This window comes from Trachemys scripta, chromosome 8, assembly GCF_013100865.1.
Source record: "Trachemys scripta elegans isolate TJP31775 chromosome 8, CAS_Tse_1.0, whole genome shotgun sequence".
Lineage (NCBI taxonomy): Eukaryota > Metazoa > Chordata > Testudines > Emydidae > Trachemys > Trachemys scripta.
Genome location: NC_048305.1, coordinates 76,416,519 through 76,560,697, shown reverse-complemented (window position 1 = coordinate 76,560,697; position 144,179 = coordinate 76,416,519). Strand labels below are relative to the sequence as shown.

The 144,179-nt window shown below is 43.4% G+C and overlaps 1 protein-coding gene across 1 annotated transcript; it reads right to left on the bottom strand.

Annotated features, from left to right (window-relative positions):
* Window positions 1–39,751: 39,751 nt before the first annotated feature.
* LOC117882070 (probable ATP-dependent DNA helicase HFM1) lies at window positions 39,752–118,267 on the bottom strand. The gene is made up of 32 exons (XM_034780040.1): window positions 118,145–118,267; window positions 115,433–115,584; window positions 113,783–113,860; window positions 113,471–113,632; window positions 112,642–112,842; window positions 112,464–112,552; window positions 102,338–102,381; window positions 101,647–101,748; window positions 99,474–99,619; window positions 90,603–90,697; window positions 88,191–88,324; window positions 83,520–83,567; window positions 80,649–80,729; window positions 80,047–80,138; window positions 79,571–79,677; window positions 79,432–79,479; window positions 79,120–79,217; window positions 78,909–79,040; window positions 70,133–70,218; window positions 65,453–65,536; window positions 61,764–61,921; window positions 60,772–60,875; window positions 59,716–59,868; window positions 59,020–59,115; window positions 58,471–58,589; window positions 57,522–57,607; window positions 57,261–57,370; window positions 55,695–55,937; window positions 42,462–42,552; window positions 42,041–42,152; window positions 41,320–41,477; window positions 39,752–41,053 (listed from the first exon to the last, which is right to left on the bottom strand). The coding sequence occupies exons 1-32, from the start codon at window positions 118,215–118,217 to the stop codon at window positions 40,987–40,989; spliced, it is 3,549 nt and encodes a 1,182-aa protein (XP_034635931.1). The 5' UTR covers window positions 118,218–118,267; the 3' UTR covers window positions 39,752–40,986.
* Between the last annotated feature and the right edge of the window lie 25,912 nt (window positions 118,268–144,179).

The window sequence follows — 144,179 nt, the reverse complement described above, 5'->3', positions numbered from 1 at the left end:
CAAGGAAATAAACCTCGGAGTATCACAAATACACACTCACCTCTGATTTCAAAGGGAGAGCTGACCTATTTTTTTCCTACAAGATCTTTTTGATAAAACGAGTGGAAGATGTCCTGTGTAAACAAAAAAATTCAAGGAAAACTCTGCCCATTTTGTTAAAAAATGAAAGGGTGTTTGGCCTAATATTTGTAACAGGTATTTATGCTATTATTACTGTCTAGTAGCACCTCATGCTAGGCACTGCTCAAGCAGAATAAAAGGACAGTCTCGGATTTAAAGTAGATTTATATTAGTGATTTTTTTAGGGATTGACTGTGTAATTCACACACAAACAGTAGGATATTACTAGATTCTTTTCTCCACTCATATTTCTGAAATAAGTATTCTATTTATACTTTAAATATCTGCAACTGACTTATGAGAGGGTGGGACAATAGTTTAATGGAGAAGATGACCCACTTACAGAAAAAATAATTAAATAATTTGTTCCCATTTATAAGCTAAGCTGAAGAAACATTCTCAGTGTGTATATCAGACTAAAAAAAATTGGAAATCTGTCTTGGCTATTGCATTTAGGGCATACTGTAGGGTTTGCAGTGGCATCAAAAAGGTAAGAGCTAAAATAATTTTTTAGTAGTGTAAACAGGACACACTTGGTAATTGTCACTGGACTGATCACTCACCTGCTTTTCTTACTTCTTTCTTTATTCTCCTTGTCTTTGATTTCTTGCTTTTGTCATTAGTCAGTTATGTGTAAGCATCTACTTAGCATATTCTATATGAAAATGTAAATGTTGATGAAAACAGTAAGACAACTGTATGCAGCTTCTTTATCTCATGTACATTTGACACTAACATGTCAAATACAAAAGCTTTCCATTGCATCTTCTCAAAAGCAATTGAGTCTGTTTTTTGTAACGTGCATTACATTTTTACCAGCAGGTGGCAGCTCACTGTTATTTTTAATGAGTTTCTTTGTGAATAAATGGCTTAAAGTTTTAAATGTTTTGTAAGAACCTCAAGCAGAGTTTCATTTGTTCCAGGGCTTGCCCAGACTGAGCCCGGGCACCTCTAGGCTTGGCAGTTCATAGCCCCGGCACCTCTGGGCTTGCAGGATCAGTTATGAATATGAAATAAATTGCTTGAGCCCGGGTACCTAAATGCTTGAGCCCCGGCAAGTCTTTCATTACCAATTAAGCACTGGCCTCAAGTTATCATTAATTTCAAAGTTAATTTTTTAACCATCCCCGCTTACAATTCAAGGCTATAACCATTCCTTTTAAAGACTGTTGTTAACCCAGCCCAAACATTAGTTGTGTTTGTCTGAGAATGTATTCATCCAGCATCTTTGGGCTTTATCTAGCCCCAAATAATCAGCCTTGCTGTTGGCCCTTAGAAGCATACTTGATGTGCTTCTAATGCGGTGCCTGCACTGGGGATTCTTGTACAATGTTGCTAACACCACTGTGGTACCACTGGTCGGAGGAATGTGGATAGTGTGAATGTATTTGAGAAGCCTGCTTCTGAGCAACGTTAAGTATCACTGTTAAAAATACTGGCAGACACCTGACCCAGATGCTGTACTTGTGCTTCCACCACTGCTGTCCATCACCCGGAGCTGATCCAGTCTTAGCCCTGGTCTACACTATGAGGTTAGGTCAAATTTAGCCGTATTAGGTTGATTTTATAAGCAATGCGTCTATACAACCAACCCCGTTCCGTCGACCTAAAGGGCTCTTAAAATCGACTGCTGTACTCCTCCCCGGCGAGGGGAATACCGCTAAAATTGACCTTGCTGATCGAATTTGGGGTAGTGCAGATGCAATTCGACGGTACTGGCCTCCGGGAGCTATCCCAAAGTGCTTCAATGTGCCAGCTCTGGACAGCACTTTCAACTCCGATGCTCTAGCCAGATACACAGGAAAAGCCCCGGGAAATTTTGAATTTCATTTCCTGTTTGGTCAGCATGGCGAGCTCAGCAGCACAGGTGATCACGCAATCCCCCCAGAATCGCAAACGAGCTCCAGCATGGACCAAACAGGAGACACTGGATCTGATTGCTGTATGGGGAGAAGAATCTGTGAAGGCCGAACTCCAATCAAAAAGAAGAAATGCTAATATAGGAGGGATAGCTCAGTGATTTGAGCATTGGCCTGCTAAACCCAGGATTATGAGTTCAATCCTTGAGGGGGGCACTTGGGGATCTGGGTACTTGGTCCTGCTGGTGAAGGCAGGGGGCTGGACTCGATGACCTTTCAAGGTCCCTTCCAGTTCTAGGAGATGGGATATCTCCATTATTAAAAAAATATGCCAAAATTGCACAGGGCATGGTGGAGAGAGGCTACAACAGTGCCACAAGAAAGTTAAGGAGATCAGGCAAGCCTACCAAAAGACAAAGGAGGCAAACGGTCGCTCCGGGTCAGAGCCCCATAACATGCCTTTTCTATGATCAGCTGCATGGCATTCTGGGCGGGGGGGGGGACCATACCACTACCCCACCACTGTCCGTAGACACCTGCAAGGGGGGAGTCTCACACAACAGGGAGAAGGATTTTGTGGATGAGGATGAGGATGAGAATGCGCAGCAGACAAGCGGAGAATCCATTCTCCCCGGCAGCCAGGGCCTTTTCATCACCCTGGAGCCAATACCCTCCCAAGGCGGGTTCCTGGACCCTGAAGCTGGAGAAGGCACCTCTTGTGAGTGCATATTTGTAACTACACTACAGGGTTTAAAAGCAATAGTGTTTAATGTTTGATTTGCCCTGAAGAATCGGGATGCATTCGCGGCCAGTAAGCTACTGGAAAAGTCTGTTAATGTGTCTGGGGATGGAGCGGGAATCCTCCAGGGACAGCTCCATGAAGCTCTCCTGGAGGTACTCTGAAAGCCTTTGCAGAAGGTTTCTGGGGAGGGCCGCCTTATTTCGTCCTCCACGGTAGGACGCTTTACCATGCCAAGCCAGTAGCAAGTAATCTGGAATCATTGCAGCACAAAGCCTGGCAGCGAATGGTCCTGGGTTTTGGTCGCATTCAAGCAACATTCGGTCTATATTTTTCTCTGTTAGCCTCAGGAGAGTTGTGATATTCATGGTCACCTGGTTGAAATAGGGGAATTTTTTAAGGGAACAGTAAAAGGACCCTGTTCATGCTGGGCTGTTTGTGCTTGGCTAAAAGGGATCATCCCTGAGAATAGTCACATGGTGGGGTGGGATGAGGGGTGTGCTGCACATCCACCCCAAAACCGCAGCCCCTCCTTTTAAATGGCAAACCCAACCGGCATTGTTTACTATGGGAAAGGAGGGCACTGCAGTTTGAACCATTCCCACATTATGAAGGTGGAAGAAGCCAACCCCGCATACTCTTTGGCTTACCATGGCTGCCTGGAAACCGAATTCTGTTGCCCAGTCATATGTGATGTGTCACCATACCGGCAGGCGCTCAATATAAAAGGCAAAATGCGACCTTGTACCTAAAGCACATGTGCTGTCTGCTGTGAATTGCTTGATTCACTGTGAAAGAGCCTCCCTTTTGTTCTCAGAAATATGTCTTCTTAAATTCTATTCTCCTCTTTTATCCCCTCACAGGTGCAAATGTTTCTATGCTCCCCCTATCATCTCTGTCCCAGAGGTTATCGCAGATTAAAAGGCGAAAAAAACGCACTCACGATGTCATGTTTTCCGAGCTCATGCAGTCCTCTCACACTGATAGGGTACAGCTGAATTCATGGAGGCATTCAGTGACAGAGGCCAGGAAAGCATTAAGTGAGTGCAACAAGAAAAGGCAGGAGGTGATGCTGAAACGTCTGGTGGAGCTGCAGGAAAGGCAACAAGAGCACAGACTGCCGCTGCATCCACTGTATAACCATCTGCCCTCCTCCCCAAGTTCCATTTCTTCCTCACCCAGATGCCCAAGAACATGGGGGCTCCAGGCACCCAGCCACTCCACTCCAGAGGATGGCCCAAGCAACAGAAAGCTGTCATTCAAACAGTTTTGATTTGTAGTGTGGCTACAATAAGCAATGTGGCCTTGTCCTTCCCTCCTCCCCACCCTACCCGGGCTACCTTGTCAATTATCTCATTTTTTTTTAATTAATAAAGAAAGAATGCATAGTTTCAAAACAATAGTGACTTTATTTCCTTTGCCAGCTGTGATCCAAGGGGATCAGGGGGTTGGCTTACAGGGAATTAAAATCAACAAAGGGGGTGGGTTTGCATCAAGGAGAAACACACACAACTGTCACACCATAGCCTGGCCAGTCATGAAACTGGTTTTCAAAGCCTCTCTGATGTCCAGCGCACCCTGCTGTGCTCTTCTAACCGCCCTAGTGTCTGGCTGCTCAAAATCGGCCACCAGGTGATTTGCCTCAACCTCCCACCCCGCCATAAACATCTCCCCCTTACTCTCACAGATATTATGGAGTACACAGCAAGCAGCAATAACAGTGGGAATATTGGTTGCACTGAGGTCTAACCTAGTCAGCAATCAGCGCCAGCGAGCTTTTAAACGACCAAAGCACATTCTACCACCATTCTGCACTTGCTCAGCCTATAGTTGAACTGCTCCTTACTACTGTCCAGGCTGCCGGTGAACGGCTTCATGAGCCATGGGAGCAAGGAGTAGGCTGGTTCCCCAAGGATAACTATTGGCATTTCAACATCCCCAATGGTAATTTTCTGGTCTGGGAAGTAAGTCCCTTCTTGCAGCTGCTCGAACAGCCCGGAGTTCCTAAAGATGCGAGCGTCATGCACCTTTCCTGGCCATCCCACCTTGATGTTGGTAAAACATCCCTTGTGATCCACCAGTGCTTGCAGCACCATTGAGAGGTACCCCTTGCAGTTTACGTACTGGTTGGCAAGGTGGTCCGGTGCCAAGATAGGGATATGCGTTCCGTCTATCGCCTCACCACAGTTAGGGAACCCCATAGCAGCAGAGCCATCCACTATGACCTGCACATTTCAGAGTCACTACCCTTGTTAGCAGAAGGTCAGTGATTGCATTGGCTACTCGGATCACCACTCGCTTCTCAACTGTCAGGGCAGCTCTCATCTTGGTATTCCTGTGCTTCAGGGTGGGGGAAAGCAACTCACAAAGTTCCAGGAAAGTGGCCTCACGCATGCAAAAGTTTCGCAGCCACTGGGAATCATCCCATACCTACAACACTATACGGTCCCACCAGTCTGTGCTTGTTTGCCGGGCCCAGAATCGGCATTCCACTGTATCAACCTGCCCCACTGCCGGCATGATATCCCAATTGCCACATACCATGCTTTCAGGAACGTCTGTGTCCATGTCCTCCTCACAATCGTTCTCGTGCTGGCGGCTCCTAGCCAGGTTCAGCACATACTGCAGGATAATGCGCGAGGTGTTTACAATGCTCACAACAGCAGCGGTGAGCTGAGTGGGCTCCATGCTTGCCATGCTATGGCGTCTGCACGGGTAACCCAGGAAAAAAGGTGTGAAACAATTGTCTGCTGTTGCTTTCATGGAGGGAGGGAAGGAAGGAGGAAAGGGAGACTGACAACATGTACCCCAAACCACCCGTGACTATGCTTTTGCCCCATCAGGCATTGGGAGCTTAACCCAGAATTCCAATGGGCAGCTGAGACTGCAGGGACTATGGGATAGCTACCCACAGTGCACCGCTCCGTGAGTCAATGCTAGCCACGGTATTGAGGATGCACTCTGCTGACTTAATGCGCTTAGTGGGGACATACACAATTGACTGTATAAAATCGCTTTCTAAAGATCGACTTCTATAAAATTGACCTAATTTCCTAGCGTAGACATACCCTTAGCAACACTGGGGAATTTTTGCCAAAAAAACCTAACGTGAATGCAGCCTAAGGGAGGGCTTTCAGGAATCCTGCAGCTGCCCAACATTGCCAAAAGAACTAATATGCATACTGTGGTGTACACCAAGGGCTGGAAAGCAGTGCATGCTGTTTCATTGATTTTTTTTAAAGCCCAGGAGTGACAATTAGGATAATCAAGTCTGCTCTGCTGCGTGACAGGCCACAGATTTTCATCCAGTTACCCCTGAATTGAGCCCAGTAACTAGTGGTTGACTAAGGCCTGGTCTATACTACCCGCCTGAATCGGCGGGTAGAAATCGATCCCCGAATCGGCGCTCTAACTCCACCAGCGGAGGTGGTAGTAAGCGCCGCCGACAAAAAGCGGCAGAAGTCGATTTTGCCGCCGTCCTCACAACGGGGTAAGTCGGCTGTAATACGTCGAATTCAGCTACGCTATTCACGTAGCTGAATTTGCGTATCTTAAATCGACTCCCCGCTGTAGTGTAGATGTACCCTCAAGCATATCTTCCAGAAAGGCATCCAGCCTTTAAAGATGTCAAGAAATGGCAAATCCACCACTTCCTTTACTCATTTGTTCTAATGGTTTGTCACCCTTATTGTTATTCTGCTTCTTATTCTTACACACACATTCATATTAAGGGTTGGATTGAGCTATGAGGCTCAGCCCATTAGTGCCCATGTGTATCTGTGCAGTGCCAGGAGGAGTCTAGAGATGGAATCGTTACTCAGAATCACAATTGCATCCCTGCTGCAGGTGTGAAGTAATTTACTACAGCCTGAAGAAAGTACAGCTTACTTCCCTCCCATAAACCAGCTCTGCCCCCTCCCTGTCTCCCTATTCTAGGAAGGAGTATTGGACATACAACTCCCTGCTCTTCACCACCATTGTCTGCACCTGAGCTGCAAGGCAAGGAGCCCCAACACATTACTCACGGAATGAGGGGGTCTAATTCTCCCTTACTCCTCTGCTCAGCTGCACTGGGGAGAGTCACAGTCTGGACCTAAAGACTTATTGTGTGCATCTTCCCAGGCATTTTCCCAAGAGCAGTGCCAATAGGAGCACACTGGAACTTGCATAGCCAGCACCATCTATTCCCCTTTGCATAGTTATAGCAATGTAGGGCAGGATGTAATCCATGGTGTTCAAAAGGTATTGGAAGTAACATTACGCCAATTTTCCCTGTCCCCACTAACTGACATTTCACAGGATGAGGACAAATTATTTGCTATTTGAATCATGTAATACATAGAGGGCAAGGCTGAGAAAGGTTGGTCTGAATCTGCAAATTAGTCCTGGAAACTCACATCCCTAATTAGAAATTAATGGTTATGGACCATATTCTTCCCCATCACAGGTGCTCTGGTCCCCATATGTTGGTCCAGTCACAATTCAAGGCCATAAAGGGGTCACAAGAGACCAGGGGAAAATTCCCCTGCTGCAGGGGCAATGTAGGCTTAACACCGCCAGCCATATATTGCTCCCTCACAGTGTAGGGGACATAGGCAGAAGGCAGTGTGCTCATAGTGTTCATCACTATGGGCATTCTGGATTGCAGGGCACAGACTACTCAGGAAAAATTGCCATAAGCTAGCAATATTAGGATCTATTGGAATTCCAGAGGCTGAAGGATCGTGCAGCTGGAGTGACCAAGATAGCTTCTTTTAATCTGCTTCTGGTCAGTACATTGTGATCCTTCCTATTGGATGTGGACTTTGGTACTGTTAGCCATGGCTTTGGCTCTTCAAGCCTGGATTACTACAATGCGGCCAGCAGGGGGTGACACCTTAAATCAGCTCAGAAACTGAACCTAGTGCAGGAGGCAGCAGCCTGTTTATTAAACAATGTTGCTCGCTGTGAGCTTTGCTCTGAATTTGCACTGGCTGCCTGTTGGTTTCTGGGTAGAGACTAAGGTGTTAGTTCTGACCTGAAAATTAGGCACTTCATATCACAACTTGGGCACCCAAAAATGGAGTCTCCCAAAAGAATTGGACACTTTTGAAAATGTAGGCCTTAGTGTCTATGCCAGAGCTGGCAATAAAATATATTGTAGGAGAACAGGATTGGGCCTTTTGTGTACAAGGGAGAAACCATTCAACCAAAACATCCCTCAGATAGTGAAGAACCAGCATTATAACAACTCACATGTTGTTGCTGGGTTTTTTTGGGGGTGGGGGGGAGAAGAAGGCATCATCCAACAGAAGTAGAGCAAAAGCCATCATGAACATAGGACACAGGATACAGTGCTGGAAGGGACCTCCTTGGTCATCAAGTTCCCTGCTATCAGAGGCAACCTCATCATGTAATCTTGTACATAAATTTATTAAACTCCATCTTAATAGTGGTTAGGTTGTTTGCTCCCACTACTCCTATGGGAAGGTTGTTCAAAGAACCTATAAAAACCCAATAGCCTATTAGCAGTCAGTGAAATACTGAAAAGTCCTTGTTTAACTTTTGCCCAATGAAGAGCTGAATAAGGACTTCAGAAGCTGGCCCAGTGTCAAAGAAGATTTTTGCACACATACCATACTGGTCTATACTAAGGGATGTCTTTAATCAACCATGAGAGTTGGCCAAATTCAGGAATAATTTCTTCACTAAGGATCGTCTATTATATACAATAAGATGGGCATGCAAATATACTTAACACGTAACCGTGGCCTATAGATTATAAGAGTTGCAAGGGTTACTAACAAAAGAGACAGAGATACATTTTTGGTTTCAATTCCTGCTAAGAAAGCTGTTTGTTGAGAACAAGGCTCACTACTGTGGAAGTGAATTTTGCTGAACTAAACCCTTAAAGTTTATAAGCAAACACAAACAAGTGAAATGAAAAATGTGAAAAATAAACAAAATATCATTTAATTTAATTTGAGCATCTAAGCAACGGATTCACAAGTCAGTTTAGTGTTTAAAAAAATCTTAGTGCAGTGTCTACAAATGGCTTTAGTTACTTCAGTGACTGTTATAGTCCCATGAGAATAATCTACTCCTAATAAGGACAATTGCTTAGATTTATTACCCCACTGAGGTCTTGTTAAAGATCTAACAAAAGTCCTATTTAAATGAAAAGGACAATAGAAGCATTTAAAGTCAGTACAGGGTTTAATTAATACCTGAGCATAGAATGTGTGTATAGATAGGAAAAACAAAACCAAATTCAAAAGTTGGTTTGCTGCAAATGATTAGCATAAACTATCCATTTGGCTAGAATAAAAAAAATAGGATATTGTAAGAATATTTGAATCTGTTAATAAATAATAGTATTGGTAAATTTACATTAAAAACACATCTTTGCATAAATTCTTAATTTCCCTAGTTTACGGAACATCTCTTAGAGGGAATGTGAGACACATTATCTGCTAGACTGAACAAATCCAAAGGGTACAAAAAGGACACTGATTTAAATCAATATATTAACATGCACCAGCATTTAAAAAACACTTTGTAACGTTCCCAAAGAGAACATGTACGCTGCAGCAGTGTCAGTGTAGTGCTGCTATAATTCATGCTTCAGTGTAGTCATTATTCACACATGGGAGTATACAATTCCTACAGTCATTTTTCATGCATGAGTAGTTTTAAACCCAAAAATCACTGGCATAAATACATAAGACACATGTTTTTTTTTTCTTTTTTCTTTTAAGTTAACATCTTATTAACCCTGAAAGGGAATTTCAAGATTATATTAATCAGTTTCGATTACAAACCTCTACTGCAGCAAACGTATAAATACTATTTTGTGATCATGTACCTCTACTGCAGGTTTGCACAAACGCATTCTCAACCCTGATGGTAGCATAGGGTCATTTGCTTCTTTCGGCTGAGCCTAGCCAGACAGAGAGATAATGGGAGGGCAGCACACAGAATAATGTCACAAATCTGCCCCTCCTCCTCCAAGACTGTAATGTGGGAGCTGTGTGCCATTGCCATGCAGCCTAAGCGGGAGAGGGTTTGGAGAGAGGTCAGGGGAACAGTTGCTCTGGGTGGCTTGTTCCCCTCGCAGGAGAGTGTAAATTATAATACAAAAAACCCTGTAACCTACTTCTGCCTTAAGGAGCAATAACTTTTCCTCTATCGCTTTTCCACACCACAGAGCGTGCATTGGTTGGTTGGGGGTGGGGAGACAGCCTAGATATAAGAGCCATGCTGCCACTGGCACAGGCAGTCTGGGAGAGGGAATGTGCACAAACTGGCATTCATGGGAGAGGGTTTTGTTATTCCTGTGGATCTCCAAGCTTTCTGCTACCACAGTGATAAGGGTAGTGTAAAGACTCCATAGGAAGGTGAGGAAATGGTGGCACTCCCCGCTTGCTGATCTGTTCTGCAGGGGATGATGGGGCAGAATGGCAGGTGCCAAGAAACACAGATTGGAAAAGTACTTACCAATAACTTCTATTCTGCTAGCAACATCTCCTGCAGTTCTGGACATCTAGAGGCTGCTCTTCTGTCTCTGCAGCTCATGAAGGCAGATCAGCATTTTGGCGCTAAAATCTGGCCATGCCCTTTCTCCTCCTGCTTGCTGCTAGATGAGTTATTCACAAGCTATAAAACTTGCATAACATCATTATTGACAAATATTTCCAGAAATCACAAAATAACTATGTACATTAGGCCAAGGAAGACGGTCATATGGTAATGATTCTACTTAATATCTGACCCTTGACTCATGAATCATCCAGGTGGATATAATTGTGGGAGATGCTGCTAGAAGAAAGGAAGTTATCAGTAAGAAATATTCTGTTCTGCAGCCCAGTGTCTCCCACAATTCTGCATGTCTGGGAAGTAGTGAGCAGTGAACAGATGTAGGGAGAGTTATGAAACAAAAGCTTGGCAGGAAAGCAGCACTCCCCATTTTGTGAGCTTGCTTAAAAACCTTTATTTCTTCTTGGCCACTGCCTGTAGCACCTTCCTGCCAAAGGAAGCCTCTGAAGAAGACAGAAGGTCCACCTTGTAGTGCTTAATGAAAATGTTAGCTTAGACCAAGGGGCCACTTTGTGAATTTCTGAAGTGGACGCACTTGCTTATTCCACCATGAATCCTGTGAAGATTTGTATTAGGCTTCCCCCATACATAGTCTAATCCACCTAATGATGGAGGATTTGGAAACTCTGAGTCCTGGCTTTTTGGGTGGAAGGACACAAATAGGGAGCCCGATCTTCTTGTGGATTCTGTACACTTGAGATAATTTTCAGTGCTCTTTGAACATCTAAGGTGTGCCATGTCTTTTCCATTTGAATGTTGTGGTTTTGGCCAGAACAAAGGACTCACAACCTCTTGGGAAGTGTGGAAAGAGGAATTTCCTTAGGAAGAAAGGATTCTGGTGATCTGAGCACCACCTTGTCCTCCTGGAACAGGCAGTAAAGCTCCTGTATAGATAAGATTGCCAGCTACGACGCTTACCTGATGGATGTGACAGCTCTAAGAAATAGCCTGGGGGAGCTTAGCTTGCAGGATGAGTGTGCCTGCTTGCAACCCCTCAGTATATACAGAGTTAGCCAGTTGCAGGGTAGGGGAAAGAGTCATAGCCATGCCTCTTGCTTCTTGCCTCTTCTTTTGAGGTAGCTCATAGCAAAGTGGGTGATAGTAGGGAGCTGGCTCTTGGGATACAATAGCGTAGCAATTGTAGCCAGTTATTCTAGGTCAGGTGGATAGGTGGAAAATCTTTGCCCTCTCACTCTCCTTTACACACTTTTGCAGGAGCCAGCCATAATCTCCCTTCTGCGATCCTGAATATGTAGACATTTTTTACCATCTAAAAGTCATATCCATTTGTGGAGAAGGTGGAAGTTTTTCTGGGAAATGGTGCTTAATCATTAATGTCTAGCTATCTCTGCCAACAGGGCAGCCACCAGTATAAATAATTTTTATTTAGACTTTAAATCAGTTGCCTTCATATATAATACAATATGTAGTAAGGAGGTTAACAAAATTCTGTCTCACCTGATCATAAAATACAGTAAATTTTAAAATCCATTTACATTATTTACCTACTCAACCTCTTGTAGCTATCACTAGTCTACTGTAAGTGCTGGGAATTCTTGCAGAAATCCTGCTTTTAGCAAAAAAGTCAGTTTCTGCTAAATTTTTATTTTAAATCTACTTCATCTACACAGGATTGGAATGTCAATATTTTTAAAGGATTAGATAACATTGTTATAAGAGTGATCTATAAAAGAAAGGTGTCTATTTATGTAAATTGTCAGTTAATAACTAAGGTGGTGGTAGATGGCTCTCAAGAATATGCACCATAATTCCTTGCTTTTGTAGTACCAATAAAGCTTTTGTTGTTGTGCACAGCAAATGGCTTCACGCATGCATCTCTTTACGTCAGACATAAAAGATATAGGAGCAGGAACTGTCCCCAAGGCAGACAATGGAAGAAGCAGCTGCTCCTTGGCTTGCCTCACTCCTGAGTAGCATATTGATTTTAATGTAGTGTCTCCAGAGATAAATATAGTCCACTATTCAGAGATCTTGATCTCTCCCTCCTGTGGTAAAACCCATAGAAGGGGGCTAAGTGGAACATCACAAGGATCCTCCACATTGTTCCTCAGGTGAAGTGAGGTTTTTTTCTCACCTCTATCTAGAAACAGCTCTGTGAATCAACCCCCACAAAAGTGAGGATGTCAGGGCACTCACACCTCCTTCTGCTCCCTGGCAGACCATGGCTCCAATGTAATTGTATTGCCAAGGTCCTCCAGCATGGAAGAACCAGGCAAGAAAGGCAACATACCCCCAAATTACCTTTATTACCATTCCTGTTGAACACAGCTTTGCTTGGGGAAGAGCGGTACTGTACATTTTCCTGCCACTGCCTCTGATCTGCTCCCTCCCAACACGTTGGTCCCACCCCTACAGAGACTGCTCAGCAAGGTCCTTGGAAGGTGAAAACAGTGCTACAGCAGTTACTGGCTCCTCCTGCTGGCCCTGAAGGGTGAAAGGTATGCTGCCCAGGAGTAACCTCTGCTCATAGCTAAAGGCATGATGTAGTCCTTGGTTTTCTGAAAAAAAAAAAAAAAAAGGTAGCTGGGGAAGGGAAGGAGAAGGGACATCATACAGATTGGTGTGAATAAAACTAAATAAATAGAAGTAACGCATATATATATTGTGACAGGGTCAGGCCAGATGGCTACAGGAGAGGGTTAGAAGGCAGATATATTAGTCCCAGATTAAGTAGATCCCTTTTCCCCGGGTAAAGTAATAGGGGTGGTTCCAGAACAAGCAGGAACTTGCTAGAACCAATTAAGGCAGGCAGGATAATTAGGACACCTGGAGCCAATTAAGAAGAAACTGCTAGAATCAATTAGGACAGGCTGGCTAATCAGGGCACCTGAGTTTAAAAAGGACCTCACTTCAGTTTGTAGTGTGCATCTGAGGAGCTGGGAGCAAGAGGCACTAGGAGCTGAGAGTGAGAAGGCATATTGCTGGAGGATTGAGGAGTACAAGCATTATCAAACACCTGGAGAAAGGTCCTGTGGTGAGGATAAAGAAGATGTTGGGAGGAGGCTATGGGGAAGTAGCTCAGGGAGTTGTAGCTGTTGTGCAGCTGTACCAGGAAGCACTCTAGACAGCTGCAGTCCACAGGGCCCTGGGCTTGAACCCAGAGTAGAGGGCGGGCCCGGGTTCCCCCCAAACCTCCCAACTCCTGATCAGACACAGGAGGAATTGACCTGGACTGTGGCTTCTACCAGAGAGGAAGGTCTCTGGGCTGTTTCTCAACCCACAAGATAAATCTCTGAGGTGAGCAAATCCGCCAATAAGCGCAGGACCCATCAAGCAAGAGGAGGAACTCTGTCTCTCTCTCTCTCTCTATATATATATATATATAGAGAGAGAGAGGGGCAGTTTTGCGTAACACTAGATTGTAATAACATGGACTGTTTTTACTCCCATTCACATTTCCGATAGGCAGCCCAGAGCATCTGCACTCATTATGTCCTGGTCTCATGTGGGACAGTGTGTGTGACTCTCAGAGCAGTGCATGAACATAGTGATGACATCCTCTTGATGCAGATACAGAGGGAGCACAAGGATGCATCACAAAAATTGCTTCTTCTTGCAGAATAATTATCACAGGAAACCAGCTACAAGTCTCTAACCAGACAAATTCAATTAAAAAATGAATTTCCCAGTGAAGCTTCTGAGGTTCTATTAAAAACAAAACTGAGAGGGGAACTGTTTTCCAATATGATTTTTAAGCGGACAGGGTGTTTAACTCTGTAGTTTGTATTCAAAAAGGGAATCGGGCACCATCACTTCTTTGTGTAAATTTTTTACCCACCATGGCAGATGGATGATTCTTCAGTGTGCCTCAGGCTGGAAACTGTTGGCATAATTAAGAAGGAGAAATGTCCAATATGAGACCTATATGAAAGACATATTAAAACACTTAGTGTGCAGTGCATCATGGGGGTTGTATTCCTCACTGACCTTTTAAAGAAATATGTTCTGAAATCTCTTGACAGAATCTGTGTGCAGGCACAGATGTTTACAGATGTTAGTCAGTACTTGAAACAATATTACCAATTCCACTCTGTGGCAAACAACTGATTTCCCATTCCAATTATATAGCAACTGGAAATGTAAATTTAATTATCTTTTTTCAGATCTTACACTTGAGGTACAAAGCTTCATGCTGTTAAAACAGGGGGATTGACTATAGCAAAAGTCAGTGCATCCAGAAATCCATTTAGATAGTGTCTGTTTAGATACAGCGTCTCCTTTTGAGTGTTCTGTGATGGAGAGGAATAATTTTGGTGACTTTTGAAAAGTCTTTGTTCTCTCAATATAAAAGGCTAGAACCATTTGGATGTCCAGGATGTAGAGTGCTGCTTCTCATTTATTCCCATGGGGTTTTGGGAAGAACGACAGGAGATGAATGGGCTGATTCAGATGGAGTGAGGAGGCAATCTTAAGTAAGAACTTGGGATGCGGTCTTAAGGTCACTTTATTTTTGAAGAATGTTGGGTATGGTGAGTGTGCCATGAGGGCCCTTAGCTCCCCCACCTATCTGGCAGACGTGATGGTGATGAGGAAGGCAATCTTCATTGAAAGGTGGAGTAGTGAACATGTCGTTAATGGTTCAAAAGGTGGTCTGATAATGCCCCATAACACTAGATTAAGTGTTGGAGTAGGAGTTCGTATTTTGGGGCAGATCTTATGAAGGCCCTTAGAAAAACATTTGGTGATTGGGTGGGCAAAGATCAATAACTCATCCACCTTACGGTGGAATGCTGTGATAGCTACAAGATGTACTCTGAGCTCAGGGAGAGACCAGATTTCTTAAATTCCAATATATAGTTCAGTATCAGAGGGAGAGGAGAGGAGACTACTGTGATTAGTTTATTTTGGTACCATATAGTGAATCACCTTCATTTGTGTAGGTATGTATGTCGGGTAGTTGGTATGCGACTATTTAACAGACTGTCTCTTACTTCCTCTGAACAGGTCATTTTGGCTTCTCGGAGCCATGGAGTAGCCATGCCTTGAGGCAGAGTCTTGTCAGGTTGGGGTGGTGAACCTGATCCGGGGATGAGGCAGAAGAGGAAGAACGTGTGATGAGCACGCAGCCATCTTTAGGAGGTAAGGAAACCACATTTGCCAGGGCCATGTGGGGGCTATCAAGATGACTTTGGAATTCTGATCTTGTGTATTACCCATTAAAGAAGGGGGGTTGGAGGTAAGATGTAAAGTAGGGGTGCATCCCATTTGAGAAAAGTGTCACCCAGGAATGGTGACCCTATCCTGCGCTGGAGCAGAACTGCAGACATTTGCATTTTGTCGTTGCGGAGAGGTCTATAGTTGAAAATGCCCACTCTCTGAATATATTCCATAGTAGCTGAGGGTCCATTTCCCCCTCGTAGTCCAGGGAGAATTTTCTGCTTAGCGCATCTGCAGTGGTGTTCCTACATTCTGGTAAGTAGGAGGCTGAGATGTCGATGTTGTGACTGATGCACCAGGTCCAAAGTAGCCTGGCTTCCATGCATAGGGCATGTGAACATGCCCCCCCTTGTTGATTTATATAGAATATGCAAGCAATGTTGTCTGTAAGGATCTTTATCGTTTTGATCTTGATCACAGATAGGAAATGACAGCATGCATTGCAAACCACCCATTGCTCCAGTAGGTGTATCTATAGGAGGGATTCTGATGGGGACCAACGGCCTTGGACAGCATGAGTGTGTAAGTGTGCCCCCCAACCTAGTAGGGATGCAAGGGCAGCATGTGACTCCCACATTTGGGGAGGCTGGGCATGAGTGCCAGAAGCTCCCTAGAAATGGGGGGGCCCACCAGCACCTGGACAATGGCCCTGCCCCCTGCTCCACTCCAAGGGCTGCCCCCACTTGGCCTCCTCCTCCAAAGCCCACCCACACTCCAAACCCTCACTCCGCTCCTGGCCCTACTTCTCCCTGCTCTCCCAGAGTCCCCCTGTCTGCCACTCACACCTCTTTGCTGTCCGTCTTTGTGGGTTGTGTGTTAGGTGCAGATTGAAATCTTTATGATGCATAGTATTTGCCCTGTTTTTTTCTTATTCATAGGCATGTAGATGCCCAGGAACTTCAGCATCACTCTGAAGAGACTCATCAATTTTGGCTGCAAGGGGTTGAGGGCCATCAAATGGAAGATTCTCAACTGTCTATTGTACTTCTCTAGGAAAATCAGAGAGGTGTAGCCAGGATGCAGGTCACATGACTACAGTTGTGGCTATAGACTTCACCAGTGTCTGCAGACCCAATGAAGCTTGCAATGCTGTTCTATCAGGAAGATGCTCCTTGGAGATGATGGCCCTAAATTGTCCTCTTTTCTTCCGACAGGAATTCAATAAATTCTGACAGATTTGAATAATTTGTGTTGTTGTACTTGGCCAGTAATGCCTTATAATTGGTGAGTTTGGTGCAGGGTGTGAAAAAGGGAATTCCATTCCCTTAGAGGGCACAATAATACTATTTATCCTTCCTTTTTCAGGTGGGGAGATTGTCGCTGGGGTCTGCCAGATGGTTTTTGCTTGTTCCATGAGTGAGTCAATAGTTGGTAAAGCAATTTTGAAGGAGGTTGATGTATGCAAAATATCTAGTAGCTTATGTTGGGATTCAGCCACTTCCTTTAGTGAAATGTCCAATGAGTCTGCCACTTTCTTAAAGAGCTCCTGAAATTGTTTAAAGTCATCCCTCATGGTGGGATGTGGGGGCATGATGTTTTCATCTGGGGAAGAGGATGAGAAATTGGCTGCTAGTGCATCTTCCTGGTCTGAAACCTCCTTCAACTCCTCGACCGCCTCTTCTGGGGGCTCAGAGTGTCCCCAGTACTGAAGATGAAGGCGAATGTTGTGTCCTCATCCTGGGTAGACTGGGAGGCTTGTGATGTTGTGGGGGGTATGCTTCTGGGGGGGGGGGTTCCAGTAAGGCCACCTTGGTGGGAAAGGCATCAATGGCATCTACGGGTGTCCATACCAACTCTGTATTTCAGGCCCCGTGTGATAGCCCCTTTGCTATGATGGACCTAGTCCAGTAGATGTGTAGAGCGGGGAAGAGTGGTGAGAGGAGTAGATTCCTCCATCATCCTCATCACTTGAGAAGGGAAGAGATCTGGGCAGTGTGGTGAGAGGGCTCGGTACTGGCCATGCTGGAGTGATGTCAGTACCGAGAAGAAGAGATTCTGGCATTGAGGAAACCAGCAAGTCCTTATGGTGCAGGAATTGCTGCAGCACCAGGAGCCTCAGTGCCACTGAAGGTGTTGCTAGTGGTACCCGACTGCTGCTGTGCAGTTGTCAGTGCTGAGGATTGTACCATGTGGGTTGTGCCGACAGAAGGTTGTGCCATGGTCTGTAGTGATGCCAAGCTACTCAGTGCCAAGTGTCTCATCGGCTCCAACGGTGCCAAGGTAGAGGGTTTCAATTTCCCTTTGCTGCCATTGTCTGAGCTAGCCCACTTAGGGTCTTTTGCTCTTATGGAACCCACAGTACCAGATGGTCCCGTTACCTGGGCGGTGGAAGGTCCTGGCGTGGTTAGTACCGATGGGGTATGCTGATCTGGGAAATGCCATTTCTTGGTGGATTCCCAAGAAGGAGAAGTCAGAGCCTGCTTTTTAGTCACTTTCTTGACGGGGTGCTCTTTTGCCTGAGCCAATAAAGGAAAGCATCTGTCAGAGGCTACGGTGGGAGACTGTTGTCCAGGAGAGGTCCATGATTCGGGCTTGGATACTGGGCATAGAGACTTTCCATCATGAGAAGTTTCAACTGCAAGTGTCTTGCCTTCCTTGTGTGGGCTTTCAGGTTATGGCAATATGAGCACTTCTGCAGGATGTGCATCTCACCGAGGCAGCAGACACACTCTGAATGCCCGTCTGAGACTGGGATAGAGAGTTTGCACATAAGGCAGCATTTAAAACCTGGGAAGCTGGGCATGCCCTTCAGAGAAGGGTTTTCTCCCGCAAGGGAGAACCATTACTGTACTCTACTCGAAAGGGTCACTAGAAACTGAAACTTAATTTTCTAATATGAGAGAAAAATGTGTTTTTATTTAAAAAAAAAAAGGAAGGAAAAAATGGAGAAGGAAAGGCAATTATAAGCTAATCAACAACGAACTCTTAGCATAGTTATTCAGTTATTTCGGTTAGGTATAGAGGCGCTGCTAAGTACTCCAACTCCATTCAAAGGGGGTAGAGAAGGAACTGAAGGGGGGTTGGTCGCACAGTGCTATGTAACTGCCTGAGGCGATGCGAGATGGGGATAGCACATGTGCAACCCAACCAGGCATTGCTACTCCAAATCTCCAATTACAAGCGCAGGGGCGCATGGACACGTAAAGTGGAGCTCATCAAAGAAGAATCTCCTTTGTAGTTCATATATTCACCATTACCTAATCATAAAAGCATTACCAACAAATCAATGCTCTGAGTAGTTTCACTATTTTAGGGGTTTAATCTCTATGTGGATGTGTGTAAGTCACATTAACTTCTACAACTATACAGAAAGAATAAACTGGTCAGAATGGTGTTGTCTAGCAAAATGGACACTTTCAAATGAATAGAAAGTACCTCAAAACCTTGGTTATTACATGTATCTCCATAATACCTACACTATAGTCCAATTGACATGCATGTTTCATTTTAACTGTGCATGTCAGAATGTCCTTATTCTTTAATCAATCCAAAGTGGAGAAAATCCCTGTGCTCCAAGAAATGTAGTAGCTCATTTCTAAAGTAGTAAATATGAGGCAGCAGTATTTTGCTTGATGCTAGCTTCTTCCTTCTGTTTTTTAGTTATAAATTGAATTAAAATTCTTGGGCCAGATACTCCTCTCACACACAAAAAGCAGTAGGAGGGGATTTTTTCCCCCCACACATCTAAATCAGACTTTCTGTGAGGATTCCTTTGCAAGCATTACCCCACCCTGCCCTGTCATAAGGGGCCGGGCTTCTGTCCCAAGGAAAAACTGCCCCCAAAACTGGTGGATCCCAGGGCATATGCAAGTGGCCCGGGCCATACACACAGTGACTCTGTCCCCTTGCTCTGGCCTTGACCCCAGTGGACCTCCCCCTGCTCCCTTGCAGTCTAGGTCTATTGCTGCACTGCCATGGCTTTTCCCTATGGCGGCAGTGGCAATTTTCCAGGTAGCTTTTGTGAAGCCAAAAGTCGGGGTTGGGGGTCATATACAATCCCAGCCCATCCAGCTTCTATCCCCTTCCCTAGCACTGACCCTGGATGGGTCTGGTACAGTACCCATGAAGATATCCATGCCCCACTTCTGTGTGGAGGAAGGGAAATCCACATGCAGAGGACACCTCCACTTACTAGTCTCTGAGGGACATGATTTGGCTCCTTATTTGCTAGGCGTTTCACAGTTCTTCATAAGTCTTTCCTTTTATGTCAGGCATTTATGTCATGTACACAACTATTTATTAAAACCCCATATATCTTGAATGCACACCATCACACCCCCAAAAGAGGAAATACTTGTCTTTATGAAGTGCATCAGGAAGACAAAGGGGGCCTAATTTTTAAACCTGGTCTACAATTTGGCAGGCACAAGTTTGGACTCTCAGTTAATGATGGGCACAAAAGCTAGCATTTTGGTGCCTAATTACTTCATTGGGTCCACATATCACGTAGTTTGATTTTTAACTGGTAACATTTGGACTATTAAAACTGGAGGTCAAACTTGAAAAGCAGGCCCAGAGTGAGTAACACAAAAACAGAGGGGAAGTAACAAAATTTCTAATATCAGATCAACCTCCCCAAAAGAAATGCACTTTAAGAAACTGGCAAATCCTTCTGAGTAAGTTCCAACATATTTTCCAGAATAGTTTTGCTGACAAGTAATATTATACAGATCTATTTTACACCTGGCACAATTTACCCTCTTATAAAAACACTACCAAGTTTATTCTGCCAAACAGTGCATGCAGTGTACTCAGTGAAGTATTACACAATTTCAATGCCAAAATGGAAAAAAAGTGAAACGGGCCAAAGAGGCTTACCAGGCTATTGCATGTATATCTATTACTTTGTGTCATTATCCTACCACTGTATAGCATGTAAGTGACCATAACAACTACACTGGTGGGCATTCTTGAGAACATACACGTAGGTTTAAATAAAATCCTAAGAATCAACCAAACTTCAGCCCATGCTATATAAATGTGCAGATCAGGATTTTCGGAGTATGAAATAACATCATGTTCCTTTTTTAGATAATTGTTTGCTATATTTAAACAGCAAAGAATCCTGCAGCATTTTACCATTTTTATATTATGAGCTTAAAAAAATTGTTATAATACTAGGAAGTGTTTTCCTTTTTCCAAGCATGAGAGAGAATTATTGTCTAATAAAACTTCCACTCGGGCAGGCACTGTTGATAGAACATACATTTTAAAATGTGATGGCCTTGAATTTGACAGATAGTGGCATAGTGAGTGACCCAGCTTTAAAAAGCTGTATGTGCATGTCAGAAATATTACAAGTTCCATATGCCTATTACAGTAGATGCAAGTAAGGCAAATACACTCCTACTCAGACAGAACAGCAACCTCCCAAAACTTATGTCAGTGACGTATTTACAACCGAATCCGATAGGTGTTTGTGGTTCTAACATTGCTCCCATTAATGAGAAAAATGTCAGTATACAAAAGCTATTTTTTCTTTTCCTTATCAAATCCTTCAAAAAGCTGATAACTAGCCTTTATAGATTGCGAGAGTCAGATATAACTCTGAATCTATTATTTTACTAGAACCCTGAGGGTCAATTTATCACCTGGAAACCATTTTACATGGACAATTTGACTTTCATGTGGAGCATCAGAACATACCCTAGGTGGAAATCTAAAATAAATTATATCAAGTGCAGTCTTCCTTGTGCGTGACTTTATGGTTCCCACACTGCAATAATTTTGAAAATTGTATCCCTTAAGCTACAAGACTGAGAGATTATTAGCTGTTTGAACTGAAAGAGCATTTCGGATTGGCTGATAGCAAGTCAAAGGGTGGGGATTAATTTCTGTGGAACCACAAGCTTATCTGAAATGTTTTTTCAACAATCTAAACAGCCAGTTTTATCTTCTTCTCGAATGCAATGTCCATTTTACCACCATCATCCCAAATATATGTTGTCATTTTAGTAAAGCTGTTCTAGGAAGTGAGAATGTGTCTAATCCTCTGCTGATACGGTTGTCTGAGACAATCATACCCCAGAGAAAAAGGGAGTAATTCACTTGGGCCTCTTATCTTCCTATTACAGGAAGTTTTCTCACTAAACAAGCCTTCCGAATCTGGAATGTATTCCTGCAGTATGTCACAAATTGAAGTGTGTCCGTTTCATTGGCTACAGTTTGCTAATAGTTTCTAATGGTATCTTTTAGAAGCAAAATAATTTTAACAACATGTGGTGGTGATTTACTAAGTGCTGCTTTTGGGTAAAAATTTTCAAATGTACCTAGACGACTTAAGAATCTAAGACTCACTGACATTCACTGGGACTTAGTAGCCTCAGTTCCACTGAAAGTCAGTAAGAATTAGGCTCTTAAATCATTTAGGCCCATCTGAAAATTTCACCCATGTCAATACTGAACCAACAACCTAGTCTGGGGCTGGATCAGCCACTGTGCTAATGCATATACAGGAATGTAGCTGATATAGGGTCAATGCCTGTAGACATACATTCAGCAAAAGTCCCAGGGTAGGCAGAAAAAACCCTTTCTGGATGTAATACACATATGACACAGGAATGCTGCTGTGAGACAAGAGAACTGTATATCCAGGTATAGTAACTTGACTACAAAAGTTAATCTCTCTGTCACGATTTCAAGTTTATTTATAAGGCAGTTTTTGTGCAATCAGAATAAGGCCTGCTACCAAACACTAACTGCATTCCTTCAAGTAAATCAACAGTCTTTAAACACCAAAACAAACAATATAAACGGGGCAGCTCTTGTGTCTTCAGACATCCCTGTACCAGCTTTCAGGCAGAAGCTTCTATCTGTCTATTTCATCCCTAAAAGGCACCCAGCCCCTTCCTAAGGCATTCAGACTAATTAGACTTAACTCCTCTATGGATTGGAGATCTATGGGTTCCTCCAGTGACACTCAGGCTTTGTCTACACTAGCACTTTTGTTGGCAAAACTTTTGTCGGTCAGCGGTGTGGAAAAAACACCCCCAACTGACATAAGTTTCACTGACAAAAGTGCCTGTGTAGACAGATGCTCTCCTGCCAACATAGCTACCGCTGTTCATTGGGAGTGGTTTAATTATGCCGTCGGGAGAGCTCTAAGTGGCTACACAGGAGACCTTACAGCGGTGCAGCTGGGCCACTGTAAGGTCCGTAGTGTAGACATAGCCTCAGCTCAAGAAGGTATTTGTAAGCAAGAGCAAAAAATTTGTCTGGAACGCCTGCTGGGACTTAATCTCCTCTGCCAAATCCCCACTCTCTGGCTCAGTAGGGTCTAACCGTAGGGGGCATAATTTAGGTAGGAATTGTCATGTCTGCAACGAGGGCCCCAGGAGCTCCTTTACAAGAGGTGTATACTCAGATGCAACTCTCTCTACTTGCATGAAAGTGGGGTGATGCTGACTGCATCATGTTCCCTCTTCCCCCCATCCCAGCAGGCTTCCCAAGGATGCTCTTCTGGAATTCTGTGGAGTTGGTGCTCTGCAGGGTTGTGTGGGCAGGGCTGTGTGGAGGTGGAGCAGTGGACCAGAAGTTCTCTGCAGAATCTTGCTTTGCTCAGTGCCTAAAACTCTGGGTGGGAGTTGATGTTGAAGCAACATTAGGTGCTGCAAACTCCCTCCTATGGCTGCTGTTGAGCAGCTAAATAGGGACTTACTCAATGGCGGCATGGATCCTGTACAGTTATTGAAACCTGTCAATGAAACAGCATGCAAAATATTCCACCTAGAATTATAGATATTATTCTGCAACTTGTTTTAATGTATTGGTGATGGGGTTGTGGAATAACTGGAATAAGATGGCTTGAATAGTCAAATATTTATAGCTTTAGTTTTGAAACTGGATTTTTGTTTAGGGATGACATCTCACCAGGTTAACTGTTGGCCCTGTGTGGAGGGAATTTTTAGAGAGAACAACCATATCCTAGATATAATTATGTGCTGAGGAAATTGTTTGGGGGATATTAAAATAAATATCACTCTGTCCATTAGTAATTTGGCCCGTGAAACGACTGAGGTAGTTGGTAGGACTTCTTTCATCTTATCTAAACAGTAGTATTTTCCCCAAAATCACAGGATTTTAGTACTGGAGATAAAGAAAGTGCATGGTTTGTGGTTGGGCACTTGGATTACTGAATATTCAGACCATTTATAAACGGTTTAGATTGCTGACCTACATTTTTTTAACCTATTTTAAAAAGTAATAGTTTAATAAGTTCACATTTAAAAATTCAACAATCTTATAGTGGGTAAAACTGATACAGCCTGAATCCTATTGGAAGTGTGATCAGACAGACATCAACATGTAGCAGTTTAAAAAAAATATTATACAATCTGACCTTAATGTGTGTGACTATCAGGTTTTCACTGTAGCAATGTGAATTTTTCAATATTCCTCTCTGAGCTGCAATCATGTCATTTATATGCAAATGAGACTATATTCTGCAGCTGTTTCTTCACTGAAGCCATGGGAATTATTTGCACTTAAAGCCTCATAAATAGGTTTTGCCTCTAAATAGGGTGGGGGAGAAGCAAATATATCATTCATTTGCAGTTACAAGCTTCTTTTTATTTTGAAATTTACATTAATACTTTCATAGGAAGTTTTACAGTTATAAAAGAAACTCTGTTTCATTTATCCAAATAAAGCATCCTTATTCTGTTGAACAGGATTTATTTTGCCTTCTTTCCTACCCTAAGGAATATTTTTTTAAATCCTTGAGTAAGAGCAGGAAGTGTCATTTAATGTTGACAAAAAGAATTGCACTGTACAAGTCATTACATGTCAGCCACATGTAGCATGTAGAAAACCACTGTGGACTGGATCCTGTTATCATGTCACCATATGTTTAAGCTAGGGTTACCATATTTCAACAATCAAAAAAGAGGACGGGGGGAGCCCCCCTCCACCCACTCCCTCCCACTTCCCGCCCCCGACTGCCCCCCTCAGAATTCCCAACCCCTCCCCGCTCCTTGTCCCCTGACTGCCCCCTCCTGGGACCCCACCCCCTACCTAAGCCTCCCTGCTCCTTGTCCCCTGACTGCCCCCTCCTGAGACCCCCCCCCCACCCTAACTGCCCCCCTAGGACCTTACCTCCTACCTGTCCCCTGACTGCCCCGACCCTTATCCACACCCCTGCCCCCAGACAGACCCCCGGGACTCCCACGCCCATCCAACCACTCCCTGTGCCCTGACTGCCCCCCCCCCACAGAACCCCCAACCCATCTACCCCCCTGCTCCCTGTCCCCTGACTGCTCCGACCACTCTCCACACCCCTGCCCCCTGACAGGCCCCCCCAGAACCTCCAACCCATCCAACCCCCCCTACTCCCTGTCCCTTGACTGCCCCCTCCAGAACCTCCCTGCCCCTTCTCCAACCCCCTGGTTCCCTTACCGTGCCGCTCCACAGCATACTCCAGGGGGCATCTGGACACAGCCACAACTGGCTCAGAGGGCCTGGGGATGGGGAGACTTCAGAAGACATTAATGGGGGGGACCCCCCAAGGCCTCTAACCATCATCTATCCCCCAAGGCCTCTAATCATCATCTGTCTGGGGCTTTGTATTTTTAAATCTTCCCCAAAATCTATCCCCCAGCGCCCAGCACCAGGCTGGGCACGGCTACTGCTGCCAGGTGTCCTTTCCATCGGTCAAGTGCCCCGCAGTCACCCTCCCTCTGCCCCCGCTCTGTTCCAGCAAGGGCACGATCAGCGCCCCGCGAGGAAACAGACACCTGGGCTCCAGACAGGAGCTAAACTCTGTTTTCCCTGCTGCGGGGCGGTTCTCTCCCCCCTGCAAAAGCAGGTTAGAACAGCCGTGCCCCGGCTCTCCCCAGGGAGCGGCATGCTGGGCAGCAGGGGAGGGGGAGGAGCTCTAGAGGTGCCGGAGGCCACCTGGCCAGTGATCTGAAGCTGCAGGGGAAAAGAGGGGGGAGGGGAGGAGAGGCTCTGGCTGCCAGAGCCCCAGGCTAGTGGCTCAATCCAGCCGGCCGCCCTATCACCCGCACCGTGCTCTGCAGAGGGGGGAGAATGCTGGACATTTTAAGATATTTACAAATTCCCCCCACGGATGCTATTTTTAACCTAAAAAGCCGGACATGTCCGGGAGAATCCAGACGAATGGTAATCCTATTTAAGCCCAGAAACTGATTTTACATGATGCATGGCAACCCTACCTACTATCAATACCCCTACTTACATTAACAACTGGTTTGCAACTTGTTACAGTTACAATAAAGTAAAAAAGTAATTTTAAGCCAATAAAATGTTTAAAACAGTATGAAAGCAAAATAATAATTAAAAACTAAATATGAGATGCAGGTATATGATCAAAATGGCACATCCCACTACATTCACAGATTATATTATATGCATATACATACATAACATCTGATGGGCAGCATGTATAAGCCCTGAGGGCTAGAGTCACAAAGGAATTTAGGTTTCAGAGTAACAGCCGTGTTAGTCTGTATCCGCAAAAAGAAGAACAGGAGTACTTGTGGCACCTTAGAGACTAACAAATTTATTAGAGCATAAGCTTTCGTGGACTACAGCCCACTTCTTCGGATGCAGTGGGCTGGGAACATATATTGAGGAGATATATATACACACATACAGAGAGCATAAACAGGTGGGAGTTGTCTTACCAACTCTGAGAGGCCAATTAATTAAGAGAAAAAAAACTTTTGAAGTGATAATCAAGCTAGCCCAGTACAGACAGTTTGATAAGAAGTGTGAGAATACTTACAAGGGGAGATAGAGTCAATGTTTGTAATGGCTCAGCCATTCCCAGTCCTTATTCAAACCGGAGTTGATTGTGTCTAGTTTGCATATCAATTCTAGCTCAGCAGTCTCTCTTTGGAGTCTGTTTTTGAAGTTTTTCTGTTGTAATATAGCCACCCGCAGGTCTGTCACTGAATGACCAGACAGGTTAAAGTGTTCTCCCACTGGTTTTTGAGTATTTTGATTCCTGATGTCAGATTTGTGTCCATTAATTCTTTTGCGTAGAGACTGTCCGGTTTGGCCAATGTACATGGCAGAGGGGCATTGCTGGCACATGATGGCATATATCACATTGGTAGATGTGCAGGTGAACGAGCCCCTGATGGTATGGCTGATGTGATTAGGTCCTATGATGATGTCACTTGAATAGATATGTGGACAGAGTTGGCATCGGGGTTTGTTACAAGGATAGGTTCCTGGGTTAGTGGTTTTGTTCAGTGATGTGTGGTTGCTGGTGAGTATTTGCTTTAGGTTGGGGGGTTGTCTGTAAGCGAGGACAGGTCTGTCTCCCAAGATCTGTGAGAGTAAAGGATCATCTTTCAGGATAGGTTGTAGATCTCTGATGATGCGCTGGAGAGGTTTTAGTTGGGGGCTGAAGGTGACAGCTAGTGGTGTTCTGTTATTTTCTTTGTTGGGCCTGTCTTGTAGGAGGTGACTTCTGGGTACTCGTCTGGCTCTGTCAATCTGTTTTTTCACTTCAGCAGGTGGGTATTGTAGTTTTAAGAATGCTTGATAGAGATCTTGTAGGTGCTTGTCTCTATCCGAGGGATTGGAGCAAATGCGGTTATATCTTAGAGCTTGGCTGTAGACAATGGATCGTGTGGTGTGTCCTGGATGGAAGCTGGAGGCATGTAGGTAAGTGTAGCGGTCAGTAGGTTTCCGGTATAGGGTGGTATTGATGTGACCATCGCTTATTAGCACAGTAGTGTCCAGGAAATGGACCGCTTGTGTGGATTGATCTAGGCTGAGGTTGATGGTGGGATGGAAATTATTGAAATCATGGTGAAATTCCTCAAGGGCTTCTTTTCCATGGGTCCAGATGATGAAGATGTCATCAATGTAGCGCAAGTAGAGTAGGGGCGTTAGGGGACGAGAGCTAAGGAAGCGTTGTTCTAAGTCAGCCATAAAAATGTTGGCATATTGTGGGGCCATGCGGGTACCCATAGCAGTGCCGCTGACTTGAAGGTATATATTGTCCCCAAATGTGAAATAGTTGTGGGTGAGGACAAAATCACAAAGTTCAGCCACCAGGTTAGCTGTGACATTATCAGGGATACTGTTCCTGATAGCTTGTAGTCCATCTTTGTGTGGAATATTGGTGTAGAGGGCTTCTACGTCCATAGTGGCCAGGATGGTGTTTTCTGGAAGATCACCGATGGATTGTAGTTTCCTCAGGAAGTCAGTGGTGTCTCGAAGATAGCTGGGAGTGCTGGTAGCGTAGGGTCTGAGGAGAGAGTCTACATAACCAGACAAGCCTGATGTTAGGGTGCCAATGCCTGAGATGATGGGGCGTCCAGGATATCCAGGTTTATGGATCTTGGGTAGCAAATAGAATACCCCTGGTCGGGGTTCTAGGCATGTGTCTGTACGGATTTGTTCCTGTGCTTTGTCAGGGAGTTTTTTTAGCAGATGGTGTAGTTTCTTTAGGTAATCCTCAGTGGGATCAGAGGATAATGGCCTGTAGAATGTGGTGTTAGAGAGCTGTCTAGCAGCCTCCTGGTCATATTCCAATTTATTCATGATGACGACAGCACCTCCTTTGTCAGCCTTTTTGATTATGATGTCAGGGTTGTTTCTGAGGCTGTAGATGGCGTTGTGTTCAGCATGGCTGAGGTTATGTGGCAAGTGATGTTGCTTTTCCACAATTTCAGCCTTTGCACGTCGACGGAAGCAATCTATGTAGAAATCCAGTCTGTTGTTTCGACCGTCCGGAGGAGTCCATGCAGAATCCTTTTTTTTGTAGTGCTGGTAGGGAGGATTCTGTGGGTTAGTATGCTGTTCAGAGGTATGTTGGAAATATTCTTTGAGTCGGAGACGTCGAAAGTAGGATTCTAGGTCACCGCAGAACTGTATCATATTCATGGGTCTGGAGGGACAAAAGGAGAGGCCCCGAGATAGGACAGACTCTTCTGCTGGGCTAAGAGTATAGCTGGAAAGATTAACAATATTGCTGGGTGGGTTAAGGGAACTACTGTTGTGGCTGCTTGTGGCATGTAGCAGTTTAGATAGTTTAGTGTCCTTTTTCCTTTGTAGAGAGGCAAAGTTTGTCTTGTAAATGGCTTGTCTAGTTTTTGTAAAGTCTATCCATGAGGAAGTTTGTGTGGAAGGTTGGTTTCTTATGAGAGTATCCAGTTCTGAGAGCTCATTCTTAATCTTTCCCTGTTTGCTGTATAGGATGCTGATCAGGTGGTTTCGCAGTTTCTTTGAGAGTGTGTGACACAGTCTCTCAGCATAGTCTGTGTGATATGTAGATTGTAATGGATTTTTTACCTTTAGTCCTTTTGGTATGATGTCCATCTGCTTGCATTTGGAAAGGAAGATGATGTCTGTCTGTATCTGTACGAGTTTTTTCATGAGGTTGATGGATTTCCATTCCATACGGCTAAATGCAGTGCCTTGCATAATGACAGGTTTCAGAGTAACAGCCGTGTTAGTCTGTATCCGCAACAAAAAGAACAGGAGTACTTGTGGCACCTTAGAGACTAACAAATTTATTAGAGCATAAGCTTTCGTGGACTACAGCCCACTTCTTCGGATGCAGTGGGCTGTAGTCCACGAAAGCTTATGCTCTAATAAATTTGTTAGTCTCTAAGGTGCCACAAGTACTCCTGTTCTTTTTAAAGGAATTTAGGAGTGGAGTAGAGGGAACGGATCCTGGGTCTCCCATCTCCCAGATGACAGCTCTAACCACTGGATACAAAGTCAGTCTCTCAGTGACTCATTATTTATTCACAATGGAACAGCATCAACAGAAGAGACTGAAGGATACCCAATCACAATATCTCATCGCCAAAGTGGTTAAGGCATTCACCTGAGAGGTGATTGATCAAATCCCATCTCCCTCCTTCAGGCAGAGCGGGGACTTGAACCAGTGGTCTCCCAGGTGAGTATGCTAACCACTGGGCTAAAAGTCATGCGGGAGATCCTCCTTCTCTCCCGAACCCAACCCAACCATTCTGAGCAAGTTTGCATACCATGCCTGATCCAGTAGGCGAGCTCTGATGAGCCTACTTACCAGATTGGGTACTGCAGGTGAGTTAGACAGAACATCTGTCTTTCCTCCAGTCTGTTGATCACTCTGAGACTTAGGCAGGAGATAGATGCCCAGATGTCTAGGAAGAGGCAGCAATGCACATACCCAGAAGCAGGAACTTGGGCCCCTATGGAACTTTTACTGCAAAACTTAGGCACAGAGCGAGTTTAGGCACCTACAGTGTTTGGGGGCAATTGAGCAGGGGTTTTGTGAATCCCGGGGAGCCTGATTCTGGGATTTAGACACCAGAAATGGCAGTTCAGCACCTAAATCCTTTTGTGAATTTAGTCCTAAGTACATTCTCGAACTAACAATTTTGAGAATCATGCTTTTCAAGTGCATACTATAGATTTCGTTTCCGATTTCTTCATATTCAGGTGCAGCTATTGTCAACCTCTGTTTTTATCTGGAAACCAATATATCTGACAGAACAAGGTGGCACATATGGAAGTTGAAGTTAAATTAAAAGCAGGTATCAGCATGTGCTTCTCAAACTGGTAAGATAGTAAAATTTGACATCTTGTCATACTGAATTTTTCTTTCACTACTCCATTATGGGAAGCAGCATTGTTATAATGTAAGTTACATAGAATCTTCCCTTGAATAATGACCATAGCATTCTCTTGAATCCTTGGAGAACTAGTTGTTCTATCCAAGCCCAGTCACTCATTTAATAATACATTTCTATACTAGAAATAAATCAAAATACTTGAATATACTCACTTACAATTAAATTATAGACAAAAAAATTTATTTCAAGCTCGTATTTTATTTTTAGTAGCTTAGTAAAATTGTCCTTATTACACCTGTTGTATTTAATTAGCATTTTTATTATCTCCCATAATATCTGTAGGAAAGTTATGTGTAGTGACATTAGTAAGGATGTAGCCATTCTATGGTTGGTTTTGTTTGTGTCAGATTTCACAAACAAAGCAGGATCAGGCATGGCAATACTTAGGGTATGTCTACACTACGGGATTAATCCGAATTTAGATAATTCGGATTTGAGATACAGGTTGTATAAAGTCGAAATGAGTGCGGCCACACTAGCACAGTAATTCGGTGGTGTGCGTCCAAGTACCGGGGCTAGCGTCGATTTCTGCACCGTTGCACTGTGGGTAGCAAATCCATAGCTATCCCATAGTTCCCGCAGTCTCCCGCGCCCATTGGGATTGTGGGTTAAGATCCCAGTGCCTGATGGGACAAAAAACATCGTCGCAGGTGGTTCTGGGTACAGTCTCACTTCCTCCCTCCCTCCCTCCCTGCATGAAAGCAACGGACGGCAGACAACCATTTTCGCGCCTTTTTTCCTGGGTGGGTGAACACTGCAGACTCCATACCACGGCAAGCATGGAGCCCGCTGAGGTCAAGACAGCACTCATGAATATTGCAAACACCTCGCGCGTTCTCGTGGAGTTTATGCTCAGCCAGGACCAGAAAAAACGAGGAGAGGAGGCAGCGGCGGCGGCAGCATGATGAGGACATGGACACAGACACGGATACAGAATTCAGTGAAACCACAGGCCCCGGTGCTTTGGAGATCATGTTGTTAATGGGGCAGATTCTATCCATGGAACGCCGATTCTGGGCCTGGGAAACAAGCACAGACTGGTGGGACCGCATAGTGTTGCAGGTCTGGGACGATTCCCAGTGGCTGCGGAACTTTCGCATGCGTAAGGGCACTTTCATGGAACTTTGTGACTTGCTGTCCCCTGCCCTGAAACGCCAGAATACCAAGATGAGAGCAGCCCTCACAGTTGAGAAGCGCGTGGCGATAGCCCTGTGGAAGCTTGCAACGCCAGACAGCTACCGGTCAGTCGGGAATCAATTTGGAGTGGGCAAATCTACTGTGGGGGCTGCTGTGATGCAAGTAGCCAAAGCAATCACTCAGGTGCTGCTACGAAAGTTAGTGACTCTGGGAAATGTGCAGGCTATAGTGGATGGTTTTGCTGCAATGGGATTCCCTAACTGTGGTGGGGCAATAGACGGAACCCATATCCCTATCTTGGCACCGGAGCACCAAGCCACCGAGTACATAAACCGCAAGGGGTACTTTTCAATGGTGCTGCAAGCACTTGTGGATCACAAGGGACGTTTCACCAACATCAACACGGGCTGGGCGGGAAGGGTTCATGACGCTCGCGTCTTCAGGAACACTACTCTGTTTAAAGGGCTGCAGCAAGGGACTTACTTTCCGGACCAGAAAATAACCGTTGGGGATGTTGAAATGCCCATAGTTATTCTTGGGGACCCAGCCTACCCCTTAATGCCATGGCTCATGAAGCCATACACAGGCAGCCTGGACAGGAGTCAGGAGCTGTTTAACTACAGGCTAAGCAAGTGCAGAATGGTGGTAGAATGTGCATTTGGCCGTTTAAAAGGCCGCTGGAGATCATTATTGACTCGCTCTGACCTCAGCCAAAGAAATCTCCCCATTGTTATTTCTGCTTGCTGTGTGCTCCACAATCTCTGTGAAAGTAAGGGGGAGACCTTTATGGCGGGGTGGGAGGCTGAGGCAAATCGCCTGGCTGCTGATTACGCGCAGCCAGACACCAGGGCGATTAGAAGATCACACCATGAAGCGCTGTGCATCAGAGAAGCTTTGAAAACCAGTTTCATGGCTGGCCAGGCTACCGTGTGAAATATCTGTTTGTTTCTCCTTCATGAAAACCCTCCCCCTTTACTGACTGATTTTCTGTAAGGAACCCACCCTGCCCCTTCCCCCAGCTTTCTTTCAAACCAAATAGTCACTATCATTTAAAAATCATTTATTCTTTATTAATAGATTAGAAAAAGAGGGAGGGAACCCGGGTGGTATTTGGGAGGAGGATTGCTGGGAAGGAAAAAGCCACAAAGAAAAGGTTAAAAAAATGACAGCCTTTTGCTTGGGCTGTCTACTGGGGTGGAATGGGAAGGTGTACGGAGCCTCCCCCCCCGCGTTCTTACACGTCTGGGTGAGGAGGATACGGAACATGGGGAGGGGGGAGGGTGGAACAGGGGCTGAAGCGGCAGTCTGTTTTCCAGCAGCCGTTCCTGAACCTCCACCAGACGCCGGAGCAGCCCCAGCGTTGCATCCTTCATCCTCTGGTCTTCCTGCCGCCATCTCTCATCTCGATCGTCTCTCCTCTCCTCACGTTGGTCCCTCCTCTCCTCACGTTGGTCCCTCCTGTCCTCACGTTCACTGACTTCTTTCCTATACTTTGAAACTGTTTCCTTCCACTCATTCAGATGAGCTCTGTCACTCCTGCTGGATTGCATAATTTCAGAAAACATGTCCTCCCGCGTCTTCTTCTTACGACGCCTTATCTGTGATAACCTTCGGGATGGAGGAGGGAGGCTTGAGGAATTTGCAGCTGCTGTAGGGAGGGGAAAAAAGAGAGAATTGTTTTAAAAGCTACATTTTGCAGAACAATGCTTATACTCTTTCACGGTGACCAACACTGTTCACATTACATAGCACATGTGATTTCTGTGCAAGGTCGCATTTTGCCTCTTAATGCTGAGTGCCTGTGGCTTTGCTGCTAGAGATCAATCACAGGTCTGGGCAACAGAATTCGGCTTGCATGCGGCCATGGTAAGCTTCAGCGCCGTCCGTGCTTTCCAACATACCAAGCATAGCTTGTAGAGTGCTGCAGAAGCCTGGCCAATCTCAGCCAGTTGGGGGGGGGGGCAGTGTGGTGGGGCTTGTCTGGGCCCCTTCAGGCAAGTAGAGTGCTGCGGTTTTTCTGTTAACATTCAGCAGCACCAGAAAACAAACTAACCCTGCAGGAAGATCCCTGCAGGCACCAAACTACCCACCCCCCCGCCGCCGACCCCCCCCCTCGCCATGAATTCTCTGGGATGATCACAGTACCCTCCCCCCACCGCGTGGCTGGTAACAGGGAAGATCCCTGCTAGCCAAACGCGAAAAACTCAGGGCCAATTTCCCATCTGCGCTTGGCTAACTGCAGGGAAGGATTTATTTTCCGCCACAGGCAAACAGCCCAGTAGGAACGGCCACCTCTGTCCCCTTAATTAAGTTCCCGTATTTCAACCAGGTTACCAGGAGTGATATCACTCTCCTGAGGATTACACAACAAGATAAAGAACGGATGTTGCTTGAATGCCAGCAAACACCGGGACCATACGCTGCCAGGCTTTGTCAGGCAATGATACCAGATTACTTGCTGCAAGCATGGCGTGGTCAAGTGTCCTACCATGGAGGAGGGAATAAGGATGCACTGCCCAGAAACCTTCTGGCAAGGCTTTCGGAGTACCTCCAGGAGAGCTTCATGGAGATGTCCCTGGAGGATTTCCGCTCCATCCCCATACACGTTAACAGACTTTTCCAGTAGCTACAGACTTTTCCAGTAGCTGAACTGACCGCGAATGCAAAGTCAGGCAAAGTAATCATTAAAAACTGTTTGCTTTTAAAACAAGTTTTATATTTTAAAAGGTAAACTCACCTGAGGTCCCTTCCATGGGGTCAGAGTCTTGGGTACTGGCTTGGGAGGCTTGGGAGGGTACTTCAGTCAGGGTGATAAAAAGATCCTGGCTGTTGGGGAGAATGGAGTGCTGTGTGCTCTCTGCAAGCTCATCCTCCTCCTCCTCCTCCTCCTCCTCCTCCTCTACCCCATCGGCAGAATCCTCAGGCGTCGAGACTATCCCCGACCCAGAATCCACGAACAAAGGTGGGGTAGTGGTGGCAGCCCCCCCTAGAATTGCATGCAGCTCGGCGTAGTAGCGGCATGTCCGTGGCTTTGACCCAGAGCGACCGTTTGCCTCCTTTGTTTTTTGATAGGCTTGTCTGAGCTCCTTGACCTTCACGCGGCACTGCTCAGAGTCCCTATTGTGGCCTCTCTCCATCATGCCCTTGGAAATTTTTTCAAAAGTTTTTGCATTTAGTCTTTTAGAACGAAGTTCTGCAAGCACTGAATCCTCTCCCCATACAGCGATCAGATCCAGTACCTCCCTCACGGTCCATGCTGGTGCTCTTTTTCGATTATCAGCCTGCATGGTTACCTGTGCTGATGAGGTATCTGTGGTCACCTGTGCTCTCCACGCTGGGCAAACAGGAAATGAAGTTCAAATGTTTGCGGGGCTTTTCCTGTCTACCTGGCCAGTGCATCCGAGTTCGGATTGCTGTCCAGAGCGGTCACAATGATGCACTGTGGGATAGCTCCCGGAGGCCAATACCATCGAATTGCGGCCACACTAACCCTAATTCGAATTGCTAAAATCGATTTTGGCGCTACTCCGCTCGTTGGGGTGGAGTACAGAAATCGATTTAAAGGGCCCTTTACATCGAATTAAATGGCGTCGTTGTGTGGACGGTTACAGGGTTAATTCGAATTAAAGCTGATAAATCCAAATTAAAGTCGTAGTGTAGACCAGGCCTTAGAAGGGAAGTGTTGTAGGAATTACCACTGGTGAGTCAGTATGGGTCTGACCCAAGGTGCACTGAAGTCAGCTGAGTCTTTCCTTTGATCTCAGTGGGCTTTAGACCAGCCTCTACAGAGGAAGGTTAGCATGCTTAAGACACTGGACTGGGCTGCAGGAGAACTGGGTTCGGTTGCCAGCTCTGCACAGGCTCCCTGTGTAACACTGGGCAGATTGCTTAATTGGCCTTTGCCTCAGCTCTTTATCTGTGAAACAGAGTTTATTTACTGTTATGGGCCTCCTTGTGGCCAGGCATAGTGTAGCAGCTTGCTCATTTCTCTAGCGCCCCCTGCCAACGGTCGCTCCAGCAATTTCTCTTGCAGTGACTTAGTCCTCCAGCTGGGTCATTGTCTTAAGACTTAAGTCAGCACCTTCTGGAGTCACGACTGTCCAAACTTAAAAGTCCTAAATATGTCTTTAAAACAAACAAAATCCTTCTAACATCACTGGGTCTATGCCTAGTCTATTTTGGGGGTTTAACCTGTAGCCCCCTCCACTGGGCTGGTTAACCTTTGTGATGGGCTTGTATGCCCCCTTCCCTGGGGCCAATAGGGGAACCTAATTCCACCCTCTACTCTAGGTTCCAGCCCAGGGCCCTGTACTGAACAGCTAGATCTGGCCTGCTCCTTTACCTGTGCTATAGTTTTCCTGGGCCACTTCCTACCCAGCCTCTTAAGTTCCCTTCTGGGTCTCTTCATCTCTTCCCTGCTTAGTCAGTGTCCCTCCAGGACTCCCTGCCTGGAAAGCTTTCCTTACTGCTCTGAGCTTGCTTCCTGCCTGGATCTTTCCTTACCCAAGTTTTGCTATCACTTAAAAGCCTGACTCTTCCCCTCTCTACTGCAGTCTGATTCCCCCAGGTAGAACTAATGCTGTAATCAGGTTGCCTTAGCAATAGGCTGTCTAGCCCACAGGGCAAGCCATACTGTTAAAATCTACAAGACAGGGATATTTTCCTACTTCCCAGGGTGTGGTCAGAATAAATTAATCAGATGCTCAGATATTATGGTGATGTGAGCTATATCATTATGTATATTGATGTTTAGGTTTTAATCAGTTTTTACTGAATCGATGCCATAACAACCATGGGGTGGGAGGAAACTGCAGCTGGAAGAGGTGGTCTCCTTTGATAAGGTGTAGGACCAAGGTCCATTTGTCAACACTTAACATGACAGTGCACTTTTTGTAAGAAAAGGTGTTAATCTCTATATCCTTGCTTAATTCCAATACAGACAATTATATTTTACCTATCTAAAATCCACATTCAGTATCAAATGAATATGAGATTATTCTTCAGTTACTGTCCTATGTTCTGTTAAACAGCTACTTGCATTACACCCCAGCGGTGGCGGCAGTTCACAAGTAGGTGAGATAATTTTAAAGTGAATAGTGTATAAAAATCTTTAGGGTGAAAGGCACTATGTAATTGCAAGTTGACGATATTAGTGATTTTCAAATTAAACAGATGCTTGCCATGTTGCAGTATGAGAAAAATATATATAGCATTTGTCAATACTCCTGCCATAGTTCCAGATATAAGTTAAGCAATAATTTAAGATCAAAGAACTCTATAAAATATTTCTATTGAATTAACATGGTGATTTCTGTGTCAGTTACTTAAATAGGATTACATGAGGTGTATGTGAAGGCAGAATATATCTTAATTATTCACTTTAACAAAGATATAATAGGATACTTCATAGGTGCAGTACTTTTAGCATGGTGCTCAGTGATCTCAAAATAAGAGACCATATCATGGCAAATTACATACAGGCAAAGTATGCCTGCTCATGAAAACAAAACAGCAAATTTTCTGAAAAGTCATCTCAGACCTCTGAGCAGCTCCAATGCATCATTCAGGATGTGACCAGTGTGATGTTATACTCCATATTCTTTAAGAAAATATGCTTATGATATGGATATGACATAACTGAGATATACTTTATGCAAGATGGCTCACGTAAGAGATCATTGGAAAGGTTATGATTTACTGAATGTGATTATCCAATTTTTATCATTTCTGTATCTGAAGTTAGGAATATTGATCACGTATCTGTATTTCAAATATGCTACTTTGGGTGTCACCCACACCTAGTCCTTCAGATACAACAATGGAAAAGCCAGACAGGGCTGATGGCCCATTAGCAAATTGACTGTGAAAGAGCTTAGTCTTTCTGTGGACGCTCCAGACAGCATATGAATAATGGCTGCAACAGCCCTGCCGAGACATGGGTCTGGGTCACCTGGTACTGGACCCACTCCTTGGAATGCTAGTGTTTTTCCATTGGAAGACAAAGGGTTCCCACCATACACAAAAGCTATATAAGGCAGGGGAGTGACATCATCTGAGTTCTCCTCTGCCTCCCCACCCAAAGAGACACTGAAAAACACCTGGAAGCAAGAACTGAACTGAGGGGAGAAGGGTTGAACCCAGGCTGGGAGGGTGTCCAGTCTGTGAGTGGAAATACCTGAAGTCTCAAACTGCAGGTCAATGCAGATGCCTTTCAAGAGTTTCTGTAATCTACCTGTGGCAATATTTAGGGTGACAAATTACATTTTGTAACCTGTTGCTTTAGTGAATCAAGCTTAGTTTGCGTGTTTTGTTAGTAATCTGCTTTGTTCTGTTTGTTCTCTCTTATACTCACTTCAAATCTACTCTTACTAGTTAATAAACTTTTTTTTTGTTTATTCTGAAATCCAGTTTGTGTATATCATAATGGGAGGGGAGTGGAAGAGGCTATGCATACCTTCCTCCACATTGAGGGAGGGGGCGGATTTCACAATATACCTTTGGGTCTGCGCTCCAGGGGAGGTGGGCTCCTGAGTGCTGGGTCAGTCTTAAGGTGAGTCTTCCCAGAGCTGATCTCAGTGTCTGTCTTTCTGCAGTTGGGGTGGCCTTGCCTGTGTATGTGCTAGAGGAGGCTTAAGAGCTTGGCTCAACAAGACAGATTAAAGGGGGCCCACGCTGGCAGAACAGGTGTGCTCAGTGGCATCTCAGCACATCAAGTGGCACCTTGAAAGGGGGTAACCCGTCACAACCAGCATTTATGCCACCACTTATATTGACCAGGGCAGTCTTAAAAGTTCTTGAAGTAGACTTGTGTATTTACTATAAGCAGTCCAGTGTTTTTTCATGACTACCAGCACATTTGATATGTACACTGTAAGATAAATTTTACTTAGACTTGGCTAAGTTTTGCTGATACTGCAACAAACCCATTCCTTCTACCTTTATTTGCTTTTAAAAGGAATTATTGCATGCTAGTGTGAACTAAATACTGCTGAGAAGACCTACTAATCCTATGTTAACACCTTTGATCTTGATCAAGTATTGCAACTACACCACTACCTCGATATAATACAAATTTGGATATAATGCGGTAAAGCAGGGCTCCCAGGGGGCGGGGCTGTGCACTCCGGTGGATCAAAGCAAGTTCAATATAATGCAGTTTCACCTATAATGCGGTAAGATTTTTTTGGCTCCCGAGGAGAGCGTTATATCGAGGTAGAGGTGTATTTATAAATCAGAAAGCTGAACAATCAGAAAATGGATGTCAGCATATTAAAAAAACAACAATCTTTCCTTCTCTTGAGACTTAGGAACATTTCAGCATGTATTAATATTTCCAAACTCTTTTTTTGAAAGGAAATTACACTTTAAAGAATCACAGAACCAAAATGAATAATGAAGTAGAATGGTGTCAAATGAAACAATCTAATTAAATACTGCAAGCTCTTCTATTTTTTACCCTAAATTCAGCATTACTAAAAGGACGCTGCAGTATAAAAAAGGTTCATATCTTTTGAGATCTGTGAAATACTGTTACCATTAACAACAATAGCACGGTTTTGTTATTTTCTAAGTACATTATAAGATATTGATTTGTTATGAAAGGAAAGAAAGTCAGGAAGTGATTTAATAAATGAGGTGAAAAATAGTCACAATAGTCTTGAAGGTAGTAAAATGAGTTTATTACCATGTGTTCTGACTATACACCAAAATGGAAATGAAAGCCTTTTCTATCAAAAGAAATATGACCGTGAATTACAAACAAACTGATGATATTCCCCAAAACATGGAGGATAGGTTATTGATGAACAGCATATGAAATGAAAAATTCATATGGGGAGGAAAACTATCAGAAGAGATCTGAAATTTGGCTATAGAAAATTAACCAGTTTGAAGATGTAAAAATTCCAATAATAATTACTAACCCCCTACACTTGGGTAAGCTTTAATTTAAGGGGAAAAGAGAGTAACTTCAAAGCTAGTATCTTCAAGATAATATTATCAATATAAAACTAGCAAATGTAGATGAAGTATAAAGGCTCAAATTCAGGCGGTGTTCAATTTTGGGGCACATACAGGCACACCTAATTTTGCAAAGGAGCAATAATATGGGCCTCGTTCTGCACCACACACAGCTCACCAAAAAGCTCTTCATATTGGCCTATATCATCTCCTTCTGCAGGAAAGAGCTACCATGTTTCCTATGAGGTCTAGATCTTTTTTTAAACATTTGGTAGGTTGGAAAGTACTTTGAATTGGCACTGTCAATTTAGATTTATCATGTAATATGTGGTTTTAGATCTTTTGCCTTCCCTTACTGTTGGCTGTCTCCTAACAAGGAAGGTTACCATAATTCCATAAAATGCTGGATTTTTTAAAAATTCAGTTAAAATAATTTGCTATCGGAATCTGTAATTGCATGTACTAAAAACACTTATTACACAAATCTAAATTGACAATACTACTTTAAAGCACTTTCCAACTTACAAACAACTAAGATCTAGGCCCAACTGAAGACAACTCAATGGAAATATCTCACTCAATGTGCAAATGTGGCCAAAACAGTCAATAGCAAGGGAAAGAAATTATTGGAGGGGAAAAAATCAGAAAACGTATCCTGCTCATTTTGATTAGGCGCTAAGCTGAAGTTGTCAACTCAGAGTGCTCAACATATTATAGGATCTAATCCTCAGTCTGTCAAAATGGGAGTGTTTTTGCACTCTGATTTTCAATTGTGTAGTTTCTGTTTGCTTGTCTTGATTGTGTTTTCTAATTCATGGTCTGTTTTGATTTATTCTCCGAACATTTTCGAAACTGAATATTATGAAGGATAAGAAAATCAAAAATACAAAACCAAAACAATGGTATTTCCTTACTTTTGAGTGTTTAACAGTGCAACTGTAACATTTTCTTAATATAGATTTTTATGTAATATTATATATATCCATAACTGTATTAATTTGGGAAGCCTAATATTCAAGCATAGGTGCTTTAATAGGACGCTTAAATCCAATATTAGTATGTACAAATCAGACTTAAAATGCATAAATGCCCATTTTATAAGTTTATGTGGCAATGTCAACACCCAAATACTACGTCCAGACATTCTCTATGGACATATTTTAAAACTGTCTTGTGGTCCATTCTGAGATACATTTTGCATGGACAATACTATACAACGTTTTAATGCTGACAAATACATTACAGGCTTATAGCACTGTAGAAAGAAATAAAGAGTACAGAATATATTAAATAATTCAGTCTATTTCTTTTTATTTGTAAATCTCATTGTTTCAGAAAAAAATCAGTATTATGAAAAATTCAGTCTAAATGGGATACCTACCAGACATCATAAAAACAAATAGCATAAGAAATTTGTTAATGAACAACATTTCAGTTACTCAGAAATGTGTTTTGTGAGCACATGCATATTACAAACAGCATCTTTGTTCTTATGGTAAAATTACATATGCTTTATACAAAAAGTGCTTAGCTTGAAAACTATCCCCTTTAATGAGAGACTGTCAAATATGTTTATCATTCCAATCCTAAAAACAGCAAGTTAGATAAACAAAGATTTTAATAACTTTTTAAAAGATAAAACATACATGGAATTCTGTAAATAAATTAGCTAGCAATTTCATTATCTAGTCTGTGTAGCAAAGATGGCTATTAATGAACAGCTATTAAAGAAAATCCTCTAACTATATTTAAAGTTTTCATTCTGGAAATGAGAGTATAATATGTTTCAGCACTTACGATATATCTTGTTTATGTTTTAGAAAATGCCATCAAATATTCCAAGAAAAGGCTTAATGTCATTGGTTTCATCATCTGAAAGATATCTAATGAAAATGAAGCAAACCAAAAGAATTAAATTGTGAACAATACTGTATACCAAAAACCATGAAATTAGAATATTATTTATAAAACAGCCAGGAAAGATCTGTATCCAAAAAATAATTTTAAAGTCTATCTGCATGAAAAGCTAATTACGACTAGTAAAATAAAAACTTGTAAGTTAGAAAGAAGAGCTTTGCCTATGGCCTAAGATCCTCAGTACCTTGAAGGATAAGAATCTACAACAGAATACACAAATTATTTTTATTACCTGACATCAATTTCTTTTTTCCTTTCTTTGTTGCAAATAAAAAAATTCTCCTTTCCAATGAATTGAGAAGAACCTGAGATTATTTCTGAGTTAGGAGAAAACTCTCTGTTTTTCAACTCTTGTAGAGGATTTGGATGTTTTCTTTTTTGAAAGCTGAACTGAAATGTATAGGTTACAAAATAAACATAATTAAAAATAACTAATTTTAAGACAATCTTCCATATTGTAATATATACTCTAATATATACTCTAATATATACAGTAGCATGCAATCAAAGCTATGCTTAATGTGATAGGATTCCAAACTCTAAAAATAAAGATTTGATATATAAAATTGAGATTACACTAGTCAATGGGATATACATGTGATTAAGGTTCAGCATGGGCTTAAGTGCTTTGTTGAATCAAAGCCTAAAAAACCAACTGGCTTGTTGAAATCAGTTCCAAAACACTGCATAATGGAATTTATCGGTCAAAATTCAGGTCCTATTTCTTTTTGTAAGTGAAGGGCACACAAAGCCAAAAATGGATGAATATACATATTTTAAGAACTAAGATAACTTCCACAAAAATGTATGTGAATAGACACACCAGTCATCCAAATATCCACAGACAACTGAACATGGCAAAACTGAATAAGTCCAACATAGCAAACAAGTTCACAAAAAAAATCACTTCACTGCATTGCAAGAAATCCTGTTATAAATATATCTTTACTTACAGTATTCGTATTTCCATATTGTACAGATAATTTCTTTTCTGATGGTGCATTTAATGTGGAAAAGGCAGAATTTTGTAGATTAACATCAGACTTATCTTGTAACATGCAAAAACTGAAAATGTAGAAAGTTTGGATAATTTAGATATTTGTGCATAAGCATAAATGGTTTTCTCAAAGTTCAGTGCTTTCAATTTCTATCCCTCCACGTCTAAGTTTATTTAAAATAATTCAAAAATTAACTATTTAAAGTAGTTTTTTAAAATGTTCAAACTTCTGACTTTAGAGCTTGTATTCCAGCTACTTAGTTCTCAAGCTTTCCCAAAACCTCAGGGACACACTGATACAAATTTAATAATACATATGTCCCGCAAACATAGACAATGCTTTTACTGAACTGAATAATAACTAGTATTATACTTACTTTTTTGAAATGTCACTTGTGACTTTGCTCTCTGAATTCTGAAACAGTGGTTTACATTCTATTGTACTTTGAAGGCAAGTGTTTCCAGATCCTATATTAGAATGATAATTGTAAAATATAGTCACAAAATAGCCAAAGAACTCCTTATGAATCTTTCTGGAATTCCAGAAGTCATAGTCTCACAAAGGAACTTTAATATTCATCAAGTTTTAATGTTTGTTTGGCTTTTTGATTAATTTTAAAATGTTGAGGGAACAGTCAAACTATCAAACCTGAAGAGTCACATATCCCCTGAAAGATTCAAAGCTATTTCTTTCTTACTGTTCCATGAGTGTTGGTCTTATACCACTATAGAAAAAACTGAATGAGTCAAATATTCTGCTGGTGTAAATCCATGACATTAGTGGATCAATTTACTGATAGTCTGCGTGGTTCCCTGGATTGGGACCTGAATTGGGGCCTGAATCAGAAGATGTATGTTCTATTCCTAGCTCTACTATGTTATTTTCAGCAAGTCACTTTACCTCTCTGAGCCTCCATTTCTCTTCCCACCCTTTGTCTTTAGCTATTCAGATTTCAAGCACTTCAGGGCAACAACTATATATGTTGTACTATATGTTTATACAGTGTCTAGGCACAATGGAACCCCAATTGCAGTTGAAGCCTCTAGGTGCCACAGTAATAAAAATAATAACTAACAATAATAAATTTGGTCCTCCTTTGTCTATATTGGCAAAAATGTGACCCAAAAATTCACCACAAGTAGCAAATCTGGAAATGGAGGTTACTTACCTGTAACTGGGCATTCTCTGAGATGTGTGGTCCCTATCCTTATGCCACATGTGGAACGCAGGTGCTCCATGCACCTGAGACCAGAGATTTCTAGCAAGTAGTGTCCTTGCCTGTGTAGTTGCTCCCCTCATTCTTTATACTGAGGGAATAAGAGGGGGTGTAGATGGACACCTGTTCAGGTCTTCCTCTTAGCATGAACTAGACAGGATCCGAAGCAGAGGGGAAGAAGAGTGGGTGGTGGAAAACAGATAGGAACCACACTTCACAAAGAACCTCCAGTTATAGGTAAGAAAAAAAAAGTTATTAACCTTTTGTAACTGTTGTTCTTTGAGATGTGTAGCTTATGTTCATTCCACGCTAGCTGTGTGTGCACCGTATGCAGTTGCCAGAGATTTTTCCCTTAGTGGTATCCATAGGACCGGCTTTAGCGCCCCCAGAGCCATGCATGTATGCTCTGGTATAAGGGGTACTGCCAGCTCCGCATCCTCTCAGTTTCTTCTTGCCAATAACTCCAACAGAGGGGTAGGAGGGTGGGTCATGGAATGGACATGAGTAACACATCTTGAAGAACAATAGTTACAAAAGGTTAACAACCATTTTTACTTCTTTGAGTGCTTGCTCACATCCATTTCATGCTAGGTGACTCACAACCAGGACCCTCAGAGGTTGGCTTGGAGTTTATGGACCTGCTGACTGAAACATCACTCTTCCAAAACTGGCATTGTCACGTGTCTGCTGGTGATGGCGCAGTGGGACGTGAAGGTATGAACCGATGACCATGTCACAGCTCTGCAGATATCCTGGATTGGTATTTGTGCGAGGAACACTGACAAAGCCTGAGCTTTCGAAGAATGAGCAGTCACAATGGCTGGAGACGGAACCTTCACCTGCTCGTAACAAACCCGGATACAGGGCTTACTCCTCTCAATATAGAAGGCCTAAGGTATGGAGCTGACATTCCTCAGCAGTCTTGTGAAGTTTTGGGAAGTAAACAGGCAGAAAAATGTCCTGGTTGTTGTGGAATTGTGACAACACCTTTGGTAGGAAGGCTGAATAGGGGCACAGCTGAACCTTGTCCTTGGTCACTGTATAAGGGGGTTCTGACAGCAGGGCTTTGATCTTGGAGACCCTTCTGACCGAGGTGATTGCCACCAGGAAAGCAACCTTCCAAGACAGAAGCAGTAAGGAACAAGATACTAATGGCTCAAAGGGTCTTCCCTCAGAGACCACAGAGGCGCCATATCCGCTTCTGCCTCCAGGTGGTGCCAGGGAACTGGTGACCAATGACGGGCTGGAAATTGTTGCAATGGGACTATAGACGGTTTTCCTCTGGATGGTGCTATGATGGTTGGTGCCACGATGGAGCTCACCGCCCCTTGATCCCTTCTATTACCGGTAGCTGTGGCCGTCAGGGGACCTTGGGGGGTGGATGGGTTTGGGTGGGATATCAGATCCTTTGCCAACTGGAAAGCCTCCGGAGTTGAAGGGGCCCGCAGGCACAAGTTCCCACAACCACTCCTGGGAGTCAGGGGTGGGCCCTGGACTGGACTCCATGTCTAGGTGGAGTCGCTGGAGCTAACGGAGGCCCTGGGAAGGACAAGTGGTCCAGCGTGGGACTCAATGCTCTAGTCAGTCCCTGCTTGTCACTCTTCAGCACCAGAGAGTGCCCACTCTCGGCACGCTATTTCTTATGCTTATTCCTTGGCACCGGGGATGGAGAATGGTGCAGGGAAAAGCACGGTGCCGGTAGAGCGCTTTGCATGGAAGCCGAAGTACAGAGTGCCGATTCGGAGCAGCTCACCTCTGAGGCTGTTCTGAGGGCTGCCTCCATGAGTAAGGCCTTCAGATGAACGTCTCTATCTTTTTGAGTGCACAGTCTGAAGCCCCCGCAGATCTGGCACATCTCCGTAACATGAGTTTCCCCAAGGCACTTTTGATACTAGAATGTGGGTCACTTACTGGGCTTGCCGCAGGAGGCACATGGCTTGAAGCTTGATGAAAGTCCCTCAACGACACGGACTACTATTCACACAATATACACTAACACTAGGTAAGAATTATATATACTAACTACAAAAACTATACAATATAGTACAAAGTCCAAACCACTGGGAAAGAAGCCAAGCAAGAGGGATTGTTCCAAGTAACTATCATGGGCGGTAGGAAGGAACTGAGAGGGTGCAGAGCTGGCGGCACCCTTAATACTGGCACATACTCGTGCAGCTCCATGATGTGCTAGAGCCAGACCTACTGATACTGTGAAGGGAAAAATCTCTGGCAACTGTGCACATGGCATGCACACACCTAGCATGGAATGGCCATGAGCAAGCACTTAAAGAAATCTCCATTTCTCCTTTGAGTGCTGGTCCCTAATGTATATTCCATACCTGGTAAGTGGTACTCAAAGAGGAAGGGGTGTGAGGATGCAGTTGATATATATGTCTGTAATACTGTTGTCCCAGCTGCTGAATCTGCAGAAGAGGCTTGGAATAAGGTGTAATGCTTTGTGAAGGTAGGGATGGAACTTCAGGTTTCTGCCTTACAAATATCCAGTATAGGTACTTATTGAAGAGATGTTATTGAGATTGCCTGTGCTCTACTGGAGTGGGTCCTTCCCCGCAGAGAAAAGAGATGTGCCAACTGATAACAAAGAGTGATACAGCCAGAGATCCACTTAGAGAGTCTCTGAGCAGATAATACTTGTCCCCATGATCACTCTACTATAGTGACAAAAAATGTAGACATTTTCCTGATTGGTTTCACTCTTTGAAGGTAGACTGCTAGAGCCTGTCTAATGTCCAGGGAATGAAGTCTCCTTTCTCTCACTGGAAACATGAGGTTTTGGAAAGAATACAAGTAAGTGAATAGATTGATTTATGTGAAACTCAGAAATTATCTTAGGGATGAACTTTGGGTAAAAGGTGAAGGGAAAACTTCTCCTTATGAAATGTGGTGTATGGTAGATCATCCATGAGTGCTCCCAGTTCATTCACCCTTCTGGATGATGTGATGGCAATGAGAAAGGTGCTTCAAGTATACAGACATCGACCACATGGCCAATGGTTTACAGGGTGGCTTGGTAAATATTGAAAGTACAAGACTGAGGTCCTATTGCAGTATTGGCTTCACTACTGGTGGGAAGGTCCTTGTGATTCCCGTAAAGAATCTGATAGTATGGATATAGTATGAAATACTGGAAGTAGAACTGTTTCCCTTGATGTTGAAGGGAAAACATAGACCCCCTTTGGAGGAGAAAATCCATCACCTGCCAGAGGATCTCCTCAGGAGATCCCTGAGGAGAGGCCAGGAAGGGGGTTTGTTCAGAGGAGGGGAAAGGAACTCAGCAGCGTAGCCAGAGTGGATATCTAGTACCCACTTCTTCATTGTTATTGTCCTCCAGTTGTGGGCAAAGTACACTACATGAACACCAAAACTTTGCGGGAGGATGGGCGATAAGCGATGGCATCAGTAATGGTATGCAGTTCTAGAGCTTCCCATCAACAGTAACTCTTGGACAGCAGATGGGTTTGAGTGGCTGAGGTTGAGGAGGTTGCATACCTGTCTTTGTCCTTTCTGGAATTTGCATGATGGCTCATATAAGTGCTGGTGACAGAAAGGCTGGTGAAGAGGCCTTGGCTTACACATCTGTTTGTGGTGGTTCCTCTTCGGGACCGAGGTATAACTACCCAGGATGTATGGGACCGTCTTGAGTCTTTTAATGGGTGTAGTGACTCATCTGTCTTCTCATTAAAGTGATGAGACTCAAAGGGCAAGTCCTCAATGGTACTCTGTACCTCCCTGGAGAACTCTGAAGAGTGGAGCCACAATTCATGTCTCGTAACTGTCACTGTGGCTATGGATCTAGGTCTGGTGTCAGCCACGTCCATGCCACTTGCAATGATGTCTTAGCTACCAGTTTGCCCTCATCAATAAGAGTTTGGAATTGGATACTCTCTTCCTCAGGGACTTTGGATAGGAATGGATAGGAATGTGCTCCAGGAAGGCCGCTGAGGACACCTGAGCTCTGGTCGAGTGGGCCCTCACGACTGGGACTTGTGCCAGCTTGTACCAGGTCCAGATGCAGGAGGTGACCCAGTTGGAAATCCTCTGCAAGGACACCATAAGGCCCATCATCCTGTCCGCTGTCACAATGAAGAGCAGGGTTGACTTACGGAAAGGCTTGGTATGCTCCAGGTAAAATGCCAGGGCACGTCTGATGTACAGGGCGTGCGGCCTCCTTTCTTCACTAGTGGTGTGTGGCTTGGGAGAAAATACCAGGAGGACGATGTCCTGGTTAACATGGAAGGAAGACACCACTTTCAGCAGAAAGGTCAGATGTGGTCGCAGCTGAACCTTGTCCTTGTAGAACACCGTATATGGGGCCTCTAACAACAGGGCTTTAATCTCTGAGACTCGTCTCGCTGATGTTACTGTTACAAGGAAGGTGACCTTCCATAACAGGTAGGAAAGGGAACAGGAGCCCAACGGCTCAAAGGGTGGGCCTGTGAGCCTAGAAGGAACCAAGTTAAGGTCCCACTCTGGGGACAGGAGCCTGGACTGGCAGGAAGAGGCTCTCGAGGCTTCTCAAGAATCTGACCGACATGTCATGAGAGAACACCATCTGACCTTGGATCGGAGGGTGAAAGGCGGAGATGGCTGCGAGAGGGTCCCTGATCGAAGAGTGTGCCAGACCCTGGTTCTTCAGATGAAGAAGGCAGTCTAGGATAGACTGTACGGATGAGCACAACAGAGAGATACCATGCTCGGACGCCCAGTGGGAAACCTGGCCAAGGGGACGAGGTTAAGTTGCTCTAGTGGAAGGCTTCATACTTCCCAGGAGGACCTGTTGGACCTCAAGACAGCAGGTCCTCTCCTCCGGGTTCAGCCATGCAGCCTCCACACCGAGAGGTGGAGGGGGGCGAGATTGGGATGTATGAGACGCCCATGGTCCTGAGACAGCAGGTCCAGTTGGTTGGGCAGGGGCCAAACCAGTGCTGGCACGGCCATGCCAGGGTGATCACGATAACTTGTGCCTTGTCTCTCTTGATCTTTGCCAGGGCCCTGCTGATGAGCAGACTTAGCAGGAACTCATACATCAGGCTCCCAGACCACGACAGGAGGAAGGCATCAGAGAGAGAGTCCTTGCCCAGACCCTGCAGAGAACAACAATGACATTTTCTGTTTTGTCTGGTGGAGAACAGGTCCACTTGGGGAGATCCCCACCTCTGGAAGATCATGCAGGCTACCTCCGGGTGGAGTGACCACTCGTGATGAGAGGAGAAGAACCTGCTGAGGTGATCTGCCAGTATGTTTCTGATGCTGGGAAGATGACAAGCTTCCAAGTGGATCTTGTAGCTGATGCAGAAATGCCACTTATGGAATGACTCTTGGCAGAGAGTCGACAAGCATGCTCCCCCTTGCCTGTTGATGTAGAACATCAAGGCTGTGTTGTCCATCACTCTCACCGCTTTGCCCATCAGGTGCGGTAAGAAGACTCTTCATGCCAAGCGGACCACTCTGAGCTCTTTGACGTCTATCTACAACATCGTCTCTTCTGGGGACCACATGCCCTGGGTCTGAAGGTCGTCGAGATGTGCTCCCCAGCCGAGGTCCCAGGTGTCCGATATCAACTCCATCGAGTGACAAGGGCTCTCAAATTGAACTCCCTCCAGGACTGCCCTGGGGCTGGTCCACCATTGCAGCGAGGTAAGTATCGTCAGTGGGATGGTAACGACCTTTTCCAGGTGATCTCTGAACTGGGAATAGACCGTCACCAGCCACAGATATAAGGGGTGCATCCAGAGCCTGGCATGGTTACCGACATACGTACATGCTGCCATGTGGCCCAGCAGGCAAAGTCAAACCCTAGCCATGGTCAGGGGGAACGCATAGACTCCCGCAATGAGGTCCTCCAACGCTTGGAACTTCTCCTGCAGCAGAAATGCCCTGGCACATGTGGAGTCGAGCACCACTTTGATGAACTCTATTCTCTGCACCGGAATTAATGTCGACTTTTTGTCATTTACGAGCAGTCCCAGGGATCAGCAGGTGGCCTGCAGCACCTCAACATCCCTTTGGACTTGGGAACTGGAGTGGCCTTTGATGAGCCAGTTATCGAGGTATGGGTAGATCTGGATATCCCGACGCCTGACGTAAGCGGCTACCACCGACATACATTTGGTAAACACCCTCGGTGCTGTCAGTAGGCCGAATGGGAGGACCACAAACTGATAGTGATCGGGTCCCACCGTAAATCGTAGGAAGCATCTGTGACCTTGAAAGATCGCTACGTGGAAATATGTGTCCTTCAAGTTGAGGGTGGCATACCAGTCTCCAAGATCCAGGAAGGGGATGATGGAGGCCAGTGAGACCATGCAGAACTTCAATTGCTTTAGGTATTTGTAGAGGTTGCGCAGGTCCAGGATGGGCCGTAGACTGCCCTGGGCTTTGGGGATTAAAAAGTACCAGGAACAGAACCCCTTGTTCCTGTACTCGTGAGGAACTTCCTCCATCTCCCCCAACTGCAGCAACCCTTCTACCTCCGGCGCGAGGAGACTCTCTCATGAGAGGGGTCCCTGAAGAGGGACGGGGAAGGGGTGGTGGGAAGGAGGGGTAGAAAGAAACTGGAGTATATAACCCTATGCCACTGTATTGAGGACTAGCAGTCTGAAGTTATAGTGGTCCATGCAGAGAAGAAAAAGAAAGGCTGTTGGAGAAAAGTGGGAAAGATGGATCTGGGGTATAGTCTGGTAGGTTGCCCTCGGGCGCACCCTCAAAATGCTCGCTTGCCACCCTGCTTATTGCGGGTTGAGCCTGATTGGGCAGAGAGTGGGTGGCTGGGGTGGTGCTTGCCGGGGTTGGCTCCCTTGGCACTGAGATTGCTGTGGTTTGAACCGCTTACAGGCTGGACTGGGGACGTACAGCCCTAGAGTTTTCAGGGTAGTGCAGGAGTCCTTTAGTCCATGCAGCTTACTGTCTGTCTGCTCTGCAAACAGGGCCTGGTTGTCAAAGGGGAGGTCCTGCATCGATTGCTGAGCTTCAGTCAACAAGCCAGAGAGGAGCAGCCAGGATGCCCGCCGCTTGGAGATCGCTGAGGCCATGGTGCAAGCCACTGAGTCTGCTGCATCTGAAACTGCCTGGAGGGCCGCTCTGGCTGCAGCTGTGCCCTCCTCGAGGATCGCCCGGAATTCCTTCCTGGACCATTCGGGAAGTGAAACCTCAAACTTGGCCATGGCCCGCCACAAGTTATAATTGTAGCCATCAAGGAGGGCTTGGTGATTGACCACTCTCAATTGAAGGCTGGAAGACAAATAAATTTTTCGCCCAAACAGATCCAGTCTCTTCAAGTTTTTATTCTTGGGCGTAGCCCTGGTTTGACCCTGCCTCTCCCTCTGATTAACAGCCCCAATTACGAGTGAGTTTGGGACCAGGTGAGTGTACAGGTACTCGTGACCTTTAGCTGGCACAAAGTATTTTGAAATGGGGGCAGGAAGGAGGGGGTTTGCCATAGGACATTAGTAATTTTCGATACCTCTTCATAGAGGGGCAAAGCCACCTAGCAGATGCCGTAGAGCAAAGGACGCTGAACAGGGTGTCCGCTGGCTCCTCTAGCTCCTCTTTGTGGAGCCCAGGTTGGAGGCGACCCTCTTCAATAGTTCTTGATGAGCTTTAGCATTATCTTGTGGAACTGGGTGAGAAGGACCCGTAATAGCTTTGCCTGGAGACGATGAGGAAGAAGCCAGTGCCATAGGAGCTATCATATCCTCTGGTGGTCCCTCTGGCTGTTCCCCTGGGTCCTCATGGGCCTGGGGGGGAGGTCTTCTCTTCTGGGGCCTCCACCTCCGGGAAGGGTGGGATGCTGAAGCCAAATGGCCTATCCGAGGCTCCCGACATTGACCGGATGGCCTGCGAAGGCTGGGTAAACTCCCAAGGGTTCCAGGGTTACCAGGCCGCTGGCCACTGGCCTTGGAGCCACGGGGTTGGTTGCGGTGCCGATGACGTAGATGGTACCGCCGGTGCCAGGGCTTGTCCCAATGTCAAGGACTCCTGCTCAGTGCCAGAGCCAGAAGCAGAGTGGTTGCTGTCAGGTGACCATGATCGGGCAGACTGTTGGCCCTTCTCTGTGTAGTGCCAGCTGCTATGCCTAGACACAGACCTGTCCAATTGAGACGAGTTCCTCATGCAGGACCTTGGGGACTGGCAGCATTTGGCTGATCGTTGTTGGTAATCCGTCGATCTACGCCTCATGCTGCTCGACTGGTACCGGGATCTAGACCGGGCTCGGGAGCTGGAATGGGCCAGTTGTTGGATCTCCCTCACCGTGGGGATCCGTGTCTTGGCAACAAGTGTCAGCGGGTGAATGACTGGTGGCTCTGCTCAAACTATCAGTCACATGGTCAGTGCCGAGGCATTGGAGACATGAAGGGCCAGTCTTGATGCTCTTGCTGGGGGGGCGTGTGCCTCTGTAGGTATGCGCCAGGTTACCGGCGAGCTGTGCCTCGAATCCTGCTGTTGGTGCCCAGGGTCCGGAGCCTGAAGAGGGCTTCACTGAGCTGGCCTCCCAATTTCTGATGGGGAGCGGTGCTGCTGAGGAAGTGACACACAGGGAGATTCCCAAGGCGCGTTTACCCCTGCACTGGGGTACTGCCAGAGCCGGTGTGGGTGGCACTGGTAGCATCAGGATCTACTGCACTGCCTGCAGGGCGTCGGGTGTCAACGGGACCTCCAGTTGACAGAGGCCCTTGTCACTGTCTGGCGTGGCAGGCATGTTATGGGATGGGCTAGACCGCTCGACTTGAGCTGGGGCCCGACTCCCTGACGGAGGTGCTGAGCCGCCCAGCACAGGTCTTAGCTCTCCTCCGGCCCTCTCCTTTCTCTTATGGCAGTGCTTCCCAAACTTGGGACGCCGCTTGTTTAGGGAAAGCCCCTGGCGGGCTGGGCCGGTTTGTGTACCTGCTGTGTCCGCAGGTGCAGCCGATCGCGGCTCCCACTGGCCGTGGTTCGCCGCTCCTGGCCAATGGGAGCTGCTGGAAGTGGCACGGGCCGAGGGACATACTGGCCGCTGCTTCCAACAGCTCCCATTGATCTGGAGCAGTGAACCGCAGCCACTGGGAGCTGCGATTGGCCGGACCTGTGGACGCGGGCAGGTAAACAAACTGGCCCGGCCCGCCAGGGGCTTTCCCTAAACAAGCGGCGTCCCACGTTTGGGAAACACTGCCTTACGGGAAGTGGGAGATCTTCCCCTTGTGGTCCTCTTTGGCTTCTTGGCCAGAACCAGGAAGGGGGATCGGTGCCAGCTTGTAGACGGCGCTGGCAGGGCACTCCGCACCGACGCTGCGGTGCTCAGGGCCAAGTCAGATTTCTGGTCCAGTGTCGGCATTAGCACTGACTCCATCAGGAGTGCCCGGAGACGGATGTCTCTCTCCTTTTTTGTCTGGGGTTTAAAGGATTTACCGATGTGATACTTTTCACTTATGTACCCTTCGCCCAGACACCTTAAACAACTACTGTGCGGTTCGCTGATGGGCATAGGCTGCTTACAACGATCACAGGCTTAAAGCATGGGGATCGGGACATGAGTCCCGTCTGGGTCTGGCTAAATTAGAGCCAACACTAAGGGAACTATTAACCACATACAACTATTTTACAGGAAAACTTTCATAAGAAACACTGAATGAGCACAGACGTTCCAGCACCATCACTGGCGGCAAGAAGGAACTGAGGGTGGGGGGAGCCAGAGGGCGCCAGAGCTGGTCCCCTACAGATACTACTGAGGGAAAAACTTCCGGCACCATTGTATGTGGCGAGCACACACACCTAATATGAAATGGACATGAGTAAGCACTTGAAGAAGAGGAGGAGGTTGGAGGATATTTTTGCCTTATCTCACCCTCACAGAGTTAAGTTTCAGTCTGTCCCTGAGTGCAAAGCATTATGGTAGTCAGAACCGATGGATCTAGTGTGACCATGGGCACGGTCATCAGTGGACCCTGATGGGAGTCAATCAGTATCATCAAAGAGGAGTCCAACTTGGAAATTTCAGTTGGTGCTGATCTTTCAGCTTATGAGTTGGAGCCAGAGCCAGAACCGACGGATCCTTTCTCCTTCGCACCTTACCCTTGTAGCCAGAAGATTTAGGTGGACCTAAGTTTTTAGGACTCTCACAACTTGAACAGAGACAGAAAGGGATCCTTTCTTTTAAGAGCAGATTTAGAAGGGGCTATGTTCTTATGTCTATGAGAGTGCCCCTTACTCTCATGAAAAGCCTATGCTAATGATTCCTTCGAAAGTTGGGCTTAACAACTCTGGCCTCTATTCCAGAGCTTGTCCTCAAAGGGGCACTGCTCACAGCCTGAAGCCGATGTACAGGGAATTCTCCCCAGCCTGGATCTGAAGGGGGTCTCATGGCCTTCTCCACAAGATACTTCCTCAGTCAAAGTTCTCGTCCATCTCAGTTTCAGGGAGGGAAGCAGCAGCTGTTGCTGCACTTGGCAGAGATATAAGCCTCCCCAAGGCAGTAAAGGCAGCGTTAGTGTTCATCACTGATCGAGAAGGAGCAGGTATAGGAGAGACAGTTCTTAAACCTTGGAACTCTGGCCACAGTCCTTCTCCCAAAGGGAAAAATGGGAAAGGTCCCTGAGGTGGGGGAAACTACTAAAATGGTAAAATACTAGAACTATGTACAAGATGTTTATAGATAGGTAGACAATACTCTTTGGAGACAGAGGATTCTGACTCAGGCCATGCTGCAGTAAGAAGGAACTGGAGAGGTGTCAGTTCAAATCACCCCTTATACCTTCGGTATGGAACATGAGAACCACTGCACAAGTGTGGTCCAACAGACATTATTTGCTAGAAATCTCTAGTCTCAGGTGCATGACGCGCCTGTGTACCCACATGTGGAATATACATAGGGACCACCATTCAAAGAAGAAACTAATTTAGACAGGTGTTTTTACCATTGTATTGTTCAACTCTGCTCAGAGTGGGGATAGACAAAATGGTGGTGAAAACAACTTAGTCTGCTTGAGCCCTATCGATGCTACAGTTCCTGCCATTGCTACCACCAGGGGTGAATTAAGGGTCACATTTTGCAGTGTAGATGCAGCCTATTCTAAGACTTTAACTTAACATTTGTTACTTGTTCTGATGCTGTTAAGACGATTAATTTTAAAGTTTACATTTATCAACACTGCAGCATAAATAAAAAACCAACAAATTCACATATTTACAAAATTATCACAATAATTCTGAATTGATCTATCATTTGACTTTCATGATAATTTGGAGACTTTTAATACACTTGTTCCCTTAGATAGCTTTTCTATTGATTTTAAGCATGTATATAGCTGCAGAAGAACAGAAGGAAATACATTGCAAGGTCATTTATGGTTATATTCACTTGTGAGAACAATGAATGCATAATTCAATATGCAATTTAACAAAGGTTTATTTTGTCTTCAAAACCATACCACTTATTGAAACATAGAAAGCAGGAAGGCCAAAACAATTCTTAATTCTCAGGAACCATTCTTCTTCCAACTTGAAGCATGCATCTTGATAAAGCTATCCTACCCAGGCCCTGGTGAGTAAGCCCAATTCTGCAAATTCCATTTACTTCAATGAGATTTGAAAGTGCTCTGCACCTTCTAGAAATGGGCCTAAAATGTGAATATTTACATGGAGACACAGGGGAAGAAAGGAAACTTTCCATTCTCCCAATCTGTATTCTAATCTAATACTGTGGAGGCTCTTCCAGTCATCTATCTTTGTGAGAGAGATTGGTTATGGACTCAATCAGAAAGAACCTGCTTCAGACTGTGATTGTGAATAGGGAATAATACACATGGAATCAGGTCCATTAACCTGATTAGGATATAATGTATGAGAAAAGGGTGGATACGGTGTCTGTAATTCAGGCCACAGGAAGGGAGAAATGTTTGGCAGTTGCAAAGTAATTTCACAGCATTTAGACAGTAGAACTTGCCTGCTGGAAAAAGGCAAAATCTGTTGATCTTAAAACCTCTGAAGTCTATGATAATTCAGAGAGCTAGCAGGTGCTGAGTCTATAATTTGTTGGTAAGACCTACAATTAATTGTACCAAATTGGTGACAATTGAAGTGAAAACATTAACTATTTACCTGCTCATCATTTTAACAAATACCCAACTTCTGAGACTGTGAATGAAGGTTCAGTAGAAAACCATCTTTGATATTTAGGCTGCAGTAATCTTTAATGAAAAATCTGTCTTTAAACTACAATTCTAGACGGTCAATTAAGTTACCCACAGATTTTAAGTTAAATTTTACTTTAGATCATAATTAATTACTTTTAACAAAAAGGGGGTGAAGAGTTAATTTGAAGAAGATTATCTGGTGCACTGTCCATTTGGTACATACAGTGACAATTATAAACAATAGGTTACACCAAAATAATTTTACCTAAATCTTCTCTACTCTCCACACCAGTGAAAAAGCTGCTAGCATGTATTAATTTGTCATCATCAAAATCATCCCAAACTTCATCTCCCAATTCAAAGTTCACATTCAAAGCCTCTGAAAACCAAGAGCTGCTTTTATCTGCATTAGTAAAATTATGCATTAAAGATTCTTTAAGATTTTTCTTTGACGTCATCGTCTGATGGCTCTCCTCACTTACAGTCACAGAATGTTCCCAAGAGAAATCTGTAATGCAATTATAATAGGGATGTAAAACTCTGGATTGCATGCTTAAGACTATTTGTTCAACCTATAAAAAAAAAGCAAACTATGTTAGCTACACACTTTTTCTCAACATTATTTTAAGAAAAGTCATCTTCACTCCAAATTCCAGCAAGTGACCCTTATAAAGAATATTTCAAGTCACCTCTGATTTAATTTTTTTTCCAGTGTGAGAATTATGGTCTGGTGGAGTGCAAGTTTAACACTGATGAGCCCAGTCCCTTTACCTTCCCTCATTCATTTGCTCTTTATTCACTCTATTTAGTCTTACTCACTGTCTCCCTCTCCTATAAATTCAACTCCCCAAGAACTAATCACAGCAGACAAACACATTTTAAATAATTAATTTTAAAAGCATTTAACTAAAATATGTTAAGATAGCTGAACTAAAACATTATTTGAGAGTACTATGCAGAATGGAAGGGTTTCCATTTCCTTTCACTGCATGAGTAGCAGAAATGAGCATGAGCAGATGTGGCGGCAGTACGCTTCTGGAGATACACATTCATGTTAGCAAAATAAGTAGAAAATACTGCTATCTTTTGAACACTGGAAATACAACACAATTGTATACTGTAAATCGGCATGTGCTAGAAATGGAAAGCACGTAATATGCAGTGTATGTATGTGAAAATAGCTTATGTGGTAGGATTGGGACCTTCATCAACAGTGATAGGAAGCAGCAGTAAAGTTTCATTGATTATTGAGATATACTCACATTTATGGAGAAATAAGAACCTTGAAAGGTATTAAAATAAAACTTCAGTTTTTAATATAGATAGAGTGAGAGGTTTTACTAAATGTTAATTTAGCTGTTTTAAGGGCCCAACCCAGCAAACAATACAAAGCATAATGCTCACTTTTCACTCAGATACTCCACTGATGATGGGAAAGGTGTGTGGAAAGCAGAAGGAGATAGAGATAAACTATCTGATGCATTACAATTGGCATCAATGGGAATAAGCACAGTCATAAGCATCAAACTCAGTAATAAGTATTTACAGAATTAGGCCCTAAAGTATTAGAACTAACCACTACAGTTTTCCTTTAAGGGACATTTATTGGCTGAGAGCTCTGCTTGCAACTTTAATTGATTTTAGAAGAAAAGCCAATGTCAAAGCAAGTTCCTTGCCTTGACAGAGCGTATTGTATTGCCCTAAATATGCAGTTCCCTGCAGCACTATGGTGGTTGCTGTAGTGATTTCAACAGGTTTAATTCTGCAAGAAACATTTAATTCAAAACAATGAAAAAATCATAGAAAATCTCATACATTAGTAATAACTTACTACTCTTTTCATAACTCTCTGATTGCAGTTGGTTCTGAGGTCTACCAAGGATATTAACATTATTCCAGTGTTCTCGTGAAGCTGAGGCAGAAGACTGTACATAGTCAGACCTTCATACAAATCAGTAAAACAGAGTCACAAGAAAGTTGCATTTTAAAAATAATTTGCTTCAGAAAACACGTCTTCACTGCTTATGCCAATGAGAGAATTTTAACTGAGCAGGTTTTAAATTCTATTATATTTATAGCAATAATATAGTACCTTGGCAATGCTGGCAACAAAGATTTCGGTGTAAAAACAAATTGTTTCAGATCCACATTTTGAGATTTATTTAACTGTATCTGCATCTAAAAAAAGATCATTACAGATGATTAGTGTATTATTGTATTTTAATAGTCTGGATCACACCACTTGCACTTTCCAAAGAATAGGGAAGCCATTATAGGAAGAAAGTTATTATTCATATTTTATAGAATTAATGCACGAAATGTACAGCTATTTGATGGAATAGATTTTTTTTAAAAGTTTTATTACGCACATTATTCGATTTAGCCAGTGAGATCTTGGAGTAATGCAAGTATCTCAGCAAGCCCAGACTGTTAACCACATTTCTTTCTCTGTTATCTCTGGGTCAAATCATCCTCCACTGCAGAAAAACCTGCAAGGAGGGGGAAATAAGCATTGCAAAAACTCAGATGCCACATTCTCCCCATATGGAAGAGGGGTTTGCAGGGGGCAAAGTGCTTAGCCTTGAAACTCTGTGGAGTCTAAGAATCTAAAAAGAATGTTACTCTTAAAACCTCCTCTGGCAGCGTAATTCTCTCAGGACACCAGTATTAATTTTTACTTATAATTTCAGGTAGTATTTCCCTAGGTCGTCACATAGAGTGGTGGCTTCCAGCTATGCCTGCTACTCAGTCCACTATACTTTCCTAAACCTGCAGAGTACAAATCAGGCAGTGTTTGCAGAGAAAGGCTTCCACAGGCTCATGGGAAGCATACCACTTAGCAGCTATACCTTTCCAAGATTACTGGGCCTTTCCCATCCTTTTTGTGCTCCTTCGCTATTTCCATATTTCACAGCAATGGGATACATTTGATCCTTTGTGTCTATATGTGTTTAATAAAATACCTTCAATCTACCAATACTTATATATTCAATAAACATGATTAAATAATTTTTTTCAGGAGTGTGTATGTTAAAACGAACCTTTAATTGTTTTACTGGGGGAACTGATGAAATTGAGTTTCTGTTCCTTAAATCAGCTAGGTATGAAGAAAACTTTGAATCTCTCTTTAACTCAGATTTCTGTGAAACTCCAACTTTACCTAAGAAAAGGAATTGAAGATTCTTCAGATTAAATTTTAGGGGTAAAATACAGGCCCCATTTGAGTCAATGGGAATTTTGACTTCAACAGGGCTAAGATTTCATCTTTGATGTTCTATAAAAGACAAATTTTGATGCATTTGTTTTCATACAAAAATATGAGAAGCTTGACATTGCTCTCGAATTCTGTAAAATATTACTCTTCATTGTATTCACTACAGAATAATTCTACTGCAGTTATTTATAAATAATTTTTACTTTTTTAGATTGCATTATATTGACATTTTAAAGCATGATTCTCTTGCTTTGTACTCTTTTTACACCAATGTCACCATAGATATCAACAAAATCCTAATTTACACTTGTGTAAATGAGGGAATTAGATCCTTTGAATTTAGATGTTAGAAATAATGAGTTTTCATGAAACTCACAGCAGTCATGTCCACATCCATCTTTATTTTTACAGTGATGGCTGCATTCTCTGTTCCCAAGTTTCATGTAGGTGATCTCACGGTTACAGGCACCTCCTGAGGTAATATAAGAAGAAGAAATGCTGACTTTTTCTATTTCACTGATTTTGTTGAGGGTTTCTCAGGGAGAAAAAGGAACAAAGTAATCCATGGCACTAGATTTTTGTTCACCTCCAAATAACTTTTGGGTCAAAAAAGTCAACTGCTACATGTTTGCCAGAGAGACTTCCCCTTTGGGTTGCTAAGACTGTTTTCATAGCAAAGCAATAATTGTCCCCACTAAAAGCTGTAAGCATCACCTCAACACCACTCTAAAACTCTGAAAGCATGAGGTACTAGATGTCCAACTTCTCTCCCAAATTCAGTTCCCTATGGAAACGTAATGCACTACTTGTTGAGCCAATGGAGCAACACTCTATGCCCTTGTTGGGACTCGATGGAAATAGTCCTAATTGTCTATACCAGATTCAAAGCCATTGTACACTAAATTCCTTAATATATTCTAGTGTGTTTTCATACAACATTTTACTCAAAAGTGAGGAAAGATGACCAAATACGGGGCCCAGTCCTACTCATATTGAAGTAACTGACCAAACTTCCATTGACCTCAAGAGGTGCAGGATGTGGGACTCTATTCTTTAGAGTATTATTAATTACCTGTATCCTTTCTCGCTGCTGCTGATCTTATTGAAGAGGCATGATACATAGGTGAAGACTCAGCTTCTAATTTTCTTTGTAAAACCACTTCATTTCCAAACCTTTTTGGTCCTAAGTAAAAGGCTGAATAGTTTTGCTGAATATCCACCCCAACTTTTAGAAATGATCCACAAAAATGTTTATGTAAATATAAAAAAATATTTTTCAATTACCATTTACTGTACTTCCAATTTTATAATGAACAGTGTTATACAGTATGTTTTCATAATTTACCATTATAGTAATATAGTATTTTGCATTTAATGTTGTGATTGAGATTTAAACAAACAAAAAAAAAATCTGGAAATTTAAAGTTATGGTTCCTACAAGAATCATTTAGCTAATCTGTACAGTATACACTGTTCACTTTAACATGTGTATATGTATTTGTTTTAGGAAGTGGAACTGTGTCTTGGGCATTTCTGATCCAATTTTGAACAATTTTCACTTCCTTAGCATTGCATTGCAAGCTGCTGTTAGGGAACATTAGTAGCACTATTTGCAGCTACACAAGAAGTACAACTAAGTGCTGATAGTACTTTTGATGTTAAATGCTATTAATATTTACAGCTTTGGACAACAGAACAATCTACACAAGGTTAAAAGACTAGGAGGGATTTGCCATTAAGAGAATCAATGTTAAATCAGGCAAATCTGATATGATGAATTGGTAAGTGGCTCAGAACTGATGGGGAGGAGATTGGAAAACTTTGGGGATGGATGGGGTGAAGTGTTTTGGAGTCATCTTCTAAAGAGTTTTGGGAAGAAGGGCTCAGGTTAAATCCTAGGGAGCAAGGAGAGATGACTGGTAATGTATATGACATTTAGATGAAACAGTTACATTAGAAAAATCTCATTATTAATGCTTTTAGTGTAGTATGCCATACAATAAAACAATGAATAGAATATTATTTTAAAATTAATTCATTTTTATTAAATTTTTGACTTGGTATAAAGGAAACTGGTTTCCCTATTTATTCAACATCTTTAAAAGTATATTCATATCAATAAACCTACCATATTCAGAGCTAATTAAATTTATGCTAAGTTCGTCAGATTTAAGAGCTCTTTTCACTTCAATTTTTTTGGTCCAATTTCCATTTTTCAGCAAGACAGAATCCCTGCAACATATAATAATATAATGATATTAAGTATACACAATGGACAGTAAGATAGTGGTAAACATTTTATTAAAAGAAGTCACGTTATTTGTGATGCTAGCAGTATGGAAATCTAGTAAAAGACCATAGAGCAGTTTTGATTCAGGGGCTCTAACTGATGAAGGGTCTCTTAAAAACATTCTCAATAGAATGTGCCCACACAGCCTGCAGCCCTAAGATAGCCAGGGTCCTGAAGATGCAAGGTGCAAAGAGCAAGCCTTCCTCTTTGTGAGGACTTGATCAGGACCCAGGTGCAGGTCATCTAGTTGGAGAAGATTTATTTTACTCTTTGTTTCCCATTCCCTTCAAGTACAGCTCATCCAACTGAGAGAGAGTGTCTAATTCCTCCGCCAGGTGAAAAAAAACAGTGTAGGGAAGGTAGGCAAGTGCTGCCTATGTAAATAATTCAGTACCTAATTTTCATGAGTAACAATTCAAAAGCTTCCTTTCTATTAGCATTAAGTAATGTAAATTTTGTATATTTATATTAAAACTGGATGCTTTTGGCTTCAATATAATCAATAAAATTGATAACATAATTACACGGATATTTAGAATGGCATGACTACTGCACTGCGCCTTGTTTAGCCATTTACACCAGTGCAAAGCAACTGTAAAATGCTACGAAATCAGTAAGCACTTTATGCCCATTTTACACAGTGCACAAAGCAACAGAGGATCAGGCCTAGGAAATCCATTTGCAGCAGGACTTCCACTAAAATAATAGAGATTTGGTTAGTCTCATTAATATAAAAAATGTTACACCAGCTACATATTATTTGACTCTTCATGGAAATAATACAAAATGGCATTCCTAAAGATGTAAATAACATGACTGATCACACTTACATAATTTTCTGTTTAAAAACCACTTGATTATCAGCATCTCCTATGATCAAGGTTACATAGTGAAAGTCTGGTGCAGTTCTCTTAATCTGAAGCTGTTCAAAGTTTGTTAATATGATGGTCACTAAGATTTCAGCCACTGTATCACTGTATTTTGTAAGCTAGGAAAATAAATCATACATAAAATGATATAACCAGTAAAAACACTTCAGAGTAAGCCACACGCCTTTTCATGAATTTGTACACCACGCACAAACAAAGGCTCAATTTGGACAGGTGCAATTTCAACAGAACACACATTTGTTTTGTTCATACACCAGAAAGGGCTATCATCATGAGTTCATTGCTGAGATTCTAAGTTTGAATGACTGTTCAAAGATACTCTGCACTTCTAAGATGAATGTCACAGCATAGAAAAACCCCTTCTGTTCACTGCCAAGGAAAATAGAAACCTGATTCTATGAGGGATGCACATCAGTGACTTCCAGTGGAACAGTCTGTTTACTAGTAAATCCAAAGAAAGATATGAATGCTCATCATGTATCCATTGCTGGAGTTCAAACACCAGAAATAATGATTCATGCCCTGTTTATACTAGCATTTCAAGATGTGTTTTAGTCTTTAAACCAGGTGCTTTCTAGAAATGTGTTATTTGTAAAATACCTATTTGACTAGAACTTTATTAAGTATAGTAACTCCTCGCTTAACGTTATAGTTATGTTCCTGAAACATGCAACTTTAAGCGAAATGATGTTAAGTGAATCCAATTTCCCCATAAGAATGAATGTAACTAGGGGGGTTAGGTTCCAGGAAAAAAATTTTCACCAGACAAAATTATATATATATATATATATATACACACATACATACACACACACACACACACACACACACAGAGTATAAGTTTTAAACAAACAATTTTTATACTGGTACACAGCGATGATGATTGTGAAGCTTGGTTGAGGTGGTGCAGCATGGCAGACAGAGACACACACCGTGTGTGAGAGAGAGAGAGATGTGCATTGCCCCTTTAAGTACGCTGACCCCACTGTAAGTACACTGCCATTTTAAGTAGATCAGCAAGTTGAGACAGCCCGTGCTGCGAGCAAGCTCCCTCCGTCCTGAGCCCTGTCGTGTCCCCTCCCCCCTGCACTATAGAGAAGGGGTAAGCGGGGTGCAGGAGCAGGGGGAGGGGGACACCCTGACATTAGCCCCCCGCCTCCCCCCCCAACCGTGCACAAACAGAGCAAGCAGGAGGCTCCGGGAAGCAGTTCCAAGGCAGAGGGCAGGAGCAGCACATGGCAGTCGGGGGAGGGACAGCTGAACTACTGGCAATTGATAGCCTGCTGGGTGGCTGCCGCACAGGGAACTTAGGGCAATGGGGAGCTGATAGTGGGGCTGCCGGTACACCCTGGTTCAAAGCCCCCACCAGCTAGCTGAAATGGGCTGCTCTTCCTGCGAGCAGTGGACAAAGCAGGCGGCTGCCAAACGACATTATAAGGGAGCATTGCGCAACTTTAAATGAGCATGTTCTCTAATTGATCAGCAACATAAAAACGTTAACCGGGATGACTTTAAGTGAGGAGTTACTGTAATCCTAATGTTTTCAAAATATGTCAGACTGGTGATGCAAGTTAATCAACTATTATTCTATTCACCCACATAACAAGTTCATTACAGACAGCAGCGAGGCAAGCTTTCGCAACACTGCCCTGTTCCCCCATTCCAATGTCTATTTGTCTGATCTAGCAGGAGACTACTTTAGGTGAGTGAAGATAGTTCGGTCTCCATTCTTTTTCTAATGTTAAGACTGCAATGATGAGTGCTAATCATGGCAATTTTGAGAGTGGACTTTTTTCACTACAAACTAGACTGAGACCATCAACTTCTTTCTCACAAACCCCTAAAGAACCTTCCTATTATAATGACTTACAGACACAACTGCCAGTTCTATGTGGGAGACAAGGGGCATGAGGTAATATTTTTTATTGGACCTACTTCTGTTGGTAAGTGAGACAGGCTTTCAAGCTTACATAGAGTTCTTCTTCAGGTCTGGTAGAAGAAGCAGCTTGAAAGTTTGTCACTCTCACCAACAGAAGTTGGTCCAGTAAAAGATATTGCCTCACCCATCTTGTTTCTCTAATATCCTGGGACTGACAGCTACAACACTGCATAGTTCAGTCTGGCTCAGGTTGGTAATCTAACAATCAGAGCTTCCGTATCCCTTTATTAAGTTTAATTGCTGGATACTAATTATACCATTTAAATGATTAATCAGTGGTTAACGGAAGCCAGAAACGTGATCGCCAAATTCTAGAGAAATGAACTGTGCCCATAATTTTGAAGAATTCTTATGGAAGATATAGGAAATAATTGCTTTGGAGAAACTTATGGTAAAAATGAAGTGTATTTTACATGTATGTATATTTTTCATAAACAATATAATGCTATTTCAAATGCTGATTTGAGATGGTCTTGGTGTTTTTTTCAGTTAATGATATCAGCTATTATGGGTCCAATTTGGATTACATAAATTAAAATAGAATCACAATAAATCTTGGCTGAAAGAGGTTAATACATTAAATTCTGATCCTCCATTGTTGGCATCAACAAAAATGTATCAGACCCAAATATATGTATCAAAATAAACATGAACTAGCTTCACAGGAAAGAATACAGAATAAAACAAGGAAAATCCTCCTTTTCTCTTATTAATTCATATGTAAATATGTCTGGGGATGAAGCATTTATCATTGTTAACTTTTCCTTCTGAAAAGGATTTTAGAATTACCAATACATTATTCAAGCACTTCTGCTAATCTACAAAATGACAGACTAAAACTGAATTGATCATTATTATAGTAATAGTCATAACACTTTAAACTTATATCAAGTTTTTTATCTTCGAAGTACAAACTGTAACTAATTGTCTTAACAACGCTATGAGGCAATTAAGTGTTATCATCCACATTTTGCAGATAAGAACGATGAGGCAGACTGGTTAAGTGACTTGCCCAATGTCAGAGAGGGAGTAAGTATCAGAACTCAGGATTTCCTGTCTCCCAACCAAAGCATTAGCTCATGCCTCCTTTGATATGCATGGTATCAATTATTTGATTCTAATCAGCTATTGTTTCTGTATGTTCCTGAATCTGACATCTAAAAACAGAAAAAAATTCTTATTGACCTCTTTTTGCCTCATGTTTGATATTTAAGATGGAAGAGAGCTGTCAGATTTACATATTCAAAAGAGCTAGATCAATAGGTGAACTGTCTCCTTTCACATCTTTTAACATAAAAAGATTGCTGACAAACAGAAGAAACAAGAAAAGAAAGAGATCAGATATTTTGTGTAGAATGTAGACAACTGACTTAAGAAGTCTTTGAATGAACTTATGTTTCAGGAACATTTCTTATGACAATATTTCCTAAAATGTGGAGTGTGCCCATACAGAGGTCACAAAGAACACTCTTAGGAACACAGAATATGTATAAATTAAATGGGCAGGCCTTTAACAACAAATGGCAAGGTTGAAGGGGGGGCATGACTGGTTTCGTTTTCCTGATGGGGGATGTACACATTTAATATTATAATATTTTATTGAAATATTTTATTTTTACTATGTTAGCAGAATTCTAAAGCAAAACAATCATAAAAGCATTATCCAACTAAAGCAAATGGAAGAAGTTACCTGTTCAATGTCAAGTTTATATTTTGGCAGGTGTAGCACAGATTCTTTTATTTGGTTTCCAAAAGGAGGATGTCTGTTTAAAATCTGCAAATATTTAGTTTTATTTCTGATATATTACAAGTCATGTATTACCAGTAATAAAAATAACTTTCAAATAAAGAAGTTTAATAAGAGAATGCACAGGATCAACTATGGACAGTTCTTATTCACCTACAACTACCCTTAATATCAAAGAAGTTGGAGGTTTCCATATCGTTTCAAGATTTGGCCCATAATTTGCAAATACTGTACTTATTATTAAAGAGGGATAATTATTTTCCAGGGATGGTATAATTTCTTCTTTCCTCATCCTGATGAAGAAATGTCTTAACTGGAAGCAGTTAATACTTCACCAACCAGGAAAGAATTGACAAGAAAAAGTATCTGTTGCTTTGATGTACAATAACTGTTCAGCCACAAGCAGAATAGTCTCTCAGAGATTGACTCTCATCTCACTCATAATCCTCAACAGGCACGGAACTTGGAACCTACTGAACTCCTTTGTCCCGGCCCTCCTCCACCCACAAAAAAAGAAATGCTATAGAAGACTGCCCCCAGTAAAATGGATCAGATCACGCTAGAATGAATATGAACAACTTTATCTGATAAATTATACTATTAAGTGTAAGAGGGGAAAAACCCTAATCCTGGGTAAGGGCTATTCTTGAGAGAAAACTGTGATAGCACATATATGGAAGTCCAAGCATAACTTCAGTCATACAAATTAGTGTTTTGGGACCATAGAGAGCTTCTATTGTCATTTTGGAAGGACCATAGTTCCTCAACATTACAGTGGAGTAGGAGAAAGGAGGTGTTTTAGATGCAGTATTGGCAATACCATAATAAAAGGAAGTTACTAGATGACCCAGCATCCACAGGGGTTCCCCAAGGCAGTGGTTCTCAAACTTTTTTTTTCATGGACCACTTGAAAATTGCTGAGGGTCTCAGTGGACCACTTAATGATCTTTCCAAATGTTGTTTGTACCATTAGCTAACTATTGTAAAGCGATTTGGATAAAAGCACCATATAAAAAAACCCTTAATTATAAACGTTTTTTTGTTCTACAAATAAAAGCACCCAACTCATATTTTAATATCAGTAGTCTTACCTTTCTAATGCGATGGATGTGCCCTTTCTCCCCCGTGTGGCAGCCCCTGAGCTGGGAAGGAGGGCCATCTCTCCCTGGCAGCTACAGCCCTGCACATCCCAAATTTCCCCCACCCCCTCTTCTCACCCCAGTGCCCCGTACCACCTACCCCCGATTCCCTCCAAGGCCACCACCTCACCTTACATGTGCGTCTTCTCCAGGGTACAGGCACCTAATTTGTGGAGCCATGCCTGCGCAGCTCTACTAATTAGGTGGGTGGCCCTTCATTGTTTTGTGTGCGGCCACCCAGGCACGCACCTTAGAGGGAACTATCTGCGGACCACCCGCATGGGGTCCACGGACCATAGTTTGAGAACCTCTGCCCTAAGGAAATGTATATTATCCTAATGTTATAGGCTGGTAGCACTACCTATTAAAGTTTCCTGACATTTCCAATTATAAGACGCTATTTTCAGTCACTTAAAACTCTGTCAAACTTTAACCAACAGGCTGAAATTTTCCATTTTTCAGTGTCACAAGCTGATCTTTTTGGGCAGGACAGTGAATGTCTCAGCTAAAACTGTTCAGCTTCTTCCAAGAATGAGGTTAGGGAAAAAAAGCATTGTTTTGCAATGTCAAAAGAATTCTGGTGACTTTTTCTTTGAGAAGCTCTATCACCCCCAGACTTTGGAGTAGGGAACTGACATTTGGCAAGAGTGGCCTTTGTATTAGGAATGTGCATTTTGCTGTTCATGTGAAAACCCATCCGTATTTGGCCAAATTATAAACCTTTGAAAAATCTCAGTTCTCACATGCTCAGTAGAGACTTCTTAAAGTTTAGTAGCTAAAATCTCTGAATAGTCCATCCTCAATGAGCATGCAGCCTCCATCCCCTCACAGCTCCCAGTGCTGTCCAAACTAGGCATGCACCATGCCCAAAAAGCAACAGAGTATGCCTAAACACAGGAATACAGGAGTGAAATAAGGCTTTTTCTGTAATTGCTGCTCCTGTCTGCTATGGGCCAGGGCCGGGGGGGGAGGTGAGGGGGTCAGGCACCAAAACTGAAAGCATAGAGCTTGCCTCCCATGGGCACTCAAGGACCCTGTGCTAAGCCCAGGCAGCATGGGAGAGGAAGCTGCCTGACTTGAATGTGGAAAGAACAAGAGCCAGACCAGGGGGAAGGAAAGGAGTAGATTGTGACAAGGAGCTTGGTGACACTGAAACTGCAAGTGGGGGAAGGGGAGAGAGAAACAGTGACCGGATGTTGTGGTTGACACTGGGATCTGGGGGAAGCATTGGACTAATTGGAGCCTGGGACTAAGAGCTGGAGGAAGGGAAGGCAGAGACTGGCTGAGCAAGGAGATTGGGACAAGAAGCCTGAGGTGTGGAGACTGGGACTGAATAGGCAAGGAGAATTGAAGAGAGCAAATATCTATGAAATACTGGTAAAATGTGTCTTATCCCTCTCTAGGGTTGGTCCACATAGCAGATGATAACCTACTCTTGCTATCATTTACTGTGTTGGCTTCAGTGGCAGAGGTCATGCTGGGGATCTAGAGGTTCTAACCTTGCTGATGAACCATTTGGATGTCAATATGAAGACACGTGATGGTATTTGTTCTTTCAATTTGCTTTTTTAAAAAATCTAAGAAATTACACACAAAAACTATGTTAAAAGAACAAAAAGATTGCAAAGTCAAGCACACAAAGAGTTAGCTTTTGCCATCTTAATTTGGCACTCTTGTGCATATGGTTCACGATATGGTCTCGGATTACATGACCACATATCTTTTCCTTGAGGCTCCTGCCTCATTCAGTGCACAGGAGGGACTTCCTCTGGACTGAATCAGGGCTGTGTAGTGGAGGGTATGGTCTAGAACAGTGGTTTTAAATTTTTTTTCTGGTAACCCAGTTTAAGAAAACTGTTGATGCCCGTGACCCAACGGAGCTGGGGATGAGGGGTTTGGGGTGTGGGAGGGGGCTCTGGGCTGGGGCAGGGGATTGGGGTGAGGCAGGGGGTCAGGGCTCTGGGCTGGGGGTTCAGGCTCTGGCCTGGGGCCGGGGATGAGGGGTTTGGGGTGCAGGAAGGGGCTCCAGGTTTGGGGGGGGCTCAGAGCTGGGGTAGGAGATTGGGGCACGGGGTTACCTCGGGCGGCTCCCGGTCAGCGGTGGTGCTAAGGCAGGCTTCCTGCCTGTTCTGGCACCACAGACTGCGCTGCACTCCGGAAGCGGCCACCAGCAGGTCCGGCTCCTAGGTGGACGAGTGCAAGCGGCTCCACACGGCTCTTGCCCACAGGCACCGTTCCCCCAGTTCCCATTGACTGGGAACCAGCCAATGGGAGTGCAGAGCCGGTGCTTGGGGCCAGGGCCGCACGCAGAGCCCTGTGGTCCCCCTGCCTAGGAGCCGGACCTGCTGTTGGCCGCTTCCGGGGCGCAGACTGCTGTCAGAAAAGATAGGGACTAACCTGCCTTAGCCAGGCAGCACCGCACTGAATGTGGCAGGGATTCTGCGGAGAAAGTAATATGTGATCATATAATTAAATATTGTATCATAAAGCATAAACAAAAGGGAGCCAAATTAAGGTTGCACAGGAAATCTTAATACTGGCATTTTCTAACTTTGGAGTACTTGACATTCCAACTTTACTATTATTTTATCATAATATAAAAACTACATATGAGAGAAATTTAAAACCAAGGACAAGGAACCAAGTAAGGCCATCTGAGTCATTAAAAGAAACAAACCAAATATAAGATTCCTATCTCCCTACCTCCAATGGTTGCTGAATAGCAACCTAACCAAAAAGCCAGAAATGCTTCAAACTGTTGCTTCTCTCCAGAGTAGAGCCAGACCTCAAAAAGCTGCTTCTAGTGCCTACATTAGGAATCTATACTATGTTGTCCTAAACTTTAATGTATTAAATGATGAAACACAAGAAACTGGGGGGTCGGGGGAGAAACAGGCAGAGAAGGCAAATTAAGATCTAACAAATTCCCAAATGCAAAACAAGAGTATTAATGAAGCCCACAACATTTGGAGATCTGAAAGAGCACCTTACACACTGGGGGGGGGAGGATGCTATCACACTTAAAAACCAGAAATGCCAAAGAAATTGTGCATCAGAGCCCAGCAAAATTTAATCCCACATCTTTCCGCACCAGCAGTGAGATCCTGGCCTCACCCATGTTGACTTCAGTGGGGTCAGGATTTCATTCTACGACTTTCCACTACTAAAAGGATAATGATGAAATTCCTGAATTTGAGCTATTATTCTTTTAGTTAGCGGAAAGTTCTAGGGTGAATCTCTCTTCCCCCATATGGTAATACAAAAATGTCAGTAAAATTAAGATGTGACTTATAATTGAAGCAAAACATCAACTTAACCAACTTCAGGAAAAGAATCAACTACCTCTGTCAGATAATTGCATATTTCTTTAATCTAGTGTGATACTGTACAAGAATAAACCACTTAAAACATTGGAGTCTATAACTTATTAAGTATTAAACATTAGCATTTCCTTATATAAATAGGCATATAAAATTTTAAATACCAATTCAAGCTCCCTTGCATTTGCATCTTCAATTTTTTTAAATGATGTCAGACCTGCATTTACCATTGCATTTGATAGTGTTACACCTGTAAAAAATGAAAAATGTTGTAATATTTTTATATGGAATTCCTAATTCCAAATTATTACTTTCAACAACTGCATTATGGCAAATAAATATAAAGCATAACTAATTTTAACAAGAGGTCTTTTATCTAGCATTTTTTCAAGAGGTGGTCAATGTTTTCTTTTCAACAATAGTCAATTTTATTTCTCTTCAAGTGGCCAGAAAAATTAATACAGTTTAGTTCAATTTATACAACAGTATAAACAAAACATAAAAGCAATAAAATGAAGTATAAAACATTTGAAAATGACAATGTCTTTTACTAAGTTATAGAATCAAAGAAAGGCAGATCAAGGGCCAATTCCTGCAGGCTTTACACAGGAAAAACTCCAACAGTCAGCAAATAACTAATGTGGACACACAAATGAATAAACAGCATGGCACTGAAATAAAATAAGTTTTCATGCAAGAGACTCCTGTTGATTACCCAAGGGATCCTTTAAGCATATGCTAGAAATCCCTGTGAAGTCTACCTTTTTTTGAGCAAGATGTAACTAAAATCCACTCTAGGGAGAGCCACTTGCCTCCAAAATCTTCTGGGAGAATACACAGTCCCTGAACAGATTTAGCAAAACACCTGATTAGAATCAGGAAAAGAACAGGCAGTCTCTGTGATCTATTGGACTAAAGGATAAGCTAGCAGGGACTTCTGCAAAAAACAAAACAAAACAAAAAAACATGCCTCTACAAGTATTCCCAATTCCTCAGTCTCCCCTTGTGGGGTATGGGAGTCAGCACTTAGATTCCAAATCAGGAAATTCCTTCTTGGAACTATGACTCACTGGCATGAATACAAATAACTTAGACAGAAAAGTCTACTTGGAAGAAATGGAGGTTACTTACTGTAATTGGAAGTTCTTTGAGATGTGTGGTCCTATCTCTATTCAACACATGGTTACACAAGCTGCACACTATATGCCCAAGTGCGAGATTTTAACAAGCAGTGTCTGTTGGCCCACACATGTGCAGTCAGGGCCGGCTCCAGGTTTTTTGCCACCCCAAGCAAAAAAAAAAAAAAAAAAAAAGCCGGAATGCCGCTGCCGAAGCAGAACCAACAACAACAAAAAGGCTGGAGTGCCGCCCCTTGAAAAGTGCTGCCCCAAAGAGCTGGATGCTGCCCCTTGAAAACTGACGCCCCAAGCACATGCTTGGAACGCTGGTGCCTAGAGCCGGCCCTGTGTGCAGTAGGTCTCCTCATTCTCCCAAGCAAGGCAGTGCAGGTCGTTGCCCCGTCAGTTCCTCTTCTTACTGCAAATCTAATCAGATCCGAAGCAGAGGGGATGGAGGACGGGTAGTGAACTATAGATAGTGAACATACATGTCAAAGAATTTCCAGTTACAGTACATAACTTCCATTTCTTCCTCAAGTCCTGGTCCCTATGTGTATTCCACATGTAGATGATGGGCAAGCTGTGATCAGACTGGAGGTGGATGTGAGGAAGCAGGCAGCAAAGATGCCTGCAGTACTGCAGATCCCATTGCTGAATCCGCAGCAGAGGCCTGGATTAGTGCATGTCTAGCAAATGTGTTGTAAGGGACCAGGGCATAGGTGGTCTGGTCTAGAGGTCACAGCTGGGCTGGGGTCCACACATCAGGGTGGGTAATCAGTGAACAGGGGTCGGAGGAAATCGCTGGAGCTAGGTTCAATACGAAGAGTCAGGATCAAAGTCAGACTGGGATTGGAGACCATAGGTAGTACAAGGCTGGAATTGAGAGGCAGGAATCAGGGTCAGAGTAAGGCTGGAGTCAGATCCTGGATATCAGAGGTACTACCAGGCTAGAGTCAGGAGGCAAGAGCAAGGGTCAGGCTGGGATTCGAGACCAGAAATCAGGAGACAAGGTGAGGTCTGGAATTGCAGCCGGCCCAAAGTCTGTGTGGCTTCCCAGACAATTTCCTGGGGCAATCACCAGGGTTAAATAAGGTGGCTGACCAATCAGAGGGCCGCAGGCTACTGCCACTCAGGGTCTCCATAGTGCTTCCTGACTATGGCTCTGCAGGGCCTCCTGATGGCACTGTGAGAATGTCAGCTGTCTTACATTCTGAAGACCTGGGTTCTAGTCCCTGTATCTGTACATCATCACCTTCTTCAGAGGCATCCTTCCTTGAGATGGGCACTGAGCCTGGTTTATCTGAGGGGTCTTGATGAAAACTTTTTAGCAGGTCAGGGACATGGATATGGACATGGGTAGCAGGTTCCCAGGAGTTTTCTTCAGGACCCTAGCCTTCCCAATTGATTAGGTAGTACAGTCTCTCCCTCTTCAGCTTAGAGTCAGGATAGCATGGATTAAATGCCCTTGGACCTGGACTGGTGGGGGCAGCTGTTGGGATCAATCAAGAAAGGGGTCCCTCTGTGTAATGCTTCAGGAGGGATACATGGAAAACTGGATAACTTTCAAGAGATTGAGGAAGCTGCCATTTGACTGTAACAGGGTTGATTTGCTTACAAACCTGGAAGGGTCTGAGGAACTGGTGGTCTAGCTTGAAGGATGGCCTGTTCATACAGAGGTGTTTTGCTGCAAGCCAGACCTTTTGACCCACCATGAGAGCTGGGCCTTCCTGGGGTCAACAGCCGCATACTGCTTGTAGTTCCTTTTCACATCTTCAAGGTGGTCCTTAAGTTTCTCCTGGATATGGTGAATTTGTTGGTTTCAGTCACCGGCTGCTGGGTTCATGGAGGCTGCTGATAAGGCCAGGTGAAAGCGAGGTTGGAACCCATAATTTGCAAAGAAGGCACAATCAGCGTTGTTGTATGAGAACTTGGCATAAAAAAGGAGGGACAACTAGTTATCTTGATGGTAGTTGACCAAGCACCATAGGTATTGCTCTAATACTTAGTTCACCCTCTCTCTCTGCCTATCTGTCTGGTAGTGGTACATGGAGGAAGTAAAAGTGTGAACATCCATTAGCCAGAGGGCTTTATGCCAAATGCGTAAGACCAACTGAGAGCCTTGGTCCAAAGTGCTACAGTCTGAAAGCCCATGAAGATGGATCACATGAACTGCTAGGAGTCAAGCCATTGTTTCAGCAGAGGTTAGGCCGATACAGTGGATGAAATGCGCCATTTTGATCAATTGGTCTACAACAGTTAAGGCAACTTGTGGCCAAAGGAAGGGAATTGCACTATGGAATCCAGGGTGATTGAGGCCCGGGGTCTCTGGAGTACTGGGGCATCCTGGTGTGAGCAAACAGGCCACAAGAGTCAACATGGTCCTGGACTTCAGTTTGCCTACGGGGCCACCAGAAGAAATGGGAAGGCGTGTGGAAGTCTTAAGGTGGCCAAAGTGGCCTGTCAATGGAGGGTCATGGCAAAGATGGAGCCCTTCTAGCCAGGGGCACCTCGGTGGAATGTATATGCGCCCATCGATGTAGGTGATCCTATCCTGTGTAGAGCACTGCATTTTTGTTCTGGAGGACACTTAGGAAGGCTGGGCCAGAGAAGACGGGGGGACTGCAAGTAGAAAAGAAAGATATCCGCCGGTGCCATGTAGGTCTATGTGTGTCCTGGTTTGCAATGGGTCCCAGTGGTCGGCACCAACAATAACAGTGTGTCCCTGGGTAAGGTATATTCTTTGGGTGGACGAGTCGGAACCAAGAAGTCCAGACCTGCACCTGTAGATGGAACAGGCAGATAACAGTCCTTATGCTTTGGTGACAGAATCACTGACGGAAATGTCAGATCCTTCCTACACACTTTACCCTGCAATCTAGGAGGTTTTAGCAGAGCCAGTTTCTTGGGGTCTGCGTGTGAAGGCACCTGACTTTGATGGGCTCAGGAAAGGACCATGTCTCTTATGGATAGACCTCAATGGGGATCTGCCCTTGTGCCCATAACAGTGTCCCTTACTCTCATGGGAAGACCCGAAGGGTCTTTGGGCTTAGAAACCAAAAGCTCCGCTCCTACTCATGTCTCCCTGGCCCAGACTGGAAAGGGGCCTCATGGCCTTCTCCATCAAGTGTTTCCTAAAGTGAAGCTCACAGGCTCTACAAGCCATTGGTGGAAACAAGTGACAAGTACTGCACTTTGCAGAAATATGTGTCTCACTCAGACAGTAGAGACAGTGTTGCTGTTTATTGGTAACAGAGAAGGATCTAGGGCAGAAGACGCTGTTTTTGAAGCCCAGGACTCTGGGCATAGTCCCAGATTGTGGGGAGGGAATCCCCAGTCTGGGAAGGAAGCTACACTAAAACTATAACTTTATTAAATCCAGGAAGAATAACTATTTACAATTTTATTTACAGGTTCTTTGAAAAACTGAAGCGAGGACTACGGATTCTGCATCAAGCCATGCAGTGGTAACAAGGAACTGGGGGGCATTGACCCACACACTTCTTATACCCTCACTTGGGAGCACAAGGAGACCTACTGCACATGTGCAAGGCAACAGACACAGCTCGTTAAAATCTCTGGACTTGGGTGCATGGTACGCATGCATACCCACGTGTGGAATTCACATAGGGACCAGCACTAGAACAAAAAGTATCGGCATTCATCATAAATAATTTTCTAGGAACAGTGAAAGAAGGCTAAGAATAAGCAACTTAGAAGCCTTCAGCAACTTAGAAGCCTTCAAGCCTTTTTAGATAACTTCTGGGAGGAAAGGTTAGTCTCCTGGTAAGATTTAGCAGCCAAGGAGGACTAGGTAAGAGAAAAGGAAGGGGCCTGTTGAGATCACTTCCCTCAATGAAGTATTGAAGCACCTCTTCCAGGTCTGACTTAGGGAGAGCCTCTCTTCCTAACAGACCTCTTCTTCTCCCGCTTTGTGATAACTTTGTGCAGGCTGTCTTTTCCAGCCCCAGAGTCTGCATCAATCACTTTATTAGTTTGCTGTTACTTCAGCAAATGTCTCTACCCTCTTAGGTGAGCCTTCATCCCCCTTTAAGGAAGCTGACTAGCTGACTAATTTTGTTTGTCACAGCTCCTGAACTTGCTTTAGCCACTGCCTAGCTGAAGTAGTCGGAGATTCTGTCAAAAAAGGAAGGAAAAAACGTTACTATAAGGATATGGTTTTTTCCCCCTTTTTCTTTTTCATTCTCTGGTTGGGAGACAAATAGAACAAGATGCAGATATAGAAGTTGCCTTTTTGCATAATACTCTGGGTGAAGCAGCTAAAAAACTGAAGAAACAGAAGAGGTGAAAAAACCCTGGATGGTGATCGGTCATAATCCTGCCTGCCAGAAGAAGTGAGGAGAAACTTGGCATTTGATATAATAGCCTGGAGCAGCATTTCTGCTGAACATCAGGGAGAAATGTGGAGGGTACTAGAAAATGCAAGAAGTATTTAGAACAGTCCTAAATTGAACAAGGCCACGTGTCAATTAAAAAAAAAATCACACATTTAGGAGATAAATTGACCACAAAGCTTGAAGTTTCTAAGATTTATGCAACACTGACATACAGAGACCCAAAAATTTAATAAAAATAAATAAATCCAAGACCACAATGCATGTTGAACTATGTCAGTAAATTCACACCCAACTATGTAGTTAGAATAACTCACCTCACTTCACAAAGATAAAAGATTGAGTTAGCTGCCAGAGCATGAAAGAATTCAAGAATTTGAAGAAAGTATTGATATCAACTCTAATTCAGCAATTGTTTGACCCACCGAAAGAGTACCTTCAAAAGGAACCTGGGAGCTCTATTACTTAGGATGACCAGACAGCAAATGTGAAAAATCAGGACGGGGGGTTGGAGGTAATATATAAGAAAAAGACCCAAAAATCGGGACTGGCCCTATAAAATCGGGACATCTGGTCACCCTATCACTACTACAGAGGCATGAAAATGAATGGCTGTCAATAAAATATGCTGCAAGAGCTATGACAGCAGCAGAAAAACATACAAGAGGAAACCAAAAGAGAGAAAGATGTGGGCTTTTTATATAGCTGTACAAAGTTCACAATTTTCTGTACAACTGTAGCTGAAAAGCTGAAATTGACCTTAACCCACTGAATACAACACACAAGAAAGGACTTTGAGAAGAATACAGAAGTTACTTCTGTGTATATGTCTACACTGGAATAAAACACCCGCAGCTGGCCCATGGCAGCTGACTTGGGCTCATAAGGCTCAGGCTGCAGGACTGTAAAATTGCAGTGTAGATGTTGGTACTCGGGCTGGAGCCCAGCATCTGTGACCTGCTCCAGTCCGAGCCCCAACATCTACACTGCAATTTTTAGCCCTGCAGCCCGAACCTGAGTCAGTTGACACGGGCCAGCTGCGGGTGTTTTATTGCAGTGTAGACAGACCATGAAAGTACAAAAGTATAGTTTAATCCTATAGTTCTGGACAGGACATCATCTAGTAATTGCAGACTGTCAAGAGCATATGTTCTCTTTGCCACCTTCCAAATAGATGCCATCAAAAGCATATGTTCTCTTTGCTACCTTCCAAATAGTTGATCTAGAATAAGCAGTTACCAGTTCATGTGAACCCGAGAAAAGCACCACGCGCCCTTTTGCCACAAATAAAAGATTAGCAGGAAAGAGAAACAGCTAAGGATGAAACAATACAAGCAGTAATACATGCTCTAAGTACTGGATGGAGTCAACATTTCCCCACATGCATATTCACCATATAAAAATGAACCTCTCATTGATTTTGGGAGTATTCATGAAATGTACAAAAACAATAATTTCCATAGTCATAAGAAGAAAAATACTGGAAAGAATATGGACCTGATTCTCATTTATATGAGGGCCCCTTTAAAAAGTACATTTACTCCCACTCCCAGTGCGTTGTAAAGGGACCTTATTGTACATGAGAATTAAGTCCCACACCAAAACCTCCTTGGAATGATTAATTAAAAAAAAAAAAGAGCAGAAGTAATATTCTGGCTACATATAAACAGTGATATGGATGAAATAATAAGCAAGTGTGGAACCTGCCTGAAATACAGAGATACACAATGGGAAAGAAACATGACACCACATGAACAACCTACAATACTCGAAGGCAAAGTCGGAATGGATTTGTTTGCCCACCAGACATGATCACCTGATCATAATGGACTATTTTAACCACTTTCTAGATTGATACTTCAAGATACCACAGCTTCAACTGTGATCACTAAGTCTGTATTTGCATGTTATGGAATTTCAAGAACTGCAATGGACCACAATTCAAGAATACAAGAATTAATAGATCTGGCTAAAACTTATGAAATTCAGTACATCATCTAGTTCAGGGGTCGGCAATGTTTGGCACGCGGCTTGCCAGGGTAAGCACCCTGGCGGGCCAGGCCAGTTTATTTACCTGCTGACGCGGCAGGTTCGGCCGATCGCGGCCCCCTCGTCGCGGTTCGCCGTCCCGGGCCAATGGGGGCGGTGGGAAGCGGCACGGGCGAGCGATGTGCTGGCTGCAGCTTCCCGCCACCCCCATTGGCCCGGGACGGCAAACCGCGGCGAGTGGGGGCCGCGATCGGCCGAACCTGCCGCGTCAGCAGGTAAATAAACTGGCCCGGCCCGCCAGGGTGCTTACCCTGGCGAGCCGCGTGCCAAAGGTTGCCGACCCCTGATCTAGTTCTTGATACCCACAAGAAAACAGATTTGAAGAATGTGGACTCTGTAGAGTGAAGGGAAAAAGGCAATTTATTAAGCACTACTCAATTATAGAGCAACACAGTTGCAATGTGAAAAATCACGAGAAGCACAAAAAAGTGTAATGGATCGACTGTGTTTCAGACTATTTCAAAGAGAGTGAACTGACTGTTTAAGACATAGACATGCCTAAAACCCCCAATACTGCAGATACAGAAAAGTGCTGAAGATTAATTAGATTGGCTGATATTGTAAAAACAACATTAAAAATGTTAAGTTAAATCACTGTTAGAATTTGTTCAGTTAGAGAATATGGTGATTTTTTTTAAAAAGAGAAGGTGTCCTAAAGAGCTAAAACTGTAGCAGGAAGTCGCTACACATTCTGTAGGACTCTATGCAGTACCACTATTCCTGTCTCCCACACAGCACCAAGAAGCAGCTGCACAGACTCAGGCGGCAAGATTATATTACAGCAGCATCAGTCCTGTATTTATTTTGTATGTAATCTCCTGTTGTTAGGTAAATAAATAAGTTATTTTAAAGCCTGTCTCAGACATCATTAACATACTACATTCGTCACAATTATGTCATCCTTGAAAGTGCCCTGTGTGTGAATTTTCAATTAAAAGACTGTCTACCATTGAGCAAAACAGTAATGTAATAGGACAGGATTGTGTACATTATCAGCAAAGCAGCAGAAATTCAATATTTTGCAGGGTACATCACAAATTACAAAAAGATTAATTAAAAGTTCAAATATCAGTTGTTTCTGCCAACGGATAGTTCAATTTTCTTTATAAACATGAATCTGATACTGTTAAATCTCTGGAAAAAGTTCCTTAAATGTTTTCTCTAGTGTATTTTTGTTGTTATTCCTAGATCAACGTTTTCATTCTAGTTACTAATCCAGTTAATAATTTACTGATTCTGAAAGAATTTGTACTGGTCTGTCAACTAATCATCTTTGCAACAGTCTTTTCTACCATGATTCTGGCAAATGAAAAGTTGGAAGACTTATTTAGTCCAGAAAACAGATCTTCTAAAAGTTTACAGTGAAGTTAATGATGAACTTTGACACACTATTATAATTACTACTTCTTTCTGGTACCTACCAATTTTTTCTAGCTGTTTGGATACATGCAGAGAGTTTTCCCACAGTTTGCACCTGAAACACTTAGCTAAAATCAAAGAGTTTAATAATGCAGGGAAATTGTTTTTACGTGATGCCAGAAAGTCAGATAACCCTACAAAAGAAAAAATATATTTAATAATATAATACAGTTTATTATTAAATATATCAAAATGCATTAAATTTTAACATACATTTAGTAACTCTTACGCCATGCCTGAAAATTTTGCCTATATCTTGTGTCAAAGTGAAGTCTTGAATAGGAATGCATCCTAATTGAGCCTGAATAAGACTGAAAAAGAAATATTTCTTAGTATATAAAAATATTAGTAAACAAAATAGAATAAAACAAGAGTCAAAGACTCCATTGAAAAACAAAGGCAAGTTCAAGATAAAAGCAACATTGTTTGGCATCTAAAGGCATGAGCCTGCACACAATGAAGTCAATAAGAGTTTGGATCAGGGTTTTTAATTTTCAAGCCAATGAGATAAGATAAAATATTTACCAGTTTATTTTCATTTCTCTTGTTTTTATCTTCCCTTCCATTGGAAATCTGTATAATAAAACATACTGATTTTTTGCTATTCACTTTAACTAAAAATTATACTTTCTTTCTGAACATTAATTCATTGATTTTTTTGTACCTGATAGTTATCCTGTTCTTGTCTTTATTCAAAGTGTTCAATATTTTCTTCTCATTTATTCTTAACTTGACATCTGAAAATTCAATGCAGCCGGATATCATTGTGATCTGTAACAATTTAACATTGTTTAACAGATCCTGTTTTCATGCAATTGTTGTTACTAGTAAGATATAATGGAAGTAACAGCACAAGACAATATAGTATGTTATATATAATCAGAATTGCTTCAGAATTCCTTCATTCAGAAGGGTAAGATGACTCAGTGCTACGTAACTGAGAAGAGTAAAAGATGGGACAATTGGAAGATCTCAGAGACTAAAACCCTTGAAAAAAATCATACTGCATACATCTTATACATCTTGAACTTCATAATTTTTTGGTGTAAGGAAAAACAATATAAACTGGCTTCAATTCTGTTTTAAACTTACAGATGTACATATAGATATAGATATATATTCTTAGGAAAATTATATTACCAGTTCAGATAAAGTTTCTGTTCCATTAATTGTGGAAAACTGTTTCACTGTATCAAATGCAATATAGTACCAAGCCATTAGTTTCCCAGTCTCTGTAGATGAAGATTAAAAATATTTAGTGCATTTTTTAAAGAGAGAGGTGTAGGGTACTTGCTTCTTCTAAGCAACAGAACTGCATTTTTATTTTCCTTATACTATTATACATAGATCACTGTCACCAGGCCATCTTTTGATCTGCAGCAGAATTTCCAGTGATTTAATAGGAGGATTTGCACAGGGATCCAGATCAGTATATGGTCCTAAGAATACAACTTCTATCATTTGCTAAATTAAATTCAGCTCAGATAATAAAATACGGAATATGTTCATTATGGGCCAAATTCTGCCCTCAGCTACACCTGTAGAACTCCACTGGAGGTACACAGATGTACCTGAGGACAACCTTTCTCCTGAATGGTTTTCTGTTCACTGCACAATCTCTGTGCCCCTTAGTATGTCTTATGATAAATGCATATCAAGAATAATGTTTAAAACTTATAAAAATATTTTAAAAATACGTTTTCAATACTATAGTCTAAATTATATTATGAAGTAAATGTTACCTGTAGGTTTGAAATTAAATTCTTCATCCATCTTGATCAAATCAAGAGATGACAAATCGTTCAAATTCTTCAAACACAATTCTGTCCAGAGTTTGAAAAGAGAAATTAATTTTTCGAACATGCAGGAAAAAGATACAATATTTTTGTATATACTAAAGAAAAGATTATGGTCTAAGTTACAACAGTGTAAAGCCAGAGTAACTCCACTTAACTCAACAGAAGGCCTAAGCACACGATCCTTTTCCCATTGAAGTCAGTGGCAAAAATTCTTACTAAATTCACTGGGGCAGGCTCAAGCTCAACTATACATTCAACAAAAACCAACCAACCAACCTCACTTTAAAATGGTAGAAAGTGTAAAAGAAACTAGATCTGAGAAGTTTAAAATGTCAACTTAAGCTCTGAAAAGGTTGAGAGTCCACTAGTAATCATCCAACACAATACAATATTTTCACTAATTTTTAACGACATAGCAAGGCATGGCTATTCAAATGCACGTGTGATTGAGTTTTTAATGGTATATGTACATTATAGTAACTGTGCCTGCATTTATTTCAATGGTTACAAATTCAAATAAACCTACGTAGTCACTAGCAGTGGATATTTGAATGATGATGATGATGATCAAAGTGTTTCCTTTGTTCTTATCTCTTTCGAAACCAAGAAAATTAAGTGCAAAAATGACATTAATACAATGTTGAGATTTTTCAATGCAAATATGTCAAGAAACTCAACGTTGTAGTTCCCATAGCAACCACAAATCATCCACATTGTATATACACTATATATACATATTCATACACATATATATAAAGATAATTATAATTAACAGAATATACATTACTACAAAATACTGCATATGTGCAAGAGGGCTGAGTTACAATATCTGTTAGAATAATAAAGTTGAATTTCCAGATTTGTGCGGTTAAAATCTTGGCAAGTAATGTTCTATTACCATACCTATTTTGCATTTCATATAATTCTTATATTGGAGACAGTATGAAAGAAAGCATAGCATATTTGTTTTTATCATTTAAAGACGGGAGGGGCTGACCCCTAAACTGTTGAGTTTCATCTGGGAAATTTGATAGTATTGTCATAAATTGAGAAGTAATTTTAATATTTAAAGAGCCTTAAAGTAAATAATTATTTTATGTTCAAGCCATAACAAAATCGTCTTCTTAAAAATTCTTTAAGTAATAGTTAAAGACTATTCTATAAAAACCTGAGAACTGAAGAATATAATTGATCTTTTTGTATTTGCAAAGTCAGATGCTACATGTCCGTTTTAACAATACAGCATACAAGGGGTCCCTTAATTGCTTGATTGAATTATCTTATCTTACTTCCTGGGATTGGTTTATCTATTTGCTATATGAATAAATGTATAACCAAGCTTAGAACAACTTTAGCATAGCAAAATAATTCTTAGAAGACCTAATAAATCAAATAGATTTGAGGTATGACTAAATAAGTTATGGAACACTTTATGCATACAAATCTTGCAAGATGTGTAAGATTTCTCCTGGCATACATAAACAGAATGAATAAATCAAGCAATAAATGCTAAATCTTTAGCAATAGAGCAGAATATGCATTGAAGGGCTTTGCTCCATGTCAAAAATCTCATGGTCCTGGGGAATGGAATCCTCAGTCTAAACCAGCCAGACTGTATACATAGCCAAATCACAACCAGGGGCGGCTCCAGGCACCAGCGCAGCAAGCGCATGCCTGGGGCGGCAAGCCGCGGGGGGCGGCGTGCTGGTCGCCATGAGGGCGGTAGTCAGGCAGCCTTTGGCGGCATGCCTGCGGGAGGTCCGCTGGTCCCACAGTTTTGGTGGCAATTTGGCGGCGGGTACGGCGAAGGCGCAGGACCGGCAGATCATCCGCAGAAACACCGCCAAAGGCCGCCTGACTGCCGTGCTTGGGGTGGCAAAAAAACATAGAGCTGCCCCTGATCACAGCCATCAATATAGGTAACATGAAAGAATAGCATATAAGGCTCTCCTATAGCTCACTGGATACACTCCCACTGGCCTAAAATACCATGCCCTTGACCTGTACAAAATTCTCCTCCCACCTTCCTCAGGGAGTTATGAGGCCTGATGCAAAGTTTTCTATAATACAAGGCAGTATGAAGTTCCCCCGCACATAGTCTCTACTACTGCTGCCCCATGTGCATCAAGCATGCAGTTTTTAAATTGCTTTTGGGCAAGCTGCAGGTATTTAAGTTTTGTGGAAAGAGGAAATCTGATATTAAATTTCTGTAGAGCAAATTTTGAAGGAATGTGAAAAGAAATTAAATCAAATGACAAATCAATGGAGGGAAAGGAAGGAAAATGAAAAGCATTCAAAATGAAATGACTCTTACTGTATCCAAAGTTTGATTTATGAGTAGGATATACAAGAAGCAGGATATACATACCTGTGCATGTGGGCAAGAACTTGGGAAGAGGAGTATTTATTGTTTCGCCATATTATGAAATCTGTTTTTTCGTAAAAGAATCATATTTGGAAAGTCCAGTATTTACAATATGGAATAGCATGTAAGTTAAATGAAAGTAATAGTAAAAAGCGACAAAGAGTCCCGTGGCACCTTATAGACTAACAGACGTCTGTTAGTCTATAAGGTGCCACAGGACTCTGTCACTTTTTACAGATTCAGACTAACATGGCTACCCCTCTGATACTTGAAAGTAATAGTGTTGCTTTAACAATTCACAAAAGGCTAGATTCAGCCAACCTTAATCACACTGAATAGTATCTTGCTCCATCAGTAGTTCCACGGAAATGAATGGAGCTATTCAGATATGGTGGAAGAATCTGGCTCAAAATGTCATGTTGTACTCAGAAAGGTGAAAAGGCACTGACCTTGTAATTTTGCTTCAATTCCAACTGTGTCTAGTCCAGGTGAAAAACCTGCAGGAAAAGGAAAAAAGGTCTTTTAAATTAATACAATAATGCATTTAATTTTCAACATTACTGTCTACCAAAACAATTTACTGACTGTAAAAAATGTCAATTTCAGTACAATGGTTGTACCTTTCATACTAATTGACACTTAAAATGAAGGCACAAAGTGGGTGAGGTAATATCTTTTATTGGACCAACTTCTGCATATATATGAAATAGTATCCATTTTAAGTTTGCAGTGTTGTTGTAACTGTGTTGGTCCTAGATATGAGAGAGAAGGTGGATGAGATAATATATTTTATTGGCTTGACTTCTGCTGGTAGAGAGGACAAGCTTTTGAGCTTCACAGAGATCTTCCTTATTCAGGTCAGGAAATGGTAACCAGAGTGTCACAGCTACATACAAGGCTGGACAGATTGTTCAGATTAATATTGTAGGAGACCACTTCAAATGAAGATGGCACTGAACACCTCACCAGTTTTAGGACAAAGGAGGGTTAGTAGGCAGCAGAGTGCATTAAAAATTGTAATAAGCCATAAAACCAATGCCTTTGTTAAGTCCATGATTTTTAGCGTCCAGCAGAGTTATGAATTAAAGTTTTCAGGCTCATCTTTTGAAGGTGTTGTGCAGGTTTCCTTTGATGATGAGGCCTGAGGGGTCAGACACAGAGTGTTCACTTAAGTGTTTACTCACATGTGATAGGGTGTTTTTGTCTTTTATAATCTTTCTTTGAGAGTTCATTTGAGAGCAAAGTGATTGGCTGGTTTCACTCACATAGTTGTTGTTGGGGTATTTGATAAACTGGATCAGGTAACACCACATATTGTGATAAATAAATAAATAAAATATATGGAGATATACCTATCTCATAGAGCTGGAAGGGACCCCCAAAAGGTCATTGAGTCCAGCCCCCTGCCTTCACTAGCAGGACCAAGTACTTGATTTTTTGCCCCAGATCCCTAAGTGGCCCCTTCAAGGATTGAACTCACAACCCTGGGTTTAGCAGGCCAATGCTCAAACCACTGAGATATGCCTTATATGCAGAACCAATTGATCTTGAAAGGTGTATTGGGGGAATATTGATCATCACAGCCGTGGTGATGTGTCTGCAGGTTTTGCATCTGTTGTTCTGGTAGGGTCTGGTGCTTTCAGGTGGTGTTTCCTTGACTGCATGGAGCTTGCTTCTGATGATGAGCTTGATGAGGTTGGATGGCTGTTTGAGGGCCAGAAGTGGGGTTTGGGAAAGATTTCTTTCAGGATGTGGTCCTCAAAGTACGTAGTGTTCCATTTTTGAAGCTGATCATGGTGTATTCGAATGGAATAGTGCATCTAGTTGTGTCACGCCTGCCACTCAAAAGTATCTCATTGCATCCAAACAGGTTATTTCTGAATCCTGGAACAATGGAGGAGCCAGGTTTTGAAGGGGAGCATCTCTGGATTGGGATGGAGGATACATCCTGTGAAAGGAGCTGTGGTATTGGACAGAGAGCGATCGGTTGGCATTCTATCATGTGAAGGAGATAAATATACCAAACCTGTTGTTGCCATGTTGGAGCTATAAGAATGATGTGAGCTTGGTCCTCCTGTATATTGTGAAGTATCTGGAATAGGAGGGGAAATGGAGAGAAGGCACAGAGGAGTGGTGTACTATATGCGATAAAGAATGCGATCCGGGTCCCAGTCCTGCTCTGGAACAGAATTGAGGGCAATGGGTGTTTTGCGGTATAGCAAAAAGATCTATGATAGGACATCCCTATCAATTGCAGATGGGCTGAAGGAAGAATCTCTGGCTCAATGTGTCCGCAATGGTATTCTGGTATCCGGAGAGGTATGCTGCTGAAATGGTGATGTTGTGCTGGATACACCAGTTCCACAATTTGAGTGCCTCTGAGCAAAAGAGTGGGAACATGCTCCGCCTTGTCTGTTGATGTAAAATATACAGGCGAGATTGTTTGTCATGACTCTGATGGTGTGACGTTCAAGGAGAGGGAGGAAATGTCATCAGGCATCGTGGACCACTCGTAGTTCTAGGAGGTTGATGTGTACAGTGGATTTTGTTAACAACCATCTGCCCTGCACTGTGTGATTAGGGGACACAACTGATTAGGGAGGAATCTGTTGTTGGAATCATGTCCTGGCAGAGATCTGGGGGCAGACCCCGCACATTGATATCAGATCTAGTATGACCAAGAATCTGTGAGGCGGTAGAAAGGCTCTGGCTTGTATGGTGTCCAATTATGCATCGATGAATTCCAGGTGTTGTACTGGCATTAAAGTGGACTTTTCTAGGTTCATGAGGAGGCCTAGCTTTGTAAACAAGTTCATTGTTGTAAACAGCTCGGAGAATGTTGGTCTCAGCAGGGGTCTTGAGGAGACAGTTGTTCGAGTATGGAAAGATGATGATGCCTTGTTTCCTTAGGCAGGCTGCGATTACTGCCAGGACCTTGAAGAACACCAAAGGGGCAGTCGATAGTTCGAAAGGCAGTACCTTCTACTGGTAGTGGTTGTTGCCCATGATGAATTGGAAAAATCGTCTGTGGGCAGAGTGAATTACAATATAAAAGTATGTGTCTTGGAGGTCACGGGCAGAAAACCTGTCCTCCTGTTCCAGTGCTGGGATAATAGTGGAGAGGTAGCCACCTTGAAGTGTTGCAGTTTGACGAACTTGTTTAGATTGCGAAGGTCCAGGATGTGTTGCCAGCTGCCAGATTTCTTCTGGATGAGGAAATAATGGGAGTAGAAACCCTGTCCCCTGTGTTGGAAAGGGACCAGTTCTATGGCTTCCAGTTGCAGAAGATAATTTATTTCTCCCTCTAGAATGGGTTTGTGAGGGGGTCCCTGAAGAGGGACAGGAAGTGGGCGGTGGCAGGGTGGGACAGATATGAAGGGGATGGAATATCCTTCCTTAATTATCTCTAGAACCCACCTGTCTGAGGTGATTAGTCTCCATGATGGGAGAAACAGAGCTTGTCGGTCACCAAACTGGTGGGACCTCAAAGATGGTGGGAATGACTGGAAGAGGGGGGCGCTTCTTGGGGCCTCGAGGCCTTTCAAAATTGTTGCTTCAGTGGGGGGGGGGGTGAGAGGTAGCCCCCTGAGGAGTAGATTCATAGATTCTAGGACTGGAAGGGACCTCGAGAGGTCATCGAGTCCAGTCCCCTGCCCGCATGGCAGGACCAAATACTGTCTAGACCATCCCTGACAGACATTTATCTTTTTGTCGGCAGGTTTGCAAGTCAGAGGGATGGATGCTCGGGTCTGTCAGAGCCCTTTTGCAGAGTCTAGAAGAGCTTCATTGATCAGTAGTATAATTCTGAAGGAAGAGGACGTGTGGAGGATATCAAGCAGCTTATGATGCTAATCCTTGACTTCCTCCAAAGGAATCTGCAGGGGATCTGCAATCCTGCAGAATAAGTCTTGAAAATGTCTGAAGTCATCGGCCATAAACAAGAGCAAGGGTTCCTCAAAGTCATCGATACAGCTTCCTAGCAAAAAATTTCCTAGCTAGAATTTCCTAGCAAAAATTTCCTCCAACAATATGCAGCTTTCCTCATTTCCCTCCTCCCAAAACGTTAAGAACATTTCTTATGTGATGTTTCCATTTCCTACCAAACTAGGAAACAAAAGACTGAAATCTGGGTGAACGTAATTTATTTGGATTATGATAGTGCCAATGAGACAGGCATCTATTGTAATAGTCTTAACTAATAATGGCCTTGGTTTTGCAGGGGATTGTAATCTTCGTATTATTTTTATATAGCTTTTCACATAATAGTATGATGATATTAACAATATCCTAAAGTGTAAACAGACATATATATATGTATAAAGGAGTCAGGAGTACCTTACTAACAGCTGCTGAATGTCCAAACACTTATCACTTGGGAAAAAGTCAACCAAAAAGATTTAAATTTACCAATTATTAATTTTCTTTTTCAGTGCCACAAAGCAGCTGTTCCACAATCACAATCATAGACATCCCATTTTGCTGAGCACCACAGAATGCCTTATGCTGATTGGGTCAGCAGCCTGTACGATCAGTGCTGAAGCAGAAAATCTGCCTTTGGGGGAAAAAGATAGATCTGTTTTTATTCAATATGAAGCAGTTTTCTGAATTTTAATATCCTCATTTTATCTTCTATAAAATAAGGATATTAAAAAGAAAAACCACTCAATATTAAATAAAAGTTGATTTACCTTTTCCTTGGAGGCACACTCAATACTCAGAGCTGAAAAGTAATGGTAATATGCCACCAGCTTTGTGTGTGCTGTGATGCCTCAACACAGTGGGAAGTTGGTAATCATAGGCTGAAATTTTGCAGACCTGTTAATGAAAAAGTAGTACAAGTTTAAAATATGTTGAAATGCCTGCTAATTACGTTAACACGGTTGAAATGCTTTTTCCTAAAGATGTTCCAGGTCACCTTTAACAACTTCATTGTCTTCAATCCCTATTGAAATGACAGTCCATAAAAGACAAGAGAAAACAAGTAACACTAATCTTTTTTATCATTTCTCACTAATAGAAAATTACTTGCCAAAATGCAGGTAGTTTACTGTAACCTACTTTATCTTAAGACATGACATATAATCCAGTATCATATTCTAATCAATTTAAAAGCAACAAACCATAATGAACAGGATTTTTCAAAACTCTGATGTATAGGAAAGTTGATCGTATCCATTCCAAAGCTATTTTCACATCCGTGATAGTGTGCAACACTATTTCTGCATTTAAATGCTCAACAAGATGTTTGTGCAAACTAGTAAGGAACAAAAGGTAAATCAATTAGAAATATAATTAAATTAAGTAAATGTTAATCAACATTTTTTACAAACAATATTAAATTATATTTTACCATAAATAGTCCACTTACTGCTGCTGCTTTTTGTTGTACTCAGTATAAAAAGGTAAAAAATACTTAAATGATGAAGAATTCAAGTTGTTTGTTATGGAATGGGCTCCAGTTAGCAAAAGAAATGGAGATTTTTGGTGTTGGCTGTTGGACATCACTGGCATCCAGGAAACAAAACTATCTATATTTACATGTTGCATTATATTCTTGATACTTTGGGAAATATCCAAGTTTAAGTCTTAACAAGATTTAGCTTATACGATTTTCAATTTTAGCATTTAAATTCCACTGTAAGTCTGAATGTTCTTATTTTTAAATGTCTCTCACTCCCTGTAGGCCTTCCATCAATTGAGCATTATAGGCTAGCGTTTCCTGAATCTCTCTTGTGTCAAACTTCAAAGACATGGCCTGGGAGCTTTCTATGTTCTGTTCTTAGTTTTTTGAATACTATCACCACATATCTACAACCAATTTCCTTTGATATGTTTAAGACAGAACTATAGACCTAATTCTCTTTTGTAGGTATCAGGTATGGGTAGTATTCCAGCTGATGAAAAATATATGGAGCTCAATCTCCAAACCCAGAAACTCATTCAGTGTCATACTGCTGTTTTCAAGGAACATGACTTATACTTTAGCAGGGATCTACGTATTTACAGGCAGACATTCCAAAACAGGGATAACTTAAGAACCTCCTTACCCCACCCAAAACCAGGACGCTAGAATGGGAACATCATTGGTATTAGGAACAAGACTAATCACTTGAAATCAACAGAATTTATATACCAAAAGAACTGGTGAGAACAACTCACCTCTAACATTAAGCTGCTGACAGTAACTGAAGTAAGTGTGAAGCATCTCACACATCCACTGAGACAATAGGCATCAGTATTTATGTCAGTGTTATGGTGTTGTGGGTATAACCCATCAGCTCCTTAGGGTGGTATGGCCCTGTAGCCCAAGTCACCAGGGCAAGCCTGGGCTTCAGGACTATAAGGCCTAGTGCCAGAAGTCTAAATAGCAACCCTTTTCCCAGGGCAGCATGGCCCAATGGCTAGGGTCAGTAGGGCTACCCCGGGGTTCAGGACAGCAAGGTCCAGTGGCCAAAGTCTAAATAGCTGCCCTTCTCAGGGCGGTATGGTCCAATGGCCAGAGTCAGTTGGGCTGTCCCAGGATTTAGGACAGCAAGGCTCACTAGCCAGAGTCTAAAAAGCTGCCATTTGGTTCAAGGCAGTGTGACCCAGAGGCCAGAGTCTAAGCAGCTGCCCTTCGATTCAAGGCAGTACAGCTCGCGCCTTCGAGCGGTGACCTCATCGAGTGGTGGGTATGGTGCAGAATAAGGGGACTCAGGCCCAACCTACTCCACTGGGTCCCAACCCACGGCCCCGAGGAACCGATTCTCCTGTGTTCAGGCTCGGTCTCTCTCTGCAGCCATTCCATTCCCTGCATCACTTCCTACCCTCACTTCCAGCATTGGTAGCCTCCCAGCATCAGCAAACTCTTTTCTGTCATCCTCGGCGGTCAACTGGGTGTCTGCAGTGGCTTCAGCGCAGTCAGCCTCTGCAGCCTGGGGCTCCAGCAGCTTCCTGACAGGAGCCTGCAGCACACATCTGCTCTCCTCCTCAGTCAGCCCAGACTGAGTGGAATTGCTCCCTCTTATACTGTGATTCCAGTTGGAGCATGCCCAGCAGGGATGACAGGGTGCAGCTTCCTTGGCCCAGAGCCTGGGATTAATCCCCTCCATCCCAGTGTGGGGTAGGTATACCCCATCACGTATGGGAACACTGCAAAGTTCATCTTTTTTTCTTGGACTACTGGAAAGGGAATGGGCTCAGGATTGGAGTGTTTGGTAGATATCTATGATGTTTTAAATGTACAGGATAGATGCCCAAATTACAGAATTTATTTTTCTCAATTAAAAACTGATTCTTTAAAAAAAATACTACAAGAAAGCTTCTGTGATTACTTTTTTGCACTATCTAAATATTGTTTGCTTTTCTTGTTGATTAATATTCTCTCAATCACTGAATAGATAAAATGAAGTTTCCACCTCTGGTGTACCTCTATATGATTTCCCCATAAACCTGTTTTTTTATAAACCGTGGGATGATAAGCCAAAAGAACAAGAAAATACATTCTGTTGGTTCTATCCATCAGTATGCTTGTGGCAAAATTACTTAGTTACCTGCTTTCTATTGTATCTGCACCATTTAACAGCTGTACATATTTCTCTCTTGTACTTAACCTAGTCAAGATAACTGCTGTAGCTGTAGTGTCAAACTGAAAAAAAAAAGTACTTTAAGATTTAGCAAGAGACACCTAAAATATGCATTTCATATCTTTGGTAACAATTCAAAATGTATTTTAAAAATGTTATGTTTAACCTGTTGAGGAATGCCAAGGCATCAACAACTGAAAGACAAATCCATTTGCACATTGAACAGTACCTGAACTTTAAAAAAAATAATTGTTTGCATTTGGGCTGGTGCTACTAACCTATTTGCTGTAACACGCATATACTATAGACAGTATTAGGATCAATGAAATTTTGCACAGTTGTTAAACAATACTGTGCATACACAAAAGAGAATCCCACTTATCCTGTGGACAAATACGCATTTGGAAAAATCCATTAACCTCAGTCAAGTGATTTCCACATCCCACCTCACCCAAGCTGCATGTCACCACCACAATCCTTCTGAATGAGAAGGACTGGAGAGAATTCACTTTGTAGTCGTTCAATGCACTCTGCAGTGCTGGACATTAGTCTTATGATTAGCGAGATTGTCAATTCCTCCCTTAAGAGTGGGAAGCAGCTCTTAAATGAATGATTATTAAACAAAAGCTCAGAAAACCAATTCTTGACACTGATAATCTCATTAATTATTGCCAAATGTTAAAAAGCCTGGAAATGAACCATTAAGAGATGCACCAAGTGCCCTACTGACTTCATTACTCACTATCAAGTTACCTCATGTACTCAGCACCCAACCTTCACTTTCCCTCTTGCTTTGTTCAGAATTGGAAATATAAAGCTAAATGTATATTGTTAATTTTTGTATGGGAATTTTCCAAGTTTTTTAATTTGGATCAGTGTATGTGGTACATATGAAAACAGCCCTGAATCAAATAACTCTTCCTAATTCAGTATAAGAATTTAAACACATGCTTAAAGTTAGGCATATGCTTAAGTATCTTTCTGAATCAGGACCTCTAGCAGCAAAATCATGTATCTTTTTTTTAAATGGCCAAAGATAAGAAAGAAGAATTATTTATATGTACAGTAATCGGAGTTCTTAAAGATGTCTTGTCCACATATATATTCCAGTTATCATTTATGTGTGCTCCAGGAGCTTGAAACCGGAGTCTTTTGTCCAGCAGTGTCCATTGGGAGGCACACATGCCCAAAGTGTTCTCATGCCCCTTACCAACAGCATACAGGGCAGAGCAAGCCAACCACCACAGAATTCCAGCTGTACAGGACTTCATAGCACAGGGGAAGGAAGCTGGATTGTGGAATATACTAATGGCCAAATTCTCAAAGAAGTGAAGGTTACTTGTAACTAGAGTTCTTTGAGATGGCTCCGCTTATTCATACTTATGGGTATTGCGCCTCTTAGTGGTGCCTAATAGTAGAACCTTCTCCAAGCAGTGTCTGTTAGAATGCTCACGCAACCCTTCCTACTACTCCTCTCCGCATTTCTTAATATTCTGAGGATGAGGCTATAGAAGAGGCTGCAGCGCCCTCTACCACCTGTGTTCCTTCCGCCACCATCCCAGAGATACAGAACAATAGGACCCTAAGAAAGAGCAGAAGACAGGAAGAAAGTGTGCATATGCAGAGCCATTTCAAAGAATTCCAGTTACAAGTAAGTAATCTTCATTTCTTGTTCGAATGGCTCTGTGTATTCCCACTCACGGGTAGTTTTATAAACAGTACTGAAAATAACCTAAAGGAGAGAACAGAGTCCTAACTGAATAGTGACTGAAGCACTGCTGTGACATCTAATGTCTGCCCTGGAAGCCAAATTGAGAGAATAATGTTTACTAAATGTGTGAACATAAAAAACGGTTACTAACCTTTCCACAACTGCTGTTCTTAGAGATGTGTTGCTCATGTCCATTCCAACGTAGGTAGGCATATGCTCACTCTGAGCATAGCCACTGGAAAGTTTTCCCTCAGAGGTATCCGTTAGGTCGGCTCTGGTGGCCCTTGGAGTCTCACACTCAGCACCAGTATAAAAGGTCCTGCTGACCACAACCCCCTCAGCTCCTTCTTGCTGGCCAACTCCAACAGAGGGATAGGAAGGAAGGTCTTGGAATGGGCAGGAGCAACACATCTCAAAGAACAGTTATGGAAAGGTAGTAACTATTTTTCTTCTTTGAGTGCTTGCTCATGTCCATTTCATGTAGGTGACTCTCTAGCAGTTGCAAATGGAGGATTCAGAGTTTATTGACCAGCTGATTGCAACACCGCTCTGCCAAATCCAGCATCATCTCTAGCCTGTTGGGTGACGGGGTAGTGAAAAGTGAAAGTGTGAACCGACAACGATATTGCAGCTCTACAAACGTTCTGGATAGGAACCTGTGCTACAAATGCTGCCAAAGATGCTTGGGCCCTTGTGGAATGTGTTGTCAGGGCAGCTGGGGCAGGGACCTTTGCGAGGTCATAGCATGTGCTGATGTAGGATGTGATCCACAATGAAATACTCTGGGTTGAGATGGGAAGACCTTTCATCCTGTCTGCACAGGCCACGAATAGTTGAGTAGTTTTCCAAAATGGCTTAGTCCTTTCTATGTAGAAAGCCAGTGCACATCTGATGTCTAGCGAGTGGAACCTCTGTTCTTCTCTGTTGGCATGTGGTTTTGGATAGAAGACCAGTAGGAAGATATCCTGGTTACTATGGAATTGGGAAACCATCTTTGGAAGGAAAACTGGATGAGGACGCAATTGGACCTTGTCCTCGAAGAATACCATGTTATGGTGGTTCTGAAGTAAGGGCCCAGATCTCTAAGACACTTCTGGCACAAATAATGTTCACCAGGAAGGTCACCTTCCAGGACAGGTAGAGCAGAGAGGGCTATCAGGATGACCCACGCTTTGTCCTTTCTGATCCTCAGCAAGACTTTGTGTATTAGAGGAATGGGAGGAAACGCATAGAAGAGATGACTCGTGTAGGGAATAAGGAAGGTGTCTGCGAGAGATCCGGGGCTGTTACCCAGGAGGGAACAGAATTGGAGACACTTCCTGTTGTGCTTTGTCACGAACAGATCTATCTGGGGAGTTCCATATCTCTGGAAAATGGTGTTCACAACATCTGGACGAATGGAGAAAGATCTGCTGAGGTGATCCGCTAACTCGTTCTGTGATCTCAGCAGATAGGAGGCCTGGAGTGGATCAAGTGCATTATGCAAAATTCCCACAAGCGAAGTATTTCCTGGCACAGATGAGAGGAGCATGCTCCTCCCTGCCTATTGATATAAAACATCACAATCATGTTGTCTGTGAGAACTGACACATCTTGCCCACCAAATGGATCTGGAATGCCTGGCATGACAAGCAAACTGCTCTGAGCCCCCAGACATTGATGTGTGTAGCGAGAGCTCTTCCAGAGACCAAAGGCTCTGAGTTCAGAGGGAACATAGAAGAGCACCCCAGCCTATCACTGAAGCATCTGTAATGAGAGACACAGATGGTTGGGGTCAGCAGGTTTAACCACCAATTGAGAGAGGTGATCACCGATAGGGAACCGTGATAACTGTGTCCAAACAGTGTCGGTTTGACGAGTATACGGACACCAGCCATGCCTGGAGAGGTCTTAGTTGAAGTCTCACATGCTGCACCACTTACGTGCATGAGGCCATGTGGCCCAGGAGCTTCAAGAAGTTCCTCGCTGTAGTGATGGAGTGATCTCTGAGGTTCTCTATAAGCAGCACTATTGCTTGGAACCGTGCTTCTGGCAGGAAAGTTCTGGCTTGGACAGAGTTGAGGATCACCCCGATAAACTCTATCCTCTGAACCAGGGAGAGGGTAGACTTCTGAACGTTTATCAGCAGACCCAAGTCCTGAATGTTGACTGGATTAACTTTATGTCAGACTCCACCTGGCCATTGGTCTAACCTCTGACCAGCTAGTCACCAAGGTAATGGTAGACCTGAGTCCCTTGTCTCCTCAGGAAGGCTGCAACGACCGCCATGCACTTCGAGGGTTGCTGGCAGGCCATATGGGAAAACCGCAAATTGGTAGCGCATGTGGTTCACGAGAACCTGAGGAACCTTCGGTGTTCCTGAAAGATCGAGATATGGAAGCAAGCAAGCAAGCAAGCATCCTTCAAATCAAGAGTGGTGTACTAGTCCCCAGGATCCACGGAAGGGATAATGGAAGTCAAGGAGACCATGCAGAACTTTGGCTTCTTCATGTATCTGCTGAGCTTTTGCAGGTCCAGAATTGGTTTGAGCCTGCCATTGGCTTTCGGGATAAGGAAATATCAGGAGTAGAATCATCAGCCCTCTAACTCTGGTGGCACCTCTTCCATGGCTCCCACCCTTAGGAGTGACTGCACCTCTTGGGCTAGAAGTAGCTCATGTGAAAGGTCCCTGAAAAGGGATGGGGAGGGTGGGAACAACTGAACTAAAGAGTGTATCCCACTGCTTAGCACCCAGTCGTCTGTTGTAATGCGGGCCCATGCCTGATTGAAATGGGATAAACAGTCCACAAAAACTGGAGAGGCTGGATCCAAATTCTATCCTGGTATGTCGTCCTCAAGCGTCCCATCAAAAGGCCTGCTTGGACCTACCAGAGTGTCGGGGGGGGAGGGGGAAGGAGAGGCGGGGCAAGGCGTAGATGTGGATGGAGGCAGAGGTCTTCTAAAGCTCCTGCTCCTTTCCCTTTGGTAGTCTTGCCGGGCAGGTGGTGGGAAGAATCGAGCAGCCAGTTAAGGCTTATAATGTTTCCTTGTGGGTGCCAGCGTATAAAGTCCTAGAAACTTCAGAGTAGCTGTAGTGAGTCGGTGTGGCTCCCCGCCGTCCCAGAGAGGGACGAGCCCATCCGGAGGCCGGAGTGGGCCGAGCTAGGGAGCTCAGAGGGTCAGATGGTGACCCAGAAGTATAAAGGCTCACCCTCAGAGCTCAGTAAGGACCCAGCTGCTGGAGAGGCCAGACGCCTCCAGCCTAGCCCGTGACTGGGAAAACCCCGCAGCCCAAGGCACACTTGCCCTGCGCTCGCTACCCGGAGGAGTTGCCGGACCTGCCCTGCGCTCGCTACCCGGAAGAACCCATGGTGCTGGACCCCCCAGAGGACAACACCCTGACCCAGGTGCTACCCAAAGGGGAGTCTGAAAGTAGCCCGGGGGCAGTCGACCCTAGTCTGGCTGCAGCACTACCAGAGCCCATGTCAGTGTGTTGCGGCCAGGATCCCCACTGACACAGCAGCGGGTCTTCTGCCTCTGCTAGGGCCCCGAGCTGGGACGCAGTGGAGTGGGAGGGCCTGCGTCCCCCCTGCCACCCAACTTGTGGGTGGCAGTCTCCCAGGCCTGTGGAGGCTTGGGCCTACTGTTGTTGCTCAGCCCTGCCTGAGGGCCTGAGCTCCTGACTCTGTACTGCCCTGCCCTGCCCTAGGGCCTGGGCTTGCTACTAATTGTACTGTTGTTGCTCAGCCCTGCCTAAGGGCCTGAGCCCCTGACTCACTGTTGCCCTGCCCTGACCCAGGACATGGACCTATTTCTATTGTATTGTGGTTGCTCAGTCCTGCCTGAGGGCCTGAGCATCAGACTCCTTGTTGCCCCACCCTGACCCAGGGCCTGGGTTTACGGTATTTGTTCTAGTTCTGCAAGGGCTGCCAAGGAAGACCCCGCAGCCAGAGTAATTCCCCCGAACTTAACTGCGTGTAGGGAGCCGGTGTGGCTCCCCACTGCCCCGGAGGGGGTTGAGCCCGGCAAACCCTTGTACAGTGGCTCTTGAGTCCTTTAGGCTGTGCAGCTTGGAGTCTGTCTGCTCAGAAAAGGGTGATGTGCCCACAAACGGAAGGTCCTGCAAGGTCTGTTGGACCGCATGCAGCATGCCCGAGGATTGAAACCATGAGCTTCTGTGCATTGCCACCGCTGAAGCCATAGATTGGACTGCAGAGTCTGCATTATCCAAGGCTGCTTGCAAGGATGCCTTTGCACCAATTTGCCTTTCTCCATAGAAGCTGCAAATTCTTGTCTGGACTCCTGGGGTAATAACTCCTTAAATTTCAGCATGGAATCCCAGAAATTAAAATCGTACTTGCCCAGGAATGCCTGCTGATTCATGATCCTGAGCTGGAGGCCCCCCGTTGAACAGCTCTCTCTGCCAAAAAGGTCTAATTGGGGGTTGGCCCCTGTAGCCCCTGTTTTTCCCACTCATTGGCTGTTGACACCACCCAAAAACCCAGTGGTGGATATGTGTAAAAGAAACTCACAACCCTTAGCTGGGATAAAGTATTTGTTTTCAGTTTTCTTTGCTGTTGGCTGAAGAGATGCTGGGGCCTGCCATAATGCCTTGATGGGGTCCATAATGGCCTTGTTAAGGGGCAATGCCATTCTTGATGGGCTGTGACTATTAGAATGTCCACTAGAGCATGGGAATGTCCACTAGAGAATGTCCCTGATCTCTTCTACTTGGATCTCCAGGTCTTGAGCCCCTCTCTTAAGGAGCTTCTGATGAGCCTTGTAATCATCCTGGGAGGGTGCTACATCTGCTCCCACTCCAGTCTCATGAGGAGAAGAGGAGGAAGCCTGTACTGGTAGGGGGCACTGTTCTTCACACTCAGCACCAGACAGGTCTCAAGGTGCTGGCTCTTGCTATTTGGCACTGGCCTCAGTACTGAAGCCTGGGTCCTGCTCTGAGTGGAGCAGTGGAAGTGCTCTGGACTCAGACACCATGGAGTATGACCTTCTGCAACGAGTCCTCTGCATTGTCTGGAAAGCTCAGGGGTCCCAGAATGGCCACTGTACTGCATCTGCCACTGCCCCGGGGGCCACACTGTGGATGGGATGCCTTGGCTTGGGTCCATGGCAGGATAGTGCTAATTGGAGTGACGGAGTCAGTTCCTGCGAGAGGCATATGAATCGGCCTTCGACTCTGTCTCCAAAGACTCCCCTCCTGAAGACAAGGGAGGAGCGGTGCTAATCAGTGCCAGCGAGCAGTGCTGAGAGGGACTGTTTTTCTTTTGAAGACACCTGGGGCCTCAGTGCCGCTGAGGTTGTTTCCCATCAGTGCCACTGCTGTCAGCTCCTGCATAGCTGGAGACGCTGGTACTGGCAGTGTGAGTAGGTCTCTCGCTGCGGCAAATGCGTCTGGCGTCGATAGTACTGCCAACAAAGTATCTCCAGTGGCTCTCCTGCGGTGGTGAGTTCATTGGTACAGGACTCAACAGTACCCACTCTGGGGCTGGAGTCAACTGCACTGCACAGGTTGCTGAAGCTGTGGAGTGTCCCAACGCAGGTCGCGCTCTACTAGTGTTTCCCTGCCCCGCTGACCTCGGGGATGGGAATAAACCACTATCAGTCTTCTTCTATTTCTTCCTCGGTACCAGTGACGGAGCATGGTGCCGAGGTTCTCTCACTGGAGCATTTTTCTTTGGCACCGGAGATGGTGGATGGTGCCAAGGCTCTCGAAAGGTAGAAGGAGCATCTTTTCTCAGTGCCAGTGATGAAGAACAGCGCTGAGGATCTCAAAGAGTAGCTGGAGCACTCCTTATTGAAACTGAAGTGCTTGGTGCCAAGTCTAAGTGGTCCAGTGCTGATGGAGGCCTTAGCGCTGCCTCCATTAGGATAAATCTCAGTCTGGAGTCTGTATCCTTTTTGGTGCAGGGCCTGAAGTCTTTACAGATCTTACAACGTGAGCTTCCCCCAGTCACTTAAGGCAACTGGAATGGGTGTCACTCACAGGCATAGGCTTGTGGCACAAGGCACAAGATTTAAAACCTGGAGACCCAGGCATGCCCCAGCACCAGGCAGAGACTAACTCCACTAATCTATCTAATAACAGAAATTTAACTACTAACAAAAAGAGATAACTATATACAGTATAGGGTTGGAAAAAGTCCACTAAAGGTGTACTTGCAGATTGCAAGGATAAGGTAATTCCAGCGACGGTCACAGGCAGTAAGAAGGAACTGAGAGGGCTGCGGCTCCTGGCAGGACCCTTTATACTGGTCCTAGGAGCATGCAACTCCAGGGGGCAGCAGAGCTGATAGATACCACTGAGGGAAAATTTTCCAGTGGCAGTGCTCGGGGCAAGCACACACCTACCTAATGGAATGGACATGAGCAAGCACTTGATGAAAAACTCCACGTTGCAGCCTGGAAATTTCAGTAACAGGGACTTGCTTAAGGCAAGCAAAAGAGGCTGCCACAGCTCTGGTAGAATGAGATCATACCATCATAGGTACAGGAATTTCTGCTAATGTGTAACATTCAACAATACATTATTTAATCCATTTAGAAACAGTTTATGGCAGTGGATTTCAATCTTTTTAAATTTGCAGACCCCTTAAAAGTTTCTAATGGAGGTGTGGACCCCTTTGGAAATTGGGGGTCTGCAGACCACAGGTTGAAAACCAGTGGTTTAGGGAGACACAATATGACCCGTGTGATTTTTAGCATAAAACACAAATGATCTAGGTAATTTTCAAAAACTTTTAGTTCTATTTAAATAATATGCAAGAGCTCTGTGATGTCCTTCTCAGTACTATACACACTATTCCAAATGAAGCTGCACAATTTATATAAAAGGTATTATAATATTTGCCATATTATTCAACTTTCCATTCCTTATGCAATCTAACATCTTGCTTTTTGGACTACAGTTGCACACAGATCAATGGAGATCTCCATTGATCTGTCTACAGTGTCACACAGTTCTCTTTGTTCAGTATTATTTTAACTCAATAATTCACTTACAAATAAATCTTTAAAAAGCAAATGCTATCCCTTAAGTTGTGGGTATTTTTTATTTATTTGTCAAGTGTATACTGTAGCTTTTACTAAGCCAGATTTAGAAAGCATTAATATAAAATACACAGTTAACTTACTTGAGGCCTCCCTGCTCTCCCAATCATTTGCAGAATATCTGTTTCACTGTATTCTTGAAACATTCCTCCAACATAGTGCATTGTAGATTTTATAACTACCAGGTGTGCAGGTAAATTTACTCCCATAGCTAAGGTACTAGTAGTAACTGAATCAGATTAAAGCATATTAATTTAATAATAAACAGTATTCGGTATACTAGCAAGATTTTAAATAAAGCAGCAAATATATGGTCCAATCCTGTGAGGTGCTAAGCACTCTCAACTCTAATGAAATCAATGGGAGGAAAGGGCACTGAAGAGCTCATAGGGCCCATAATCTGTATATACATTCATATGCAGTATTTCAGTGTATCTGATCATGATTTCTGTGTTGTCAAATGCTCCCTTAAAAACTAAATATAGCCAACATATTTGTATTTAAATATTTATTAACATTTACAGGTAAATCAGGGTCCAATCTTTCATTCCTCGTGCACCAAAATCACATTGAAGTAATTGCTAATCATTCAATACAAATAGTTCAGGAACTGTTTGAATATAGCCATTACTTCATCCTGTTTTGTAGTGGCTGTATACTTAAGGACAGTTTTTGGGTCTTTTAATTTGCTTGTAAAGTGACATGCACATCTATAGTACTAAAATAATTCTCATAATAATGTATTTTTCATGACCCACCAGTCTCAAACTCCAGGCCCACAAGGTTCATTAGAGCAGTGGCAGATTAGCCACTGGGCCTGTACGGGACCCTGGAAAAATGGGGGTCCCCACGCTGGGGAATGGAGTTGGGATGCAGGGATTTGCCACATTCCGCTTGCCCAGTGCTCCTGCTGGGGAGCAGGGGAAGCCCCCACACCCCAACCCTGCTCCCCAGCAGGAATGTCAGGCAGGCAGAGCTGGGCAAGCCCCCACACTCCAACTCCATTTCCCCAGAAGAAGTGCGTGGGGGGGACGACTGCAGGCAGAAGGGGTGGGGAGGGGCCACCACTTGCTCTGGCCCAGGGCCCTAGGCCCCACAAAAGCTTAATCCACCTCTGCATAGGAGCAACCTGGCTCCAACCCCACACATGGTAGTATTCTGGCAACAGCCTACTTGAGAACCATGAAGCCCACCCCCATTGGTGAGATTCTGCCCCTAAGGTCTGATTTGTGGAGTCCCCAAGTGGCTATTTGGCCCACTGTCCCTACTGAAGCCAGCAACAGGAAGCCATCTGAACAACGAGGCTCCACCCCCTTGCTTTGTCCCAATCCCCACTATCTACCCGTGCTTCCCCAGCTTGATCTCCTGGCAGTCTGACCTGCTTAACTCCTGGCACCTGACTGGTGGTTCCTGATTTCCATTTTGTCCCCTGCTCCTGACTCCCTGGTGTAAGGGACCAGAGTGTAGGCAGTCTTGCCTAGCAATCACAGCTGGGCTGGGGTCCACATGTCAAGGATAGAAGTCAATGAACAGGGATCAGAGGAATCGCTACAGCTGGGTTCAATAAGCAAGAGTCAGGGTCAGGCTAGAATCAGAGACCGGAGATCAGAAGATGAGGTGAAGTCTGGAGTTGCAGCAGGCCAGAAGTCTGTGTGGTTGCCCAGACAACTTCCTGGGGCACCTACCTGGGTTAAATAGTGCACTTCATCAATCAGAGGGCTGCAGGGTACTCTCACTCTGGGTCATTTGGGAGGTACTTCCTGTGATGCCTACTTTCCACAATGCTCCCTGGATGTGGCTCTGCAAGCCTTCCCAGTGGTACTGTGGGAATGTCAGCTATCCCAGGATCTGCAGACCTAGGTTCTAGTCCACGGATCCTTACATCTGGTATCCGGACCCAACCTAACTCTAGTTCCCGACTCGTGTTCTGATCTCTAATTTGTCTCCTGATTCTGATCTCCCAGTGTCCCAACTCAACTGATTCTTGACTCCTGTCTTGTAACTGCAGACTTTAGGGTCTGACTACTATGCCTGGCCACCCATCACACAGCGTCAAACACATACTTATTGAAACAAATTGACCTACTCGTATACAGGCTGCAGAACCATACCCTCTATCATCATGGATTTCATGTCATAAAAATAAGTGAAAGAATCATAACGTTTACTTTTTCCAAATACTAATCTCCTCACTACATTTAAAAAGAAAAAATATAGTAACAACATTTTGACTTTCAAATGTTTAAGTTTACTTACAAAGCACTGGTAAGTCTCCCCTGGTAAAAGCTCCTTCAATTATTTTTCTATCAGATAGTTCCATACCAGCATGATGATAAGCCACACCACACATTAAAAGATCTGAAAAAAAAATATTATATCCATTGCCTTTACTATCTTTCGTCAAGCAAATATTATTAATTCATGTTGGCGAAAATTAGCATTGCTGTATATGGGTGCCAGGTTTGTATAATTTTTGGTGGTTCCCAGAACGGGTCCACAGAGAGCCATCTCATCCATAGGATGGACCAGGGCAACCGCCCTGGGCCCTGTACTTTGGGGGTCTCCGCGCTTCACGGGGATGCAGGGTCCATGGTAGCCTGGGGAATTAGTGGGGGGGCCTGGCACTGGCAGCAGCAAGCGACCCAGCCACAGCCCGCCCCTGCTCTGCCCCCTCCCCGTCCCCATTCCACCCCTTCCCCCAAGTCCCTGCCCCGCCTCTTTCCAGCTTCCACCCCCTCCCCCGAGCGGAGTGGATGGGGTGGGCTGGGGCTGGGTCGTTCGCTAACCCCCTAGGCCGCCCTGGACCCTGCGTTCCCCTGAAGCGCAGGGACTCCCAAAGTGCGGTAAGCTCAAACATTGATGGAGCCAGGCCCATGTTCCTAAATACTGGTGGAGCATGGGCACCATGGGCTCATATAAAACTTGCTGCCTATATTGTTGTACTTACCTCTCACTTTGGTATCTTTTGTTGAATTTGCACACTTTTGTAATCTACATAAAAATGAAACAAAAACAATAAGTACTTTTTAAACCCAAAATTATAAAGCATTTTTACTAATTTAAATACAATATGAAGACATACCAACGTGTTTTTAAAAAGGCACAATGATATCCTATGAAGAACTCTGCATAATGACATTAAACTTTGATTCCAGCAGTTACACTCATTAAGAGTTATAAGATTTATTCTTCTGTTTAAATTCATTTGTCCTTATTTCTGTCACATCCTTGTGTTTTTCAATACAGTCCTATTTCATATCTACATTTTAGAATACTAAAAGGTCAACTTATATGGCATAATTTTTAAATAATTTTCTCACTTATAATTACCTTTTGGATACTTGAAACTAAAATCTGTTTGTTTTTAGACGACTAAATCCTGTAATCCAAACTCAGGCAAATCTCCCATTGTTTGAGTAATGTCTGTATGTTTAGATAGAGAATTAATATCCAGAAACCTGGGTTGTAAATCTACAGCACTTCAGCATTTCATGCACTAACTGACCGTGTGGACCCTGCTACCACATACTGAAAGTTCTGTAGAGCACTTTCACTTACTGCTGATTCAAACAGCAGTAAGTCAAAGAGCACTATGGGAGTTTTAGTGCACAGCAACAGATCCACATACAATTTAGTTCACAGCAGGCAAGTGCACTGTACATTTACACCCCAGGTTGCCACACGATAACCCTCCTTATAGGCAAAACCTAAATTTCGTTATTGCATCCTTCCACGGTAAAATCTACAAGAGGAAGACCGTGAGTGCCAGAAACTCTATGAAGTGAGCCGTGGTGAAAACACGGAGAGTAACCTCCATACTGCATATCTGCCAAGGATCCACTCACAAGCAACTGCCCCTTCACACTGTTCTTTGAGGCTACTTTCCCTCATTCACTGATTCCTCCCTTTTCTAAGACAATCACCCTCAGCAGCAACATGAGTTTATGGGTCTTCTAATGGGTGGCATTAAAGTGACTACAGATTTGTAAGGAATGTTTCCACCAATCTGGTAGGAGAGCATGCCACAATGAGTGGCATTACCTATCAGCTCCACCAGATCAGACCCCGTCCTGACCAACCTCATGAGAGTTCACTATGAGTCCCAACATCATAGTAGTTCTCTAATATAGCTTCCATAGGCTTGGGGAAAGAAAGAGAATGCTAAAGAGCGACTCTTCTTTTGCATCTCACTTACTTTGTGCAGGTTTCTCTCCACTACATCAACCTAAGTGAAGAGGTGCATATGGCCCTGAATAAGTATTGAAGAATTTGGATCTGATTATTTTCCCACAGTAAAAATACTGTGTGCACTGTAAGCCTGTTCATGAATGTTGGGCTATTCATGTCAATATTCTTTGAATATTGATGAATTTGGACTTGGGAAAGAAATATTTATGGACATGATCTTGCAGTACTTTCTCAAGCAAAGTTTCTATTCACTTCTTCAAACTACTCTGATTTCAATGAGAGTTTTGACTGATTAATTATAATAAATAGTAATAATAATGACTGGGCTCAAAGAGTTTCAAGAACTTCTCAAACAGACATTAATATAGAAGAGGGCTACTAATAGTTGTTTAATAGTGTCTTAAATTCTGAACACGGAATTGTATCATAATTATTATCTCAAGATCTATTTGAAATCTGTTTTTTAAAAAAACAGCCTTCAAATAAACTTTAATGTAAGTACTGTATTAAAATATACATGTAGGCCTCAATTCAGGAAAGTACTTAAGTATGTGCAAATGTCCATCAATTTTACAGAAAACACTTTAGCATATGCTTCAATCCCATTGATTTAAAATGGGAATTAAACTCGTTCTTAAGCATCCTTCTTGAATTGGGCTCTAATAAATGCATTTGGGATTGAACAAGACACACAGCTCCTATTATTCCTACCAGGAGTTGTACAAATGAAAATGTAGCTTTGATATAACTACCTGGTGAAATAAATAATCACTAACAGAAGTTAGGACTGTGTTTACTAAGGACTTGATCCTGCAAAGACTTACAGTATCTTAAATTAGGCACATGTATCTGTGAGTAGTTCAACAAAACCATATCCAGTGGGACTATTCATATGTGTAAGTCTTTGCAGCCTCACTGGAAATTAATGTTTTTATTCTTCAAAAAACAGGTCATTTAAAATATTAAATACATTTAATGTTCATGAAAAGTACCCAAAAGACATCCTTCAAGAAGAGATTCCTTTATTTAGAGGAAATAAGTATAGCTCAGTCAACAGAAATGCAAGTTGGATTACACAGTCCTATAAATGTATCTCAACCCTATTCTGTAGAGAGCATTCTAGTGGCGAGAAATTCCACATTCCAGTCTGCATGGTCCATTCAGTCCCTGGCCACTAGTGAAATTTCCCAGCAAGGGGGCCAACCACAATAATGATTTTGAGATATAGATACCTCTCTACTAGAAATTGTATTGAACCCACCAACCCTCTTCACATGGCCCATAGAATGGCTAGAATACACGTATGCTTTTATTATAGCAGGGACAAAGGACAGACAAGAAGGAATATAAGATGTTCATTAGATTTCCCTTCTAGATGTCTGAATACTAACATAAGAAGTTTGGAGAATAAACAGGAAAACCTAGAAATACTAGTGAATAATCACAATTATGACATAACTGGCATCACAAAGACTTGGTGGGATAATTCACATGACTGGAATATTGGAAAACAAGGTTTCAATGTGTTCAGGAAGGACAAGCAGGGAAAAAAGGGAGGAGGTGTTGTATATCAAAAGTGTATACACTTGCACTGAGGCTGAGGTAGAAGTGGGAGGCAGACCTGTTGAAAGTCTCTGGGTAAGGATAAAACGGGTAAAAAAACCAAGTGTGATGTCATAGTGGGGAACTATAATAGACTACCTAACCAGGAAGAAGAGGTGGATGAAGCTTTTTTAAAAACTAACAAAATCATCCGAAGCACAGAACTTGATGGTGATTGGAGACTTCATCTACCCAGACATCTGTAGGGAAAATAATGCAGCAGGACACAGATTATTCAACAAGCTTTGGAATGCACTGGAGACAACTTTTTATTATAGAATGTAGAGAAAGTGACTGGGGCGAGGCTACTCTAGATTTGATTCTGACAAACAGGGAGGAACTGGTTTAGAATTTGAAGTCAGAAGGCAGCTTGGGTGAAAGTGATCAAGAAAAGATAGAGTTCATGATTCTAAGAAATGGAAGGAGGGAAAACAGAAGAATAAAGATAATGGACTTAAAAAAGGCAGATTTTGGCAAACTCGGAGAATTGGTAGGTAAGATCCCCTGGGAAGAAAGTCTAAGGGGGCAAAAGTTCAGGAGAGTTAGTAGTTCCTTTTTTAAAACAACTGCCAAGGGGCACAAGAGCAAACTATCCCAATGCATACGAAACATACAAGAAGACACCACTGTGGCTTAGCCATGAGATCTTCAATGATCTGAAACTCAAAAAGTGGAACTAGGTCAAATTACAAAGGATGAATATAAAAAGAACAACGCAAGCATGTAGAGAAAAAATTAGAAAGGCCAAGGCAAAAAAAAAAGAGATTAAACTAGCTAGGGACATAAAGAGGAACAAGAAAACATTTTACAAATACATTAGAAGCAAAAGGAAGATCAAGGACAGGGTAGGCCCATTACTCAGCGAGGAGGGAAAGACAATAACAAAAAATGTAGCAATAGCCTAAGTGTTAAATGCCTTTTTTGTTTCAGTTTTCACCCAAAAGTTTAGCAGACATCGGCAGGGCCGGCTCTAGGTTTTTTGCTGCCCCAAGCAAAAAAATTTTTGGCTGCTCCTCACCCCAGCCCTGGGCTCTCCCCCTCCCAACTGCACCCTCCTGCTGCCCCAGCCCTGGGTCACTGGTAACTCGCTCCCAGGGCGGGTCATTCAGCAGGAATATTGGATGAGCACAGAACACAGACAGGATTGGTTCCCATATGGTTACAGAACAGCAGTAAAGTGGAACAATTTTCAGCTTGTGTGACTGGAGGATATCTGGATGCACATTATAAGACTGTCCTACATAAATGAGGAAAAGTTGAGGTGCCTTTATTATTCTTTTGTTCCATTCTTTGTTTCTATGGGGAATGCACTATCACGGTCTTTCTTTTAAACAAATAAAACTAAAACTTAAAAAAAAAAAAAAGCAATGGCTGTTGAAAATAGCAATTCCAGTCCTAATAACCACTGGGAAGCATTTCTTGCTCAATTTATTCTACTTTTTCTACAGCAAGTTACAGTGGATCAATATATTTGATTTGGGGGAAATGAAGTAACAGCTGCCCAAACTGAGCTTGAGCTCTCCTGAATTTTGAGGGTGTTCAAATCTGGAAGGCAGGTTCTAGATTCCCTTTCTGAATATTAGCTATATCTGGAGAGGAAAAGTCAATTTCTGCTTCCATGGCTCAGAAGTGGAAATCCTCCTAAGTGCCTGGTGCTGTATCTAAAGCTGCCCAGGTCCAGAGCCTCCCCTCCCTTACTTTTCATTTTAAATTCTAGTGGGATCCGTATACCTCCCTTGCTAGGCTTCAGATAGAGAGGTGCACCGTCCATTTAGTCCTCACAATTCCTTCTTTGGGGGAGAGCCCAGGGCTGGGGCGGCAGGAGGTGCGGGGGAAGAGCCCAGGGCTGGGGGAGCAGGGGAGTGCAGGTGGCGGCCAGAGCTGGGGCAGCAGGGGGTGTGGGCGGGGGAGAGCCCAGGGCTGGGGCGGCAGGAGTTGCAAGTGGGGGGAGAGCCCAGGGCTGGGGCAGCAGGGGATGTGCAGGTGGGGGCCAGAGCTGGGGCAGCAGGGGGTGTGGGCGGGGGGGGGGGGGATCCCAGGGTGGGGGGGGGGGCGGCAAAAAACCTAGAGCTGGCTCTGTTCCTACCATTCACAGCAAGCTGCAGATTTCAGTTCCATACACCTTTCCCACACCCCTTCCTGTTGCTAGTGGCCAAGGGAATGCTGGGAAATGTAGTTCTTTCCCTACTCCAGGGCTGGCTCTATAGGCAGGGAGCTAACCAAGGAACTACAGCTCCCAGGGGCCCCTGTTGGTTCTTAGCTCCCATGCTGGATTCTTGCGCCCCTTGCAAATCTGCCGCCCCAAGCAACTGCTTGCTTTGCTGGTGCCTAGAGCTGGCCCTGGACATCGGACACCTAACATAGTGCACATCAGTATAAATGGGGTAGGATCTGAGGCTAAAATAGGGAAAGAACAATTTAAGAATTACAAAGGCCTTGTCTACACAACAGAGTTTGGTTGACAAAAGTCAGCTTTCGTCGACAAATCAGTACACATTACAATGCTTTTTCCGCTGACAAAATATTCCTGCTTTATTTCAAGAGGTGCTCCGATCCTCAGGCGCAGAAAAACATGAATACAGGGCATGGAAAGAACCAGTCCATGAAAATTATAAAAGAGAGAGGCAGGAGAAGAAGGAGAGGCAGGAGTAAATTTTAATGGGCCAGAAGCAGTTGACAAAAGAGATGGAGGCGCATACAGAGATGTTGGAGTCCCTATTCATATTGCAGGCCTAATACATGTGTGCTCGTCCCTCCCTGCAGCCCCCAAACCTCTCCCACACATTCCTTGCATCTTCCCAGCCTGTCGCAGTACCCCATTCATTACATCCCTTCAGACGGGTTCCAAAATGATAGCTAGAGTTACAAACAGCTATGAGAGTCTACATCAGGAGACTGCCCTTCACTGTTATCTCCCTTTCAACCAAGTGTTTTCTGTGTTGTTAATTGATATTTAATAAAAACACACCCTCTGAAAGATAATCTTTATTTGTCTCCTGCACACAATGGTTGCTGCTAGAATTAATACACAGTGGCAATTGTAACATTTGCAGACTACAAATCATGGTCAAGAAGCAATTATCAACATTTTCTTGCAAGGTGAGAAATTAACAAAGCATGGCAGAGTGCTTTATAGAAAGTCACATTACTAGTGCTCATTGTTAAAATGGTGCCTTAAAGCCCCCCTGATTCGAATAGTGCCCCCATTGTGCCCCTCTAATAGCCCAGATACCTGGCTGCTTAAAATCAGCCACCAAACAATCTGCCTCCGCACTCCACTCCGGGGGAAATTTTTCCCCATTAACCTCTCAAATACTATGCAGCACACTGCAAGCTGCTATGACCATAGGACTTTTTTCCTCATTTAGGTTTAACCTGCCATAAAGGCAGTGCCTGCGAGATTTTAATCTGCCAAACACACATTCAGCGTATTGTTGAAGCGCTCCTTGCTGCTGCCCAGGTTTCCTGTGTAAGGCTTCATGAGACGTGGTAGTAAGGAGTATGTTGGGTGTTCCAGGATCACTATGAGCATTTCAATATCCCCCATTGGAATCTTCTGGTCTGGAAAGAAAGTCCCTGCTTGCAGCTTTCTGTACAGACCTGAAGATGCATGTGTCATGCACCTTCCCTGACGTCAATGAAATGACCTCAGTGATCTACAAGCACTTGCAATACCATAGAGAAATACCCATTTCTATTGATGTACTCCATCGCAAGATGGTCCGGGGCCAAAATTGGGATAGCCAAGCCATTTATCACCTCGCTGCAGTTAGGGAATCCCAGTGCCGCAAAGCCATCCAGTATTTCAAGCACATTTCCAAGAGTCACAATCCTTCATAGCAGGATGAGATTAATGGCTCTGCACAGTTGCGTTAACGCAGTCTCAACGGTTGATTTCCCAACTCCACACTGATCTGCGAGTGACTAGTCTGGAGTTGCCAGCTTTCACACAGCGATTACCACACTGAAAGGTAATCTCATTTGGGTGTCCTTGCACCGCAGTGCTAAGGCAAATTCCACACAGTTCCAGGAAGATGCCTTTCTGTTTCTGAAAGTTCTACAGTGGCTGCTTGTCATCCCAGACCTGCAGAACGATGCGATCCCACGATTCATGCTTGTTTCCCGAGTCCAAAAGTGACAGTCCACCGTGCGCAGCTGCTCCTATTTTTACTATTGCTATATTTGAATGCCAAAAGTAATCTGATGTTGTTTCTTTCCAAGGAACATAGCAGGTCAGGCACCTAGGATTCCTGTTCAGCTCATGATATACAGCATGACTAGTCACAAAGTGTTCATAACAGTGACCACAAAAGTAGAGAGCAGTGCAGGATCCATCCTTTCAGGCAGACATGGCAGGCGCACAGTAAACAGTAGCCATTGAAAAATGGCACAAAACAGTCAGAAACCCATGGAATGCTGGGACAGAAAAAACTGTATCATGGGACATTGAGCTCATACCCATAATGCACTGTGAACTATGTTCCCTCTAGTTTTTTACATCCATGTGCAGAATGAATTTTGTTATGTGCACCAATATGATGGTGATGTGTGGTGGGGATGGGGCTGAGGGGTTTGGGGTGCAGGAAGGGGTTCAGGGCTAGGGCAGAAGGTTGGGGTGTGGGGTGGTGAGGGCGCTGGCTGGGGGGTGAGGGCTCTGGGGTGGGGCCAGGGATAAGGGGTTCAGGGTGGGGGAAGGGGCTCAGGACTAGGGTAGAGGGTTGGGGTGGGGGGGTGCTCCAGCTGGGGGTGCAGGCTCTGGGGTAGGGCAAGGGATGAAGGGTTTGGGGTGCAGACTGCCCCGGGGGTGCAGGCTGCCCCGGGGGTGCAGCGGGGAGAGAGGACTCCCCCCAGTCCTCTCTTGCTGCAGCAGCCTGGAGCCAGGGGAGAGGTGCCTCTCCCTGGCCACGGCAGCTCTGGGGTTGGGGAAGAGGCGCCTCTCTGGCCATGGCAACTCCAGGGTTGGGGCCAGGGGAGAGGCAACTCTCCCCTGCCCATGCGGCCCTTGATAGCCTGCTGCGTGGCCGTGCAGCTTAGAGGGAACTTCAACTGTGATCCACTTGGCCTTCCCAAAACTTCTAGATGCAGAAGGTGGCGAGTAGCACAGTGGGATAGCTATCCATGGCACACTGCTCTCACTGTCAATGCTAGAGCACCAACTATGGATGTGCTCCACCGACAGAAGCAGCATTGTGTGAACATGCAAAAGGGATGTAATTATAGTGGTTTTTGATCATCGGCATAACTTGTGTCAACAAAACTCTGTAGTGTAGACAAGGCCTTGGACAAGTTAGATGTCTTCAAGTTAGCAAGGCCTGATGAAATACATCCTAGAATACTTAAGGAACTGTCTGAAGAGATCTCTGAAGCGATCCCATTAGCGATCTTTGAGAACTTGTGGAGGATGGGAGAGATCCCAGAGGGCTGGAAAAAGTCAAATATAGTACCTATCTATAAAAAGGGGAATAGGACAAACAGAATTATAGACCAGTCAGCTTAACTTTGGTACACAGAAACATAATGGAGCAAATAAACAATCAATTTGTAAGCACCTAGAAGATAATAAGGTAGTAAGTAAGAGTCAACATGGCTTTGTCAAGAAAAATCATGTCAAACCAACCTAATATCCTTTAATAGGGCAACAAGCCTTGTGGAAGGGGGGAAAGCAGAACATATGATATACCTTGACTTTATTAAGGCTTTTGATTCTATCTCACATGATCTTCTCATTAGCAAACTAGGAAACTATAGCCTAGATGAACCTACTACTTCCAACCTGCACAACTGGTTGGAAAACTGTACTCAGAGTAGTTATCAATGGTTCACAGTCAAGCCTAGAAGAGCATATAGAGGGGGGTCCTAAAGGGATCTGTCCGGAGTCCTGTTCTATTCAATATCTTCATAAATGGATTGGAGAATGGCATAGACAGTCCACTTACAAAGTCTGTGGATGATACCAAGCTGGGAGGGGTTGCAAGTGCTTTGGAGAACAGGACTAAAATTCAAAATAATCTTGACAAACTGGAGAAAAAGTCTGAAATAAATAAATTCAATAAAGACAAATGCAAAGTACTCCACTTAGGAAGGAATAATCAGTTGCACAAATACAAAATGGGAAATGACTGCCTAGGAAGGAGTACTGCAGAAAAAGATCTGTGGGCTATAATGGATCACCAAGTAAATATGAGTCAACAATGTAATACTGTTGCAAAAAATGAGCAAACATCATTCTGGGATGTTATGATAGGGTAGCATCCTGCTCCTTTCTTTTCTCTAGATGCAAACTGGTCAGAGACATTCTGTTCAAACAACTTGTGCAATTTATTTAGTGTTCTCTCTTACCACCTTTACAGATGTGTGCAGCTCTACATTTACAAGCATACAGCCCTTAACTCATTGAGCCAAGGAGGGGAGACAGAAGATATATTCTCCTTGAGAGATCTCTTCTGGCTCTGGCTCTCAAAAGCCTACCAGTCTCTTTCTTCTTCTCTGAGCATTTCCTGCCTGTACCTTTTCTACCTACTGGGCTAAGATAATTAGCCTTTGGGGCTCTCCTCAGCCCATCCCAGTTTATCAATTAGGCAAATATTTGGCCCTCAGGTTTACTCCAGGGTGATATAATTGGAGATCCAGCAATCAGAATTCTGGTACAGCTGCTGCTGCCAAACACTTTGTTACAGATGTACTATCAGGAGTGGTGTAAGCAAGACAAGAAGTAATTTTTCCACTCTACTCAGCTCTGATAAGGCCTCAGCTGGAGTCCTCTGTCCATTTCTGCACACCATACTTCAGGAAAGGTGTGGACAAATTGGAGAAAGTCCAGAATAAAGCAACAAAAATTATTAAAGATATAGAAAACATGACCTATGAGGACAAATTGAAAAAAATGGGTTTGTTTAGTCTGGAGAAGACTGACTAAGGTCCTAACAGTCTTCATGTATGTAAAAGGTTATTATGAAGAAGGCGGTGATATATTGTTCTCTATATCCACAGAGGACAGGAAAATAAATAATGGGCGTAAATTGCAGCAAGGAAGATTTAAGACAGACATTAGGAAAAACTTGCTAAACTATAAGTGTAGTTTAGCACTGAACTAAATTATTTAGGGAGGGCGTGGAATCTTTGTTTCTGGAGGTTTTTAGGAACAGGTTAGACAAACACCTATCAGGGATGGTCTAGATAATAGTTAGCCCTGCCACAGTGTAAGGACTGGACTAGATGACTTATCGAATTCCCTTCCAGCCCTACATTTCTATGGTTAGAAACTACAAGAAATATAAATATACCTTTGTTTCTGTTCCACAGTCATAATAAATTTAGCATCTTTTGCAAGAACTGAAGCAGCCTGCTGTACTCCTTTTCTTGTGGCACAAAACTATAAGTAAGAAAATATCTTTTTTGTATTAATTGTACTAAGAAGAAAACCAAGAATTTCAAAAGCATTAAGAGAAAAACGTATTATACCACAAGGGTTGGTTTTTGTTCAGAGTATGTTTGTATAACACTAGCTATTTTGTAGTTAAGAGTTAAGTCAAATTTGAATTCTGTTTGGTTGCTACTGCAGGGAAATCCAAGAACTATTTTGCGAAGCTTCACAGGTCGATGACTTTCATCTATTTTCAGACATACAGCAGGTCTCATACCATCTGAAAGCCATTCTGCAATCTTTAAAGAACAAGGAAGCAAGTTAAAATGATGCTTGAAAATAATGCCTCTGTTATTATACATGCTCTCTTCAAACTACAGCACATACAGAATAAAGAACTGGGAAGCAACTATTTTTACTGCCCCACATGCCCTATGACATTAACAAAGAGAGTTTACATGTTAAGTCCTTTTTGTCGTGTCTAAACTAATGAATTCACTTGAAAATAATTTCTTCACTAATGAGCAGACCAAATTCTGTTCCAAATTACACTGGTACTATTGAAGTCAAGATCTGTCCCCAGGCTTTTGTAACTTGTGTTAGCACCCTTAAAATTTTAATTAAAAATATAAAACTTCAGTACTTGATCAATTTTTGGTTGATATTTCCATATTGTTGGGGCCAAAAGTTGTATCTGCGTTCATCAAGACAGCAGCATTCAGCTAACAGCCCAGAAATGACAACTTTACTTTAAAATTCATGTCAAGCTGATTTTACAGCTTTACTCACTTTTCTTTAAGTTTCTCAAATGAAGTTCCTCAGGATTCTCAAATGAAGTGAATAGTCTAAAGAACTACTGCTTTTACAACTGATGTCAAAGAAACAAATACATATTTTTAAAAAAGTAATTAAAACTATAACTCTTACATCCTCAGCATTTGGGATTGTTGCAGAAACAGCCACAAATCTCATGGGAGTAAGCATGTCAGGATTCTCTGAGATACGTGAAAGAGAAGACTGTATAGTCTTCATCCGACTGACTACAACCTCAAGTGTTGCACCACGGCTTTCATCTTTCACAACATGTACCTATTAAAACAATTAAAGAAATCTGTGAAATAACATTGCTTACTTTTTGCATTCTAACCCACAAATATGTTAAAATAAATATATAATATTGTTATATTTCCTAAAAGTTTTCTTTTTCTTCATGTACAAACAGACTATAAAAATCACTACCTCGTCAATGAGGAACAGTCGTACCAGTTGGACTAAAGAGTTGTCTCTCCATTTTCTAGTCATGCTATCCCATTTTTCCTGGGGTGGAGGGGGGGAAGAAGAGGCAGAAGAAATGATGAAAAACAGATTCCAGAAGTAGTAGCAGAGACAGACCTTAAACACGACCAAATTTTTATGATAAAAAAAAAAGTAAAGTTCTGATGAGCTAATGCTATATATTTTGCATTTGACACATTATTATTTTATTACTAATTATTGTTTATATTGTACTCCTGAGGGCATTCTGCACCAAAACATTAAAATTCTATGCATAATATTTTAAAATTCGGCAAATTTTATTTGTCAAATAAATGTGGAGACTCTAGCATGTTATTGGGGAGCACAGGCCACTGGCTGCACAGAGGTTGGAAATCACTGTGCAGCTCCCCCCACCCAGACACGGACTCAGCAGTGAGGCTGCACGCAACCATGACACAATGCAAGGACCAGGCCTGCCCCAGAAACACCCCAGGACCCTGCCCCTCCATGCCAGGTGCACCAGTTGTGGGCAGGCAGGCTCAGCAAGGCAGGATTCAAGTGTGGAGCGGCTTAGTGTGGGGGGATCCAGGTGTGGGTTGAGAGGGTTCTGGGTGCGGGAAACTCAGTGGGGAATCTGGGTGTGGAGGGGATCTGGATTCATCGGGGCTTGTTGGTTTTTTTTGGGTGCAATGGTAATTGGACTCTGCAGAGGGTCGAGGTGAAGATGGTTGGGGTCTGGATGGGTCTCAGTGTGGGGGAAGATGATGGGGGAGTGGGACTCAGTGGGGTGGGGATCCAGGTGCAACTGGTTGGGGCTCAGTGGGGTGGGGGTGGGTGTAGGTGGCTCGTGGTGGTGGTCCAGGTGCAGGGGGAGTGAGGCTAATCGGGGGAGGAGGGTTCTGAGTGCAGAGGGTGAGGCTCAGTGGGAGGGTCTGGGTCTGAGGGGTTCTGGCTGCATGGGGGTTGGGCGGATGGGCGAGCAGCTACCTGTACAGGGATTCCTCCCCCTGCAGCTGAGGAGCGATGGTTGCACAAAGTAGGAGGGGGTGTTTGCAGAGCTTCCTGCAGCCAGGGGATAAATCTGGGGGTGAGTCTGACCCGGCCCCGGATGCCATGCAAGGGAAGAGGAAGTCCTATCTTCCCCAGCCCAGCCCGGACTAGCAACTGAGCGTGGCACAGGGTAGGAGCCACCATCCAGGTCTTCCCCTGTCCTGCCTCATAGTGATTTACCTCTCTGCCGGCTGCCCTGGGCACCCGAAACATACTGCTGGGGAGAGTTGCATGACCGCTTTTGTGGCTTCCCTTTGCTTCCCTGTCAGAAAGTCATTTTTCTGCGGGGAAACAAAGAAATCTGTGGGGGTCATACATTTTGCATGTGCGCAGTGGCACAGAATTCCCCCAGGACAAATATAGCACTAAAAGTATGCATGGCAGTATACAGGCAAGTAAAATGACCTTACAATTATACTGAAAGTTTCCAATCTCTATAAAACAAGGGGAAGCCCCGGAAGCATGCATACATACATTAGCTAGACTACATGCAGCAAATTATTTCTATAATACATTTTTCTTCAGATTTTTGGTTTAGAAAAAGATCAATAAAACAAATAGCAAGTTATCTATGAAACCTACTGGTGTGGTCATAATAATGTGAGCATGCTGTATTTCAAATAAATCATCCATCACTGTATCTCCTGTCAGTTCTTTACAGCTGAGCCCTATAGGTCCAAATTTATCTTTCCAATCATCAAAACGCTGACTGCACAGAGCTTTTATTGGAGCCACTAAAAATAATACAAAATTGAGGGATTACACTGAGAAAAGTAAAGGATTTTAAAACAAAACATCAAATGTATTGCTTAAGCTGCTAAATGTGTGAGTTTGGGGGAAAAAATTCTTGAGCAAAGCTAAAACCAGAAGAACTTAATTAACATGTATATTAAAATTTACCCATTGAGTTAATGATGGCATTACTCTCTTCTGTCTACAGCAGTTCTGATCTCTGGGCTATAGTTCTTTCTTGCCCACAAAGAGAGACAAAAGACTTGAACATCCCTCTGGAACACATCTCTTTATACCAAAATGCCTAGTGCCCTCTCATAATCCTCGGATGTTTTCTGACTCCCACAGAAGAACAAACACCCAACTGACAGAGCCAGACTCTCACACAAACACAAGAAAACACAGGAAAAGCACTCCTAGCAGCCACATAATAGATTAATATACAAAGGACAACCTCACTCCAAATTAGAGCTTGATTTTTCTGGGGCACTCTTTAATACACACATAGGAAGAGTCTTCATAATAGAAAACATGATCCACAACTGCAGAGTTAGAGTCAGTTTCCTGTTGGATCCCATCTAGACTCAGTACAGAACTATTTGTAATCATGGGGGTGTAGGGAAGCAAGTCTTGAAGTCATCATCTGGCACAGATTCATACAATGAGTCTTCTGCAACACTGACATTTTTCCTGAGGATGTCAACACAAATCATACCTTCCCTAGGCGGTGGCTCATTTCTAAAATATCAAAAAAGAAATGTCCCTGATTCCCCACACTGACATACAAGTAGCAACAGATACAAGCCTTTAGGGATGGGTAGCTCATATAGAAAATGCCATGCCTCAGGACCTTTAACCAATGAAAGAAGTGATCCATCAATGACATTGAAGCAGGAATAATAAAGTTTGTCCTGTTGCAACTGCATTCTAGGCTAGGTAGTCAGAGTCCAGTTGGAAAAAAGCAACTACAACAGTATACATCAACTGGCAAGGCGGGGGAGAGGGAAGGGGGGAAGCAAGTACCACGAGTAAAGCTGTTCAAATAAATCAATTTCCTGATTCAGTGGTCAGCATGTCAGTCGTCTGCATTGCTAGGAAATCACTACCACCAAATTCTGGTTAAGCCACAAGCAAATAAATCCAGGAAAATCATGGGTTATCAGTAACAATTTTGAGGGGCAGTTTCTCCATCCTTCCCAGGTCTAGGAGGTGGGAAATGGGTGTGGGGGGGGAGATAAGGAGCCACCAGTGCCCCCCTAGTCCTCAGCCACCCAGACCCAGAGGCATCCTCAGTTAAAGTAGAGGGGAACAACTCCCTCACAGATCTTATGCCCCTGACATGTCCACTCTCTCTCTTTATGCCCCGGTGCAGAAGGGGGTAGAACTATCTCCACCAGCTGAGAACTCCCTTCTCCACAGTTTAAATCCACTTTGCACTGATTGGGACAAGAAAAGGTCCTTTGATAAAGAACAAGATCATAACTCTAAACTTCAAGTGATCTGTCTCCATCTGCTGTCAGCAAGGAACTGTAATACACGTGTCTAAAAAAGTACTAAATTTGTGGTTTGCAATGTTGTTGCAGCTTTATTGGTCCCAAGATATTAGAGAGAGAAGGTGGGTGAGATAATATCTTTTATTGGACCATCTTCTGTTGGTGACAGAGGCAGCTTTCAAGCCTACACAAAGCTCTTAAATCTGAAGAGCAGCTCTGTGTAAGTTCGAAAGCTTGTCTCTCTCACTAACAGAAATTGGTCCAATAAAAGATATTACCTCAACCAACTAAGCTAGAAATCTTTGTAAATGCAAAGTTGACCATTTAACATAAGACTACCAAATATGTTGAATTGTGCCAAACTGCATGTGGCTTTACAATGTGGACAAATCAAGGGTAGGGGGAAAAGTCACCAGTCTCATTTGATCTACATGAAGATACAAAATTCCTTTCTCCAAAAATAAAAACAGAATGACAGATCAAGAGATGTCATTACCTTTAAATATACTAATTATATTTTATTTTTGTTATAATTAAATCAATGCAGATAACTCTTAACCTTGCCTGCTTTGTCCTGAAGATTAGATAAGAAGAAATGGTTAATGGGAAGGCCGTGTCGTGGTCCAGTGGACAGACCAACGGACTACGATTCAGACAACCTTGATTCTATTCCTGGTTGCAGCACTGAGCAAAGCATTCCCAGTGCCTCTGTTTCTTCACAGCCTTTCTCTGTTCAGGCTATAGGCTCTTCAGGGCAGGGACAGTCTTTTACTATGTGTACAGGCAGAGCCTAATAAATGGTTCCCAATCTCACTTATGCAATACAAAGATTAATAATAATAATAATAATAATAATAGTTGTCACGGTAATACAAATACATGATTATAACAACAACCCTGATACAATACATACGTTTTGTGAAGTAGGCCTCACTTAGTTGTCATCAAGTATTTAAGTTCAAGCTTATTAAAGGTAACCATTAAGTGTACATAGAAAATTATTTCAACTTTTACATTTTGTTATCATTGCTACTAGCTAATAATTGTTTAAAATTAGCATAATACTCACTATAGACAATTTTAATATTTAACCAAGGCATCGGCACTTCCATTAGTAACCTTGTAATAGCTAGTTCGAACATTACAGTTTTTCCAGAACCAGTCGGAGCACAAATCACAAAATTCCTATCTGTGTAAAGAATCTAGGAAAGAATTAGAAAGCAGTAAATATAATGAAGCTATTCAAATGTACCTATTCATTCATTCTGACAGAACTGTGAAGGAAAAAAATTACACAGGAGGGATTATTAAATTGATATATGTACCAGTGAATGGCTGCTGGTATGACACAACATGTTTTTTCTAAAGATTAGATACTTTGTATTAGATGAGAACTTAAATAAATGGCAAAAGAATAAAGAATGTCTTTTTCTATGCCTAGCTGCCATTTAAATATTTATTAAAGAGATGCCATACACCTATAACTATGATGTAGTGATGTACTGTCGTCACAAATACAGAAATGCCAGTCTCTAGACTCAAATTACTGCTGTACAAATAGACCACTGTCAATGTGCAACTATTAGCAAAGAGAGGCTCATTATAAAGTTGTATTAATTTTGCTGTTACAAAAATTTCAAAGACATTCCTGTAGTCGTCTTTTTATAATTTCTGTATCTATTAATGCCAATACTGGTAAAAAGATCACTTTAACAGAATTCTGAGTTTTAAACAACTTTTATGGAGAAAAATATTATAAAAACAAAATAAGTGAACATAGTTCCCTATTTAGGCACATATTAATTTAAAATATTAAAATAAAGTTTCTCAGCAGACTCATTAAGTTTACTTGAATCAAGGAAAATAGTTACCTTTTTGCTGCTGAAAATGAATGTTGGAAAACTTGCTTGCTATTTTTATATTAGGGAGTTGCACACTTTGTTGCTTCCGTAGAACAAGCTCATTGCATTCACCAGGAACTCTTGTATCCCTACCTCCTCCCCCACAAACCCCCTGTATGCCACCCTCCCATCCCCTTCTATTTTAGGGACTCGCTGAACCTCCCCATCCCCCTCCTTCTTGCCGTGGCCGCTGAGTGTTCCCGATTCTCTTCCCTACCAGAGATGAATGCCCAACATCTCTCACTACGAGCACCGTATGCATCCTCAGTCCCCCTATTACTCGTTCCCCCACATTCTCCTCCCTCCAGGGATTCTGTGTGCCCACATTTCTCCCACCCCAGCAGCTCTCTGTGCACCCCCTATTCCAGGTTCCCCCATTTTACCTCTCCCCCATGCCCGGGATTTTGCATGTATCACCACTCCATCCTTTCTCCCCTGCCTCCCCATTTCTCTTTCCTCCCCCCAACATTCTTATTCCCCTTTTCTTTCTTACAGTGTGTCAACATTTTAAAATTGTACAGTAACTCCTCACTTAACATTGTAGTTATGTTCCTGAAAAATGTGACTTTAAGTGAAACAATGTTAAGCGAATACAATTTCCCCATAAGAATGAAAGTAAATGGGGGGATTAGGTTCCAGGGAATTTTTTTTTTTTTGCCATACAGTACAGTACAATAGTTGGGAGTTCCCACCTTACCCCACACAGGCACAGCCCACTGGCACTGCAGACAATGAGGCAGGCAAAGAGGCTGAAGGTGCTGTAGGCTAAGAGAAGCACGTTGTGCAATAGCAGCGGCAGCTTCCCCTACTCTGCAAGCACCAGGGGTGGGGGGCTCAACCCTCAACCCGCCCATGCCACCCCTTCCCCCAAGCCTCCACCCTTAACCCACCTCTTCTTCCCCTTCCTCCTTCTTCCGCCCCTTTACTCCGCACGCCTCATCCTTGCTCCTCCCCCCTCCCTCCCCTGCCTGCAGCAATCAGCTGGCTTGCAGCATTCAGGAGGCAGGAGGGAGGGGGGAGAAGCAAGAACATGGCGCACAGGCTCCCCCTCCCTCCCCTGCCGCCTGAACACCGCAAGCCAGCTGATTGCCGCGGGCAGGAGGCAGGGGAGGGAGGGGGGAAGTGCGCCGCGTCCTCGCTCCCTCCTGAACACCGCAAGCCAGCTGATAGCCGCAGGCAGGAGGCAGGGGGAGGAGGGGGAAGGTGCTGATTTGCGGGGTCTGCCGGGAGGCAGGAGGTGCTGGGGGAGGGGCGTAGGGGAGCTGATAGGGGGGCTGCCAGCTGTGTACAAAGCAGGCAGCCAAACTACGTTATAGCAAAGCATTGTACAACTTTAAATGGAGCATGTTCTGTAATTGAGCAGGGATGTAAGATCAAAACAACGTTAAGCGAGAAGACGTTAAATGGGAGTTACTGTATTAGGAGAATGGGCAGAACTAAAATAAGGGGAATATTTTAATGGCTGCCATCAACCAGTTCTTTGATCTATAGACAATTAGAGAGATAGTAGAAGGTGCTAACTAATCAGACGGCGCTAATCAGATGCCAGGAGCATCGTGTTCCCCATTTTCTGCTTCTAGTTTTCTGATTGTCACCAAAATTAAGAGGGTTCTGCCCATGGATGCCTAGAATATGCCCTGAAAATTTAGAATTGATCAGATAAAATGTTCAGGAGTTATCAAATTACATCCAAATCAGAAAAATGTCATCAAGCTGAGTAAGGCCTCACAAGCTTGGCCAGTTGATAAAAAAAAGTAACTATATTCTGTAGTTGAACATAATATTTCTATAATTTGCAACAGTTAATTGCAATGACTGTTATGAATATATGAGGCTAAGTGAACAATATTATTTTGTAATTTAGTCCTTTCATGTTTAAAATTACTAAGCCAAATTCATGAACTACTTAAATCATAAAGAGAGAGGGTTATTCACCTTGTGCAGTAACTGAGGTTCTTCAAGATGTGTATCCCTGTGAGTGTTACACTTCAGGTGTCAGTGCATCCCGGCACTGTTGATCAGAGATTTTTGGAAGCAATGCTTGGTTGGGACGTGCATGCACAGAAGTTGTCTTGCGGCCATTGGAATCTCGTCCAGCACGCGCACAGCCTGACCCCTTCAGTTCCTTCTCTACCACAGAGTCCTTGTATTGAACTCCAAAGTAGAGGGGAGTAGGGTGTGTAGTGGAGCACCACAGGGGGACACACCTCAAAGAACCTCAGTTACTGCACAAGGTGAGTAACTCTTTCTTCTTCTTCGAGTGCTGTCCTTGTGGGTGTTCCACTTCGGGTGTTTGTAGAACAGTGGCCCCTACGGTTGGGGGGACTTTGGAGTTATATGCATAGTGGAGGAAAGGACCGTTAGGCCTAGTACGGCATTAGCTTGTGAGTGTTGTGCAACTGCGTAGTGTTTAAAGAATGTATGTTCTGTGGCCCAAGTAGCAGCTTTGCAGATATCTGCTATTGGTACGTTGTTCAGGAAAGCTATGGATGCTGCCATGGAGCGAGTAGAATGGGATCTGATCTCCTTTGGTGGCTCTCTTATTTGTTTGATAACATAAGCAAATGCAGCTTGAGATCCACTTAGATAGTCTCTGCATAGATATAGCTGAGCCCTCAGATCATTCTGTTGTCGAGATGAAGAGTATCAGGGATTTGTGGAAAGACTTTGTTCTATCCAGGTAAAATGCTATTGCTCGAACGTCTAGACCAGGGGTGGGCAAACCTTTTGGCCCGAGAGCCACATCGAGGAATAGAAATTGTATGGTGGGCCATGAATGCTCACAAAATTGGGGTTGGGGTGTGGGAGGGGATGTGGGCTGACAGGTGGGGCTGGGGATGAGAGGTTTGGGGTGCAGGAGGGTGCTCTGGGCTGGGATTGAGAGGTTTGGAGAGCAGGAGGGGGATCAGGGCTGGGGCAGGGGGTGCAGGCTCCAAGCGGTGCTTACCTCAAGTGGCTCCCAGAAGCAGTGACATGTTCCTTCTCTGGCTCCTATGTGGAGGCACGGCCAGGCAGCTCTGCACACTGCCCCATCCACAGGCACCGCCCCTGCAGCTCCCATTGGAAAGCATAGGAGCCGGACCGGGGCCATGGTGCGGCCCCCGACCCAGCGCCCCAGCCGGAGCGCTGGAGTGGGGATGAGCCCTGTGGTGCAGCTTGTGGGCCGGATCCAGCTGAGGGCCGTAGTTTACCCATCCCTGGTCTAGAGTGTGTAACATGGCCTCCTATGTGCTTCTGTGTGTTCTGGGATTGAATGTGGGGAGATTAATAGGTTGGTTGATATGGAAGTATGATGCTATTTTGGGGAGGAATTTGAGTGAGGTCGCAACGTGATCTTGTCTTTAAAGAAGACAGTATATGGTGGATTGGCCATTAATACACCTATCTCGCTTACTCGTCTTGCGGAGGTGATAGCCACAAAGAATGCCACCTTCATTGACAAATACTGCATGAAACAAGTGGCCAGCGGTTCAAAGGGTGGTCTAGTTAGGCCTTTGAGAACTAGGTTTAGATCCCAAGTGGGCATGGGTTGGCATACTTCTGGGTAGAGATTCTATATGCCAGTGAGAAACTGCTTGGTGATCGAGAATTCATCAATTTTATGATGGAAAGTGGTGATCGTTGCAAGATGTACTTTAGAGCTTGCAGACAGTCTGGAGTTCTTTAGCTCTAAGAGGTATTTTAGCACTTTTGATAGTGGTGTAGTGTTGGGAGTGAATTGTTTTTCTGATTCCATATGGAGAATGTTTTCCATTTTTGTAGGTAAGTATTGCGTGTGGATGTATGTCTGCTGTTCAATAACATATGTTTGACTTGCTCCGAACAGTTTAATTCATGTTGCTGGAACCATGAAGGAGCCATGCTTTCAGATGGAGTTTCAAGTTTGGATGGAGGATATGACCATTGGCATTTGAGAGGAGATCTGATCTCAACAGGAGAGTTCATGGAGTGCAAACTGTCATGCACATCAGGTAAGGATATCAGGACTGTCTGGGCCACACTGAGGCTATCAGTATGATTTTGGCATTGTCGTTCTGAATCTTGTGTAGGACTCTGGGGATTAGCTGAATTGGTGGGAATGTATATAGAAGCACTGTGTTCCATGTGAGGAAGGCATCCCCTAAGAATTGAGGGCCTAATCCTGTTCTTGACCAGAATAGTGAACATCTGTGATTCTGTGATGTTGCGAATAGGCTGATGGTGGGAAAACCCCATCATTGGAATATATGTTGTAGGATTGTGGGATTTATTTCCCATTCATGTTCCTGGGAGAACTGTCTGCTTAGTGTCCCCTGTGCTATTTTGACATACAGGAAGGTAGGAGATTGAGATGTCAATGTGGTGATGAATGCACCAGTTGCATAGTTTTATGGCCTCAGTACAAAGGAAATGGAATTGTACTTCCCCTTGTCAATTGATGTAGAACAGGCATGTGATATTGTCTGTCATCACCTGTACTGTCTTGTTCTTTATGAACCGAAGGAAATGGAGGATAGTGTTCCGTACTGCTCTCAGTTCTAGTAAGTTGATGTGGAGATGTCTCTCCACTGCTGACCATCTGCCTTGAATTGCATGATGATCCAGGTGTGCACCCTAACCTATCAGTGAGGTGTCTGTTGTGATAATTATTGAGGGAGGTTCTTGATAAAAGGGGATCCCTGAGCAGAGATTCTCCTGCTTTGTTCACCACTGAAGGGACTCTAGGACTCTGGGAGGTGGTGTTAAGGTCTTGTTCAGGCTGTGTTTGATGGGTTTGTACAGTGAACTCAGCCAGCCTTGGAGACAGTGCATATGTAATCTGGCATGCTTTACCACGAATGTGGTGGCTGTCATATGTCCTAGCAGCTGTAGACAGGTTCTTGCTGTGATTCGACTATCTCTATGAGATTTCTTTATCGCCAGAAATCTGTTCTGTAGTAGAGATGCTTTGGCTTGAACAGAATTGAGGGGTTCTCCAATCAAGTCTAGTTGTTGCATGTGCATCAATGTCGATTTTTGTATGTTTAATTGCAGCCCTAGTGTTTGGAAGAGGGCAAAAGTCCATTGAGTGATTTCTGCCATCGCTATCTGAGTGGGGCCTTACAGGAGGCAGTTGTCTAGAAACAGGAAAAACATGATCCCTTGCTTACGCAGGTGCACTGCGATGATCACAAGTGGTTTGGAGCAGTGCAGTGGCCAGGCTAAATGGGAGCACCCTGTATTGGTAGTGCTCGTGTCCTACTGTAAAGAGGAGGAATCGTCTGTGTGCTGGGTGTATGGTTGTGTGGAAATACGGGTCTTGTAGACTGAGGGCTGAAAACCAGTTCCCCTGTTCCAGCACTGGAATTATTGTGCTTAATGTGACCATCTTGAATTTCTGGGAGCGGATGAACTTGTAGAGTTTTTGTAGGTCTAGTATGGGTCGCCATCCTGTTTTTCTTTTGGGTCAAAAAATAGTGGGAATAGAAGCCTTTCCCTCTGTATTACGTAGGTACTACTTCCACAGCACCTAGTTGCAGTAGATGATTTACTTCCTGCCTTAAGAGGTGCTCATGAGAAGGGTCACCGAAGAGGGACGGGGAAGGGGATAGAGTAGGTAGGCAAGAAATAAAGGCAGAGCCCAATCTTATGATCTCTAGGACACAACGGTCCTTCGTGGTGGACTTCCATGCTTGGTAAAAAGGTCTCAGCCGATGTCCAAATGGGCAAAGTGGCACTGTCTTGAGGTCGTTCAGACCCTCAACCAACCATTCAAAATTGCAGTTTATTTGGCGGCGGTTGTGACACCACTGGTTGGGGTTGTGATAGTCGACATCTTTGTGGTCTGTTTCTCTATCTGTTGGTTTCATAAGGTCTGGGTTTCTGTCGATTAAATGGTGTGACCCTAAAACGGTGATAAGGTTAGTAACGCTTTCTTTTAGCAATGGTGTATAAATGCCGAGCCTGCAGAGTGTCGCACATGAGTCTTTCACGAAGTGTAGCACCTCATCGATCTTAGATGAGAATAGTTTTTCTTTGTCAAAGCAGAGGTCTTCCACCTTGAGTTGCAGTTCTTTTGGGATGCCAGAAGACAGGAGCCAAGGGACTCTGCACATTACAATTGCTGTGGCTGTGGTATGCACTGCCGTATCAGCCACGTCCAGGGAAGCCTGTAAGGCAGTGATGGCCACCAATTGTCCTTCAGTTAGTAAGGTCTTGAATTGTGTTTGTCCTCGGGAAGGTCATTTGTGAGCTCGAATAGCTTCCCACAGTTGTCGTGGTCATACTTTGCCAGGAGGGCGCTGTAGTTAAAAGTGGACAATGTGTAGACCTTCCTTCCTAGGAGGTCCTTATCGAGAGGTGTGGATTTAGAGTGAGGCTGTTTGGATCAATGGTTTGCTGTGTCAACTACCAGTGAGTTTGATGGCAAGTGGGAAAAGAGAAAGTCCATTCCTTTGGCTGGCACATATTTTCTATTGGCCCTTTTGCATGCAGGCAAGATAGTGGCTGGCATCTGCCACACTGTTTTGGCAGGTTCCAGAATGGCCTCATTTACTGGGAGTGCAATTTTTGAAGACGAGGTTTGCAAAATGTCAAGCAATTCATGCTGATTTTCTTGGACTTCTTCCAATGGGTATGTCCTGGCTCAGCACAATTCTCTTAAACAGTTCTTGAAACTGTTTAAAATCATCCATCATTGTAGGTGGAGGTGGCATAATGGCCTCATCAGGAGATGAAGAAGAGTTGTGAGTTGGTGGTACATTTTCTTGACCTGTTTCTTCCTCAAGCTCCTCTGCTATATCCTCTGGGGCAATGGATGTAATCACTGGGGATAGGGGAGGAGACCCAAGTTTGCCTTGGGTGGCAATAAAGTTCTGGTGTAGTGGGCTCTATATTCTGCCCATGGGTCCCACAACCCTGGATGTGTCCCCTCATGGCCACTGCATGGGGAATGCCATGAGGGGACACATCCAGGGTTGTCCATACCATGGGTGAGTGGGCTATGGTGGCTAGTGTTCCTCCAATTGGTCTGTGGTGAGTAGGAGTGCAGTGCTGTAGTGAGAAGACCCCTTTCTCCTGATCCTCATCCGCCTGTCACTTGGTACCGACGGTGCCATGGGAGACATGGGCTGTATAGTGATGCTTCATGGGGGAGATCCATTGGTGCCGAGAAGAAGTGGTGATAGGGATACCAAAGATATTGAAATATCCCTCTGTGTAAGGAATTGCTGTGGTGCTGATGGAGCAGTGTTCCCTTTAATTTTCCCCACACATGTACGGAGTGAATTGGTGCACATAACAAAATTCATGTGGTGAGGGTGGGGCCGAGGGGTTCAGAGTGTGAGAGGGGGCTCAAAGCTGGGGAAGAGGGTTGGGGTGCAGGGCTGTGAGGGATCCGGCTGAGGGTGTGGGCTGTGGCCGGGGATGAAGGGTTTGGGGTGCAGGCTGCCCTGGGGCTACGGCAGGGAGAGAGGACTCCCCCCAGCACTCTCTCCCCGCAGGAGCACCTGGGCTCTGGGGGGCGGGGAGAGGTACCTCTCCCCGTCGCGGCAGTTCTGGGGCTGGGCCGCGGGATAGGTGCCCCTCCCCCAACTGCGGCAGGTCCAGGTTGGATTCAGGCCAAGGTAGGGGCACCCTTCCCCTGGCCACGGCAGGTCCGGGACTGGGCTGGGTTCGGGCCGTGGGAGCGGCCCCCGTCCCCTGGCCGCAGCAGGTCCGGGGCTGGGTTGGGGTAGGGGGAGGGGTGCCCCTCCCCTGGCCACGGCAGATCCCAAGCGGGAGGGCTCCCTGAGTGCCTATGTGGTGCTTAATAGGCTGCTGCACGGCCACGTGGGTTACAGGGAACTTAGCGAGGGTGGTGGTGCCAAAGGTCCCAATGATGTTGTTTTTGTAGGAGCTAAATAATGTGCAACTGCTTTGAGGCTCACCTTTGTCGGTACCGGCAGTCCCATTTTGGTTATATCAGTCGGTGGTGCCGGGAATGGCAGTGCCAAGGAAGTCAGTGGTGCCGAGTTGGTTGTCAGTGCCATAGGCGGTGGCATGATCAGTGCCAGTGCCGATTCCCATGCTGACATAGTTGGTGCCATGGAGGAGGCTTGGCTATGTCTATGCCTTGCCTCCATTTCTTTTGCTTTGGATTCGGCCGTGCGGTCTGTGCCGGAGGTACCAGGCGAGTCGAAAGTGCTGACTTGATTGCTGAGGTGATTGGCACTGAAGGTAACGATCTCGCAGAGGACCATTTCTTTTTATGTGGTTCCCTCTGCAGAGAGGTTGACGGTCGCTTCGTCTTTTCTTTAGAGGATCGAGCCGTGCTCTTCATCGGTTCTGACCTGGTCAGAGAGCCTTTAGAGAGGGGCTTTTGGTGACCCGTTTCTGGGCTTGGTAGTAATGATTACTCCATTAAGATCATCTTGAGGCGAAGGTCCCAGTTGCACCAGGCTCTCATCTTCAGGTTGTTGCAGTGAACGCACTATGGGGGTATGTGTGATTCACCAAGACATCTCACACTCCGCAAATGTCTGTCTGATCTCGGCATCACTTTGCAGCATCTTTTAAAGCCTGGGGGAACCAGGCATGCTTCAGAGAGTGCTCCAAAAAGGAACAAGGAAACAGGAAAATAATTTTTTTTTAAACTATAAACTAACTTATCTAAGGTATCTAACTAGTTTTTCTCTTTATTCTATCTACAGGGGAAGAATTTGACACACTGTCCCTAGTTCAGTCTTCAGCTGAGGACGGTTGAGAAGGAACTGAAGGGGTCGGGCCGTGCACATGCTAGACAAGACTCCAACGGCACCGTGAGACAGCTTCTGTGCACGCACATCCTGACCAAACACTGCTACCAAAAATCTCCAATCAATGGCACCGGGATGCACCGACACCTTAAGTGGAGCACCCACAGGGACAGCACTCTAAGAAGAACTAGTGGAAGGTTGCATAAAAAACACTAACTTCAATCCAATGGGAGTACTGTATGCAGAATAATGGCAGAGTATGGCCACAAGCAAAGTTGATTTTCATGAAAGTTATAAGAAAAAAATTGTGCAATATATCTTGTAGGTACTCATTAGATAAACCCTTGTTAATTAATACTGGGTCTCTTACTGAGCAATGGGGCATCTAACTAGTATGGATAAAATAGACATGCACTTCAAAAAGAGAAGAAAAAAAAAACAGGAGAAAGAGATTGCAAATGTAAAAAGAATACCAATCCACATGATTTTAAAGGTTCACATGTTAAGACCTGTAGGAGTACGGACTCACCCCTGTGGCGCCTCCTGCTGGTGACTTCCGGGAATTAGCTCGTTCCAGCTCCAGAGCGCCCTCTGCAGGCCGGTGATCTGCCTGTCCTCTGGCCCCCGTGTCCTTCCCTCGACCCCGGTGCCCTTTTACCTGGGGTGCTGCCCCCTGGCAGTAACCCTGCAGTCTTAGGGTCTCCCCTCCCCAGGGAACCCCCACCTACTATTCCCACCTCGCCCTCAGTATAAGGCTACTGCCAGTCGTCGTCTAGCCCACGCCCTGGGCAGACTGCAGTATCAGCCTACTCATCACTGGCAAGGAGGGTTTGGACCTGCTGCCTTGGCCTACCCCTGGGCTGCCCTCTGCAACCCCTAGTACCCCTTGGTCTTCTGCTAGGCGTCAGCCTGGGCCTTTCCAGGCTTGAGCTCCCCCAGCTCCTCAGCCTTTCCCCAGCCCTGCTCCATTCAGGTACCCTGTCTCTAGCTCCCTGCAGCCAGGTCCCTCCCTCTCAGAAGCTAGAGGGAGTCTGTTGAGCTCCTGGCTCCCAGCCTCTCATATAGGGCCAGCTGAGGCCTGATTGGGACGTGGCCCAGCTGCGGCTACTTCTCCAATCAGCCTAGTAGCTTTTCCTTTGCCCCAGCCCTCTGCCAGGGCTCTTTTAAGCCCTTCCGGGCAGGAGCAGGGAACCACCCCGCTACAAGGCCCCAGGGAGTTTAAATGTAATATTAGTGTTTGCACGGCAAAACAATCATATCAGCTTCTCTGCAGAAAATGTTAACTAATGGATATGAGGCTTGCATGGCCATCCCCTAAGGCCCCAATCCATTTTATAGCATATGCTTAAAATGCTCACTGAATTGGACTTAAATCTCCTATACAAACCCCTCTGCTCATTTTAACCATAAGATTGCAACACTTGTAATAGTGTCTTCCTCTGCTGGAAGAACGATTGCTTCAATGTAGGGTCTTGAGGTTTGGAGAATAAAAGCAGGGAAAAATTGGAAAATCCTCAGGATTCCCTAAATGATGAAGAACCCTAGATGTAGGATAAGAAAATCTTTCCTAAAAGACTGTCTTCCCTGCGACATAACTGTGTTATTGACTTCACAAATTTTAATTTCAAAATTTGATTACATTTGTTCTGGAAAAAAACATTCTTATGAGTCCACATGTGAAACGGCTATGCAAATCACAATTTACAATAATATTATATTCAAAATGGATAAAGAAATTTAATCCTGGACCTTTTTCTAGATGAGCTGCATTACTGTTCTGCTTACCTGCTCCTGAAATGTGTACTGCTGCACTACTCTGTACCTCACTAATGATTTATCAATAACACTTGTAAATAACAAAATGGCACTTCAATTTATTTAACATATTTAATATATTAAATACAATCTGCAAACATAATTAAGAAATATTATTTACTTACATCATCCAAAGCCTTGGACTGTATGTAGTTAAAATATGGGAATTCCTTGAAAATATTTCTAAACTGAGCAGCTTAAGATCATATTCAAACCATTCAGTTAAGAATATAAAATATATCTTTCTTTTCTTTTAACTGAAAATAATAGCTGCTTTATTAAAACCTAAATAAAGAATTTCCACTTATGCAAACATGTCAGGTGGTTCCCAAAATGTAACTCAAATGATTTGATGGTTTCAGTTCAATTCCTTGTGGACAGGAGTCCACTTTACAAACCCTCCACATTAGTAACTTTTAGAAATGTATTGGCAGTCTTAGGAGAGACTAAGATCTAAAGGAAAAATGAAATAATCCTTAGAGGTCGTCCCTCTGAAGAGAGACGGAAACTCTTTTACTCCACAAAACATGTATAGCAGGGTGAAGCAGAGCATTCATTGCCTGTTCATGCCTGCTCTGTGAAGAGAGCAAGAGCACACTTCAGATTCCAAAGCATTAAATTGATTAACATTTTTTAAAAACAAGGTTTCAAAACTTCTACTTCACATTTATTTTTTAAACATACATAAACATAAATGAATGTCATGCTGTTTTCTTCATTCTGTATATGTAGCTTTATGCTTCTTTACTTTTCTCCACAAAACACATATGTACACACACACAAAAGAGGGGAGGTTGCCCAGAAAAGCCAAGGGGGGCAAAAGTGCAAGGATGCATAGGTACTGTCCAATTAAAAAATATACAGATGTAGTGGGGTTCAAATATAGTATCTTAAAACTAAACAGCAATTTTAAATGCTTTTGCTCAACTCCGATTAGTATATTCAGCACTGGTATTGTTGTTGTATATTTTCAAACAACAAAAATAACAGTTTAGTTTTTTCAATATTGTTTTTATTCTGAGAACTAGTTGAAAGAAAATACCAAAGAAGAAAAGGAAACATCAATCAATATGTAAGAGTAATCAAAGACAGAGTAAAGAAGTAATGCTGATTGAGTGTTTAGGAAAATGAGGGCCAAGATTTTAAAAAATGGGGACTTAAGGTTATGAAACAACCTGCTTGTAAAAGAGCTCAGCATCCAGCAGCTTTCACTTACATCATTAGATCCACTGACACCTCAGTGCTTTTGAAGTCTGGACACTTAGTTGCCTAAATATGGATTTGAGAAGCCTAATTTTAGGCGCCCATTTTTGAAAATGTTTAGCCTAGGAGTGTGTCAGAGGATTAGAAAACAAATATTAAAGAATCAAAGATGGCAAATGTGAAACACATCCATATGCTAATTCACTTCAGCTTTATTTGAAGTTTTATATTTGAATTAGGAAAGTACCCGTATTTTATATTGATATTTTAAATGTATCATTTTTATAAACAAGTATGAGTACATGATCTAAGAATAAATTGCTTAGGCAATGAATGATTAATTATTATTCCATTGTCCTATTTTCACTATGTTTTAGAGGTACCAAGCATAAAGAATATTTTACCCTTTGATTTCCAGATTTTGTTGGGAATCAGAAGTAATACTGTAAAATACATGTTTTATGTTTTAGATGTAAGCCAGATACAGTAAGTAAAAGGATACGGATTTCTGTAACAGCCCTCAAAAGAAACAAATCTTTTTTTACAGTTCCTAAAGAAACAAAAACAGATTTAGAAAACAGTGTCAGTTTTTATACCAATAACCTTTAAACATTATTTTCCTAAATCTTATATATGCATCCTTTGGAGAGTTACAGGCTTGTAATTGGGCATAGGGTGATATTGGAGGATTTGACAGCTGGGAGGGGGAGGGGGAGGGGAAGGTCATGGGCTTGTCACTAGGAGAGATCTGTACAGGTTTCCACAGCTTGGGAGTAACAGGAAGGTCACATACTTGTCATGGAGGGTTTAGCAGTAGGGAGATAGGTTAGTCACTTGTTACTGTTCCTGCATTCCCCTTAACATCCTTTATTGATTATAGCTCATTTTGTGTCTTTGCTTTTTGAATTTGTCATTCCTATCACATTATATTGAACTCTGTTATTTCTTTTGTGCATTTTTATAAGATTTCCTTTTAATTTACAGGCCTTTAAAAATGTCCCTGATGCAACTACAACAGGTCATTTATTTTATTTTCCTAGGTTTCCTTTACATAAGGATTTAACTTTTTACTATGTCTTGAGTATTATGCCCTTCCAAAACTTTCAATATCCTACATTTCACGTCCCCCTGAGGGGTCAGGACCCAGTTTGAGAACCCCTGCTTTAGAGCCTACAAGTCCACTCAGTCCTGCTTCTTGTTCAGCCAATTGTTAAACAAACAACTTTGTTTATATTTACGGGAAATAATGCTGTCCACTTCTTATTTACAATGTCACTAGAAAGTGAGAACAGGCATTTGCATGGGTCTTTTGTAGCTGGCATTGCAAGGTATTTACATGCCGGATATGCTAAACATTCCTATGCCCCTTCATGCTTCGGCCACCATTCCAGAGGACATGCTTCCATGCTGATGACACTCGTTAAAAAAATAATGTGTTAATTAAATTTGTGACTGAACTCCTTGGGGGAGAACTATATGTCTCCAGCTGTGTTTTACCTGCATTTTGCCATATATTTCATGTTATAGTAGTCTCAGATGATGACTCAGCACGTTGTTCATTTTAAGAACACTTTTGCTGCAGATCTGACAGAACCCAAAGAAGGTACCAATGTGAGATTTCTAAAGATAGCTTCTGCACTCGACACAAGGTTTAAGAATCTGAAGTGCCTTCCAAAATCTGAGATGGATGAGGTGTGGAGCATGTTTTCAGAAGTCTTAAAAGAGCAACACCCCGATGCAGAAACTACAGAACCCAGATCACCAGAAAAGAAAATCAACCTTCTGTTGGTGGCATTTGACTCAGATAATGAAAATGAACATGCATCAGTCCACATTGCTTAGGACTGTTATCAAGCAGAACCCGTCATCAGCATGGACGCATGTCCTCTGGAATGGTGGATGAAGCATGAAGTGACATATGACTCTTTAGCGCATCTGGCACATAAATATCTTGAGACGCCGGTTACAACAGTTCCATGCGAGTGCCTGTTCTCACTTTCAGGTGGACTTGTAGGCTCTAAAGTTTTGCATTGTTTTATTTTTGAACGCAGTTATTTTTTGTACATAATTCTACATTTGTAAGTTCAACTGTCATGATAAAGAGATGGCACTACAATATTTGTATTAGGTGAATTGAAAAATACTATTTCTTTTGTTTTTTAGTGTAAATATTTGTAATAAAAATAAATATAAAGTGAGCATTGTACACGTTGTATTCTGTGTTGTAATTGAAATCAATATATTTGAAAATGTAGAAAACCTCAAAAAATATTTAAATAAATGGTATTCTATTATTGTTTAATTGCGCGATTAATAGCAATTAATTTTTTTAATCACTTGACAGCCCTACTATCAATATAATTTTTAACTATGATTTGTATTCCAGTAACAACCAGTGTCCCAGGCACTGTCCACACACAGAGAAAGACAGTCCTTTCCCTGAAAAACTCAATCTAAAACTGAAAGTATTTAAAAAAGATATTAGTTTATTGATTTTAAAGTCAATACAAATCATAAAATCTACAAGGCTAACATTTTATTATTTTATCAAGATGCTTTGTCACACTACTTTCTCCTGCTCCCTTTTCACTGTTCTTTTTCTTTGTAAAGCCGGATCCACTGAGATACTGAGTCATGTCCACAAGTTATTCAGCAGCCACCATTCAATTCCTCAAAAAAAGATTAGGAGTACTTGTGGCACCTTAGAGACTAACACATTTATTTGAGCATAAGCTTTCGTGGGCTATAGCCCACTTCTTCAGATGCATAGATGTCGGCTACAGCCCACGAAAGCTTATGCTCAAATAAATTTGTTAGTCTCTAAGGTGCCACAAGTTCTCCTGTTCTTTTTGCGGATACAGACTAACACGGCTGCTACTCTGAAACCATTCAATTCCTGTTGATTTCAATGGAAGATGAAAGCATTTACCACCTCAAAGAATCAGGCTTTTAGATTGCAAACTCTTTGGGACAAAGACATCAGGTGATTTTCAAAAGTGCTTAAGTGACTTAAGAGCAAAAGTTTCACGGACTACACTAAGGAGCTTTTTAAAGTCCCACTCCCTTGTCTTCATATATTTGTCTGTCAAGCACCTAGTATGCTATTGTCACTGTACAAATAAGAGTCCCTCATTATTATAAGCCCTTGTGTCTTTTGTGGTTTAGGAGTATCTAGTTAATCCCTTCTTCCTGATTTGGTGGTCTACACCTAACCTTCACCATCTGCTCATTACTTCAACTTACCCAAATATTTTTAACATTTATTGTACATATCCTGAATTCCTCTTCATCTGAGAGCATGAATATACATTATTAATACAGATATCACATCAAGAGTGAAGTAAATATTTTTTTCCGAAATATTACAAAGAATAATTATAATTACCTTCCATGCCAAAAGTCTTTGAAGCATCAGGAAATGACTGTACTTTAACTTCTTTTCCATCTTCAGAAACGGAAAAAACATCATTTACACTAAAATCTGAATATTGAGGTATCTACATACTATGATTATTTTTCCATAACTCTTTTTTCATCTTGTATATTTTTAATTGTATTACAATAAATGTCAACTTCCTTCATCACAGTGGAACTGTCTTTGTAAACTATATTTGCATATGTATAATCAGTTGTTTTAAATAAGCTTCAAAAGTCTCATTTGGAGATTTCATATATTTTATTAGTTTTCCTAATATTTTTGAATATACTTTTTTGATAATACAATGTATTGTTTTGTTTGTACAGATACTAATACTAGGAAACAAAATCTTTTCTTCTCATGAGCATGTCTAAGTTTGCTTGATTCAATTGAAATTTGTCTACCTAGAAAGTAGTCCTCTTTTCTAGACAGATTTTTAAGAACTCAATCACAATGGACAGGCTACCAATCCCATCTATCCTGCCATGCAAAATAAATACTGGATCCTAATGCTAGATTGCCACTTACTGCACAGATGAAAGAGTGAAACTTAAAGACCTCAGGACTGGGAATAGCTGGACATGAAAGAAGAATTGTTTAGATGTATGACCTCTCCTCTTAGGCACCAATGAAGCTGCATGGAGGGCTGTTTTTCTAGTCTTCCAATTGGCTTTCAATTTCATACAGCAATAAACAAGTTAGTGCTACATTCATCTAGGGATGTTTGTATTAGTCAGTAATTTCCTTAAAACAACAAAATCATTTCCATGCTTAACTTTCTTGTAGAAGGGTTGAGCTCAGGGCAATTTTAATTAAGGTACTAAAATATTGCCAGGAGGAAATATCTGTTTTTAATTACATGCAAAAGAATAATAGCGATAGTGCCTGGAGCTCTATTAAGTACTTTCATTTCAAGGATCAAAAACTCAGTCTTTGACAAATGTATCTAAAATAATAATATGATTCTGATAGTTGATGAATTATGATAATTGACTAGAAACACATACCTTTTTTTGAATGTTGAGCTGGTACTTTCATCATCACCATCTTCTTGAAAGTTAATTAATATTTTATTTTCTGAAATATTTCTACCAGGTTGTTGACAAGCCCTGATTTCATTTTTTATCTTTATTGTGGTCAGAATAGGGAAAAGAGAAAACCACTTCCAGACTTTCATGTTGCAAATGACTTATCTCCCCCTCCTAAACTTAACCTAAGTACTTCTTGCTTGTTAGAGGTCATGTCAAAATGGACAGATACTGATGATTTACCATTTGGTTCTTCAACAGCCCTCTTAAAATGTGGTACAAACTTCTGCCTCTCTGTCTCATCTATAAAAGCCAACACATTATTCCCTATATAATATTCAGTCAGTGCATTAAATCTCTGCATAAAATAGGATCAAGTTCACATATATTGTCTGTATGGACAATGCTATTTTCTTTTAAGTACTCTATTATATATACTGTCTTTCAATGAGATGTATCTCATCATCATGCTGTCAATCAAAAACTTACAAAAATTGGGCTACTTGCTACGCTCTGTTACATAAAACAGAGGGGAACAAAATGGAGTAGAAAACTCAAAATTACATGGTGGGTGGAAGACAGATTTCTCCTGGTCACAAAAACCTTTCAAGCCCATACATAAGAATCTTCCAGATCTAGAGGAATCAGACATTACCTTCTCACTGCAAAAAACTGAACACACATATGAAAGATGCCAGGCTACTGCAGGAGATATGCAAACTGTAATTTAGTAATATGATTGGTGTGAGTCACAGGTGGGAACAAGTGTGAATGCACAGGGCTTCTACACAGACATCCTTGGCTTTTACTAGATATCCCAAGTATGTACAGATTCTGATCACCCCAATGATTCAGAAGTACAGATCCACTTCTGTCAACTCGTTCCCTCTTGCAAAACAATTTGGAGGAAACGCCAGGATTGGGATCTTGTGGATTTTCATATCCCCCAAATGGATTTTTCCTGCACAGGGGCCAATTCAGCTTATGATCTTTGTCAGTATTGCTTTTAAAGGACTTCTTTGTTGGTTGTTTCTTCTATTCCAATGCTTGCATAACAGCCAGAAGTAAACTAAGAGTTTTGGTACACTGGAGTAATCCTTAAATTGTTAGTAAGTTTAAAGAATATGGACCCTGTCTTGCATTCCTTGCACACTAAAAGTTCCCAATGAAGTCACTGAGAGTTTGGGGTATATGTATAATTAATGAGTGAGAATTGCAGAATTTGGCTCAGTTCGGTAACTCCTCACTTAACGTCCTCCCGCTTAATGTTGTTTCGAAGTTACGTTGCTGCTCCATTAGGGAACATACTGATTTAAAGTTGTGCAAAGCTCCCTTATGTCATTTGGCTGACTTTATAAGGGAGCATTGCACAAGTTCCTCTTTTCTGCCTCCTCCCACTCCCTTCCTCCCTCCCAGCGGTTCCCCCACCACCAAACAGCTGTTTAGCGGCACTTAGGACTTTCTGGGTGGGAGGGAAAGAGGAAGCTGCCCCCCCTCCCCCCGGCAGGCAGGGCCACCCTGAATGCAGGGGCTGCAGGGCCCTAGGCTAAGGGGGCCCCAGGGCCCTGGCCTGCAGCTCTAAAGCCCCTTTCAGAATGCAGCCCTGCAAGCACAGGCCTGAGGACTCAGGAGGAGCAGGGGCAGCCGCGCAGCCAGAAAGAAGCAGCGCTTTCTCCTTCAAAGCCGGCCGGAGAGAAGCGGTACTTTGAAGGGGAAAGCGCAGCTTCTCTCCGGCCGCTGGCTGCGGGGGGGGAGGCAGGAGGGGCAGCTCCCAGGATCGCGGCTCCCAGAATCGCAGCTCCCAGAATCACAGCCATGGGGCAGTGCCGCGCTGCACAGAGCCACCTGCACACCCCCTGCACCAAACAGGAGCTGCCCCAGGTAAATGCTCTGCACCTTCTACCTGCCCCAGCCCTGAGCCTCTTCCCGCACACTCACCCTGAGCGCCCTCCCACACCCTAACTCCCTCCCATACCCTGCACCCCCAGCCCTGAGCCCCAGGGATAAGCCAGGGGCACCTCCCCATCACAGTACAGTACAGTATATAGTGCCTTTTGTCTGCCCCCCAAACATTTCCTTGGAACCTAACCCCCCGTATTTACATTAAATCTTATGGGAAAATTGGATTCATTTAACATCGTTTCACTTAAAGTTGCATTTTTCAGGAACATAACTACAACGTTAAGTGAGGAGTTACTGTATTGTCGCCATCCTATATTAATTTCAATGTCATATGTTTGTAAGTGAAAAATACAATGGCCAGTTAAGCGTGTTAAACACAAACATTTGAAAATGTAAGTAACTTTATTCAATGAGTAGTGCCACTGAGTTTAATAGAATTACTTATGTACAGAAGCATATGAAGAAATGGGTCTTAACACCACAATTCAAAAAACAAAAACAAAACAAAAACCTATGTCACAGCAGCTGAGAGTTGCACAAGTTTATTTTGTGATAGTATAGCACCAGAATCCCAGGAGAAATTTTTCTCCTGGTGGAGACCCTGAACACTCATTCAAAATAACAAGGACCTTAAAGACTAACAGATTTATTTGGGCATAAGCTTTTGTGGGTAAAAAGCCCACTTCTTCAGATGCATGGAGTGAGAATTACAGATGACGGAATTATTATACTGACACATAAGGAGAAGGGAGTTACCTCACAAGTGGAGAACCAGTGTTAACAGGGCCAATACTATCAGGGTGGATGTAGTTGAGGTGTCAACTCCAGGAGAGGAAAAGCTGCTTCTCTAGTGAGCCAGCCACTCCCAGTCCCTATTCAAGCCCAAATTAATGGTGTTAAATTTGCAAATGAATTTTAGTTCTGCAGTTTCTCTTTGAAGTCTGTTTCTGAAGTTTTTTTGTTCAACTATCGCTACTTTTAAATCTGAAATAGAATGTCCAGGAAGATTGAAGTGTTCTCCTATTGGCTTTTGTATGTTACTATTCCTGATGTCCGATTTGTGTCCATTTATTCTTTTACATAGAGACTGTCAGATTTGGCCAATGTACATGGCAGAGGGGCATTGCTGGCATATATCACGTTAGTAGATGTGCAGGTGAATGAGCCGCTGATGATGTGGCTGATGTGGTTGGGTCCTCTGATGGTGTCGCTAGAGTAGATATGGGGACAGAGTAGGCAACGAGGTTTGTTACAGGGATTGGTTCTTGGGTTAGTGTTTCTGTGGTGTGGTTTGTAGTTGTTGGTGAGTATTTGCTTCAGGTTGGGGGGCTGTCTGTAAGCGAGGACTGGCCTGCTTCCCAAGGTCTATGAGAGTGAGGGATCATTTTCCAGGATAGGTTCACAATTTTTTACCCATGAAAGCTTATGCCCAAATAAATCTGTCAGGGCTTGGCTACACTTGCGAGTTACAGCGCAATAAAGGAGCCCCGGGCGCACTAGCTCACTACCCAAACACACTGGCAAGGCACGTAGAGCGCTCTGACTCCACGGCTGCAGCGCTGCTGGTACTCCACCTCGGCGAGTGGAACAACGTTTGCTGTGCCCCCGCTGGAGCGCCGCAGCACCAGTGTGAACAGGGTGTTGCATTACTGCGCTCTGATCGGCCTCCGGCAACATCCCATAATCCCCTTAAGTCAAGTGGCCACTCTTGTCTTTGTTTTGAATCGCAGCAGGAATGCGGATATGCCCTTTGAAAGCTCTGTTTCTGACAGCCGGCTGCTTATCTGCCCCGAGACAAAGCAACCATTAGCGTGGAATGTTGTGAGTGAGAGAGAGAGAGGCAGGGGATGGTGGTGGGGGGGGTGAGTCTGCTGCTGTCTGAACTTACAAGACAGCATGCTGACATGCTCTCAGCCCCTAAAAACCCACTCTCTCTCCCCCCACATACACACAACACACTCCCTGTCACACTCCACCCCACCCCCTCATTTGAAAAGCACGTTGCAGTCACTTGCATGCTGGGATAGCTGCCCATAATGCACTGCTCCCAGTGCCACTGCAAGTGCCTCAAATGTGGCCACGCCAGTGCGCTTGAAGCTGTCAGTGTGGACAGGCTGCAGCGCTTTCCCTACTGCGCTCTACGAAGGCTGGTTTAACTCAAAGCACTCTACATCTACAAGTATAACCATGCCCCTAGTCTTTAAGGTGCCACCGGATTCCTTGTTGTTTTTGTGGATACAGACTAACACGTCTACCCCCGATACTTGACATCATTCAAAATAATTACTCATTGTAAATCTTCAGGTAAAATTCTAAGCTGTGCCTCCTTAGTGGGGCAGTTGGGAAGGCATAGCCAGAGGGGGTCCATGGTGAGTGGAAGGGCACAGGTGGCTTTATACCACATCACCTTTGCATTTCTTGAACACTGGGCTGATGTGTGGGCCATCATTCTCTTACAGCTCCTTTCCATGGCACCTTTCCACAATCCAAAGTAAATGGAGTCTGGTCATGCCCTGCTCTCATCCAAAACACCACCTTCTGCACCTCTACACCAGCTCCTGCGCATGACCACCATGAAACCCCTAAAGTAAACCCTCTGAATTCCCAGCAGAGAGGACATGCCTGGTTTTCACTCCCTTTGCACCACCAGAACAACACAAAGAGCACACTTATCCCCCAGAATCCGAGCTATTATTTTTCTAAATTACACGTCTATAATACTTCACATGAGCACCAGTGTATTTCATATTAAAAATGAATGTCAAACATTTTACCTAGACAGTTACTTTTTTCCAATTCCTTCTGTAACTCCTGAGTGGCTGGAATTCCAGTAACAGATGGAGCAGGTGCAAGATACCAATTTTTTGGCTCTTCATGTTCTAAATATCTGCTTGTAACACAGGTACATGAGATAGAAGTATTCCTTAACCATTTCCCACCAATATACATTAACGTTATTAATTATAAGTACCATATTGATTGTTCCTTCCCCTATAAATAATCATTTTTTAAAGAAGTCATAGTAAATTTAAGACATAAAACGTCTGTTAGTCCATGTCTTAGAAGTACATACTGAATACAGTATAAACACAAGCACAAAGTAACATTGTTCAGTGTACTTTAACCAATATTACAGAATATTATGTGTTCCCAGTTTGGGACTAACAACCCTCATTAGTGTCACACCTTCTCTCTCTCTCTCTCTCTTTTTTTTTTTTATTTACAGCTAGAGGGGAAGGGGAAATCCCAAAACTTTTTTCTGTTGCAACATGAGGTCAAGATATTGAAAAGATTGAGAACCAGTAAAGTACATCATTCAACAAACTTACTTTTGATTTGCATTTGGTCTTTCAAAAAATAAATTATCCAATGAAAAGACAGTTGCTGTAGGTTTCAGCATTGCTCAAGATCAGACATGAATTCTCATTACACTGTAAAACACAGTACAAGATTGTGTTGTATATATACACATGCAAAGAAAAAAGAAAGCTTTCTAACCAAATAAAATGTGTGCGTATATATATAGATGAACACACACTTTTTTTCTTTTTTGCACCTCTAGGTTATTATCCTTGCTTCAAAAAATAGGTTCTTTTGTAACAACCAGAAAACAACCAATTTCTTGACAAAATTTCAAGATTACTATCAGTAAAGCTATGTGCACAATCCTCTAAACACTCATGCATATTCTTAAAGTTAAGCATATACTAAATGTTTGCAGGATCAAGGCCTAAATCTGCCTTTGTATCTAGTGATAAATATAAACTGAATTTTCACCAGATACCCATTGTAGTTTATTACAGACTTAAACATTTGATTTTCTAAAACAACTGTTCTTAGCTCATCTTTTCCAATGAAATAGAAAAATGATGTACAGGTAGAACTTTAAACACTTTTTACATAACCACAATATCACCTTTGAAAAAAAGAAAAGATGAAGCTGATAAGGGGAAAGTTTGTGTTAAAATGTTTTATTTCAGAAAACAATTTTAATATATATTCAATGGATTATAGTTTTATTTTATATTTTTTCTTGCAATACTTTCTTTTATTCTGACTACAAAGGGCCCTCTCCTTTTGTTGGACCGGATTCTGCCACCTCCAAAAAAACCCAAATAGACTACTCACAGTTATTTAAAGAATGTAATTATTTTAATTTACAAGCAGGTCAGAAATCTTTCTACATAGGCCCATATTATTTAGTTGCAAATTGGACTGTGAGCCCAATTCCCAGGTCCTTAACAGGTTTTGCCTGCAGGATCAGGTTTATAGGATGAACTGTACGCTATCTAACTATATACTAGCTTTAAAACTTTAAATACTAAATAAGAATATTTTTCTTTCAGTTCTTTGCCCAGTTTAAGACTCCCTATATTATAATAAATCTAAATTTAGAAGAATTTACTAGACCCAAACTTGATATGTTCTTAGAAGGATGTCAATTAGCTTAGACACAAAACTTAAGTTCTGTTACTAAAACAATAAAGCTTTATATCCACAAGTGCTTTCCCAGGTCAGAATCCCAGACCCAGGATTTTACCCTGTTTTGATAGTTTAACTTAACTACTGTGAGGAGGCCCACTGAAATATTTGGGACTTAGGTTAAGAATGACACCGGAGTGTCTAATGTGTCAGGTGTGCCTTTGGGCAGCTGAAGGAACACAAAAAAGGGGCCAGCCAAAAGAATCCTTCTGTCAAACACTGCTCCAAGAGGGGAAAATTATGGGACTTAACAACATACCAAACATCCAAAGACCAACCCAGGACAGATGGTAAAGCTTTTTTGTACCCTAAGTAACATATGATGCTTCGAAAGGATTCAGACTCATGGTAGTAAAATAAACCATTAGTGTTTGCAGACTGGAGATCAAAACAGTACATAAATATGTTCATGTTTTAGGGCTGTTTTACAATTTGATTTTTCAAGTCAGATTCAGCTACACATATGGATTCAGGTTTACATTTAAGATGTATGCTTCTGGTAAGCTTACAATTCAACTGTAAATATCCTGCAAAGACCTTTAGATCCACTGAAAAGTTCTCTCAAATGTTTTAAAATGTTCTATTTCAGAAAATAATGTTAATGTATCTTCAGCGGACTCCCAGACCTGAAGCCCTCTGTGTAGTTCAAAAGCTTGTCTCTCTCACCAACAGAAATTGGTCCAACAACAGATATTACCTAACGTATCTTATCAGCATTGTCGCTTGTTTTCAGAACTGCTTCTTTCTGCTAATACACATCACCGAAACTTTTAAAAAACATTAAACTATGAATTGCTGTAAGCTTTCCTCTTTTCTTTTTTAAACACACACGCATGTTTTTCAGTTAGGCTTAGTCTATGACGGTCAAGGAAATTCCCTAGTGCCTCTCCAGGAACATGGCTTAGCCCCAATTTGTCTGAGGTGCAAAATTTCCCTAATCAGCAAAAACAGGGATTTAGGAGTAATCATTCCCTTTGCCCTCCTAGCTCTATAAGGGCAAGACCAGACACTCATTTTCGCTCTGCCCATGGTGCAGCATGGCACAGCTTAGCACCCATCTCCTCTCACTATTTTTGAGCTAACGGCGCATCAGAGCAGCCATCTCCAACATGGCTTCCTCTGAGCACGATACAGCGTGATGTGTAAACCAGGGGTTCTCAAACTGCGGGTTGGGACCCCTCAAGGGGTCGCAAGATTATTACATGGGGGTCACGAGGTGTCAGCCTCCATCACAAACCCCGCTTTGAATCCAGCATTTATAATGGTTTAAATACATAAAAAAGTGTTTTTAATTTATAAGGGTGGGGGGTCACACTCAGAGGCTTGCTATGTAAAAGGGGTCACCAGTAGGGTTGCCTGGTGTCCAGTTTTTGACCGGAACACCCTGTCAAAAAGGGACCCTTCCGGCTCCGATCAGCACCGCTGACCAGGCTGCTAAAAAGTCCAGTCAGCGGTGCAGTTGGGCTAAGACAGGCTCCCTGCCTGTCATGGCTCCGCATAGCTCCCAGTGGCATATCCCTCCTCTGGTTCCTACACAAAGGGGCAGCCAGGGGGCTCCGCACGCTGCCCCCACCCCAAACACTGGCTTTGCCGCTCCCATTGGCTGGCGGCCATGCCTGCGGACAGGGCAGTGCGCAGAGCCGCTGGGCTGCGCTTCCACATAGGAGCTGGAGGAGGGACATGTTGCTGCTTCAGGGAGCTGCTTGAGATAAGTGCTGCCCAGAGCCTGTGCCCCGACCCCCTCCCACACCCCAACCCCCTGCCCTAGTCCTGATCCCCCTCCCACCCTCCAAACTTCTCAGCCCCAACATGGAGCGCCCTCCTACACCCCAAATCCCTCATCCCAAGCCCCACACCTGGAGACCTCAATCCCCTGCACCCGAACCTGCTGCCCCAGCCCAGAGCCCCCTCCTGCACCCTGAACCCTCATTTCTGCACACCGGAACCCAAAGCTCCAGCCCAGAGCCCTCAGCCCCTGCAACACCCCAACCCCTGCCGCACCATGAACTCCTCATTTCTGGCCCCACTCCAGAGCCTTCACTCCCTCCCACACCCCAACCCTGAGCCATCCTGGTGAAACTAAGCGAGTGAGGGAGGGGTGGTAGAGCAAGCAACAGAGGGAGAGGGGGATGGAGTGAGTGTGGGGGGGTGGGACCTCGGAGAAGGGTCTGGGCGGGGGCAGGACCTCAGAAAAAGGCGGAGTCTGGGTTGGGGCAAGGATGTTCGGATTTGTGAGAGTAGAAAATTGGCAACCCTAGTCACCAGTACAAAGGTTTGAGAACCACTGGTGTAAACCCTCCAAAGCGGCGTGGGGAGAAAGGCACCCACTCCACCCCTCCCCCGGCGGCCAACCCTCACACACCAGGTGCAAGGCTCCACTGCCCCCTGCACAAGTGATGCCTGCCACTGACTGCGAGAGCCGCGTCTGCCTGCAGGAGCTGGGGGCCCTGGTGCCTTAACGGAGCGGTCACGTCACCAGAGTCCTTGGGCTACAGAGCTGCCGGGCCCCATAGCAGCAGGCACAGCCACAGCCACTCCCGCCCCCCCAAGAGAGCCCAGTGGTGAGGAGCCTTTGCATGAATCTGCTCTGAGGTGTGAAAGGAGCCTCGACTCTCTCTCCTCCGGGACTCTGGCGACGTCACTCCGGCCACTCCCCGATTCA

Excerpts from the sequence above, each read along its gene's own strand:
- LOC117882070 (XM_034780040.1), bottom strand. The coding sequence starts at position 118,217 with ATGTTCGAACTAGCTATTACAAGGTTACTAATGGAAGTGCCGATGCCT. Across the intron at positions 79,480-79,570 it reads AAGAACAGGATAACTATCAG|ATTTCCAATGGAAGGGAAGA; the intron begins GTACAAAAAAAT and ends TTTATTATACAG. Across the intron at positions 58,590-59,019 it reads TGGATGTGGACATGACTGCT|GTAAAGTTGGAGTTTCACAG; the intron begins GTGAGTTTCATG and ends TCCTTTTCTTAG.